This window comes from Melospiza melodia, chromosome 3 (assembly GCF_035770615.1).
Source record: "Melospiza melodia melodia isolate bMelMel2 chromosome 3, bMelMel2.pri, whole genome shotgun sequence".
Taxonomy (NCBI): Eukaryota; Metazoa; Chordata; class Aves; order Passeriformes; family Passerellidae; genus Melospiza; species Melospiza melodia.
Window position 1 is genome coordinate 39,548,196 of NC_086196.1, and position 129,923 is coordinate 39,678,118.

Sequence of the window (129,923 nt, forward strand, 5' to 3'; positions counted from 1 at the left end):
AGAAATATTATTCTAGATAAGTCTTCAAGCATGGAAATGCTGGAATTGTTCCCTTGAAGAACCATGAAAGATTTTCAACTTAAAGCTGGAGAATCAAAAACAGTAGTTTACAGTGACAAATGCACCAATAGCCATGGTGTTGTGTCCTACCCACTCCAATGGCCTTGTTCCCATTGTTGGCCAGGGCGACACAACCTGGGCAAGGGGCAAAAAATCATGTGAAAAGTGTAAGATGCAAAGCAGGCCTTGGCAACTACCTTTTCCCTTCTTTCAGTTTCAGTTTCCCTTTCTCTTCTTTTTGTCCCTGTCTTCCTTTCTCTAGCACTACAGTAAATGGTTGTCCCGAGGATGGAAGTGTCACCATGGTTCCAGGAGCTCTGACAAATAAATGGACCGAGTAACCAAAGCCCAGCTAAGTGGAAGGTGAAAGGGAAAGCCTCCTTAGCACATCAGTAGCTGGAGTGCTGGGCATGAAAGCATGAAAAGTCTGCTCCACAGACTGGTTTGCATGATTGACTTCCCTGGCATTAACTTCCAAAACCCTTTGCCTAAGTTGTTGACCCCTATGTGGGTTTGCATCTTTATATACAGCAAATGCATAAAAACTTTTTATAATGACTCCATGAATGACACATTGCTGCCCTGTAACTCGGTAGCTGTCCCTGAAGTTACATAGATGTGTCTGATTATAGCTCAGCCTTTCAAAAGTAATAAAATGAAGTGGCATTTTATGTAACTCAATGGGTTACAGTAGGAAGCTGTTAACAGTAGAGGATTAAAATAAAATTGTTCTTGGTATTTAAAAAGTGATGAAATGAGGAGAAAAATAAATCCACCCCCAAATGCTGCAAATCACTCCTTACAAGTTTGGCATCTGCCAAGATTCTACTTGGGAAAAAAAATCCAGGCTCCTTCCCTCAGAGGGTCCTCCCACACTCTTTGAGGCACAAAGCCCAAGGGCAGTGTTCACTGTCCACAGACAACACAGACAGGCTGTACACAGTGCACCCAGCAGCCTCATTATGAAATGACACTTTTCCCACGGGGTTTTTTAAATGCTTTCTAAAAGATACCGCTTATATCAATCCTTGTATTCTGTGCATTTTTGAGACTTAAATGCAGGGGAGCAGATCTGACACATTTCAGCATATTTCCATCTTCTTTAGAGGTAAGCAAGTAAAGGTGGGCCATTAGTGTGTGACATTTGTTGTTTATACAGTAGTGTGTATTTAGCACGTGATTGGCTGAATCAAATTTTTCAGCGGTGATCGAAGTATTATAGGTTGATTGAAAATATTGATAATGAGGGACTACATCCAGCTGCAGAGAAACAAATAGAAAGGAATAACTCCTGAGTTTTAAATTATTCATTTGTATTACTTTAAAATACCATCCCAGCATATTGTCAGTTGCCATGATTTTCTTTTAATTTCTATGCCATGACTGCCACCGTAAATAAATGAGATTGCATAACTTCCAGGTCATTCACTGAATGTGGCATTGAATAAATTACAAAAGGGAAAGGCATATTCTGCAAAATGTGTTCCCCTGATGAGATGGAGTTAGTCTTGCACATTTATTTCCAACATTTTGGCTAGGCGTGTACCTGTCTCAAGTACTTAAAAAACCCACAAGATTATTTTCCAGAGTTCCACTGTGTAATTTTTGCCATTAAACACTATAAAGGAAAAATAAAAGTCAACCATTCACTATTAAAAGACTTTAATTATTTGGAACACTAACATAAAAATGTTTACTTGAAAAGGTTTCTTTCCATTTTAGTCCATCTTCAAACCTGTTACACTATATTTCACTGACTAGTATCACAAATTACACTGACAAGTTTCCTCAAAGTTGCAAAAGGTAGAGCTATAGTAAACTGTTTCACAAGTTACTTAGAAAAAACATATAAGAAATTATTCATTCCCTCTTCTTCTATGATGAAGCAGAAACTTAGCATTGAAGTAACAAGAACAGTCATTATAGTGCTAAGTATATTTGACATATTTAACCTCACAAATAAATAAATATGTACAAGGGAGGTTACAGCATGTCAACTACAAAACAGAAAGCTTTACATTGTATAATTGAGAGCATTCAAGAGCAGCTAAGTGACACAGACAGTTTATGATTACTACATGGTAGTAAAAAAAGAGAAAAAAATCTTAATTCAGCAAAAATACAGGTAGATGTACATTAAACTGATAGGTTACAGCTCAGCTTCATTCAGGATGCTGTGGGTTTTTTATTTATATATTTTTCATCTGTTATAATTTATTGATTCCTCATTTTTTTCAGGAATGTTTGCTTCTCCTTCTCTTTACTTTTGAACATCTTAATCAGGTAGAAATCTCACAGTAAGCTGCTATTACCTACAGTAGTTAAGCAAGTTGGGAAGATAAAATATAAGTTCAGTAAATGCTTGTACATAATCTCTCTGTAAATTATTTCAATTATTAAAGATATCTGACAACACTCCTCCCTGTTATTAATTACAGTTTGAGTGAATGGGGCTGACCTCCATTCACACACCACAACTGTATTTGCAGTTATGAGACTGAGGTTTTGCTCAGGTCTGTGTAGTGACAGCGGTGCTCCTGGGTGGGATCCATCGGGACATCCTCCTCCCACCGGGTGTTTGCAGCCAGGGGAAAGGTGCCGTTTGTGCGGTCACAGCATTAAATGATCTCTGCACACAAAAGCACGTGCAAAGAGCAGAGAAAGCACAAACCCACGTCCCTCATCATTGAGCATCCACCTGCTTGGCAACCAAAAAAATCTCAGCACAACTTTATGCTCTCTGAATGCAAATAATTAAATACGTGGCTAAAAATATTTTGGCTAAAAAAAGGGATAATTGAAAAAATTAAAACCTCCATTAGGAGACATTCTCCTCTGAATGCGGTACTTGAAAAAAACCCTTTATGTTTCAGCACATGCCTTCAGAAACATGCGCAGCTACAATTTTTATAAAGCTCGTCATGAGGTGAAACATGGTTCATGAGGAGAGATGCCCTTTTGGCACTCAAGGTCACTTGCTAATATGTCACACATTTATAGAGAGTAAAACAAGTAAGCATTTTATGCTCTTGTCTGTTCTCTGCACAGAGCCCCCAAGCCCCTCAGTGTCATGGAGACAGCATAGCAATGTGAAATCCCTTAATATTGCCTGAACATTTAAACTCTGTGCATCCAACAACCTCAGTCATGTCATCCAACAGGGCAACAAAGGGATACTTATAGTGTTATGTGCCCCGAAAAATGTTATTTATTTTTGGTAAATGTGTTCCAGGTTATCCTAATGTTGCAATGCCATCTGATGGAGGTGTCTATACATACAGTATGTGTGAAGTACAGAGATTGACACTCATGGGTTTACAAAGAATTCATCTTGCATTTAAATATTTAGACTTAAATTTTAGCACCGTCCATAGCTTTTAGATTGTCTCTGGTATATGCTGTCATATTTACTGTGTGTATTGTTATAAAAAAATATGCGTAGAGAGAGTTCTAGGTATATATTTATATAACTATATATAGTTGAATGCCTTTTTGTTATTTTGTTTTGTGAAAAAAGAACACTAAACACAGACTTGAGATGGAAGACACTGCAATTCATGCATACCTATCAATAAATGCTGAAACACAACTCTGCGTAAACTGTTTTTCTATGTATAGGGATACAAATTTGCCTGCATTTACAGCATATGCTGTTTTGGTGAGTAAGGTTTGCATGATCAGGTATATTTAGGCAAAAATGTTTTAAAATAACCCTTTAAGCGGTGGTAGGGTTTTATTCACTTATGAATAAAGAGCACTAGACATTCAAGAAGCAAGAATCTAACAAGTGCCATAGGGAAAATCCATATTTTTCAAAACAAAAAGACCATCATAAAACTTCTCAATAAAAGCTTGCCTGTACTGCATGACATGTCTGCTATTTTCTCCAGGAGTCAAGACTTGCTTCTGTTTGGATTGTATTATTTTAAGTTAGGCTTGTGGTTCTTCAGTCTTACAAGATTATAATTAGCTGTCCAGGCATCATGTTTGCTGGTACACATTTAAAAACAGCTCAATACCATGGTAAAAAACTGTCATTTTCTGCAACAGTAAAAACTTAAAAAAATTAGTCCTTAAGTGGAAGCTGTTTGCAGGAGAACACTATAAACTGGGAAAAAATAACAGATCACATTTTATGACATTCAATATTCTCAATTCCAGGCAGACATTTTGTATTCCTTTGATTTAAAAAAACAGCAAATCAGAAACCCAGTTAGAACTTTGTGCTGCGACTAAATGTGTCGGACATAATATTTTTATAGAAGCTGTCGGAGTGAGGATTGCAGTATCCTTTGACTTTGTCTATAACCTGATGGACAGGGATGATTGATGTCTGTTCTCCATCCTCCTGGGCAAATTTTGAAGATGGCTTGTCAAGAAAAACATTCTCTAAGAGGAAGAAAAAGCAACAAGAAGTAGTTAGAGCCTCTTAAGCAAATTCACAGTTCAAAAGATGTGTCAATCCCACATTGATATGCCTTCAATTGCCACTACTGCTGAACTAAATTACTGCCCTAAAATAAGTTTTTGGCTTGAGATTGCTTCTTCTAAATTCTGTTGAGATGTCTGGTTTTGTGGGTAGACCTTTCAGGTATCTCTTGAAATTACCCCTCTATTATTTTGCCTAAAGTGTTACTGACTCCTATGAGCTTTTAACATATTAATTTACTGCTGAAGCTCTGAATCTTACAAACTAAAAATATTTTGATAGCACTGGATCTCCATAAATAGTATCTCCACATAATAAAGTACTGTAGAATGACTGTGAACAGATTTAATTATTTCAACAGTGGATGCTTTGAACTAGGCACAGAAATAATATAATCTGCGCTGAATGTAGCAGAGGATGTCTTTCCTCCTGAAGCAGATAACCAGAGCCAAAACTTTGTGATTGCCTAGCCTCACCTTGTTTTTTCCATAATGTGCAGGCTGAAAACTAAGGAGGAGAGGATGTAAAACGGGGTCTCCCTTCAGAGTCCATAAGCTAGATGTCAAGGGTGAACTGAAGAGGTAAAGAAGCAAGGCAATTCCCAGCCAGACTGGGAAAGTCCGCTTCAGCGGCTCGCATTCCTGCTGTTCAGAGAACGGTCAGTAGGTAGAGCTAACGTAGCGAGAAATGAGAAGGAGAGAGCTTGTCTCTCATTTTCTGAAGCATGCTATCCTAAGCGAGCTGTCTGTCTTATCTCTTCCACGCAGTGAAGCTGGAATAAATTCCCTGAACCTGGGCAAGATCTGTACCACTGCAAGCCAGCAGTAAGGTGGAGCACCCTGGGAAGAAATGTCTTCTACAAGTGATATTTTTGATGGCTGTTTACAAGACCTCAATGAAGTAATCTCCTAAAATTCCTTGTCAAAGGATCATTTAAGAATTAAGCATACTACTTGAACCATGACTTCATAAAAAACTTTTCTTAGAAATAAACCAACTAGAAATGAAAAGTAACCCATCCCTGGAAAAGTCATGATGCCAAGCCATAAAAGAGCACAAAGGAGAAATGGATTGCAGACAGAGAAATCAAAACAGTTTCACTCTTTAAAACAGAAACAGGCATGTTGAGGCTTATCAGGATGAATTTTCAAAGCACGCAAGAATGTTCATGAATTACAGTGAGTAACTCCATGTCCAATGGCAAATTTCTGAGTACTGAGAGCCTTTCAAATGTATGCATTTACTAACCAATGGCTTCACATCTAAGTACAGGGTCAAAATCATGTATCCCTGAAGTGTGAGCTGTATGACCAAATTCTCTGCAGAGATCGTCTTAAGTTCTGATTCACTGAAGTGTTACAGAGAATATTTAAGTACTTTCTACAAGTAGTTTGGTTTGGGTCTGTAGACAGCTGAGGCACAAGATGCCATAGTGACCTCTTTTGTTCACCCACGAGGGTTGATGCATTCTGTATTCAAGCAGCAGTTCATAGGTTGGCTTTCAGGCATATATAATTCATCATTAGGAGTTATTCTGGGTGCTAATGGATATAAAAATCTCAATGTCTAGAAGATTAATCCAGTAATGGCCACAGACCAAATATAAATTTATTAAATTTTCTGTAATAACTTTGATAAATACTAAAGAATCTTCTGGAACCCAATCAGATTGTTTTTGCTTTTTAATGTATGCTTTGTGTATGGGTAATTTCAGGATAATCTCCTTTCCCCATACTACTGCTCACAGGCATTAATTTCAGGACATTAATGTCCGTTTTCTAAAATGGTATCCTCTAAATGCTGTGTGCCCCATGCAGAGTGCAGACACCCAGAGTTTGAAGCATGCTTGTCCTTTGATTGAGCATCAGTGGTGCAAGATATAATAGAAAGAAGCAGCGTTTCTGATTAGCAAAATCCTCTGTGTCAATGAGGACATCATGCAAGAAGCATCCCTCCACCCTGTTCCAACCATGCATTCAACAAAAGCAATTCTCACTTTACCTGTAATGCTCCACCACTGATGAGGAAAGGGCCTTAGAAGACATTATCTACACCACAAACACATGAATGCTTGTGTCAATTCCAGGGAGCACATTATTACCGTATATATCAACAAGACTTGCCAAGACATGTAGCTATGGCATTCTTTGCCTGCAGTTTAGCTAAGTTGGCAAACTGAGAAGTTCAGCTGTATTAACAATCAGAATCTGAATATTATTTTATATTACTTTTATTGTTTTTACACATGAGAAGATGTGTTAGTATTTAAAAACCTAGTGTTATCAAAAATTCCCGTGGAGTATCACAATAACGTGTAGTTTGGAGAACAAAGTGAAATGTATTAAAATTAAAAAAAATAAAAAGAAAACTGTTGTATTCTCTTAATGTCCAAAAATTCTTCATATTAAAAACTTTGATTGCATTAAGAACTGCAATCCTTTTAAGCAATAATTTACGCATGGGATTAAGCTAATAATTTTTGAAGAATATATATGAGCAAGTTTCTTTTAACTTTACTATTTCTTATCTGGAACAGTTTACTTGTTTTGCTTTAAGAACACCTTGCAAAAACTCCAGCACTAAGTCTTCTTAATTGATAGCCACATATTAAAGATGCTGTTTGTGGAAGACTGCTGGCAGAAGTGCTCCTGCAGGGAAGAGATGAACGAAGAGGGCAGCTGGGTGTACTGCACACCAAACCTGACCTGGCAGCAGGGACAGGCAGCCCAGGGAGGCAGGCACCAGCCCTGTGCTCCCAGTGCAGTTGTGAATAGCAGTCCTGAGAGCAAGCTCAGGTGCTATCAGTCACCAAGAATTTCTAAGATACTTCTCATTTTTACTGTATTCAAAGCAGATGTACTTTCTGCATGTTCTCAATAAAGTTTCAAGCCCTTAAAATGCCTGATGCACAATCCCTCATGCTAATGGACGCACTGAATCTTGGTCAGTGAGAAAACAACAGTGTAATTAATTTTAAAAAAAGGAGTGTTTGTGCCTAACTGGAGCAGGTAATGATCATCAATTAAAATAATAGAAGGTATTTCCTGAAAACTATGCCATGCATCAAGAAAGGTGAGTGTCCCATTGTAAATGAGATATTGGGGGCTTAACAAAAATAATTAATACTTCAGAAATAACATAACTTGCATTCTAATGAAATCATCTACTTCATATCTGAACATATTTTTCTGATAAATATTTTAAAACAAGTAAACACACCTTTGAGTGAAATATGGTTGCAGATTTTATTTCCACTATATTTATAAAATAGTATTGTATAATAATGCTATGTGACTTTACACAGCACAAAAACATGCAGTCACAAAACCAGAGTAACAAAAAAAATCTGAACTATATAAGTGAATTTCTGAAATATTACCTCAGACACAACCAAACTTGCAAATCATTCCAGCTGCTCTCTTTCTTTGCTCCCTTAAAGTCTTAAGATTAGCACATTTTCACGGTATGAGTGGAATACAGATGATGCCTTTTATTACATATGCCATTGATATCTAAATAAATAAGCAGTAGATATGGCTATTTGCAGAAGGGCAAGACAATGCATACTCTGGGAACACAGTATCCATTTCCGAGTAGGCTCCATTTGTCGTTTTATCCATAAATGTTTTACAGTTAGATGAAAGGAGTTTAACCAAGACAATCAGCTGTGGACTTGAACTCTGAAGACTTGATTCCTATTTCCAGCTGTACTGCCAGCTTTCATGTTACCTTGGGTGAAGAATGCCATCTCTCTGTGCTTTGGCTACCCTGTGTTTACAATAGGATAATAAGCAAAATTTGCTTTCTTCAAGCCTATTTCATTTAGTATGGGAACATATTGGAGATCAGATCTATATATTGGATGTATTGCACATTAGGTAATGGTTCTTATTAAAGAGTAACACATACTTAAAAAATACCGGCACTATATGAATTGATGAAATTTTCTCTCTTTTACCTTGGGGTAGAAATGCTTGCTGTGCCTTTAACACAAACCTGTGTGCTCACAGATGCACTGGGTTGCAATGCAAGAACTCACCTGTATGGCTGTTTCGTTTGCAATATGTATTCGTCGTAGATTTTGACTTGGATGTTAGGTAAGTTGAATTGGAGCCAATGGAACTAGAGGATAAGGATTTCCCAAGATTATCAGAACTCTTCTTTATAATATTGGTTGCTGTTTTGCTCCAATCTAAAAATGATTGAGAAGTTTTACATTAATAACTACTGTAATAAATACCTAATTTTTTCAATTATGATTATTTCAAATATCTGATGCATTTCTTAGTATTGCTTATAACAAATACCCCATCCTTTTCCTGTTAGGTATCCTCTTTGGTTCTTAAGAATGATAAAAGTATTCCAACTTGATTTACTCTGCTAAAACAGTTGAAATTGGTGGCTCTAACATTCTAACAATAGTTTGTCTGGACAGCAGAACTGCAAGTATGACCTGGCTTTCCAGAATGCAGAAGAGCAGAGGAGCTCTGTAGCAGTATAGGGCTTTCCGGACCTGAAGAGCAAAATCCAAAGGTGATAGGATCATTTACAATGATCTTATCATCCGAGGGCTTGATCTGCAGCTGCTGCTGTGGAAGATACTACATACTAACGACTAGCTTGTTGTTTGGCATATTGGTGCACAATTTACATAATAAAGTTTACTCAGTAGTTCACATTTAAAGAATTTGGTCCAAACATTAACACAATAGGCTCCTATGCTGGAACAACTTCTAAAATGAAATTAAATAGCTAATACCATTAAACTGACTGAAGAAAACTAACATTTAAAAACTCACCACAAATGTCCCAATAGCAGTAGAATAAAAGTAGCTAACTAGTTTTTGTACCATACAATTTTGGTAAGTGCAGGAGGTTTCACAATTTAGTCATCTTGCTGTTATTCACTGTTATTTCACTTCAATTAAATTCACAAAATGAAAGAGAAGTCCAAGCCAAAGACACGTGGGCCATTTTAGTCTTGATTTAAACCAAACCAAATTATAGTAAATTGTTGCTAGAGTGTTCAGTTTTGCAAGTTCACATTTGATTTCTATTTCACTGTTCTGCCTGAAAACAGTGTCAGGTTCATGGAGATTAAAACCAACCCATGGAGATAAACTGGTTTACGCCAGACATAATGACATCACATTAACCATACCACTGAAATATTCAAATCCTTAATGTTTTTATTTCTACCATATTCATATTTATTTCTACCATATTCACAAGCTGCCCGACAGCAGCACAAAAAAAAAAAAAAAAGGAAATAATTTGATCTATCTTTGTTTATCAGTTCAGGAGTTACAGGATTAATCACATAGAAACTGAACATATGAAATAAATTGGATGGCTGATCACAATGAAAATGATTTTCCTAGTTTGTATTAACCCTTTGAAATAATGAATGAAGTTTTCTTACTACAAAATGAAAGCTTGCCATAGAAAGCAATGACCTTATGTCACCTTACACCAGCTGTAGATTTGAACACTGGTCATTGAACAAGAACCATATGAGAAAGAATTATATGGTCCAAATCACCACATCAGACAGCAAAGGAAGAGCCAGTTGCCTGAACAAAGCAGTCTTATGCCATCCAAGATGGCCAAAGGTGCAGGAAACTATAAGTATAGTGGCCCAAGCATTGGACTTCTCATGCATCCAAACCAACATCTCTCCTTTCACTCTGACTGTTCCAGATGAAGGTGAACTTCATTTCCAGAACCTAATCAGGCTTCTGTTAAGGGAATTTTCTACATTTCTGAGTCTCTAATAGTCTCTGAATTCAATGGCAAAGGACAGGACAAAAAGGCAAAGATAAAAGCAAAAGAAGTAATATTTCTATGCAACTTTTTAGAATTGCTCGCACATCAGCTTAACCATACACACAATTCAAAGTCAACATACATTATTATAGGAGAAAATGAATAAGACTGGGCTTGGAATGACAAAGTTTGAATCTCTGGATTTTTTATTTTTTATTTTATTTTTAGGGTCTGATGGACCTTCCAAAACCATCACCCATATCTGTGGCTTACCTTGTATGATATTGAAATAACATAGCAAGCTGTTTTCCTGGACTTTTATAAACAAATGCAGCACCTAAGGAGGGGAGCAGTGAACTGCCTTTACCTGAATTGTCTGCCAGTCGGAATCTGCCACAACAGAGATGTCTCCTCCACTGTTTCTGGACATTTTCTTTCATAGCACAATGGAATACAAATATAAACAAACCTGTGACAAAAGAAAATGAACATCAAATGAAGCATGTACTTATAAACAGATTAACTGAAATTTGTAATCAGAAGACAATGAAGTACAAACAAAAAAAATCATCTTAATATTTTGTTATTGCTATCCATGCATCATTTAAGAGGTATGGAAATTAACTAAAATTTTCCCATCTTCTAGTTGCCATGTAAGTATGTGTAAATATACTCTGTATATCAGAATACAGAGATTAGGATGCCTTTTATTGGCATTGCTCTGTGTTCATATTTTTTTCTTTCCCTTTTTTTTTTTCTGAGCGGAAAATGATTGAAAGGTCATTTCTTTGAGGCAAATGACTATTCTGCACCCAACAGGACTGCAAGACAGAGACTGCAAAATAAATACCAACACTATTATATTAGCAAGGAGATATTTTATCCCCTGGATATGGTTCTCTATGTACAGAACTGTGGGCTGTATTCTTTTAAAACCAGACATCTTGTAAATAGCATTTAGGGGTGTCCTAATGTAGTGGGTTGAGTGCTGGCCAAGTGCTGAAAAAGCACACATGGATTTATGTGCATCACATGCACATACTTTAATGATTATGAAAATTAATATGCTCACAAGTTCTGATTAGGAGTCCAGCTTCTTGCTCCCAAAGAAAACTAACAGATTTTCATACTCAATTGTAATAAATGTGTTTAAGAATGTTTTTGTGGAGTTGATTTTTCTCATGAAATTTTAAAGTTTTTATTTTCAAGACAGGAGATAAGCATCCTACCATGTGATAAGGTAGGTCTTAACAGGGCGTATGATATGTTTTCATCACCTACAGATGTACTTTGGAGCTAAATATAGTAGTTGGAAATGCTCCTGAATCTTCTCAGGCTGGCACTGGCTGTGGAATCTTTTGTTGTTCTGTGGCTTAGCCTATTTCTTGTTTTACTTGTACTGTCTGTGAGAGAGCCAACCCGAGGCTGAACACCTGACAGCAAAATGCTTTGCAAGGTTCCTCATGATTTTATCTTAGATGTGAATAAATGCTACATAATGTGTGCAAACATGGTCAAGTAGCTTCCTCTAAAACCATTTCTTTATGATCATCATGACTAGTTCTGAACACTAATGTCTACTATGTTTCAGCTGTCATAACACAATGGCAGGGTATAGCTTGGATTATAATGTTTTGGAGAATCAAATTATCTTGTCTCCTCCAAACTGCTGAGGCCTAATTTTGCAGTAATGCATGTCATTGAATTGGACTTGTATTTGCTTATCAGGCCAGGTTGAGACCTCTGGAATCAGTTAACTACAGGTAGGGGCTGGGTCATAAGACGCAATATTTCCAAAGTTTTTCAAGAGCTGATAGGGAAAAAAAAGGAAAAGCACATTTTAAAAAAGGCATGACCTAATGCATCTCAAATGTGACCTTTCTTGGATTATGGTTACTGTATTTGCATTTGGTAAAATATTTTTCTGCAACCACTATCAGCTCTTATAGGGCTGGTGACATGAAGCTGTTTGTGGCCCAAAGTTCTTCTTAGGGCTTTTACACAGCTTACAAACTTAGTAAATCGATGCTTAATTAAATTGCAGTGAATGTTCTGAATATTTAAAAAGAAAATGCATATTCCATAGTAATGCAAAACAAATGTACTGCATTAAGTACTTTGCCTTTGCCCTGTCTGGGCTTGGTCTCCAGAATTTTTTTCTCTGTATTTCATTATTCATTAAGTTTACAATGTGCTTTTAGTAGTACAGCTTTGGTTTTGGTTCCCAGAGACAAATCAGATTCTAGGCTTGGTTCTAACTTGGCTCTGACTTGAAAGTATTTGGCTTGTCCAGGCATATATATAAAATGAGCAGCCAAAAAAGAAATGTTCCCATATTTTTTACTCTGAGCGTCAAGGAGAGAGTGTCAAGAATTTCCTTTGTAGATGAAACAGCAAAGTACAGTAACACTAACAGTTGCTGCAATTTGCTTTTTCATTGCCAGTGCACAGAAAACTGCTGCTGGAGGCTGCTGGTATGGCTTGAAATACTCATGCAGCTTTCAAAAACATGAGAGAGAACAGATGCATTTAGCAGCCCATAATTAAGCTGCTAATACTGATGAGAAACTTGCCATATTGAAATGCTTTTTGCTGCTAGGGAATGCTTTCTGATACAGATTTGCCCCATTCCATCCCCTTACTGCTACATGAACACTGCACCAGTTATGTAGGATGTGAAACATCCTCTTCCTTTATTCTTTAGCTTTGCCTAGCTCTTTCTGACATAGCAATAGGTACCTTCAGAGAGAAGATTTTTATCTCCTATTGCTTGATCTGACGTGCCTGAGCATAGACGGCATCATCATTGCTACCACAATCCATGAACATCTCATCACTCTTCTTTTTACATTTACTTCTCATCTTTTTCAGTTTCATCTTCTGACTTAGCTGTGTTCCAAACATTCATCTTCCATTAAATAGTGCCATTACCCCACTTAGGAAGTGTTGATCAACCTTGTATGCACTCTGCACATATAAGCTTAATTGATTGCAGTGGAAATTCTGGTTACAGAGAACTTGTTCAATTTGACCCTTGGCAAGGCTTTCAGAATTTAAGTATTTTTTCATGTTCTTCCCATACTTCTGATCTCTCTAGGCCTGCCTGAATTTCTAACACAGACACAATGCTGTAAATACTTCATTAGGCTGCTAGGGGAGTATCAGAATGCGTCCTTTGGAAAAAACAGTCTCTAGTAAGAACACCACATCCAAATATTTTTTGTCATTTTGCTTAGCATTTTAGGTTGAAACTGACCCAAACAAAAACCCACAACATGATTCTCTTTCCATGAAAGCTCAATAAATCTTTCAGCACAGTAAATGCATCTCAACTGTATCAGATAAATCGGCACAGAGAGATATTAAGTACTTTTTCCGTAAAGAGAAGATATTTTGCTGACCCTAAGAAAATTTCATTTTTATCTCAATATTTGTGTTGCATAACATGTTTCCTTCAATGACATTCTTGAGTTTGCATTTTGGGGTTTTCTGGGTTCCCATTCCCCTTCCCCCCAGCAAGTTTAATTTTTATGTCAATATGTGTATGGCATAACACATGGGCTTCCAATATCCTCAAGGTTTTCTCTTCATTGCATATTTAGCTGTTCTTTATAGGTGGATAGGGCAAGCACTAGTAGAGAATTTTATGGCAATTGAGACATATGCAAATTTTAGCTCTGAGTTAAATTTTTATAAATATCAGCTATATCATTCTGTAATTTATAACCACGTGATTACAATTTACAGCATTTTTCAGAAAGACAAGCTATGCTGGAAAAGTGAAATATTGAAAACTTGAGTAACAGAAAGAAAAATAATCTGACTGTAACAGTCACTGGATTTTTCTTAAGCAAAGAATATCCCATATGTCTCTGCTATCTCTCCACAATGAGACAGGACTGAATTTTATTTTATGAATTTCTCATGCCTTAATAAAATATTTATGAGTTTCACAGATTCCCTACAGAAATAAAGTAAGGAAAAAGGCTTCCTATATTTGTTATAATCAGTGAAAGGAAATGCTGAAGGTCATATAGCATGTATCTCAACAGAGAACACTACAGAATGTTAGCTAGGGAGAGCTCTATTTATAATATAGCTCATTTTATGGAAGAAGACGTTGAAACCATAATTAATTTACATAAGATATTCAAACCACCTGTAGTTGATATTGTTATTCCACATAAGGGGAAACTAATGATGGTTAAATATCAAAGGAAAACCTGGAGAGCCTGGATATGAGTTTCCCTGGTCCAATCACTGGGCATAGCATGCCCCAGAACAGTAATGGATCGAATATTATTCATTCACAGCACAAAAATTCAGCTTACCTTGCAATGAATTGAAAATTGAGAAGAGGTACAGGAAAGCAAGAGTTAAGGGACCCCAGGCAAAAAAGGCAAAGCCCCATGTCATGCCCAGGAGGAAGGTCAGGCTGACCACGCTGCGGAGATTCCTCAGGATCTCTTCCTTGAGGCTCCGGTTGGTTCTTTTCCCATTCCTCCCGCAGATTTGCACCATCACCACGATGAACATGGCAACATTCATTAGAAACATGATTCCAAAGTAGCCGGCACAAGTCACGTAAAAGACAACTTCGTTCTTGATCCAGCAGCTGCAAAAAAATTTAAAATAAAATAAAGTAAAATAAAATAAAATAAAATAAAATAAAATAAAATAAAGGAGCATTTTTGGTTAATGGAAACTGTCCTTCCATTAATCATACAACTAAAGGAAAATAAGCTGATTTCTGATACCACCGATGCAGAAATATAGTGTAGAATGAAACATTTGTCCATTTTCTGTTCGGAAACAGGATGAAGCCCAGAGGCATCTTAAGTGACTATGGCCTATAGTACTAAAATATGAGAAATCTGAGGGTTGTATCACATTTTAGTTAAAACTAGTTAGAAAAAGTGGGAAATGGTGGGAACTGCAATCCCATCATGAACAAAGTTCGGACTCAGTACACAAAAATTCACTGCTGTCATCTGTGTGAAGCATTGAGTGCTTTAGAAATGGAATGGGCAAACTTGGATCTTCACTGTCAAAATCTCAAGTTTCTACCACTGGAGCTAAAGAAGAACTTGAACATGACTGTAGAAGAAGCAGGACTTTTGAGGTAGCCATTTGACAGACAGCCATCGGAGAGCTCTAACTAATTCCTCTTGCAGCAAATGGCCTGACAGCTCAGCATGAAACTATAATAAAATTTAAAAAATTAAAGTTTTATTTATCATAATGAAGCTTTTCCAGGCAAGGAAAAGAGCACTCACATAAAAATTTTGGCATTTGGAGTTATTATCTGGACTTCAAGAGAAGAACATAGAGGACTATTGAACTACATTGGCAAAAGGCTGCTTGATTTACAAAGGAAACTATTTTTATACAAATTCTTTCTTTGGTCTTACCTAGAAAATATACTTTTCATTTAAGACAAATCAAAACAAGTATTTTTATTTTATTTTCATGAAAAAAACTTTTGCCAGAGGCATGTTTGTTCCTGGCATTGGGTAATGCAGATTTACCTCCAATTTTCCTAACAGCCTTCTTCACGTTACAGATCTTAATCATTCAGAGTTTTGCCCCTTTTTGCTTGTTTAATGCACCATTGACTTTTCCAAAGCAACTATAAATGCTAAATTTCAAGAGATCGAAAGAAATACTCACAAGTCATCTCCTCCTTGCCCGCTTGCATCTCTGCCATATAACTGTTTGCCATAAATATGACTTGCATTTCTATTAGCACTTGCTAAAACAATTGCTATCACCAGAGCTGGCAAACCTGTAACACAAGAAAACTCGTGGGCTGTCAAATCTCCTAAACTTTCAAATTCACCGGGCTAAGCTGAATTACTGATATCTCTATCCCTATTACTTTAGCGCACAGCATCTTGAGAAAACTGCACTGAGAAGGTAGAAGGAAATAATTTTCCAAACAGTACAAATATATAGAACTATCAAAACAATTAACAGGCATTAATGAATAAGCCTTGTAATGTTCTGTAAGGTAGAAGAAGTTTGGTATGTGATAAAGAAATTAAAGTAAAATAATTAACTGAAGTAAAATAATATCCCTTAATTGCCCAAAGTTAAATTTGCAGCTGCACACAGGCTCTCATCATACAGAGAAAAGATTAACAAATTATTGCAAAAATGGGATCTAGTGGAGGAATTTTTTGAGGTATTTTTTTATGCTAATGTGAATTCATAAAGTTGCGTAACTGGGGAACACAAACTTAAATCTGTAATTTCTCCACTGTTTCTTTCAACCACATTATATTATCTGCACCATATTATATATCTTCTACAGCACTATACATATTATATGTGGTCCCCTTGCTTCCGTAAAGCAAACTATGTATTTTTTATTAAAAAAGCAGAGGGAGTATTTGGGAAAATGGACAACTACGCAGAAGAAAACTCTGCAGAAAGGTACAGCTCACACAAAAGAAATGCATGTTTCCTGATATGCCTTATTTACATGTCTTATCCTTGCTATAACAGAACAGATTCAAAGGGGAAGAGGTTAATTTGCTTTTCCGACCACTCAGTCCTTGTCCTCTGCTGAGGTTGCCAAAGAGGATGCTAGTTGCCAATGGAAAGACATCAATTATCAGCTGCACTGAGGTCAGTGCTCTTGCCTAAGGTTAATGGCTTTGCATTGTGTTGTATTATTTCAAACACAATATGCGCATTCAGGGAGAAACCACAGATTCCTGATACAGACAAAAATGAAGAATAAAAGTCTTGCTGCCTGAGCCTTGCAGTTATTTTTCAGTATTACTTTTTCCATTTCTGTCCTGCTGTGTACATTGCTTAGGGCAGCCAGGATCTCTTGGTGGTTTAAACGCTGTGCTGAATCTCAGAAAATTTTGGTTGTTTGTCATTCCACAATAGGCTTTGTGCTTGTTGGCAAGAAAATTTAAGCTGGAATTAAAGTTTTTGAAAGTCAATGCAAAACCTCCATAGGCTTTGCAGTAACTGCAAAAGTTTCTGCATTCATTGTGTGACACAGTCCTCCAACTCTGACACAGCACTCACATTTCCCCTCTCCCACTCTGGCCTCTTTGGAAAACAAGACCAGTTTATCTGGTCTCTCCACTCATTCTGGGGCTGGGAGCTGCCCTGGGTGGGGAGTGCCAGTGAGAGTGTATTTACACAGAAGCACACGGGGGAACTCGGTGACAGAGAGGGCTGGCTGCTTGCCGGCACTGCTGCAGGCTGGGGAAGGAAACCACACACTGATATAAATTCTACTCTGTATTTCTGATAGAGAGCTTTTATATAGCAGCATTTACAAAAAGCATTTTATACAGCAGCATCCATCCTATGTAAAGATTGTGTCTAGTGAACTCACCCCAGCCAATGATGCAAAACTTCAGTATGTATCGCCGTATGTACGTGTTGAACACCTTCACTAGAGCAATGTACATGTGAACAGCTTCCAGTCCCATCCACGTAAAGGTGGCCAGAAGAAAAAAGTGCAAAAGTGCAGCCACAGCTATGCAGAGGCCATCAATATCAAAGGACGCAATCCAGCCATCGAGCAAAAAAATCAGGTTAAGAAAGAGCAGGGCTGTGCTCAGATTCATCAGGATTTTGGATGGATAATCTCGTCGTAGCTTCCTAATGAGAGAAGCACAGGTGCACATGATTAACTTGCTGCAGTCACACAAACCACCTCCTGCAGCTGGGCTTACCCCTTCACAAAGTCAATAATAGCACAAGGAAACCCTTCCAACTCAGTTTGTGCAATAAGACATTGTGTATTTCTGTGTGGGATTGTTGAAGGTTTCAGCTGCATGTGGTGGGGGTAAGCTACCAGTTCTTTGGGTCCATGATGAGCTAATTAACTGTTGCAATATTTTAACAACTAAATTTTTATTAAAAAAAACCTCAAACCTTTAAATTAAATATAAACCAGTACTTTTTATTTTAAATGAAAACAAAAAAAAGTATAGCTGACCAGAAGGTCCTCTGTGTTCTATTCATATGTGGCCTTATACGTTAGCTTAGTTTTTGGAATATATTGTCCAGTGGATGTGGTTTTCTGTTTGTTTTTAATAGTCTCTTAGGAAGAGCGAAAAACATGTAATTTTTTTAAACTGATCCCCACTGAAATGTGCATAATAAGGGGCAGCAAACAATTTCTACCAACTTGAACCAGAACAGTACACCATAGGTAATGTAATAGGAATGCAATCACTGAAGATATTTAAAACTTGAAAAGTCCCTTCTTCAGCCCCCCTTCCCCCTCCTGTCCCCAGAAAATTATCCTTCTTTAGCAGTTACTATGTCCTGCCCTGTTACTGGCATAATGCTTTCTTTGTGTTGACATGACTTCATTTTCTCTTTTTACTGTTCACAGAACTGTACCACTGCAAAATTTTTGCTTTCTCTTGAGTCACTTTCACACTTCAGCAGGACTTCTGTCGAAATTGTTGTAACAGTTGAAATTTATGTTCATTTTATCTCTTCCCACTTCTGTCTTAAGGGCTATAGAATGTAATTGCTCTAGTTGGAAATTTCTCTTCTTAAATTTGGAAATTGTTATGCTCACATAGGCAAGCTTTGGGGTTTTTTTGTAATAAAAAGCCTGTTTGACAATTTTAGAATAGTATCCATCTGTTCAAAATCTAGAGGATTCTGTCTTGCCAGAAGGAACATTTTGATACACATTCCTCTTATTCCCCAGTCTTAGCAGCACAACACATTAGAAACTGGAAGAAAGACTCTGAACTTCTGTCCCCTTGAAAAAGTTTCCACTTTACAACACTGTGACGCTGGTTTTGCAGGTTTGATTTTTTTTCAGCCATGGACTTCCCCTCCTAGGGAAATAAACCACACTAACCACGTAACTAACTTATTTTATTCTGCACATACAGGTACTTCTTTGTGATGTTCTTCACGGAATTAGTACTTACTCGAACGCAATGTATGTCAGAAGAGTTGCAGCTGAAAATATAGCAGATACTCCACAGCCTATGTAAGTGATAAAGGTCAGGACCTTGGTGTTCTGTGGGTCGATTTGCGTCACGGCTCTCTGCAGGTCCTGTGAGAGAAGGAAGAGACATTGGCCATAGGCAGCACTTCTGCTGCGAGCACAGCACTCTTTCTTGGTAATGGGTCCAGTAAAACTGAAAAAAAGCATTCTGGCAATACCACTGTAACCTTGACACTGGGGTTCATTTTTGCTGCGTGTTCTCGGCCTGCAGTTGTTACACCTCTCACTTCCTTCCCACAGCTCTCCAAAACATTGTGCTGTAAGTATTATAACTTCTGGGAACAGCAGATAGAGCCTGATTCTGATCCTTATAATTCAGTACTAGGAATTGAAATGTCCTTCTCTGGAAAAGTCTCCAGTGTCCAAACTTTTTAATTCTGTTGCTTCTATACAACTCTTTTTCAGAAGATGCAAGATTTAGAAAAATGTTGCTTAAAAGTATTCATACTGAAATGTGCCACATTGTAGGGAATTTATGGCCTTTTTGTTATTTAAAGTCCATAGGAGTTGATGCAACTAATGATGTACAGGTAAAACCAAGGGCAAGCTATTGCATTTTGGATTTAGGGTCTGTTTTGATATAAGAACTACGCTTTTAAATATAATTGGTCAGAAAAGCAGTGATAAAGACAACAGGAAAAAAAAATTGGAAATGAAGCAGGATTCTGCTTCACAAAATTCTAGGGATTTTCTTTTTTTTCTGTCTAACTGTAACTGACACATGGTACCCTCTGAGAATGAATGTCAGTGTTATTTCCTTTTTTTAAGAGCGTTCAGATTTATATCACAGTGGAGAAAATGTGTGCAAACACTAAGATATGGTTAGGTCAATTCTACAGTCATTTTCATTGCTGTCCCTAGCAAAACTAGCTAGCAAAAAAGAAACATTAAATGCTACAAAACTTTGCATGTTTTGTAGGAAGAGGCAGGAGCAGGTTTTTCTTACTATCCATACCAGCCTTATATGACAGTTTATTTATATGTAAGGAGATTGTTTTTTGGAAATAACTTAGTATTTAAATTAAAGTCAGAAAAAATTATTAAAATGGAAAAGCAACTAGAATGGTCAAAACTATGTAAAAATCTATTGGAATGCAGCCCAAATTCAAAGACCTTCTGCCTTATTTCCTACTGCCACTGAAGCATTCAGAGAAGAGAAGGGGCTCATTGAATATATCTTAAAGAAAGCCTTTTCTTAATCCCTTTGGGGATGAAAAGGGGAACAAGACCATCATTTAGCTTGCAAGAAGACACAAAGTTTGTGGCTTTTCCATATCTACATCTCAGCATGCTGTGACGAGAGCAGTTCTATTAAGAAGGGTCTGGAAGGCCAAAGCTGAAAAAGTCAGCGTATGTGGCTCCCTTGTGTGGTTTAAGTCCTATTTGACACTGCCACAAGTTACTTCCAACCCCAAATACTTCCACTTAGGAATTATTCCTGCTGCGACCAGGAGCCAACATCTTTTCTGCAGCTATGTTTTACAGGCCAAAGAATGTTAATTTCAGCTGGAAAAAAATGTATCAGCCCATTATTGAGCATAAACAACTACCAAAAGTTCAGAAAAGATAGCACTATTCCATTTTTTCCTGTTGGGATTTTTTTTTCTTCTGCAAAACACTTCACAAGTGCAAATTGCTGGAGGCAGCTGAAGGCTGGAGGCTATGCTGCTGAGGCTGAAGTGCCCCCATATGGTTCCCTCTTTCATCTCCTGGACAGACACTGCTCTGCCAGCCACCCTGACTGGAGACTTTGCTAAAGGCTCTGACAGAGTGGGCTACGTGTTTTGTACCAGTGCTCCGTGAGCAGCCTTTTCCCAAGAGAAGGCCTGTAACATAAGGCATCCCCAAAACTGAGTAAAGGCAAGTAAGAAAACAGCCAATATGGATTTACACACTGTGCAAAAGGTGCCACTTCATAGTTTATGACATTAGATAAATCTTGTCAAGTTTGAGAACTAGATTTGCAAGGGACAAGTCAGCCTTTCTATCTAAGGATGAAAGAGAATTATTGTGCTCCCTTGACTTTTCATCCTCATTACTATTTCTGCTGTCTGGAGGATGTTTTTCTTTCCCTGTTTTTCCCTACAATGATTCGCTTTTCTTTTTGTTCTGAAATTCTGAAAACAGCATTTCTAACTATTTCTCATGCTTTTTTTTTTTTTTTTTTTTTTTTTTTCCCTTTTTCCCCTGCAAGCAACTTCTCATTTTCTCAATCTGGAAATTTCAAATAGACTTTCTTATTCACTTCCCTCATGTTCCACACCTCCTTCCTCAGATGCAGGTCATTTTTGTCAGATTATACTGTTAAGGGATATGTCAGAGATACCCTAAAACTTAGGACTCATCAATATCACTTTTTTCTCCTGTCTCTCTAGGAGAAATATTAGTACTGGGCCTTAGTTGTATTAAGTTGGATGTTATAATATGTTATTTGTATTTTGGTATCATTCCGAAGTTTTAATCTCAGGTCTTTTGTGGCACAGTAGTTTTAAAACATAGAAAAATCTCATGGGTATGTTTTAATTATTTAAAAAATAATATTTAGCCACTTTTAAAGAATTTAATAATGATAATAATAACAACAACAATACTATTCTTCCACTGCTAACTTTATTCGTTATCTCATTCCTGAATCCTTATTGCTAGCTACTTTGTTATGACAAGATAACTTATGGGGGAAATAATGTATTATTTTTATTATAAATTATATGCAAAAGAAAGAACCCAAGTAACAAAAATGTGAGTTGTCTTGCCACCAGATAAAAGCTGTGTTGCTGTTCCTGGGAGAAGTAACATGGTGAGTAGTGAGCTTGCCTACCATTAGCACCCCAAAATGTGTGAGGTGGTTGCATAAGCACACAGTTTCATTTTCATTGGACTCTGCATCCACCTGGCAGCCCGCAGGGTTCCAGCCACCACTGCCACCTGTGGAAATGAAACAGGAGAAACTGGTGTCCAACAAACACATGTCAACCTCTCTTCTAGGAGATTTCTCACTTCATCCTGTGCAAATGCAGAAGTGCTTTCTCAAATTGAATGAGCCAGCATTAAAAACAACTGCAAGAGAAGCAGGTGTCAGATTTCCTAGTTTCTGCAAAGAATCACCCCAGATGAGTGCCCAGAAATGGAGTAATGAGCAGAAGCAAGAGATGGAGATGTGTAATAAAGGTAGGGAGCTTTTTGGTTGGTGAGTAAGACGTGGGTCGCGCATTAAGACACGCCTTAGTTTTACCCAATAATATGATGGTTTTAGAACTCCTTTTCCCGCCACTGATGTGATGCCTACACCTGCCTGCCTCCCACTCATCTATCCTCAGGCACATGAAGGCTTTTACGGCCCAGGAGCAGAGGGTCCCACCCTTCCTGTCTGCAGCACGTAATGCAGAAGCTCAGAATGGGTAATCCCAATGATCTCTGGTGGCCTTAAAAAAAAACATGAAGTTTTTTTTGAGCTATTCCCAACCCACTCCACATGAAAAGGCCATTCTGAAAAACGAGTAGAAATATTTTGGTTTTAAAAATTAAATGTTGAAAAGTAAAAAGTGTTTCTTTATTCATTTTCTCCCTGCCAAAATATGAGCTAGTTTTGTGAAATCATTCTTATTCTCTGACTCTTAAAGACATTTTTCTCATGGCTCTTGACAAAATCCAGCCTAATTTGCTCTGTAACTTCAAGACAATCAGACACTCAAATTCAAAACATTCTCCCAAAATACTATGAAGAATACTGTGAAGATGTTCCAAAACCACTTAAAACTATTCTCCACTCAAGTAGCCACTGTGAATAGTTTCTTCCCTCCCTGTGTGTTTCTCCTTTAATGTGATTCTTAAGTTCAGCTTCCTAACTAGTTTCTATGATTTTTTGCTCATTTTAACCCTCACAAATTCTTCTCAGTTGCTCTGTCTGTATTTCCTACTTTGAAATACAAATTTGGATGTTAAATTTTATTTCTTGCAAGACTCTGTGTACTGAACCTCTCCACCCAAAATCCTCAGCTCTGTCTGTTTCATTGTAAGGAAGAGAAACTTCTCAGCAGTGATCTCTAAAACAGAGACATCTGGAAATTCATCCCAGAGGACAACACACACAGGTTTTGCACTAGTGACCATTCTTTGATGAAGAATGTTCTAAAATGTTGCTTTATTAACATGAGTCTCTGTATGTGACCAAAAAAGCTTATAATCTGTAACAGTCACAATGTTACACCTAAATAACCCCATTCTTAAAAAAACGAACAGTTAAAAGTATGGCTAAGAACCATTCATGTGTCTGAGTAGCATTAGAATTTAATTTGCTCATACAGACAGATCAGAGAAAAACTGCAGATATGGGAAAAATTGGAAGAACTTAATGGAAAAAATGTAAATATTAAAAACATTTACATTAAAAACAAACTTTTTAAAGGAGTATTTAAAATTTGCTGTTACAAGTAACTTTGTTACCCAGAAGAAATTATACACTTCATTGATGGGACTTTATTGAATCCTGAAAGGATTGATTTAGGAGCAAAATAGCCAATACTGCAACCAATTTTAAGACTCAGACATATTTATCCTCCTCATCAAATAAATTACAGTATTTTCAAACTTACCATTTTTGTTCATATCCCAGAAGACACAGGTAGGTTTAGGATCTTCCTAAGAACAGATGTAAAAGTAGACTTTGTATATCTCTTCAAACATAAATCTCATCATTTAAAACAGATGTTGCAATGCATATATTTTCATTTAATGAGCTGAAGAATCCATATAATTAGACAGTTGAATATTTGCCTAATGTCAAATTAGAGTTTTTTTCGGCTAGAAAAACAGATTTGTCGAAATTGCAAAATCTAGAGCACTGCTTCTATGTACTGTTCAATGGTTCCTTTTGCACATCCTCAGAATAATGAACTTTTCTCATTACTGAAGTTATCCATGAATATGATGTCTTTATATAATCTGAATACTTTTACCTGTTTACTGCCTTAGGGCTTCTCCATGAATCCTCTACGTAAAGCTTGAAAATGTACAAATGACTGCTGAACCCATGTGTAGGTTGTTTTGCCTCACCTTAAAATATTCATTATAATGCAATGCAAGACGAAGTCAATTGAGCTGTGACAATTACAAACCAGGTTCTCATTACATAAAAAATTTACTTAGGTATTGCATTTTAACATTTTCTTTAATATTTCAAGTGCTAGTTCCTCTTTTGGATTAGATACTGAGAATGGAGTCAAGCTCACACATTTTCTAACTGGAACAGTATGTGCCAAAAGGCTGCATTTGGTCTGCATTTCCCTAAATTTACTGTAGTGATCTTTTATAAGTGTGTTTCTGTCCATTCCTCTGATGAAAACCACATAACAACAAAATCACTCTGGGAACTATTAACAAAGCAAATAATGTTTGGTCAAAGAATTTAAGTAATCATGAAGTTACAGTGTAATAAATTATGTCATGAATATGGTCATTAAAAAAGGTTTCGCCAACAGTTATTGGCACAAAATTACTTCTGAGGGGCAGAATCAATTGTTTTGCAGATACATGTTAGGTCATGAATGGAGTATGAATGTATGAGGATGGGAGAAATTATTTGTTTCCATGTTGTGCTTGCATGCTTTTGTTCTAGACTTCTTAATTTTGATTTGAGTTTGATCTTACTCAAAATCCATCCATATAAATCAGGTTATAATATTAGCCTTTACCATATATAATCTGCATTCCTCTTCCTCTGAATAATCAGTCTTGTTTTACCTGAATTTTGGTATGCTTGATTGTAACCTTCACATAATCCTGAAGATCCTGAATGGTTAAGTTTCCAATACTGCATGCTACCACGAAACTGGTCAAATTGGCAGGATTTTCTGTATCCTTCAAGAGATTTAAGAAAAATATAGTAAGTGCTTACATGGCACATAACATAAAAGCCAGAGTACACAGTTTCATTTTTGCAGCGTGCCAGAATAAGTAAGTTGTCAGCATTTCTGTACTTTTGATCACACAATATAAGAATCTTACATTTATAAAATCAAATTATGGGTTAGTCTCATGGAAGCTTTCGTATTTTTCTTGTAGCCATAAAGCATAGGCACAATTACAGAGAGAGGTTAGAAGGCAAACAAAATTATAACTCAAACATTGTGGCAGATAACAACCCATGATATGATTAGCTCATTTCCCTAAACAAGCATGAACGAGCTCACTTATCTTATTGTTGACACAGTCCTTTGTAAATGCTAAGCTTTTAGTGAATAAACTGTTTTCTGGATATAGTTGCTAAATCACTCTCAATCTTACAATGAATGACTATGAAGTAGTAAATAAATTCAAAGCAATGTTACATACTGAAAAGGATAGCATTTTCTGTAAGGTCTTATTCGATAGGAATTGAAATAGAATTCTGACATTATCACTGACCAGTAGGATTTTTAACCTGCAGCTGACAATTTTCCAGAAGAGGTGGTTTCCTTGGAAACGAATTATTTATTGAAATGGGAGTGCATTAGCAGTGCTATTTTCTTTTGATAGGCTTCTATTGGAACCTGCATATTTACATGCCTGGTTGGAAAGCTTGGTTACTGCCTGTGGCAGATCTTAAGTAAAAAAAAGTTTAGTCAAAGAATTTAAGAATTTATTGCCACTCACTTTCCCTCCCAAAATCTGGTCTGCCAAACTCCTGAACCCTTGATTCCTTCCATTTAGGAGTTTTGTTAACATAACAAGACGTCAGGTTTCAGCTCAGCACTGGGCTTGTGAGATCCCACCACTCATGGGAGACACAATAGCTCCTGTTATTATGTGGATATTATCCTGAGAAGAATATTTTATTTCCCAAGAAACATATCCAAGAATTTTCAGACACAGTATTTCAGATTATACTGGAGCTTTGTGGCAAAATTTCCTCAAACCTTAAAAACTGAAGAGGAAATAAAATGCAAATCTCTAGGCAGTTCTTTAGTATTCAGACAAGAAAGAGTCTCTTGGCTACCACCTAAATTTGAGCATCCAACAAAGTCAGTGAAAGTCCTTGGACATATTTCCACAGGTTTCAGTGGATTCTGTCTGTAGCAGATAAGAAAAACGAGACACAGTTGGTCTCTTTAGTGAAGGCAATTTAATGTATTCTTATGTGTGCTTTAAAGTAAAATACAGATTTCTACTTATTTAGCCATAAGGCTGTGTTCAGCTGAAGTTCAACAGTTCAGGTACAGATGTTTACACTGAACACACCTGTGTTTGGTGAAGTGAATCCCACCCTGAACAGCTTTTATTTAGCCCTGTAAGTAAGGGAACCATCTATAATGAATTATAAGCCAAAACTTACTGTAATTCTCTCAGTTGCAATACAATAACCGCCCACTTCCAATAGTGCAAAGTATGTTTCACTGTTATGTTGAATTCTTTTAAGGAAGACAACTAATAGCATTCAGATATTTGTAATTGCACATGGAAGAAATATGAAATGCAATACAAATAAAATACTCTTATACTAAGGGATAAAGTTATTTGGTTTGAGATGGCAAATTGAGTTTATTTGTAGGCCTTCTTTTAATCCCCTTTTTCTTTAACTTCCTTTATTTTTAGACTTCCTAAAAATGTGAGGATTGCACATTTTAAATTCATTGTGTTAAACACATCACCCACGAAGACTTTGAAAAACACATAAAAAATGAAAGGCATTTTAGTTGCAAATTAAGGTGCAATTTTTATGGTTTTTGTTTTTCAATGGCTTATTAAGTACCACTTAGAAACGCATTCTGGCACCATTAAGGGACACATTCTGACTTCATATGATTTTATGCCATTATGACCAGCCTCCATCTGTATTCTTCTGGGTTTTTTTTATTAAAGATATTCATCCTGTTTTTCTCAAAAGCAGGCTTAAAACGAATACAATTTAAAATAAAAATACTTTGGGGTGTATTTCAGAAGGCAACTGTGGGTCATGGGTATTTTCTTGCCTAGATTATCTGAAGAATCTGGATACACTGCCAATAAAAACGATAATATAGGGACAATACAATACTACGGAGTTCTGCGGATGCACAAGAGCCAAAGGTCACTCGAAATACTGATGGGAAAACAAACTTAAGTCTTCTGAGACACATTCTACAGTTCACCATGAAACAATGTTTCCTTCTTAATTAACTCTTTTTTTTTTTTTTTTTCAAATAGCTGTGGTTTTGGTTTTCTTTTTCCAAGCTGCAAACTCTTCCTAACATTTTTGGCACCTACCATTCAGGCACTATTTACAATTACCATTTGATAAGACACAAAAAACAAAACATCAAATCTACATGAGCATGTTTAGGTTTCAGGTACAAATATTGTTCTCCTTATTCCTATTAAAATATGGTATGCTTATAAGAACACAGGTATGAAAAGAACAGTGTGTGTGTATATATAGATGAACAAAAATTCTCTGGCTCCTAACCATCAGCCTGGGATTCCCAACTGAATATAGAGCAGTCAGCTGGATATGACTGCTAACCAGCTCTCAAAAGGAAAGGAGAGTACTTGGCAGTGTTATATGCCAAATTCCCTCCTGATAGAAAAGAACCTGTCTCCGCTGAAAATCAAGGAGTTATATTAATGCATTTCAACAGAATTAAAGGCTTTTTTAAAGGCTTTTGCTGCTTTCCTCTGATTTTAAGCAGTTGGGATACAGTTTTCCATAGATTACACTGAGAAAAGGTTTATTTCACATGTGAGAGGAATTTGCAGTTAAACCACTGACTTCAACTCAACTTAGGCACTTCAATTATTTTGCTGCTCTGAACATAAGACTGTCTTTAGTGCCTACATTTGCTGTCATCTTTTAATTCCTGTAACTCATTAAATGCTGTGAAAGGATTACACTACGGGAAACTTTTAGCAGATGGCTTTGATTCACCCTATCTGTAGTAACTTCAAGCACATTAATGCTCACCTGAAAAAGACCATTTTTATTGAAGAAAGTAAACTGAGCCCTGGATATAACTTCAAACTCATCTTGACTTAAATTCTTCAGTAAACTTGGTGGCAGAACAACCGAAGCGATGGCACTTGTCTGATTCTTGTCAAAATCTATCTGTTAAATAAAAACAACAGGAGAACATCTTCAAACAATAAATAAACCATATGTTGTCCACAACTGGGTTCACACTCTTAAACAGAAATATCTAGATATGGGATTAGAACCAATCAACACTAAAATGACTTGTGTCTATATTAGAGTTGATGCAATAAATAAACTTTTTAAAGGCTAGGGAGGTTTCCCACTTTTCCAGCATGAGATCAGCCTTCTGCTACAAAAGGATATTAGATAAAACCAGCAAAGAAACAAACTCCTTCACTGCTATAATGATGATTTGGAAACAATGAAATGGTAATTATGACAGTCATAACCATTTTCAGTAGCATTCAAAATACTTTTCCTCATAGCAAACAATGTTGAGAACTATAAGATATGCTCTGAATCTTTGTTTATTAAATTGTATTAGTTGCCTTGATCTGCACATCAGAAATAATTTTCTTATGAGCTTTTATAGTTTCTCTGGAAAGCAGATTTTAAAACTATTAATGTCAGTTTTCCATATTTATTGTGCTCTGTAACACAAAAAAAGACACTTTCTGACATCATATAAATTTAATCTTTATAGACAATGTATCAGAAATCTAAAAGCCCTCTGTAGCCCAGGAATATAACAAGTGAGTAGGAAATAAAAGAGGATGCAACCCTGCATTTTATTAGCAATTCTGTGACTGATGCCTTTCCCACCATGGCCCACTCAAGGTGTGGCACCACATCCATTGAAGGAAGGGGAACAAGCCTGCTCACAGTATAGTAAAGCCTGCTCACTCTACAGTAAAAGCACTTCAGAATTTACTGTGAGATATGGGAACTCCCACTACTGACTCCCCCAGAGGCATCCTGGCCATGTACTTATGCCTCTCATGGACAATTGTGTCATTCTAAAAGCACCATTAGCTAATAGAAAGTTAAAAGTCGTAGGCTATTGACAGATTATGCACCCTTGGAAATCAGGAAGAAGTAGCCAACAGACATCTCCTGACAGGGATAAATGCAGTTCAAAACCAGGTTTTCAGAGGTTGATTCTGCCACAGTAAACAGAAAGTGTGTACGTGATAAAGATGTCCCATTAGGCACTGTCTGCAAATAGAGTAGAAGAGGCTTCTCCAAAGAGGCATGGATATATTACAGGAACAATTTAATAATATGAATCACCAAAACCTAACTTAGTCAAAGTTTTGGCAAGAAACGTAAAGACACAGGGGACTGAAATAGAATCTTTCCAAATTGCCACGGATAAATTTGCTTGGTATCTACTTTAAGAAAAAAATACAAGAAAAAAAATATCTGGAAACATTCTGACATACAGCTTGAAGAGTTTAATGTTCCCTGATGAGCCCAGGATAGATCATCACTACAGTGGTGAAAAACGTGGGCTTTCACAAGGGAATCTCCCTCCAGCAGGGACAGAAAGTATCTTTCTGACAGGCATGGAAAATATAAACGGTGCCCACAGCTGCTGCAACTTTTCTGGTAGGAAGGATGCTAAGAATTCTCAATCAGCTGTTGGAAATGTGAAAGTCTGAAAAGAAGCTCATGTTCCAATAGGAACAGTATAAATTATTTGACGAAGTTTGGATTTTATGATTATTTAGACAGTGCTGTAATAAATGATTCCTGGACGAGAAAATTCCTGGATGTTCTCAAGCCACAGATGGTAATTTCTGTTCTATGTATGATCATCTAAAACCTGGCTTCAGAATTTTCCTTTCCTCTTTCCATAAATAAAGGATGAAATCTGCAGGAGAAACATTCCTTTGATAACAAAGAACTATTCAGCTTCACAAACAGCTATTGAGCTTCATTAATATGAGAGCTAAACAAAAGTAGATTTACAATCACCAAAAAATTCTGATAAAATTGATTCAAAGGAATTTTAACTAAAATATCTAGGAATATAAATATGTGAAAACTCAAGTACATTAAATCTATTTTTTATCCATTTAAAAAAGCATTTGAGTTTTGATCCAATGTTTACATCTATGCACAAGTCCTAAAGACTATTATATTACTACTACTTCTTCTAGGAAGTAGACATTTTTCTGTCTTCATTCTTGTTTTGATTTTTACAGTATATCATATTTTATAAAATGATCAGACATTTATTAGGATTGTTGTGTTGCCAGTTTGCAGCAGAAATTATTTTGTTTCCATACAATACTTATACTTTAGTGATTAGTCTTTAACTGTTTATATAATGCCATATTTTGTTGAACTCAGTTTTAGTTCCTCTGGCCCAAATGATAGCAGATTTTTTTCTCTTTCTGTGTAATATTTTCTGTGTGTTTCTCCAAGTAAGACTTACTGTACTTGAATGGTTAAACACCCAGGAAAATGAGATTACATTACCTCAGTCACAGACTTCCTATTTAACTGAAAAAAAATTAAAATGCACTGCATTTTTAAAAGCATTTAGGTGTCTTAAGACGTAGTGAAATTTATAAATTTTTGGCACCTCATCACTACTGATTTCAAAAGGACCTCTGGAAAATCCTGTTGGTGCTCATGTGCTGCTCAAGCAATATTTCAAATTTTAAGATGTCTTTATTTTTCTATTTGTGGGAAAAAAAGCAAAGAAAAAATATTTTTGAGGTGAGGATAAATATCTTAACTATAGTATCCTGTCTAGATCCTGTAGCACTGGAGACCTTCCTAAATTTTGTGTGATCTCTTTTCAATTTATTTTTTATGTCTTGGCTGGTAAACCTCCACATGAATGACTTGAATGCCTCAGATATCCTAAATGGTACAAGCCAATCAACCCATAAGTGGACAACTGGATTAGACTTAGGTTTCTTTTAGCACTTAATATTTAAACTGTACTGGAAGATTAAAGAACTTTTATATCTGCAGAAATCTGTATGTAAATACCTATATATAGGTGTTTTATTTTAAAGCTGAAAGACATCAAAAGATTTGTTAGATGCTCAGTAGTCAGTACCGCAGATTGTTAAAGGTTATTTTCCTTTTTCACTAGGAAAAAAACCCCACAAAACTAAAAAAAGGTCAAGTGTGTTGTGGATTTATAAGCCAAATTTTATAAGCCAACTTTTTATCTGCATGGAATGTGAGTTTATCTGTGTTTCCTGTCACTCAAGGAAATACTACATTAATCTGTTATCTGTTTGGATGATTGTAGGAAAAAGGAAATAGAAAGTAGGGGGAGAACTGGGAGTTGTAAGTGGATTTATAGGAACCACAGTAAACACACTTGGAACAAGAGGCACATTTCATGTTCAAATACAGCTGCTTGTTCTGTACCTGGAAATCAGATGCATTATTCTGTGGACTGACGCTGAAAGCACCACCTTTGAATGAAGTTGAATTTATAGAAGACACTCCAAGTGCGAGATTCCGTGTTGAAATACTCATGGATGGTCCAGCAAAATGGATCTTTAAAGCCAAGGCATCAATAGTTTTTAGAGCTCTAAAAACAGAAATAAAAATTACTCTGAAAACTGAATACAGGAAAAAATCCCACCTATGCTCTGCACGCCCCTCACTTAACAAGATGATCCTCTTGTTACTATGCTTCTATTACCCATCTGTGTATTCACAAGGAGAGTGATGGACTGTAAATTTATGCATGTTTCTTGAAAACAAAAGCTTTTGACTGACAGAAATTGTGTGACTACATATCACTGGTCCTGAAATAATTTTCCAACAATACCTCTATCTATGCTGTGTCATGTATCAAAAGACTTGTTTTCCATCCAAATACTTTTTCATGCACACTAAAAGAAGCAATATTTGTGTATCTGTTTTGGGAAATTGTTTTTGATGGAAATCAGAAAACTTTTATTTTCTTGTTTGTCTATACATGCAAGAATGAATCCTTACAGTCTTGCAGGTTGCTCTCAAAAGCTTTTCTCAAATGCAGAAATACTTACTCTGAAGATGAGGCTGCCAATACACTGTCTGAACTGGCCAGAATATTGGAAAAAATTGTCACCACGGTAGAACCCAGAGATTCATCAATTTCTTCATCGTTCACAATTTTTTTGAGCTTCTGCACAACATCATTTACTTTGTCTGAGGTCAGCTGCTGCCCCTCACCAGTGAGATTCAGAAGCTGATTGGCAATATCTGCTGCATTTTCTGTGAGCATACAGAGTAAAGCAAAAAGAGAAAACAATGCATTACAGTCCTGAAGTAGTTCAGAAACACAAATTTTTATCATCACTGTTGTAAGCTAGGGTATGTTCTATGGTATATGTAATGAACATAGGATTTCATCATTTTGTCAAACATAATTTTTTTTAAAAAGTATATAGGATGTGCTAATTACATACTATCCTCATTGGCTATGTCTTTCTTTTCTTTGTTTTGATTTGAGTTTGTAAATCAGAACTATTTTAGAAAGGGGGGATTGAATGAAAAAGAGAGGAATACAATGAATAGTATCTCTTTTTTTTTCCTCCTTATGCTATCCTTTCTTTTTCACTGGGAAAAAGTTTCACTCTTGAAGTGAAACAAATGCATCCAATTTCTCTATTACTGAAAAAGTGTTCACTCTTTTAAGCTTTCTGAAGAAAGTCTGACCCCCTTGCAAATGCTTCAGTTCTTTCAGAGGATGCTACTCTTACTTGTCAGAGTCCTGTCAAGCACAACACACAAGAAAATTCATTATAAGAATCTCCCTGATAAGGAAATTTTGATAGCATATCCAATGGCAAAACATGTTAAACTGTAATTTCAATGCCACCTGGATAGAAAACTAATATAAACACTAACCTTTAACAACATCAAAACATTTAAAATTTAATGGAATTTGCAAATAACATTTTGAAAGATCATCCTTCTTTAATTTGCAAATAACATTTTGAAAGATCATCCTTTTTAGTTTCTCAACTGTGGGTTGTTTTTTATAATACATTTTTCTGATATATTTACTTTGGAATGTTCATTTTACATCTTACATGACATGATGTTTTTCACATAATTTGAGTGCAAGTACCCAATTGACTGAGTGAGGCAGCCAGGCTCCCTAGGACACCAAAAGAGGCTTCTCCAAGACAGCAATTCAGAACAAGAGCTTACTGTAGGTGCTCTGCATATTATACATATGACTGTATAATTCTCTTCACTAGCTTTGGCACTAAAAAAGGGACCATAACATTGTTCTCCTTTTATTTTATTACTCTTTCATGGCCAAAATGACATAAAAGGGTATTTTAGAAACAGAGAAAAAGTCTGCAAATATCTGATTGTAAGTCCAGTGAAGAGAGCAGGAGCCTTTCCCCTGGCAGGCATTCAAAATATTTAAAAATTTGTCCTAACTTGAATATCAAATAGAGGCAAGATACAACCTTCCTTTACTCTTGATTAAATTGCCTGAAGAGTTTGATTTAATTCAGTAATTGCTCTCCAGAGCTCTAAATGGGTGAGCTGAATTGAACTTGGGTGCACTTCCCCAGAGTTTAATTTTTTACTTTGCACTGATTTTTTGATAAATATTTTTAAACAACTTAGCATAAAGAGAAAATATATTCTTCCAAAGACCAACACTAATACACCCACCTGTGCAATTTCTAAGATCAGGTTGACCCCAGTAGGATGTATAATTCTGCAGACCCAAATAGCTAAAGAGGGAAAATGAGAAAATTCATATGAAATATCATAACAAAATTACATAAATATTTCATAATTCTTATGTATGTTTCACAGTGGTCCACTCTTCTCAATTCCCAATATTTGTAGCAACATGGCCCCTAGTGAAACACAATATATACACTTGACAGTGAAAGTATATGATTGATTAAAAGATAGTGCTGAGAGAAATCCCAGTTTTTCAGTGGAAATTCTGGCTTTGTGTTCCAGGAAAGACCCAAATATTGACACAAACTATTATGCCTGCATTATGGTCTAGGCATATGCTGTTTCTATAATTTCTCCTTGATATAAATGGCTTTGATCTAGCCCATAGCAAGACATACTGCCTCTCACAAGGACATGCACAGGAGCCACGTGAAGGTATAAATTTATTCCACCAATGAAAACTAGGGTAACTACTGGATTCAGGTTCAAAGCTAGGGGCAGATATACAGATTTCTTTTTTGTGGTTGTTCTTAAAGACTTACCATAACAAAATACAGAATCACAGAATGGGTCAGGTTGGAAAGGACCACAGTGGGTCTGGTCCAACTGCCCAACTCAAGCAGGGTCATCCCAGAGCACACGGCACAGGATTGTGTCCAGACTGTTCTTGAGTAACTCCAGTGAGGGAGACTCCACACCCTCTCTGGGTAATCTATTCTGGTCCTTGGTAACCCACACAATAAATAAGATCTTCCTCACATTCAGGTAGAACTTCCTGTGCATCAGTTTCTGCTCACTGCCCCTTGTCCTATTGCTGGGCACCACTGAACTGAGCCTGGACCCATCCTCTGGGCACCCTCCCTTCAGATACTCATAGACATTGGTGAGGTCCCCTCAGTCGTCTCTTCTCAAGGCTGAACAGGCCAAGCTCCCTCAGCCTTTGCCACCCTATAAAAATGGCTCCAAAATTAAAAACACTTATACCTCAGTTTTCTTTAAATACAATCATGCTGTCACAGCATGGAAAGAGGAAGGATGGTAAAGGGGAAAAATTTATTCCTTTACTCAGCACATGATAAAATAACATTATTCCTCAGCTGATCACATTTATTGTAACAGAACAGGTAATCATCTACTGTGGAATGCAGATGACAAGAAGAGACTTTTAGAAGAGCTTCCTCTTCTCTCCAAACAAACAGTGTTCCATATTGGCAAAAGCTAGTGGAGGCACAGGAAGACACAACACAGGGCAGAACACAGGAATTATTTTTTTTTAATGAGAAGTGCTGTACACAATCATTTGTAGACCAAAAATGAATAATAAAGATAAGCAACACTTGAACAGCAAAGGCCAGAAACCTTAATTTTTAATGATTCTGAGGCTCTGACATAAAAACAACTTGATTTCTGCACTACCCACTGTTCAACAAAAGTTGGTCAGTCAGAATCAGTTCTTGTACAAGATTAGGAGGCTGAGGAAGTGAGTTATTTAAGTATAATGCGGGTTGCTTTCCTGTTTGGCACTGAAACTCAAAGCTGATTCATATCCATATTACCATACTATTTGGAAAAAGTAAGAGATCTGGTCCTCTCAGAACATGTTCCAGATGCAATGTGGGTGGATACGACTAATATATTGCATTTAATAGTAATCTTCCTAAATACTGAAGCAATTAATTAATATTGCATCATCATAACCATGTTTTAGGCACTCAAAGGAGATCAAAGCCATAATGTTTTGGTAATATATTAACAGAAGTAATAATATTCCCCTTTTACAAATGGGAAATGGACATACAGAGTCAAACTCTTTTGTAGATGTTTGCAAAAAACCCCTTACATTGGAGAAAATTTCTTAAACCTTAAAAACTCAAGTTCAAATCTTTAAGCATAAGATTATCCCCACCTTCAATTATGACTAACTACTGGCAAAATATTTGTTACACAATTTCTTTTACTTTTCCCCTAATGAGATGGGGTGTTTTGCATTAAACCAAATACACGGATCATCTTCATAGAGTTTTATTCTAGTTCTTACACGAGTTAGATAGTAGAGGTGGAGTGGTTGCAAATTTGAAGCTTTGGGTATGGTAACATAAAGGTCACGGCCAAGCGCAAGGTCCTGCATGCGAGTCAGGGCAATCTCAAGCACAATTGGAGACCTGGGAGGAAAAGGGATTAAAAGCAGCCCTGAAGAGAAGGAGTTGGGGATGTTGGTGGAAGATGCAGCCCAGAAAGCCAACCACATCCTGGTTGCATGCAGCTGCATCCATCTCTGGGGCCTGCAAGACAAGAAAACTGTGGACTTGCTGGAGCAAGTCCAAAGGAGGCCCACAAAAAATGATCAGAGGGCTGGAGCACCACTCCTCTAAAGAACCTGAGAGAGTTGGGGTTGTTCATCCTGGAGAAGAAAAAGCTCTGGGGAGTTTCCAGCACCTAAAGGGGGCTACAAGAGATCTGAACAGGGACTTTTTACAAGAGCATCAGAGTGATAGGACAATGGCAAATGGTTTAAAACTGAAAGAGATTAGGTTTCAGCTAGATATTAGAAAGAGTTTTTTTTAGTTTTAGGGTAGTGAGGCACTGGCACAGGTTGCCCAGAGAGGTTGTGGAAGCCCCATGCTTGGAAGGGTTCTAGGCAAGGGTGGATGGGGCTCTGAGCAACTTGGTCTAGTAGGAAGTGTCCCTGCCCAAGGCAGGGGGATGATCTTTAGGCTCCTTTCCAACACAAACCCATTCTATGAGTCTGTGACTTGAGTCATACAGTTTCATTCTGTAAGAAGATTTTATTTTTATAGTCCCATTAAACACGTATTAATTGTGGGCCTCAATATGCCCTACAGAAGTGGCAGATGAGTTTTTTTCTTATCAATGAAATAGAAAATATTACTGCACCTCCCTACTCTCTCGCGGTATAGAAAAAATCTTCTTGAAACACAATACTAGACAACGGCAGCCATTATATATAACTAAATAATAACTGTATATAACCAGAAGGTTGCATCAACAACAACTCATCTTCTCAGATATTTGAACACCTACCAGGTTCTTGATGCAGTCTGAACTGAGCTCCCGTGGCAAAATGTGAAATTGGTCACAGTAGGCCTGGTATCTGGCCAAAAATAGTTTGGAGGGTTTTCTTCAGCTAAACATTTTTCTGTAAAAATGAGCATATCAGTGTTAATAATGAATTTCTTCCCCTAATCATCTTCCATTTGTTGTCCACAGCTCATCAACCAGTCTACAGCACAAAATTGTCTTAAAATGAAATGCTTGGTTGTTTGCAATAGAGGGGTGCACAATAGGGAATCATCCATGCTGCTGCTGCTCAAAGGTAAGACCTGAATGTGTCTACTGCATCCATGCACTCCAGTAGCCTCCACCTCCTCCCTTCCAAAGGAAGGGCAATCTTTGCTAGAAGCTGAATGGGAAGAGATTAGAGCTAGAAGAAGATTGACTAAAGGCAATTGTTGTCAGAAACACAAACACCATTGAGAAGTGGGGATGAGGGGCCTTGGAGGTCCAAAATGTCTCATTTTAGCTCTGGCTGTAATGCATATTTTGTTATCCTCAAACCACCAGAGGAGCTGTCAGGAACCTCCAAGCCTCTTTCAACCAGACAGCAAGACATTGACTGAAGCAATTTGGACAACTTTGTTTGCATTAAAAGTAGTATTTTGAGCATGGCTCTTTGAGATTAGTGGAACAACTAGGTTTATAGAGACAATTTAAAATCTGAAACCATCATACTGTTTGGAAATGTGTGATTATTTTAACACAGAAGATGCTTATTTATGAACAAGCAAAAAAAAATTTGTTGTGTAACAAAGCTGAACACTACTCACCCACTGGATCAACATCCACAGTATGAAGTTGATATCCCTCTTCCATGGTTCGATTGTTACTTATGAGCTTCTGTCTGATGTCTTCCTCTTCTAAATTGATGTTGTTGGTAGAATTATAAACCAGAAGAGCCAAAGCACTGAAACTGCAAAGAAAATTATCCAAGCGTTTCAGTCAGGAGAGCAGAGGCCAAATGTGTGGAAATAAAAATATCTGACAAACCCTGGTTTTCTGAGTATGGAACAGTGTCACCAAAATAGTGTGGCTCATTATCTGTAAATTAATATTTAATAATTAATATAGGACCATGAAAAGAAAATATGGCTGGGAAATTTCATCTCCTAGTTACCTTTAAAAAGCATCTCATCAAAAGAGCTAAAAAATGTTCTCAGAAGAGTTCAGAAGATGAAACCATAGAGTTGTAAATTCTAAATGGGCCCTAATTAATTTTAAACACCTGGTTGCTAATGGCTTAGGAACTTAAGAGCTGATTCATCCCACCTCACAAAACTTGTCAGGGTGGGACAAGTCATCCTCCAGAGGATCCACCTCTGGAATACAGAGAAAGACTAGGAGATGAACAAAGAACAGATGCCTAACATTTAAATCTTTTAAGTTTTTTTATGGAGTGAAAAACACCCTGACATACTTCTGAAGCTTTTAGTCATAATTAGGAAAGTCGAGTTCCTCAGATGACTAATCGAAGTTTGAGCACTAACAGTTCTTTCTGTATTGTAGCCCACTGCTACTTTCTTGGACATCAGAAGTAGTTCAAAGTGCCCAAGACTCTTTCCTGTGAACAAAATAAAACAGGCCCCACCCTTGTCCAAAAACATTGCTTTTCTGGAAGAGAAATCATGAACAGCAAACCAGTTCTAGCAGGACACAGGAAATAAGCTCAGAGTGGAAGGCACAGAAATTTCCTCCTGGGACAAAAGGAACTGCTGGAGATGAGAATATGTTGGTACCCAAGAGCATTGCTTGGCTCTGGCTACTAGGAGGTAAGCCTCTAAAGCATGGAACATTGGATGTCCATGGAAGCCAAAATGTGGAAAAAAGGAAAAAGCAAACATGCTTTGGGCTGTCTTCATCTAAACCTTGCCCTTGGATACCCATCAGCCTGAATAAAGACAGACCTTTGGAGCGTGTGAGCTGTCCCTGGCAGCCTGGGGAGCGGTGGCACTACCAGCACACATACAGTGAGCAGGGCACACACCCATCAGGGTGCTTCCACCTGTGGGCCCCTGTGCCACAAGAAAGCAACAGTGAGCTAAAGGGGCTTGTGGACTATGGGAAGAAGAGTAGCAGAAAAAAATCTGTAGGGGTACTGAAGAGGGCCAGTAGGGTTTTCAGGTAGTCCTTCCTAGACAGACCAGGACTTCAACTAAAAAAGTCTTTCAGAAAGACATCCCCATGATGACAGCTGAGAACTGCACTTTCCAGATGTGTCTAATTTTCTTGACATATTCACTGCTTTACTGGTTACATGTTGCTGGAGAAGAAAGATAAAAATGTGACCACCTGCAGGCTTGGCTTTCTCCTTTCCCACTGGATCTATTTTAGCAGAGAAATTCCAGCTATCTCAGGCCAGGTCTCTCCTTCCCGGCTCCCAGAGATACTGAGTTCCTCCTAACATTCCTTTGGTCTCTGTGGGGTGTTTAACATCTATATGGCAAACAGCCTCAGTAGGGTGGATATGCATTAGCAGGCTTTTTCTGTATACCTCAGATATGTTACAAGCACAAATTTATTACAGCATTTATTTTTAGCAGAAGTATGGAAATTGCCTACAGGATTGCCAATTCCTTCAGCCCTCAGTACTTCAGCCCCAGAGTCTCCTGGCATTTAACCATCTTTCCTAAAAGATTCTGGCTTCAGTCATCCATTCCCTTTACTTCAGAAGAGGAAAACTTAATATACTGATGCCACTCCCTACATCAGCCCTCTGGCTGCAGAACGGACATCCTGAACAGCCACCACTACTGCTTAGCTGCCTGTTTCTTGATTCCCAGCTAACCAAACTGACATTTAGTATCCATACCTGTGAGGAAGGACAATGCCAACAAAAGAGAAGGGATAATGATAGATGAGGTAGAACTGGTTGCAGTTATATTGAAAAATTACAGAGAAAAGTATTGATTGTGAAGCACTGGCAAAAAGAATCCCTTAAACCAATCTGTTGTTTTCTGAGAAACTCCTAAAGCACAGGTCATGTATACTGTATAATAAGAGCCTACTCCATAATATGATGAAAACAATTTCCACAAACTTGTCAGAATGACTCATGCTAGCTTCTCAGACTAAATAAATACCTTTTAACTTGACAGCTGACGCAATATGAAGTTCAGTGCTTCCTTCCACTTTTGTCACACTCAGATCCCAGAAAGAAAACATTATAATGGTGAAGAGCAAATTCTCATTTTGGGAAACAGTATGCCTACATTCAAATAAATGGCAATGTTGCCATGCTCTGCTGGTGTCACTGGATTTGCTACATCCAACTTTAAATATTTTATTGTGTGGAAAATAAAGGCAGATAGATTCTCACAGCAGTAATCAATTACAAATTCCACATCATCTATAGTAACCTGTACTGCCAACCTGTACTGCCTGTTACTGACATCAATATAATTTAGAAAAATGGACAGTGGTGTAGGTAAACACAACAGGGATTAGTATGTTTCTCTTTTCTTTGACTGAAATGGTGACAGCTGGAGCAAGCAGGAAAGCTTGGGAAGACCAGTGCCTATCCCACTTTGTCCTGGTCTGTTGAGCTAAGCTGGCTCAGAGAGAGGAATTTACGAAGCTGCATCCTCATCAGAGGCACAGGAGGAGGTGGTGGAGCCTGTGCTGCCATGGCCCGGACCACAAAGCCAGCTTTCTTCTCCGGCAGCGTGACTCAGAGCTATTCCAGGACAGTGTGCCTACACGCGGGCTGTGGTCGCGCTGCTGCGCCCTGCGAGCAGCCCGGAGGACGGATTAACAAACCACGGAGCCCTGCAGCACAGGCTGCCCTGCACCTGGAGAGACGCAGCTGGTAATTAGCAATGCACATTTCTCCTTTCTGTTGTACTACACAGGCTGAACTAATACTGAATTACTGCTGTTGAATTGTTTCACAAGTCACAAGTCCTTCAGAGTTAGTATAACTTGATTTAAAGAATATAAACAACTATTTTTAAAGAGTCAAAATACTTGCGGAATCTTAATTTCCACTAAAAGTCCTGGGAATTTCAGAGCTGACTACCCTGGCATATTTTAAATAGTTTTCAAATGTCAACATTAAATTCTTTGCTAATCTCATGGTTTTGTTTTCTCTGAAGATAAGTGGTGATGGATAGCTATAACTGAAGACTGACCACACAGGTAGGCCTTCAGAGTCGCTTGTGAGGTTTTATTTCATATTTGCGAGGTTTTTTAGATAGAGAAAGGAAATAATGAATTTGACTTTATGTTTTTAGAAGGTTAATTTATTATTTTATAATATTATATTATATTAAAGAATATTATATTAAACTATACTAAATAATACAGAAAGGATATTTACAGAAGGTTAAAAGACAATAATGAAAACTCATGACTCTTTCTAGGGTTTCAACACAGCTTGACTCTGATTGGTTAAGTTAAAACAATTCACATTAAACTAATGAAATAGCCACCTGTTGGATAAACAATCTCCAAATACATTTTAAAGCAGCAAAACACAGGTGAAGCAATGAGACAATTATCGTTTTCTTTTTTATCTGAGCCTTCTCAGCTTCCCAGGAGAGAAATCCCAAGCAAAGGGATTTTTCCAGAAAATATGACAGTAACAGTTTTAACTGCTTCACATTAACTGGACAGACAAAAAAGAGCTGACTGTTCCATAAGTCACTCAGTGAAGATGCAATACAAAGAGCAGATGAAATGTTAGAAAACTCGCAGAGTAAGACAGAAATAAGTTTGAAAGCAGAGGAAAACTAAAAGAATTCCACAGAAGCATCTGAGTTGCGAATAACCTTTTACTCGAGGTGATTTTGACTGCAACACATTAAAGTGTTTAAAACAGAGAGCAAAAAGATATGACTTAACAGACACATTCAAAGAAATGTCAAGGATGAAGAGTTTCCTTTCCCTGGAGAAGGTGATGTTATAGTTAGAATATAAAATCTGAGACTTCATGACACAAAACTAAAAATTGCAGCTACTTTTTGGACCACTAAAAATAAAAGCATCCTAAGCCTTCCTTTTAAGTTAATGACCCTTGTAGCAGAAGAATTTCGCAAGCACCATGGTCACGCCTCACGCCTCGGCTTGTGTCTCTGGGTCTTGCTCCTCCTTGCAGATCTGGTGTGGGAATACAATCAACTACAGCCTGTCAACAGAAAGCACTTTTAATCTGTGATAATTTGGTATGAAGGCTATTCATTACTAGAGAATGTTGCAAAGTCAAACCAGAAAGGACTGGAATCCCTCACATGGAACAGCTGGTCTTTGCTGAAATGGGTTTTTGGCTACACTTGCACTATGTTCTGGAACAATGAAGAAAATCCCCATTCCCTATTCCCCAATACATTGCTTTTCTAAAAATGGCATCTAACAATGTCAGATCCTCACTAAATCTAGTTAAAGTCAGTGGAAAGACAAAATAAGTCATTGGAAGCTGGAAAATGGCAGGAAGCTTCAGCAGGAGACTAAGAAGGGATCATGCTTCAGTCACTCAAAAGGAAATCCCAAATTCTTGAATCTGTGATGAAGGCTTTCTTCACAGGTCATGGACAAAAGATGCCAACGGGGCACTGTGGAGAAACCTGAGGATTTTCACTTGTTCTTTTTTGATTGGTTTTTAAAACAGAAATATTACATATAATGAACATGTTATGCAGCATTTTGAAATATTTCTCCGCCCGAGTTAAGGCTTTCCCTCACTACCTTCAGTAACACTGAAATTGAAGTTGTGTGGAGTAAAGGAGGGCCAGGTCCAAATCCTTCATAAAACCTCACCGGTAGAAATCCAGAAAACTTTTGAAATAGGAACAGACATCACAGATTTTTTCATTTATAACAAGAATAGCAAAGTTATTTAATAAAAAATAAATTGAAGTAATCTACAAAGAATGTAAAAAGCCCAATACTTTACTTAGGACTAGAAACCCAAAAGTTACGCTGTTCTAATGTTGCTACCTCTTGTCTAAAACCATTACACAATCTAATTAACATTTTATCCAACTGCATTACACTTTCCATTAAGCAAAACAAGACCCAAGACACACAGCATGCAGGGGCCTGAATATGCCTCACTAACATCGGTGGCAAAACTCCACAGACTTCAAAAGAGCAAGACTGGGCATGGGTAGCTCTGGTTAACTGCTTTCCACTCTATTTTCATTTCCAAGACAAGGGATTTCTGTTTAGATTTAGTAGTTTTTACACAGATGGCTACTACTGTGGTTTTTAATTTGGGAGATGTTTAACAGTACTAACATTAATAATATTTCCCATAGAAGGAGCAACCCAACACTGGAAATACACCAAAATTATGACAATCAAGCAGTGATATTGGAACAAGCATAAACTTACTTTATGTTAAGGGGAGAAAAATTCATAAATTAATTAGGGCCTGAATTCTCAAAACTGCTTACAAAATAAGAGAAGAAAGGAGAAGCAAGGGAGCTGAACTCTTTAATAAAGACCATTTCCCCTGCTGTGAGGCAGCCCTATGTAGTCATCTGACAAAACCTAGGATCAGTAGGACTTTTCTGAGAAAAGCAGCAGCAGCAGTCACAGGAAGTTTTGACAACGCTGCAGAGTCATAAAAGGCAAAGAATTAATGAAAGAAACAAACACATTTATAGTTTATCTACAAAATTGGTTCATATGCATAAAATCCACAAATTGGGTTAATTTTCAAAGGTTTTTGCAAAAATAATGGGGACAAAGAAACAGCTAAATCCATAGCTCATGCTGAACTCCTGTCTATTTTGAACAGCTGCCCTTTCATTAAGAGGCAGAAACTGTACAACCAGGGAAAAACATGAACATTAACATAAAGTGAAATATAGCTTTCATAAGACTCTGTCTATTAAAGTAGTTAATAATCTACCAAAGTATTAGCTTGATACATACTGCTGTCATCCAGAGATGTCACAGTATTAGAGGTGCTGATAATATGCACTTTTGGACTTGGCACTCTGTCTCTCATCACTGGGTACATAAACGCCTAGCAAGCATGGTGTACTTTGGATTTCTGCAGCTCATACAACACAGCAATGAAAGAGCAACAATCCACTTCAATAATTTTGTTTTGTTTTGCTCTTCTCCTGAATGCAGTAGTTTAAAATATTTTTTTGGAAAACACCTATTTTTAATGTGACAAAATAAGCCAGCTTCCTACCTCCCACTTCCAGCTGCTATTTCTTCTGTGAATCATTCTCTCTAACGATTTTTCCTCTCTCATATGCAAGAACACTAGGTGGGGAGAGTGACAGCTGTCCCAGCTTTATGGATCTCAGCTCTCTCAGCTTTATGGATCTTCCTTGATGAGGAAGCAGTGTGGTAAATATGTGTGGAGCAAAGCAAAATGCATAGAACAGGTTTGGGGATGTTGTTTTGTTGGTTTTGGGTTTTTTTAAACTGCTGTATAAAATACTAATCCAAAAGGAATGCAAAAAATATGTGATCTGAATTACAAGAATATGAATTCATGTAAAGAGAGGAAAAACCTTCTCAAAGAACAATTTTAAGAATTATTATACTGCCTTGGAAAAAAAAAGGCTATGATCTTGTAAAAAATTCAGAAAAGAGAAATAAGGCTTAGTGAGTTAAGAGTTAAAACTAAAATATTAACTTCTGTCAAAGATAAAGTCAAGGCCATAATATTTCTATGTTAAGTCTTAAATTTTAACTGTGGAGTGAATTTCTGTTTAGTTGAACATGAAGGTAAATAGAACAAGAAGTACTTAAAAACTAAGGGAAATAGTAGAATGTCTAAGACTGCAACAGACTTATCCTTGACTATCCAAAATGAAGAAATAAGAAAATACTTGGGCAACTTTCCACAGAAACAATTTATAGGAACATTAAATTAATAGTAACTGCATGAAATCACACTGTGAGTGAGTTACATTCAAGAATTCAGCCATAACATTTCAGTGAATCCCCTAGGCAGCCAGCAATTACCATTACTTCCACCAGGTATTTAGAATTTCTACCCTCTATACTGCTAATCTTCTATACTCACAAGTGTTACCCTAGCATCTTGTAGGATTTCCTAAGAATCCTATCCAGGAAACATCCAAGGAAAGTCTAACAAAGAATCTTGACAAGAATTATCTGTAAGCAGTAGGAAAAAGGTTTGCTTTATGGATCTTCAAAAATTCAACAGATTTCTTCCCCACAAAATTCAGAAACAGATGTGTGAGCCTCAAAGAAGCAAGGAACTGGGAACTAAACCCAGGAACACTGAAGACTACTGGGAAGCTAATCCTTTTCCGTTTCAGAAGGGAGGGATGTACAATCATAGATATATACACAGAAAACCTAAAGATGCTTCAACCAATTTTTTTCAAATGTTTCTTCTGTAAGAGGTAAATGATGCATGAAAATGTATTCAAGACATGAAAGCTATATGAAAAAAGGCAGAAAATTATGTGTGTATACATTTCTATATATGTGTATGTACATACACAGTGTGTAAAAAGCGTAATTTTTGTAAGTCATGTATCAAGTACCTCACTTAAATTTTTAACTATCCTTGCTTTATCCCATCTGCATTTCTAGGTTGAGCAGGATCCTGACTTGTCTTTTTGCTTTGTTTGATTTTGTTTTGTTTTGTTTGTTAAGTAAACATTCACAGCATGACACTCCTGATTATTTGGAGAACATTAAAATTTGGTGTGACATGACCAGCATTTATACTAAATTATTAAAAATTATGGAAAAATGCCATTTGACCTTGACACAAAGTGCACTACAGCCCATGAGAAGACTAGTTTCTCATAAGACGAGGCCTTCCTTGGAAAATAACATATTATGAACATGTAATTCCATTGCCTCTGAAATTATTTATAATGAACAAAAGAAATACAGATGGGGTTACTTCCCCATAAGAGTAATACATTATGAGAAGCGATTTAGTGGCATATTCACTGTATGTCAAAAAGGGAGGCAAAGGAAAGGAAAGGGAAAGGGAAATTACTGAAAGAGTTTCTGCCTCTTCAACTGTTTTTTGAGTAGACTAGGGACAATAAAAAACCAGAGGTCAGGATGGTGGGAAGGTGAGACAAGAAGAAATCAGGTGTACAGCTCAGCTGCTAGACTCATAAAAAGATACAGAAATAAGGATGGGGAAAGCTTTACATTCCTCAGCAATCTTGGACTGTTGGTAAGACCCAAGGTGTGGTCTCCGCTTGAAAGGCCTTGCTGGCATAACCATATCATTTAGAAGTGTGAAAAAAAATCCTACCCACATCACTACACCCTACTGTAAATGTAGGTCAAGCAGCAAAATAGCCCGTTCAGAGACTGGGCTTACAGTGTACCAGTTAAAAGGTTTTGTCAATAAAAGCTGTCTTTCTGCTGTGGCTATGTGGGAAGGAGATACTACCTTTCTACAGATCTTTTCATGTCTAGGCAAACTCTTGAAAACTAGAAGCACCACTAACTACTTCCTGATGGTAAATTGGGAATATTGGTCTGATATTAAAATGATATTATCATGGCAGTTCTCAAGAGTCAGCAGTTAAAATTCTTAACAGGAATTTTGCCTACACTTCAAAGACATAGATCCCATACCCACTTATTGCCCCATCCTCAGAAGACTAATTATATTTTGGTTTCCTCTCCTTAATTTGGTCCTAAGATTCCCTCCCTCTCCAGACATCCCTCAGAAATCAGCCTGCTGCTTTCAAAGAAGCCCATAGAGGCCAGATTTTCAGGGGGTTGACCCATCTAACTTTCTCTGGCTGCCTTTGAGGTCGTTCCAACTCCAGCGCCTCCAAGCCCAGCAGTAGTCAGGAAATGAGAGCATATGGTAAATAGTTTAACTCACACTCGTTTAGCTTTCAATTCTAGCATGATTTTTCAGTGTTTTCCATCTAGTAAGATGTCTATTAACTCAAGAGTGTCTGGTTCAAGAGAACAAATGCAGAGACAGTGGACAGATACCAGTGTACCAAAGCTTGTTGCTAAGGAAAGCTGGGTATGTTGCACAACTTAAATATCCTGAATCTATTCAGTTTTGTGACAGATGAAACCTGAGTTCTGAACAAATTATCTGTTAGGGTTTAAAGTGTGATAGGTTTAAACCAAAACAAACATGATAACCACTATTAGGTTTCTAAGAACTTTCAGAACACTGAGATTGTCAGCAGTCATGTATTTAGAGACCTGCAGCGCCTGCCAAATAATAGGCAACAAATCCAATAATAGACAATAAAGCCTGTTGTAAAGCCTCTTGCAAAAGCAGCTGCTGCCTCTATTGAGAAAATGTCTTTTAAAATATTACCTTTTAATACTTCTTTTTTGTCTTGCTCCCTCTCTTATGGAGGTAGGGTGGATGCTATAAAAGAAACATACATTAATTAGGGTGGATTAATCCTCCAAAGGAATACAACATGAATATCTTTCTCTTTAATTTACCTGATATTGACCACATACACAGTGTAATTCCAGTTCTGGAAAGTACGGTTCAGCTGCAAAACAGGAAGACATTGATCACATGAATGGCGAGATGTTAATGGGGCTCTTTGTTGCTTAAAGCTGTGTTAGAATTTCACCCTTCAGCCCCTTGAGAAATCCCCTTCAGTTTTGCAAAGCAAAGAAAACACTCACTTTTCAGTGAGGTGACTGTTGTACAACTGGTAGTGAGAGATTTGGCTTTTTTGTGGACAGAAGGAAATTTGTATGAGGTCACGACAGAGTGAATAGGAGAGCGCACAGGATCCTGATTTTTTCTTTTCTCCCTCTCTTCCACATTTAAATCCTCAGATACACTTTGAATAGACTTACTGAAAAAGCTATTGGCTAAATTTTCACCTGAAAGCCTTCAAACTTACAATGATCTTCTCTGCAGACCTTTGTACTTTTTATTCTGAGTGTTCAACAGCTGCTCAGTTTTCCTTCAAGAGACACCTTTGCATACTCTTGCACCTTTCTAGTTTCTTTGGCTTAGGCATCTAGGCATCTATGTACTTTGCCTGGGTACTGCTGCTAAGGGAACAGCCTTGGAAGGTGTGCATGACTGCAATTCTCTTCTGTAGATTATTATATATATATGTATATATATATATTTTTTTTTTCTGGTTTATGGGTTCCTTAGCTTCTGATAGCTGAAATCTCCAGGTTTTTTAAATGAAAATAAAAAAAGAATAGTTGTTATATTTCATGATGTTGTATATTCACATAAGTAGTTGGCATAAAGGTCTTACAAATTGTGTGAGTGGGACTATGTGAACTGCCAAAAAGGACAGGGAATATCCAGACAAGAAGAACTTCTAGAGGCAACATCAAAAATTCCTCACCCAGAGACAAGCTTGTATTTGCTAAAATGGGCTGAAGAACCAGGGACTACTAGAAACCTCAGCAGCTGACCTACGGCAAAAACCTTTTGAAGTAGCAAACGTTAAGATAAATTGGAAAAGTTTATTGCTTCACACAAATCAATACTGCCGGGTGTTTTTATGATTTCTGCCATAATATAGCTTCAAAACCATATTAGCACTTGGGGAGAAAGTTTTTGTCCTGTACAGTGATGTTTGAACCCAGACATGTACCTCTTTTTGTGGACAATTCTGATTTCTCCATACTTTCCAAAATCTCACTTACTACCTGCATTTCTTAGGAAGCTAGCTAGTATAGTGCAGACATTTTAAATTAAATCCATAATGCTGAAGAGCCCAAGCTAGACCTGAATTTATTACTGCATAAATAAATAAAAGAAAGATATTCGGAGAACACACGTGAAGCATTTTTTTAGTAGTCTCATTTTTTGTGATTTTCCAATCGATAACAGTGATGGGACAGATTCATATAGGTAATCACATAGGAAAGAAAACTAAACTTACCCATTCTGCAATGACATCATGTACTTTTGACACTGAGTTGGAGTTGGAACTAGAGACAACTATTGATATCCTGTAGAATAGCCCACCTGTCCATTAAAAACAGCATCATAATGTTAGAAACTGAGCAAATTTAGCTTTTGAATAATGAGATTTTAGCTTCACGATTAATATAAAAATTGTGCTGAACCCCAGATACAAGGCCACCGCACACTCTTGTTGGCATTTAATCTCTGAAATGAATTACCCCTGCAGGTCTGGGCCCATTCTCACTAGTCCTGTTGATTTTGACAAGAATTCCCTCCCCCTCCATATTTTCAGAGGCACTTGAAATGTGACATGGAAACTCACAGACAACATACATCTAACCAAAATACTAATGCAGTATTTTGCATATGCCTCTAATGTGGTGTGTAAAATCAAGTTCACGACAGTGTCAGGAATTTTAAAAACTATTATATTTAATGAAGTCTGTAAACACAGATAAATTCTGCTCCTAGACATATTGTTATAATATTGTTATATGTTCCAGAATTGAACCACTGCAGATTGGAGTTTAAATATTGTGAGAGCAAATAAAGCTCATCAATTAAATGTAGCAAGGTAACTGAGGACAGAATTAGGTGTGAGAAGGGATATAGAGCTCTTGTTTCCAAAGTACAGGCTTGCTCTGAAGCCTGGCAATGGCCAGACAGTAGAAGAACCCATATTAGCTTTACAAAACTGGCAGCTGAACAAACCATCTTTCAGTCACAAAATGTGTAACACTTGGCTTGGTGCAATTTTATATTCAGAAAACTGTTTTGAAATGGCACAGTGTAAATATAAATTCTCTTTAAGCTCATGAGTGGGTAGGCAGCATTACAAGATTTCACATCTAATAAATAACATCAATTCATTTCATAGTTATGCTCTGTGTTAAAAGTCTGTACTTTCCACAAGCCTATTTTTTTCATTAAGCTACCAAATATTCTGTAAGCTCTAGCTGGGTGAAAGTTCCCAGGATGTGGGGGAGGTTTAAGAACTTCTGGATCAATTCACTTGCACTTATGTGAATTTGTGGCACTGCTCGGTTTTGGGCTGTTACCAAGGCCGTGGGTCTTGATCACAGACACATGCATTTATATAATCTTATCTAAATCTTAAAGAGACACTACATAGGACAGAGCAGGACATGAAAATAATTATACAGAAATCCCTTTCTGTCTCAGATTGGAAAGGAACTGCTCTATCTTTTGGAAATGAAATAAAAGACCTTTTATTCTAAGTAGAGCAAATGTCATAATTTTACAACTTCATAAATAATTACTGTACAAGAGCTTGAAGTAAAGGCACCTGGAAAAAATTTGACATGAGTATTTTCCAATTTAAGTGTGCATGCATTGGTTACTATTCATGAAATGGTTGGAGAATTGTTCTTTCTTTACAATATGGAATTAATTATATTAATAGTAAGATTGGTAAAAAAATTCCTTTATGATAAAACAGTTAAGAAGATGGTTTACTAGACACTTTCTTTGGTAAGCTATGATTATATTTTTGATATGAGCAGAATGAACTTTGTTTTGATTTACTTTAACTCTCCTGAGGAGACACACAAATTTGGTGCATAATTTAATCTGAAAATGTGCTTTAGTTTATTATTACTGCAATGGTGTAAAAAAAAAGGATTAAAAATTATATCTTTGGAAGTAGAAATTTGGACTTTGGGCAAATTGAAAACACTTGCAATGCCTCGATGTCCTTTGTATGTATATATCTCTGTATAAACACATATTCAATTTTAAATCTATAATGCTCCTTTTATATGTGCCATACAGATACACACATACAGAAAGCATGCATTAGATACTCTTGTTAAAACTCATATGTAATGATTATCTAATTATAACCTTACTTAGATAATTATGTATAGTGACAAAATCACCTTAATATAGGAATATGCAAAGTATTTTAAAAATCATACACAGTAACTACAAACTAGGCAATAGATTCAAGATCTCCACCAGATGGTGACCCAAAGCACTTTTTAATGAGGCATAAAAATAACCAAACAAGAACTAATCTGCATTTTAAAATACTCTCAGGAGACTGCAAAGTAGATAGTAAAAACTAAAACTTATTTATCCCTCTTCAAGTTAAACAGTTGAAATCCCTCCCCAAAATGCTGAATGAAAACAAAAAACAAAAAATATATATAAAATTGGTGAAAAGTAGCCAAAGAAAACTTGAAAAAAAAAAAAAGAAAAAAATAGCCTGGAAAACAATGCTCCTACGCCCACCACCAACTACAAAAATATAATGATCAATCAAATGTCAGTATTTTTAAAAATTCTGTTAGGAAAATGCTGAGTTTTATTATTCAAACTCTGAGTTTTGAAAAAATCTTCTATTTTTGAAAGTGAAATCATCAAAAATATGTCAGTAAAAACCATTCATATACTCCCAAAAAACAAATTGTCATTAAATCATATAAAATAGATAGAAACCATTATATTATCCTCACAGTCTCATGAGAGCTGTCTTAAAGAAGTACACAAATATGAAAAATCACACATTAATGACATTTACTACCACTAAGATGTTACAAATTCCCTTCTACTGTAATTATATTATTATTCCAAAACATCTTCATATGCTAAATGGTCCTACCTCTAAAGGATGAAAGACAGCTACTTCTACATTCAGTCTACAAACTGAATATCTAATAGATAAGATGATCTGGGGGGTTTTTCTACATCTAACTTAGCAGCTTGACATACTGTAGTGGAACTCAGGTCGACACAGGCAGCCCAGCTCAGTGAAGAAGTCGCACAAACAAGGCAAAAGGACTGCAGCAGAGCTAGTAAGTTGTTTCAGTGGTGGGTAAGAGGTGCTGTTTTGGCTTGTCTCAGATGGCAAATCGGCCAAGGAATAAACATGGGCTGAAACTGGTGACTCATGGTACGTCACAGAAGAAAGTGATGTTTGGATCTGCACGTGAGAGTGATGGATGGCTGCTGCAGCTCTCGTCAGAGTGCCTGTCAAGATGGTCTCTTTGTGCTGAATAAAAACTGTGCTATAGGAAGACGGCAAGGGTATCACATCATTCATTACTGCAGTTCTTGATGACTCCAGAACAGAAGAGAGATTTGCAAGTTGTCCATAATCAGCATTTTCAAAATCCAAGGCATTTGCAGTAATGAGAGATATCGCTTCTCTGTTCCTGCTAAAGGGTCTGTACACCTCCCCCTCTGAATTCCATTCAGAAAGCTTCAGTATGTTTGTTGATGTCAGAACAGGAAAATCCCTTATGTTTTTATCACTGTCAATGATTTCTTGTTCTACTGCCCAGAGAGAGTATCTTGGACTGTCCGCTTGATTTTCAATGGAGTTTTGTCCTAAAACAGTTAGATGATTTCTTGGTGTTTCTGCTGTTGGCAAGTTTAACTCTTCTACATCCCACTGAGGGAGCAAGCTTGGAGAAATTGTGTCAAGATGATTCTGAAAACTTTGTGGGAGTGGAGGTGTGGAATAGGTGTTAGGAGTTACACTGTCTCTGAACTTGGACTCTGAATGAAGAAACTGCCTTAATTCCAAAGACACTGGAAAAAAGTCAGAACTCATTGAACTGATGCTTTTTAAAAAAATACCTGCATCTTTTTGAACTTTACTTCTTGGTTTATCTATGGTATTTGTCATAGCATCATTCTCCAGAAGACTTTGAGGCTGCTGTGTTTTGTGCGTTCTTGTACTGCTTGTCGAACTCATAACTCTCCAAGTAACCTGAGTCCCAGATGTACTGATCAAGAAAGGAGCTTGGCTATCCCTTGAACCAGAAGGATGAGTTCCTGAATGTGTTGGCAAGACAGAAACAGGCTGATGTCTATTGTTTAGGAAAGTCATGTCAGTTTGATCACTTACTATGTCAGTTTGAATTTGCATGTGCACACTACCTGCAGAGTTTTCAAGCACCTGATCAAAAGGGCTTACCTGTGCCCATACAGAGGATTGAATGGAAGGTGCTTCCAGAGAAGGAAAAAGAAAATAAAAATAAAATTCACTGTTGGAAGTCACAGTTAGGTTTGCAAAACTCATTGTTGACTGCAATTGTGATATTGACCGGCCATTACTTTCTGAAATTCTCTTTGAAATGCCTGGAATAAATGAACTAAACGTTTGTGTTTCCAATGCTGATACATGACTAGAAAAATTAATTTCTTCAGCTCGGTGATCTAAAAATTTAATGGCAGATGTTTGTTCAAAGATATTGCCAGAGTTAGCATAGAAATTAATGGACAGCAGTCTCTCTGTTGGGGAAGGAAGCAGTTTATTAAATGCGAGCCAGAAATTTTCTGATGGCTCCTCAGAAAACAATTGAGATGATTCTTTCAAATGGTGGGAAACAGTCCAGAAACTTGCTCTTAAAGAGGGGGATATATCTACATATTTTGTTGGAAAATCCAAGTAATCTGATTCCCAGGAGTCAGCAACAGAATTCATGTTCTCTGGCTCTAATATGGAAAAAACTGATTCTTCATTTTCATTACTACCATGAAATGCATCCAAATTGTTCTGCAGTGCTCCATTTCTGAGGGTCTCACTTGGATTTTGAAAGTATAATGAATGCTGTAAATAATGAGACCAGTAATTACTACTCAACATAAATATGCTGTCACTTTTCAAATATGTGTCAGTCAACAGCTGTTGATAAACAGGCAGGGTTGTTACAACATGCTTAAATACTGAGCTTGTCCAGCCTGGTTCTACTAGAAATGATGAAAACGTTAATAGTTCTCTACTGTGTCCTTGGACTGAATTTGTCAGTTGGCTGTCATGCATAAATTTTGTGTATAATTTTTTCATGTTCTGAAAAAAACTTGTTGGTTTGCCCTGTAGAATCTCCACAGAGGTTAAATTTGTAATGCTTCCTGAGTGATAGTCTTTAATGTGCACAGATTTTCTAAACTGAAATTCACTGTTTGCTGATAGAGTAGAAAACATTTTCCTGTCAGCACTTCCTTCTATCATTTCCAGGTAAAAATTTTCAGGTGCCAAGTTTAGCAAATCTAACCTACTTTTTTGGAATGGTGGTTTCTCATCTGTAGGTGGTACAGACAAGCTAGAAAGAAAATGTCTGTCTTCTTGAATATCAGAGGTGATATGATGATGAAATACAGGCTCATTCCACCACTTCCCAGGCTCCAAGACACTGCTTGTATGCCTGAAATTGTTTGTGTCGCTGCTGGAGGATGAAATCCACAGAGTTTCTTTTTTGTGTTCATAAGCAGTGCTGCTGCTGCTGCTAACAGGAGAGTGGAACGATGGCTCAGAGTCAGAGAGATGGAGCCCACTTGCCAAAGTCCTTGCTAGCTCTGCACTGGGATTTCTGCTGTGAAGAAGAGCAACTGCTGCATTCACAGGCGGCTCTGTAGCTGCATCGGCTGCACCAGAAGTACCACGCAATGGACTTCTAGAATAATTCAAAATATTTTCGTTTGGCAACTGATTCATTACAGTATAATCTAGGTTGATGTTTTCTGTATGAGCAGACAAGGTTTTGTTGCCGTTCTCCTCAGAAGAAGCTGGTGTGGACAAAGCTGGAAGGAACAAGCTGTGTGGGCTTTTTCTCTCTGGGTTATCATCTGCTGAATTTTTACTGAAATGCTGGGGCCTTTGCTTCACTGGCCAAATAATTGGGGTTGAGATAATTCCTATTGTTTTGATCCCTTCTATCTTAGATTCTTGCTGCCTCTGTGGTCGTGAATGGGAAAATTCAGGTGAATTTCTCTTCATTCTGAAGATAACTGTAGCAGGAAGTCTGAATTCCTGCAGGTCTGTGTGTAGCAAGCCACAGAGTTAATGGATTAAAAAAAAATATATGTAACTTAACTCTCTGTTCTTGGTCTAAAAATCAGCTTACCAAGAGTGGAAAATGATGCTTGTTAGCTGAGTGAAAATTTACTTTGCTTCCACCATAAGTGAATTTGGCTTATTTTCCCAGTCTTCCTACTTTTTCTCTGGATTTTCAAAGCTAGACAAAGGACTTAATTGTCAATTTTTTATTCATACTATTAATAAGATTGGGTTCATTCTGTCATTAAAAAAAGCAGAATTAACTGCTCATGGTGAACACTTGTGAGTGGCTCCACAAAAAAGAAGTACACACTACTTGGAAGAAATTTTCAGTATTTTCTTCTTACTTCTACAGCTTATTAAAACCAAACAGTCTGGATTCAGATAAATTCTTTCACATTATGCACTGTACTGCCTGATTGCCAGCGTACAATAAATATCTGCCAAGAGAAAAAATACTTCAAGAGGTTTAAGTCCTGCAGTAACAACTGATGGATTGGGGAAAAAAAAACACCCAACCAAAAAAAAAGCAACCCAAAAACCAAACCACAAACCCCACCCAGATTCAAATTTATTTCTGTGGAGTGCACTGAAAAAATAAATCTTAAAAAAATATACATTTAAGCCTGTGATGAAAATTGGCAAAATCTATCTCTGTGTTTAACAACCAGCTTTAACAAACTAATAAATATTTTAGCAGCACTTCACAAAATGATGCTCAGTCTTTAGGAGACAGTGATATCACAGAATTTGAGAAAGCCTCAAAAGAAATCCTGGCTTTATTCCTGTGCTAATAATAGGTTCATTTACTACCTTATTTTTTCCCTTAATCTTTCTAAATGAAAAGTAAACGATATCTGATACTGTCAACATTTTCCCTAGTAAAGTCCGATCCAGCTCTTCTTTAAGTCAGTGGAAAGATTTCTGTTGACTCAGTGGAAGTGGCTTTGCTCCATAGGAATGGTTCCACTTGGCTCCTGCGCCTGAGGAACAGCGAGGAACCAGTGAGGAGCAGACAATCCGAGCCTACTAGCACCCTGGCTGCACAGGCAGGAGCTGCACAGTGTCTGACAATCTGCAGCCTTGAAAGCCTTCCACAGCACGGTTCTTTTCCGAACCTTTCCAAACATCCCTCTCCCTCCCCTTGTTCTTTGCATCCTTAAATGCAATGGGTGACACAAAGTTAGTCCCTTTCACAGAAGAGCCAGGTAAACACGAAACAAACAAACACTGAGTTTGGTTCTGTTCTCATTTACACCATTCTGACATGGTCCAGAGATCTAATCCTGAGTTATTCCGTGAAAATGAGATCAGAACTGAGACGTGACCCTTGACATTATGATGGTAGGAAAAACACACCTAAAAATACAACAAATTTGCTTTAGACACAGTACAAGGAAAAATGTAACACAGGATTTCTTACCATTGTTTGGCTTATCGTTTCTATTAGTATCGGGCATGTTAGTGGTGACAGTGGGTGGTGTAGGAGTAGTAGCATTTACAGTAGCTGGTAATAAAGATGAGAAAGAGGTGAACTTGAATGAAATATGAATGTTAATAAGGTAAGACAAAATGGGAACAATGCATGACAATGTAAAATGAAACCATCTACACACAATGCCATAAATGTTAAAAAAACACATTATTTTTTTCTGTACGAAGTGATGAATAGATAAGAACTGAGGCCCCAGTCCTTCAATCCTCACTTGCACTCACTTCAGTGGGAATTTTGCCAGTGTAAATTTTGCAGGATCAGTCCTGCACTCCTTTCATAAACTCAAAATCCTCTCATGAGAGCCTTGGTTGTATGAAGACCAGAAAATGGGGAAGTTCTAAGATGCATGCACTTAGAATGCTGCTTGTGAAAAGAATCTTTGCCCCTCCTCTGACTGAATATGACAAACAAATGATAAACTAAAACATTCATGTAAGGATTCAATTAACTCCACTGAACTCAAAACAATGAAGAGAATTGAGATCAGGCTTGGAACGGGTGAAGTAAAATACCTATTTGGAAAGACTTTTGTAGAAACTCAGCTTCACTCTTCCCACTGACACCAACAGGAGTCACTCCACAAAATCCTGGAGAACCAGCTGAACACTTTTCAAAATTAGAAGGAAGAGCCAAACCTGCAAATTTCCCCCATGATGGACTCAGAGGGTATATGTGCTAGAAGAATTCAAAGATCATGCCACTAAGTTTTCAAATAATGGTTTGGAAAATATTTTAGTTTTGTTCAGTAACTCCCAAGGAATGCTAATCCATTCACTGATAGATTTTTTTTCCTGAAAACCCTTATTTAAAATCTGAAGGTTGGTATGGTAAAATCTCTCAGTGTTATATGGCTTTGGAAGATTTTGGAAGAATCAACCTAGGAAGTTTAAGCCGTTATATTTTGGACAAGAAATCACATTTTTTTATGTTTTGCTAAGTTGATTTATCTAGCTTTTTGAGTCCAAAAGTCACAAACTTGTCACAGCTTAGGGAGCAGGTACATGTTCAGGTTTAAAAAAAAATAGGGAAAGAGACGGAAAAGCTGGACATTGGAACAAACAGATTCTAACTGGGAAAATGAGCATATGAAGTTACACCTTAAAATATAAAAAAAGCTCTTCCATGAAACTTCAGAGGAATTGTCTGAGGAATAATTTAAAAAGTTTCTTACAGACTGTGTCTTACAGCCAATGCTGCTAAAGGAGGCATCTAATGAGCAAAAATGTTTACTAAGCACAATGGAGAAATCAGTTCTTTCATCAGACATAGCTGACATAACCTGGCATCCACAAACTATTTTAATGTTGTTATTGCACAAGACCCAACAAACAAAGGAATCCAAACTGGCCTCTCAGTTTAGACAAAGTCTGTGGTATTGACAGAAAATAGACAGACATACTTTTATGATTTTCATTATTATGCCAATCATTATGATGATGTTGAATGGGATAAATCTGATCTGGCATCTTATTCCAAAGTGACAAACTGAACACAAGGGACACTTTACCAAATACTTTTTAGAGAAGGAAAGAGTATTACCTTCATGAAAATACTCATAATCTTTATTGAAGTCTTTGTTGATGGTCTAGGAAGTTACGAAGGCAAGTTTGAAAGGCAGCATCTTTTATCAGAGGCAATATCTACCAGACAAGTTAATAAAGCTGGGACAAAGGATGAGGTTTTTAGAAAAGCAGGCTTGTTCAGCAGAAAATGTGTCCATTTCTGTAGCCATATTCACTGATGCCATGAAGGATATTTTCTCCCTTCCATACCATACTATTTAATGGAGGAAACTCAGAGATCTTCCAAAAGAATGGACAAAGATATTTATACAGCGATACCCTTTACATATAAAAAGACTAATATTGAATAATTGTGGATGCCTCATTTACCCAAACTATTTTAGTTGCAGTATTTAGATTGTACTCTGCTTTGTGAATATGATGCCTGAAAATTACTGCTTAAAATCTGATTATGGACGTTAATGGCATTTCACTTTCCCCAAGGAGACAAGTACAATATGCTCCAAGAACCTGAACCAAATTACCTCAGGAAAATCTGGGAAAAGTACACTGAAAACTGACATAGATGTCTTACTGGCTTTCCAAGTAGATCGCATTTCCCCTTTTATTTTTAAGCCAAATCTGATTTACTTTAAAATATTGATTTTGAAAGAGTTCTAAGACTTCTTGTTCTCCTCTTATATTTTATTTTCTCCTGTCTCTTTCTTAGACCATATCTGGAAAGAGGTTAGAAAGCTAGATATTTTTGGTGCAGTTGCTGCTGTAATTAAAGTTTAACATAGCATGCTAACACATTGTAAGGCTGGGGTTCATGAAGGCATCATGGAAATGGGTTAATGTTCTATGGAAATTCAGCATCTGAGCAGAACCATCCTTGCATGCCCATTGATTCATGTGACATGGAAATCTGTAGGATTCACCTATTCCTTGCATTCAACTGAGCTGACTTTAAAAACACATAGTGAATTTTCATATGTGGTCATTTTTACATTATTAATCCATCACTAAGTGATGTAGCATGTGCTTCTTTCTTTAAAAGTTGCTTAATTTTGCAGTCTGATGGCAATTATTTTATACCTGCTAATCTCAAAGTATCTAGCCTCAAAAAAAAAGTCATATTGAAAAAAAGCCCTGAATAAAAGTTAGTTTCTTTATTTACATCTCGGGTTTTTTTTTTTTTTTTTTTTTTTTACAGATTTACCTACTACTTATAGTGGTTAATATTTTACTGTGAAAATGTGCAAGAGGAAAAGAGGTAGAGAAAGAAATGAAAGCAGTCAGTTAATTTAGCTTTGAAATAATTGAGACTATTTGGAAAATGTATTATCAAGGGAGTGATCACATTTTTTCCACATATTGTACGAATAGGACACCCACATACTAGATGAGACTAAAGAATTCCTTTCCTTGCTATTTTTTATTGCCACGCACCCTCTTATAAACAATAATAAAAAAGAAATGGAATAAAACCCCGAGGCAAATCAAGATTTCCCAAAGATGAAACTGTGAAAAGGATCTGGGTTTCTTACCTTGGCAAAGGCTTCCTAGGTTTGCACAGCTGGTTGGTTCAATTGAAGAAGAGGGAATTAGGTATGAGCCTTTAAAAGGAGAAATCAAATAATTCAGAAAGGGTTAGTTACTGGGCCTAAAACACATTATATCACATAGCGACACATTCCTCTTCCTAATTTCTCTCAGCTGCAAAACTGACACTGCCATTTGCCTATAAAACTTACAAGTTTTCAGTATCTGTTGCAGCTCAGGGATCCTTGAAAACCCTGCTGACTCGCAAGTCACTCACGTATCCTCCCGCGGTTTTCTCAGCTTTCAGTGAATAACATCACATTAAAGGAATGCAGCTTGTGTGTGCTCTGTGAAATGGGTTTAAGCAAAGGGGTCAGTATGGCCATGGGATTTATGTGATTTTCATAACAACGTGTGCCTTGGAGGAGTGACCACGCTCTGCTGCTGCAGCACAGGCTACCCAGCACACACTTGTGAGTAATCTGCCCGGGACAGACACCAGCCAGATAAAAGGTGATTAAACTTGCTCCTCTGCCCTGGGCAAGGGTGTGATTAATATGCTGGTATGCATGACTTATAAATAGATAATGTTATAAGTCTGTATCTCTACAGAATTATTCATAACAACAAGCATTATTACACTCTGATGATCTGGAGACAAAACCAAGGCACCCAAGAATGGCTACAGAAAAAGAACTGGTGCAACTGCATTAATTACACTTCACATATCTCAGAGGTTCAGCTGCAGATACAGCTGCCTTTGCAAACTGTGTTGAACACAATGAGACCATAGAGCTCTGGCAAAATGTGAACCCACTAGGAGTTTTGCCCTTTTGGCTTTTGCTTTACCACTTCAGAATCATATTGAGTCAATGAGGTTCTCTCATGAAACTCACTATCCTTCTGCAAAATTAAATAGCCACCACACATCAGCTTGTAAAGATAGCTAAGAAAATATTTCCTATGATGCAAGAACAAATGAAGCATGGAGCTTTGACACAGAAATTGTATCTCAACACAGATACCACTACGTGTGTTGCCAATAAATACAGGGTGTAATTAAAACAACAAATATTAAATGATGCTCAACAAATACTAAATTTCACTGAATTTTTTTAGTGGATTAAGAGATAGAGGCAAATTCACTTTCTTGGTACAATTCTTATGAACTCCAGGAAGAATGTTCTAAGTGAGCATACTGCCCCCTTCATGAGGTGGATTTTTCTCCCAGAATAAATTTGTTAATATTAAACAGTCAATATCAGAACCTATTCTGTTTCACCTCTGTTGTGTAACATGGAAAGATGACCTGGGATTTGGCTGGAAACACTGTGGGTGTTCATATTTGCTTCACTGAGTATTTTCAACAAGACTGTGATTTTATTTGGTGAAACTAAAAAAAAAATCAAATCCAAATCTACAAAACATTTAAGTCAGAAGACTATTGCATTGATTTTGCATGGCAAGTGTCTGGCAGCAAGGAGGTAGGAGGCTTCTTTGAGAAGCCTCTCACAGAAACTTTCCCTATGTCCAGTGGAGCCGATGCCAGCCAGCTCCAAGATGGGTGCGTTGGCCAAGGCTGAGTCTGTAAGCTGCATTGGTAGTGTCTCTGGGATAATGGATTTTAAAAGGGGGGAAAGTTACTGCACATCAGCAATTGCAGCCAAGAGAGGAGTGAGAATGTGTGAGAGCAAAATCCCACAGACACCAGGGCCAGTGAGGAAGGAGGGGCAGGAGGTGCTCCAGGTGCCTGAGCTCAGATTCCCCTGCAGCCCCTGGTGCAGACCATGGGGAAGCAGCTGTGCCCCTGCAGCCCATGGGGTCCATGGTGGAGCAGAGACCCACTTGCAGCCCCTGGAGATCCATGGTGGAGCAGAGACCCACCTGCAGCCCATGGAGATCCATGGTGGAGCAGAGACCCACCTGCAGCCCATGGGGTCCATGGTGGAGCAGAGACCCACCTGCAGCCCATGGAGATCCATGTGGAGCAGAGACCCACCTGCAGCCCATGGAGATCCATGGTGGGGCAGAGACCCACCTGCAGCCCATGGAGATCCATGGTGGAGCAGAGACCCACCTGCAGCCCATGGAGATCCATGGTGGAGCAGAGACCCACCTGCAGCCCATGGGGTCTATGGTGGAGCAGAGACCCACCTGCAGCCCATGGAGATCCATGGTGGAGCAGAGATCCACCTGCAGCCACCACATGCTAGAGCAGGTGGATGCCTGAAGGAGGCTGTTACTCCATGGAAAATTGGCCCTGGAGAACACTCCTGGCAGGACCTGTGTACCCATGAAGACAGGAACCCATTCTGGAGCAGATTTGCTGACAAGATTTGTGACCCCAAGAACTTGTATTACAGACACATTGTGTGATACATCTCACTTCAAATGTCTAAAACTCAGACATCCATATCTGCTAGGCTTTATAGCCAGTGGAGAGGAACAGGCACTCCCACAGCAAAAGAATTTTGACTTCACTGAGATATCTTTTCCAGCATGAGATGCACTGACCTGTGGAACAGCCTTTTTGATTCTACTATTCATAAACAGAACTGAGGGCAATTATCTTAGCCTGAAACATTGACCAGCTGCCTAAGGCGGACACATCCCACACTGAGTTAAATCTGAGAGCGAAATTAAGGATTCCTTTGGCCTTTGGGAATGAAGAATCCATGAAATGCACATGAAAAGACAAACAATTGCAGGCATGGACAGATATGTGGCCATGTTACCCTTAAATTGAGTAGATCCTATCCTGCTATAGTTGTAGCCAGTGCAGGCTTCAGAATCAGAACCAGAAGTTGATTAAATGCTCCTCAGTTTGCCGGCACTGAACTCTGAACTGGTGGGCAGTAGCCATACTTCTATCATTACCTAGGTTACTTGTTTTCAAATAAGTCTGGATGCCTAGGGCTGCATATGCATACCTTTACATGCAATTTGCACAAAGGCATGGCAATAAAACCAGAATTCTGTCAAGTCTTATGCAAACACCCCACCACAACTGCACAGCTGTGAAAACATTAGTCTAAGGAATAAACTAATAAAAGGTAAAACTATGAAAAGATTATCTGAAACAATTTGCCCGTGTTTTATGCCCCATAAATCTACTTGTAAAAGCTTTGTCTGAGAAACTACAAAAATAATACCCCTTGAAAATGTAAGCACTGTTCAGGCAAAGATATGATGAGATCACTGCTAAATGCTTGGTTTGCTTTTCTTTAAGTTACAGGCCACTTCCTGGTGAAGCATTATTGGAGCTGTGTGAAAAACTCTTTTCTGCATAAATCCTTTCACTGCTGTTAAATGAAGCCTAATCAGAGTCAGCTCCCCAATGTCAGTGGTTTATTCATGGTTGATAGCCTGACTCATCAACTCTCCTGTTGAAGGCTGATTTTACAAAGAAGGCTTTTACTTGAGAGGAGGAAGGGAAGACAATTCTAACAATTTCATCTCTGGGATTAGTAATGATCTCTGAAATGGCACTGCACCCAGAATTTTCTTTTAGGAATACTATGGCTCAGAAAAGCCTGCATCACAGAGGGTGATTTCGTGTCAAGGAAAGAAAAAGACTGGCTAGTGAGTCAGTTTTCTCATAGGCTTATTTAGAGGCAACAACAATATTTATATGTAGATATATTCTAAATTACTTGTATAGATACTGGGCCTAAAGCAGGAACACTAATATACTTTTTCTAAAACTATGTTCTGCTGCAGGAAAACTGCTGATAACTCACATCCCAGGGAATAAGGTTGTAGAATGAAAAAAATTCTATCTACAATATCACAGCTGTGATATTATATTTGTGTCTTAGGATTGTACAGTCTTTAGCAGAAACAAGAACAAGACTCCTACTCTAGACAAAATTAAATGATATCACAGCTTTTACAGAGATAAGTTGTTTGGTAAACAACCTATGGTATGGTAGACATCATGGTGTAACAGAGTAAGAAGAGCATGATTTTCTGGGAAGCTATTCTCTATCAGTTTATACCAATGAAATAGAAACAGCTCTTTTTTTGTCAAAAAAAAACCCAAAACCAACATTATCCAGAAAAAATGTTTTTGTTCATCACTCATGGTCAGATCAGCCTTTTCTTTGTTCTGGTAGAAAAGTAAAGGTCCCTAGTTGCTTGGGGTTTCATACAGGTGTTGCTTAATTTTTTTAGCAGTGGCATGTTGAGATCTTTCTTAGTAGTTCTAACTGTGATTGAGCATCACACGCTTTGATATGAGTACAATAAAGCAAGCAAAGCAGCTTTTTTAGCCACCTCAGGAGCTACTAGATACAGAAGCTAGAATCCCTTAGTGACAGCAGCTTCTCTTCTAAACTAAGGGTTCTCAGAATGCTGACAGATGCTCAGTCGAATGTACAAAAAACCTCCAGGACATTTATGTGAATCAAGTGTCTGAGACATAAAATGAGAATAGGTTGGTAAATGTATTGAAATTTATCTTCTGGAGTAATCTCCAGGAAAAAACACCTTCAGTAAGTACCAGTTAAAAAAGGACTGATAATATGTCGTCATGAAGAAAAAAATCTTATGATTTTTATCTCTAACTCTTCCTTCCTGTCCATCTCTTCTAATTTAATATTTTATTCTATTTTCCTGTCACCTATGCACTGCTTTTGTCAATGCTTTTGCTGGCTCTGCATATACAGCACGAGGCTAGCATGGGCTCCTCTGACTAATCAAAGGGCCAAAGGGCAGGTACAAAAACATTCAGTAATTAATTAGCTAACATACATTTTTTTCTCCAGAGACCACAGTAATCTTATTTGAGGCCAGTAGGCACTCACCATTATTCCCCTTTTGTGTGAGCCAATACGGAGTGTTTAGGAAATCTTTGATCTGCAGATCATTTCAAGCAGCAATAAACTTAGGGGATTTGTCCTTTGCCTTTAAGGAATCAACTCCATACTCTTTCAAAGCCTTTGTTTGTGGTAAGAGTTGTGCTAAACTCTAATAAAGGTAAGACCTTGCTATTTTTCTTTCATGGGAATGTTCTCATTTTCTTTCCCATCTTGGTATGTGGTATATTCAGCACAATACAGAAGAGTAGGGGGGGAATAAGCAAAAAAGTTTTGGCAAGGCATACTCACCACAACTCAAATTGTTTTCTGCTTTCAGCGCTGAAGTTGGAATACTCCAGAATTCATTTTCCCAGTCTACAATGTTCCCTTTCACATCGCAGCTGAGGTTGGCCAGTGTTTGCGCATTCATGGTGAAATTCCAGAGGCGGAAGTTGTAAATGTCCCCATTTAGAGAGCTCACTTCATTGCTGTTAGAGCCCAGCACCAGCCTCCCATTTCCAGGGATAACTTTGTCATAGATCTCTGGACAGTCCACCACATGATAGGTGTTTTTGGCATATATACCTACAGTGCCCGAGAAGCTGTCCCATACAACACACAGCTGTTGAAAGGTTCCTGTGAAAAACTCTGCATTTCGGGGCAGTGCATTCTTAAGGATGCACTGTGTGCCTGAGATGGACAGAAAATGGCCTTTTGTGGTCTTCCCAAAGCTGAAGAGCTCTCTCAACAATGCATCAGTGTAGGAGAAAACCTTCCAGTCGTCATTGTCATCGCTGTTGCCCTTGGTTGCCTCAAAGCACAGTGTAAACTGTCTAAGCTCTGGCACTGAGACGGTCTCTGCCACAGACACAGCATCGATGTCAGGAACCTGGGGAATGATGACTTTCTGATTCCTCAGAGACACGGCAACTAGAACCAAGAGCAGACACGTAAACTATCAAAGAAAAAATTCATCATATAGGAATAAAGGCACACTGGCAGCAGGGGTTAACGTAACATTCATTAAATCACACATTCATCAGGTCGTTTTTATCACTGTAATACACCAGCAGCACTCACCAAGGGGAATCTGACTTGGGAGTGAACTCAGCTGAAAATATGCAGTGGTCCCTTCAATGTCACAGAGAAGGCTGTGTGACACCCAGCTAACAACCCTCTAAGTTGTGTTAAGAGCAATGTTAGGACATATTACCTACAGACCTCCAACTGTGCTTCAGCTCACTTAATAAAAATTACTTCTCATTCATCTAGTAAGGATGCATTAAGCAATGGAATAAACCAGTTATTTGAAAAACACAGTATGACGTGCTTTTAAGATATATTATTTAAATTACTTGTCTGCATTACTGCATTACACCAGTGAAGTTTGAGCCTTTCTTCTTTTAAATATCGCAATAGAAGAAAGGCCCCATTACATTCCTTGGCAAACTGAAGCCATTTGTTGCTGAATTCAGCTAATGGGTATTTCTGCATAGCATTAGGCATCTTCTCATTTTGTCTCCAGCAGCTTTCTGGTCGAATACTGCAATTGTGTGCTCATGAGTATTTCTATGCAAGCTGTTCGCTATTTACTAACAGCTGGGTCAGCAGTTTTGGACTTTGCACAAGTATCTAGAAATTTCTAGTCCTACAGCAATTTATATATTGCTGTTAGAATATTTAGGCAGAATTGCTTTAATTGTTGTTAAGTATGCTCATTTGTATGGGCAAAATAACAACCACTAAATGAGAAAGTATCGCATGACACATACATTTTCTCCATAAGTACATGAATGAAAATTCTGTTCACTGTATTTCAGAGAGCACTGTTTTTCAAAAGAGAGCGTCAATGTGCTCAGTTTTATTGTCACATTTATGGCAGCACAATTCTTACAGCAAATTTCTCCACAGAAAAGTTTCTGGCTACCAGACGTGCAAAGGTGTCTGGTACAGATTGCAACAGCCCTCAGTTTTTTTCTGGCTCCTCAGTTCTGCCTCAGACCCATATCTCCTGCAAATGTCTGCTACCTCTTACACATTTTCACAGTGCATATGCTGGAAATGAAACTCTTTCTTGCAGAAGGTGAAAAATAACTGCCACAGTAGTTAATTCCCAGTCTCCTCTGGGATTTATCAGTGATGTCACGACACTTACACTAATTACTACACCTATTCTCTTCTCAGATTGAAACAAAACGCTTTCAAACATGAGAGTGTGAGAACCTGAGGGAAGGGTGACTGTCATGCCAAACCCAGGAAAAGACACAGATACATGGTATATAAAGATTCTGTATTGTCTGAAGTACTGCAAATTCCCTTTGCCAGCTGCTTGCAAAGACTCTGAGCTCCAAACTACCATATTTGGATATACACAAGAATATAATTTGACCAATATATTACATAGTAAAATAACATAAAGTATTGCACATTATCTGCCAACCCAGCAACTACATAATAGGAGGGAAGAGAGAAAAATACTGGGCTTTTATAGTTACTGGATTTACTTCATAGATTTATTTTTCTTCCCAAGGGAAAAAACATGCTGTAACAATTTTATAGATAGAAAATGCGTTCAACTCTCCATTGAAAACAGGGACATTTTTTTAGCGGGTTAATTATACCGTAAAAGCTCCTTTACGTAACATGGAAAGTGTTCCAGAAGAAGCGTAAGGATTCAAGACTCGAAAAAGAAGAAAGCTTATTCACATGGGCACTATCCAGACCAGGTGGTCAGAAAAGTTATGGACCACCTGGTCACATTTAAACAGTGCAGAAAGAGAAATAAATGGGATGGACTTTGCTCCCATACTGAAGATGTCTACTCCGTTTTGCTGAATTCATCGTACAGATTTAACCACTGGCAGCTTCCCCATATACTGAAAAGACAAAACTGACAAGTATTTTGTCCACATGGAGAAAACCGAATCCTGCCATCAATATTAAGAGCAGATCACTTTCCTGGTTGCTGTGGCACAGTCAGTCATCACACTAATGAATTTAAATGTTAGTATCAGAGAAACTGGTTATTCTCTGAGGAAGAATATACATATATTCTTGGAATACTCATCCAGGTGTTTCAGAATGCTTTCAGAATGATGCTAAATTTTTTCTCTTAGGAAGATCTTGAGATGAGCTCAGCTGTGTAGAGGATGATGTGAATAATGCCAGGGTTGTGGGTTTGATCCCTGTATGGGCCATTCACACCACAGCAGGACTTGATGATTCTTCTGGGTGCCTTCCAACTCAGAGTGTTCTGTGATAGCTGGATTACAATGGGTATGGGGGTTTTTGACAAATTCCCTTATGAGGAACGTACAAACATCTACCTTACTTGCATCTCACTGTCTCACATCTTATATACACCCCTTCACGCATAAGCAAGCCAGGAGTCCTTTGTCTCCATCTTATAACACCTTGCAGGGAACACATGGTCTCCTGCTAGCTGATGGGCTTTTCAGTACAATTTAGTGCTTAAAAGGAGCCTTCTGCTGTTTCTAGCTCCCCAGCTTTCATCTTCCCTGTCTCTGAGGCTGGAAGAAATATGTCAAACTTTAATGAGGTCTGCAAGCGTCCACATACAAAGTATGTTTGGGGGTGTTTTGATACTACGTCAGCGAATTGTACTTTTAATTTGGGCCACTGCAGTCCTGTTTAACTGTATGCTAAATTGCCTTGAGCATTTCTGTACTAGCACAGGTCTGTTGGCTCTCCTTCCTCACCTTTTGGTGACTAACTTCTACTTACTGGTGGAGTTATTACTTACAGTTAAGTGTTACTAGGAAATGATTTACCATGACAGCTCTTCAGCTGGTGTAAATTGAGATAATTCCCCTAAGAATGACATAGCTAGACTGGTTTACTGCAGCTGAGGATATGGCCTGTCCATCTGCTATTGGTGTGTTGCAGGAGGTGGCAGGCAGGAAACAAACATTTGTGTGGGTGGCCAATTTGATATGTACAACAGGACTCTGGAAAACTCAGTTTGAAACATAAATAAAACTGAGCAGTCACACAAAACTTGTTCTATTCCCCAACTATTCCCTCCCACAACTCACTCTCTTATGCCTGTCTTTCCCCACATGTATTTTGTCTTGTATACATGCTGCATATTAGGATGTTTGTATCACTAATGTATTTTAAAACTTCATTTCTAGATAGCAAATCGTGTGTCTTTGAATGGCCTTTTACTTTCCAATTTTGCATTACTTTCTGAACTTCAAAGTGGAACAAACTAATTTTATTATTATATATAAAATATCATTTCTTAGAAATGGAAAAAAAATATAACAGCATTCCCCTAGTTCTGTTAAACACAGCTGAGGTCAACATTGCATCTTTTAATTCCAATTGTAACTCATCTCTTACAGTGATACTTAAACATTAAAGCATTAAATATTTTGCATAATCTGACTGCATGATTTTTTTTTTATGATCAACTTGATTTTACAACTTCTTACAATACAGCAAGAGTTTTGTTAATTTCAAATAGAAAGCCTTTTCCAATAGAAGCCTTTCAGAAAATTTGCTTTGACTTTCATAAGAAAACAGGTGCTCCTACAGTTATTACTACATTATTTTGTCAGCATGAAAGGACCTAAAGATAAGTAGACCCATTTTGTCAGCATGAAAGGACCTAGTAGAGGGAAGTATTTTTAGCTTCCCTGTGATGTTACCTTTTTTCTTTTCAGGACTGTGCACAGATTTTGATGACATAATCATGCCTACTTTTGTCTTATGATTCCTGGGATTTACTATCTTAATTATATGAAATGTGTAATAAATATTTTTAAATAATCATGAGGAAAATGTGCTTGTGACTGAAGAGAGAACAAGCAGAACAAACTAATTCACCATAACTTCGAAGTGGAATGAACAGTGAGCCACACATGGGGCCTGGCAGTGACTGTCCTAATGCCCTTCATTACCTCACTGCCCTTTACTGTCTAGTTAATTCTAATTAATGCTCTAACCATAAATTATTTGTACACTTATCTTCTAGGGAAGAAAGCATGAGTGTCTTTTTAAAACCTTTAAAACCATTGTTACATATTTAGGGAAGGGAAAGCAAGGTCAAGGAACCGGGATGACAGGTAGCCATTTTGCAATGTCAGCTCATCCCTGGGAGTTTGTTCCAGAGGCTGGATGAACTCTGAGAAGTTCTGATTTCTGCACAAACTTCTCCCCACTGCTGGGAGTTACACTGGGCCACAGGACCAGGCTGATCTTTCTGGCTTAACGAAGTCGCCTCTCATGCTCTCCTTTTAGGTTTCTCTGTCCCTCTGCAGGTGTGCTGACCTGAAAGACACCTGTCCTGCTTCCAAATCCTCCAGCATAATTTGGCAGGGAGAAAACTGTCAGGCCTAAAATCTTTGCATGTGAAAGGTTTTTCTAACACACTTCTTGTCGTGTCCTGGAATAAAATATCTTTGATCCACAGAAAAATAAATTAACTAATAAAAGATACAAGATAACCCTGTAAAGTGCAGCCTCACCCATTCATTCTCTTCTTATGGAGGACTTGATTTCTTTGAGAAGTCATTCTAATCCTTACAGGACATTTCCTTATAACATCTATAATGGGATGAAATGCTTTGGACTTACTTACTTCGTACATAGCTGGCATTAAAACCTTTCTTTTGGATACTGAAGTCGCTTTTAAATGACACAATCATTTCATTTCCGGTAGAATTATAGGATAATCCTTTGGCAGTGATGCCACAAAGGTTCATTGGGCTTTCTCCATTGTCTAATGTCAGTGAATCATAAATGCAGCCTGGAGCTTCTTCAATGTCGAAATCAATAAATGTTAGCTGGATGATAAATCCATGAGGCGCTCGGATGATCCACCTGCACGCTTGGCTGTTGGGATAGTCACTGGGGAAGCATGGCGAAGTGAAAACCCCAGAGGGATCAGTCAGCACAGTCCTACAGTCATAGCATCCATGAGCTGACAAGGAAAAGAGAGAAAAGCTGGAGGTCAGGCAGAGATGGAACTTAAAAGTAAAGTAACCATCAACATAACTAAATGTATGTCTGTACATATAAATAGAGGTGGGAGGAAGAAGGGCAGAAAAAGGCCTTGTTTCTAGTGGGGAAAATGTTGAAGGAATAGCATAGGAAAAGCATATTTTATGTAAGAAATCCTATAGCAAAGAGATATAAATTATATTGCTAAACAATAATTTGTACACGTGACATATATATATATATATATATTTACCATGCATATTGGCCTGATGAAGGCAAAGTAAAATCAATGTTTTTCAATTCAGAAAGGCAAATAGTAAAACTGCAACTTCTAAAAAGATGACTGGTATCATTCACATTTTTTGGCTGCTGGTCTGAGTGTAGGTCATACCAACAGCTCTATGACATGCTGTTGTTTCCAGAGAAGTGTCCCTGGAAAGGAGCAGCACAAGAGTTGGGCTGAAGAGCAGCAGAAGCAGCAGTCCCTGAAGGTTAGTCATCTGCATTTCCAGCTGATGCATTCCACATCACCCAGAAGGGTAGCAGTAAGCTACTGGCTTTTGAATCAACAGTGAATTACTGTGTCCTTCCCATGCTGACTCAGCTCCATTGACATACTTGTGGCAGTCAGGCTTTAAGAAATTCTTACCCTATTTGTCATACTCTTTTGCTCACCTGCTGTGTTTACTCATGAGAATTTCAAGCCCAGTTAGTGCCCAGGGTTGCATTTCTTGTTTGCTTAACATTTGCTCATTTATCATATATTTACTTAGTGTATTATACGATATTATTACCATGAACTGCCTGCTGCTGAAATCTGTAACAGTTTGCCAGAGCAGCACTGAGCAAAATAGGTGGGAGCTGAATATCACCAAGAGATAACCAAGGAAACTAACTGGCCTATTTATGCTGAATTACTTTGCAAACATTTCATCAAGCCACAACCCCGTGTTAAATCCTACAAGGATGAAAAAACATGAATTATTAGTTGCTCAAACTAAAAACAACCTAAAAAGTTGTTGAGTGTAAATTACATACAGAATAGTTATAAAATAGGAATAAATGCAATTAATTCCCCCAAAGAGCCTTTGATGTTTCTTTCCAGAGAGGGTCCTTGTATTTTTCAGACACATTTAAATGGTGTTTGGCCTGAACAAATGGACCCTGACTCTGTGAAGTTGCATGCCAAAAATGCAGTTTACATCTGCAGTTAGAAATTAGAGGTATATTTTAAAAAGTTTTTATAATTTTTATTTGCAAAGCACGAATTCATATGGCCCCAATGAGGTAAAGAGACTGTCTGGGCTCTCAGAGCCAAATGCAGGCTCGTTACACTAGGAAAGCTCAGTGGGACACTTCTTTGTTCAAGTGAGAAAAAAATGTTTTCTGAAAGATTTACAGGTAGCAGTGGGAAGCAGAGGTGGTCCTGGAATTCAAAAACTTGATCTGCGAAGTACAAACAAAAGCCTACCCATTTTTAATTTCCCTGCAAATCTTTACAGTCAGAGGACTATGCTCACCTGCCCTGCAATCCTGGTAATTCCATTTATTAACCAGAGAGGGAATATTTACTTATTAGTGATTATAAATCCTGCAGTTGTACAAACAGATGACAGCTTCATCCCATGGATTTTGCACAGATAGGTATCAGCTGTCAGAGAAGCACCTTAGACTGACACGAAGAGGGGCAGGAAAAGCATGCTGTGTGCCACAAGCCACTGCAGGCAGCCTCCCAGTCCAGGGCAGTGAGCCCCTACAGGGCAGAATCCCTGTAAGAAAGAGGGCTCTGGCCAGAGCAGTCTCCAGCTGGAAGGCTCCGTGATCCAGGATCCTGACTGCCAGGATGAGGGCTTACAGGGGCTGGGGATTTGGCAGCACACCTCACTCACTCTCCTTCTCCTTCCTGCCAGAGAAACAAATGACACAGAGCTCTCTGGGCAGATGAGAAGTTTCCTTGGGCACTCAGATGGACTTGAAGTGAGGGACTAAGGTGTTAAGTGATGTAAATACATACAGGAACATGGGTGTTAATGTACACTGGTTAAAGTACACTTGTGTTAATGTACACTGTTAATGTACACTGGTTAATGTATACTTGTGTTAATGCATACTGGTTCATCCCAGGACATCTCAAGTAATCTTGAGGGCATTATAAGATATTGCCAAACCAGAAAAAATATGCAACTTGTCAGTAAAAGTGTATGTCCTTAATTGGTAGAATATTACACTCAGCCTGAGACTGGAAAAGTCAAATTTGTCCATCAGAGAGAACTCTGATGTTCTTTGTGTTTATTAATTCTATTGATCATCTGCAACCAAAACCTGGACTCAGCTTTTCTATTTATCTCTGTCTTTTGAATATTTATCATTGTTACTAGGCTGCGTGAAAAGAAAAAGCCGGTACATATAACAAAAAATACTCTTATCCCTGATGCCACTGTAAATATTAAAATATAAATGTTATTTATGGTTTTTAATAATTTAATCTTTGCAGAAATGTATTCTAACTTTATTACATCCATATTGTTTTGTTGGTTTTACAGAAAAAAACCAGGTATTTTCCTACCCTAAATTTAGGTAGGAAAACAAGTGCTCGAAACTTTGCATGCACAGAAGAAACAGATTTGGTAAGTAAAATGGTTGGGTTTTTGTTTTAAGTGGGTTGGCTCCATTTTGGTATAGTAGCTATTCTGTCCATGACTGCAATTTGAAGGAGAAATATCCTGTTTTCATGCAAATGTCCACAGTAGTAAGTAAAAAGAAAAGAAAACAAACAACAAAACTATATATAAACAGAATGGCTTAAAATGGAACATTTTGCACAGCTTCTCATGAGACACTTATTTTTCTATAAACATCACCTATTTTACTCATTAAAGAGAAAAATTGCTGTGGCAACGTTAGGCTGTCAGCCAAAGCTGACAGATATTTTGCAATCCCATTGGCCCAGAGCTGTGGAGAATGAATACTTGTTGCAATACACACCACAAACATTTCTAGAAGCAATCCAAGATATTTTATTGATTTTAATGGGAACAAATTTAGCTATGATATTCCTGGTTAGGAACCCCACATATCCATAATCTGCCTGTCAAGTAATTTTCACCACCATAGACCAAAGGAAACTCACTGTCTAAATAAAGTTTATACAATAAAAGCCTTTCTCTTTCTCCCCCTCCATTCTTTCCCAAATCAAAATGAACACCCCTTTCAAATAGTGAAATCAAGCACTTAATTTCAACATTTCCTAAAATGAAAGCTTCACTGGGCAATTCATTTGTTTCCATCATAAGAATACACTGGAGTATGGCATCAATGTTTTTTCTGCATCATACTCATACCTCCCATAGTAAAGAATATTGAACTATTTAGTATGATACTTCAACACAAAACTGAAAAGGGAAATTAACAAATTCCTCTGGAGCTAGTTAGAACTTACACCAAAGTTATTTAAGTGTTTCAAAAATGCTAACTGACCTCAGAAGTGGAATAGACTGTAGGGGAAATGGCTTTTTCCTATCATGGCATGGAGATAATGGGCAAAAATGGAAAAACTTTCCACAGATTTTTGGTTCCTCACAAATGAAATAAAACTACTGATTTTCCTTAACTACTTTGTATTTGTACAGGGTTTTATATGTGCAAAGCACACTAACAATGACTTTAAACTGTAGCTGGGAGAGCACTTTGACAATCTGGCCCACTGTAGAAAATCCAAAAATGAGTATTTAGTGCTCAATGGAAAATTTGGGTGAAAGCAATTTGACCACTTTTAATAAGAACTTATCAGTAAAAGCAGGAATAGAATCCCATTTTCACAATTGCCAATTTTCCTAACCATGAAACCATTCACTCTCTTCTAGTATTTTCCTGACTATTTTACATATATATCTTTTAACTTGTGTGAGAAATACCCTATCCTAGTCTTTCCTACACCATGCTCAATCATCTGACAACTGCCCTAAAACTCAGGGGCTAAGGAAATCATATCAGACTCATTAATGATTGCACCACACAAACAGTCATGTGTACATGCAAACCTCATATCCTATGAAACAAAATTAATTGCCCAGCTTGTTCTGTCCACTGATTTTGCCTCTTTAGAGTCCCAGCACTGAATTCCACCATATGAACTCATCAAGACAACTGCAAGTACTGATATACACAATTTCAAAAGCGACTTTCATGAGTCATTTTTGGGAAGCTAAAGCCACAGCCAGACACAGAGCCACAATGCCTAACTGTGGATTTGGGAAGGAAACAGTCTTGATGTAGACTTATGCCATACGTACGTACTTCTCTTTTAAAATTTTTTTCTTGAATGACTAACACATTCCAGCATTTGCCTCCAAAATATGTGCTAATATTCATTCATATTTTTCTCTAATCTCTAATTTCTCCCACTTCTCTTCATTGTCATAGTTTACCCCTAAAACCTGTATTTTGTCCTATTATACTTAGCATTTCTTTCTCAGGCATGAGTTTTGACCTCTACCTCTCCATCTGCTTTCATTTCTCCACTTATCCAGCCTTGGTAAAGTGCTGGACAACAAATTTTGTTCAGCCAAGAATTTTTACAAGAGTGCAAAAGCAATCCAGTTTGGAACACTGTCTATTTCAGCCTTAAAGACCCAAATTTTGTGAAGGTTAGGATCAAATGAAAACAAGGTCACTGTGGGGAAAAAAAGCCTGTGCTTGCAGTTTGTGCATTATCCAGTTTTTCTTTTTTACACTAAGTTACACTTTGCACTGGAACTTTCTTTTCACAGCTGAAACACACAGAGTTTCCCACCTGAGAGGAGTGCAAATGACTCCACATGCTTAGGCAGTTACACAGGATATACCACTTGCAACTGGGGTGGGTTGTTTTAACACTACCAGTATTTTTTAAAAATACAATAAAGGGCTCCCTCATAAAACAAAATGCTTCTGGATTTCATTCTGGCATAAAATTAAATCTACTTCTCTCTGTGGATGATACAATTTTTATAGGAAAACATCCTGAAATAAATCTATGTAGCTCTGGAATTGAATTTTCAGAAAAAAACCCCAAATATTTTGTGTTAAGTCTAGTCATATTCAAGTGAGCAACAAAATCTCCCCTGCCTGACAGAATTAGGCCAATTCTAAGCCACAGAAAATCTTAGCTAGAGTGCCTAGCACTTTAGACATAAAAAAGCAGTACAGAATTAATTATAATTTGCTTTCATGTTGACATCTGGGAACTTTTAAGCACTTTACATATATTTTAAAAGACAGTACTAACAAAGATAGTAATTTGAACTGAGAAAGAACAGGCAGGTGACACAGCAGAGGTACTTCCAAGTGTGTGGTGATGCCCAAAATAAAAGAGAAAATTTACAATGATTTAATGTCACAGCATAAAAAAACACCTAGTTCGATGAACACTGGGTGGAAAAAAGTTTTCCTTTGTAAGAAGCAATTAATTGTTCAGGGTTTTTTCTATTTCAAGGATATCACAACACAAATATGGCCAAACATTAGGTTAGATGTATTTATGACTGCAAATAGATGGGTGAATGAGGTCAGCAATGGGCACACCTGCAGACAAGCAGAAGGGCCAAACCACCAAGATGTGGGTGGGCTGGAATGGCTACAGAACAAACAAACCCATGTTATTCCAGCAAGACACAAACACCAAACCAAAAACAGCTATCCTATGGCATAGGCTTGGACAGTAGCTTATCTTCACCTCAAAAATAATTTTGAATGTAAAGGCAATCTGTAGATCTAGAAAAATGCCCATATGCAAAGTGGGAACATATTAACTGCAAAGAAATGTCCCATTATTCTCTCTGAACATAAAGTAATATTCTGCTCTGCTTACTCACATTTAAGCTAGTAATGAGATAAAACCTTTTCAATTTGTTTATGCAAAACAGGTAGCCTAGCACTCTTCTGGAGCCTCTGCAGACCAAACCATGTACTCTGCTCTCTGTGCAACCCACACTTTGATTGAGCTCAGTCTGGGAAAGTTCAAATGAGGAGATGTGGCAGATTTATTTTTGCTTCTTTATTTACTTTCCGAATTGTAGAAGCTGTATGATCTCTCAAAAACATTTTTATTCTGCTACACTATGCTGATAAAAATTACTATGGTCCACACCTAACTTAATGTTTGCAGCTACTGTAATTGTCAAATTAAACAGAAAATCCTAATTATATTTAAATATTCAGATTTTAAAATAAAATAAAGGATTATCTCTGCAATAAACAGAGAGGAAGTAAGACTCACTTTGATGTGTACAAAATTTTGTCCCTTCACAAACAATGTTACCAGGTTGAGGTCTACTGCTTAGAAATATGACTGTGATTGTGTATAAATGCAGATACCCCTGGATTTGTAATCATCATACAGAACAGTATCTACTATAGCATTTCTACAACGTTTCTACAACATTTCTAAATTTTCTAAAACATTCCTACAACAGCTCTAAATTTCCAAAAGTTTTGGGCAAGTCCTATAACCTCACAGATATGCTTTGAATTTAAGCACGGACTTAAAATTCAGCAACTGTTTAAAGTCCTTTTCTGCACAATGGTGTCTTTGAGTTCTGTATTTGAAGCTTTGCAGTCCTGTCTTCAGCCCTGCAGCCCCCTCAAGGCTGAATGGGGGAGCATGACTCCCTGACTGCTCTGTGTGAAAACCACTCGGGAGGCACCGCACAGACCCGAGCAGCGAGGAAGGCTGTGCCATCCTCCCTAGGTCTGACCATTTTCTTTTCCTTTCAATGAAAGGAATAACCACTGGACCAACACTGGTAAACATCCATTCAGGGAGAGAGATCCACTCTCAAACACAGAGGATGCTTACAGAAATGTGGTTTCCATGTAACTAGTAATGTGGATTGAATTTGGTCAGAGAAGGAGGTAGATTTTTTTACACCAAAATGCAATGAAATAGTTCCTTCCAGACTTTGAATTTCCTTACCAAATTACTTTATGCCTAAAGATCAGGAAAGGTAAGGTTTAATTCTATGTTGGCCATGAACTTCCTAAAAATGTCCTTTTATTCCCTGGCTTCCCCACTTAAAAATATAAGCATTATTCCTCTGTGTAGGGCTCAAACTCATCTCACCACCCTTTGTTAGTAGGATGTTACGCTAACTTTCAGCTCTGCAAAGGCATCAGTAGCAGGCTTTGATGCTGGAGAAATATATTTCACTTCACCCTTGAGTTGTTTTTACATTTCTCCAAACACTGAACAGTCAAACTGCAGGTCATAAAAATCCCAGGCAGCGTAGTGTGGGTCATCAAAAAATGGAACTTGGTAAAACTTAAATAATTTTTAAAAACTTAAAATTTAAATAATTTTCAAAATGTTAAAAAATTTTTAAAATATTTTTCATGATTTAAGTAATTTTAAAATAATATTTTAAAATAATTTTTATATAATTTAAAATCTATTTTTATTATTAATAATAGCTGTAGAATACAAAGAATTCCCAACAGGATAAATATTACAAGTTTTTCTGTGAAATCATTTGCATAGATTCATCAGTAATATAACCAGCATATTTTATAAAATAAAATTTTATAAGCCTTATATGAGTGAAACTTTACATTGTTCTTCTGCAACACATAATCAGATATATTTTGCAGAGCACAAGTACAATAAAGTTGTAGTTAGCAAGAATCTTTTGAATCTGTGTTAGTCTTCATTTGCAAATGTGACTCTTTTGGTTGATTTGTAAGGAATCACTATTTTAAGCACTATTAAAAACTCAGTCCAGACTCTCATTCTGCATCATTCCCATTGCCTCATCTTCACAGTACTCCTTGTACCCAGCAAGAATTTAAAGCCTCCATATTCCTGACTGGAAATAGCACATAACCCTGGCAGAGTCTTTTATAATTCAATGAAAGACAAGATTGTGCTCTCACAAAATAATTCAACAATTTGGTTTTGGCCACTGAAGCCAGGAGACAAAGAGCGTACTATGCCCTGGCCAGTCCTATCAGCTTGCCTTGCATCATCGTTTGCTGATGCATTATGTCCTGCAATATATGCTTTGAATGGATGAACTGGTTGGCACACCTAGGAATAATAAAATGTAAGGAAAAAAAAATCTCCTTACAGGCTAGTATAGAGACTTATATGAAAGTGTAATTGTTGTCTATGAATTCACTTATTATTTCTGCTTCCTGTTGCTCTAGCCCATATTGTTTATCAGGTTATTAGCAAATTATATTTGTCATCACATGGAATTAGAACTGATTATTTTCTCTCTTTTGTAAGACAAGAACAAGCACTTAATGAATGAAATGACATGTGGCAAATTGAAAACTGATAAAAGACAATATTTTCTCTTATGTAACAATGCCAGCCTGTGAAACTCGGACCTGAAAACTATGAAAGCAGGGAACATAAAACTCAGAAAATGCACAGACATTTTACCAAGTATCTAACAGGATCTCTGAATCCCTCCAGACATAAAATAATTGATGAGACATAACTGTAAGAAATTGTAAACCTCATGGCTTATGTTTGAAGTTAATCTTAACTAACTACCCAGGAACAGCATTAATAGCTCCACCTTGGTTGTGGACACAGTTCCAGTCTCCTGCCCATATGGCTGCAGCTCAAGGCCAGCCCAGGCCTTCTCCAAACCCTTCCAGGGTACGGCTGAGCAGCCAGCACAGGTCAGAGGCCATTGCCAGCATGCAACCTGGATGCAGCTACCCCAGTTTTTGGAACTGTGTGCACTTGAGACACAGCATGAGCTTGGCTCTGAGGCAGAGAGCAGCCCTGGGCATGTCCCTTTCACTGGTGTAAAAGTGGCCACGGCACTGAGGGAGAGCAGACAAAGCCACGTGAGACCGAGCACAAGGCTCTATCTTGTGTATCTTTCATAGGAGCCAATTGAGCAGTTCTCATTAGTTTTGATGTTCCAACACTACACAGAAATCTGGGAGAAACAGGTGGTATTACATCCTGTTTCTAACATGACAATCAAAATTATCTTTCAGGATACGCTTGAGGTCAGTAGCAGTAATAATGTAACAAAAAAATCAGGAAGAGCAAAGCTTAATTTTCAAATCAGGTTAAGATTAGAAAAGCAGACATGAGAATAGTAAATTACTGACTTGGGAAGCATTTACCATGAACACAGGCAGCAACTAGCTACTACAAAATCCAGGAGCAGGTTTTTCACTAAAACCAGAAATCAGCAGAGACTGATTTGCACTTCCTCTTGACACAACTGTGTAACATGATCCTACACTGAGAGAGATTATGTTATTTATTTTTTTAATAAATAAATATGTAAGCAACAGCTTGGCTTCTAATCTTTTCATTAAGCACACAGACGGACTGGAACTTTACACAGGTTTAAAGTGTATAATTCATTCATATGCAGGCTGTTGACACTTTGGACAGGACATTTTAGGGAACTGACATCTTGACTTCTCAAGATTAACATCCTATCCAGTCCTCAAAGGAGTCATCCAAGTACTGACATTATCAGTATTTGTTATGTGCTGGATCTCTAAAACTTTATGAAAGTCTTGAAGAGGTAAGAGCTGAAGCTCTGGAGTGGGATGCCCGCGCAATACAGAGACTATTAGAGATTCAGTGTGTTTCAAGATGCTCTGTATTGCCCCAGGCCCCATTTTATGCTGGAATTCAGTAGGTATTTATTTCTGTAGGGTTATCATTGCCAGTAAAATGCTCTGACCCCTCTTGATCACTCTAGCACAGATATCCTACTCCCTGACAGCAGCTGACTTTATCACAGCAGTGACTCCAGCAGGTTTTGATTGATCTGGGAAATTGAGGGAACCAGCTACAATAGAAGAAAATACGTTCAGAGCCAGGGTGGGGGCCCTGCACTGCCTGTTTCCCCTTAGTTGTTTGGGTTTGTGCCAATGAAAATGGAAGTGGAAACAAACACACTGACTGGGTAAATCAGCCCTGACCCATATGAGTGGAGTTCACAGTGTAGACAAAGTTATGGATTTCCCCCAGAGGGAGGGGGTAATGTGAAAATCCTGTGTTACACCCATTGTAACTTAAGAATATTTTCATTGGCATTCCTGTGATAATCTTATAAAAATAACAGAATTGACTTGCTAGTTTTGGCTTGAGCTGGACATTTTTTTCCACAGAGTAGCAGAAGTTTGGGACAAAGAAAGGTATTGACAGTTCAGTTTATATATGCTGGTTTAAAAGGCATTAACTAGTAAGTATACAGGTGAGTGCATTAAGCACATAAGCTAGCATACATGTAAGTAAAAGGAAAATTAAGTCAGGGAAGGAATAGGCTAGGAACAAGTGAGAGGTATTTTGTGAGGTTGCTGCATGTAACCTAATGTTTTTCAATCTGGGATCCACATATCACACTCCATCACAAAATGTACTAAGATTTACAGGAGGAATGGTGATCAAGAATGTTGTACTTTTGTCTGCTCCAGCCAGATGATCTGGCTGCTGGCTCCTAGCTGCTCTGCTGCTGCAGTGCTACGATGAGGATCACATCCTCAGCTGGAGTAAAGCACTGGGTGCAGTTAGATCTAATACCAGGCTGCGCAAACTGAAGAGCTGCATGGCTAAATACATTGTCAGGTACCACTTGTGCAAACACGTCACACTTCTCTGGGAAGTAGTTAAAAAAATGAGTGGAAAAACAGCTGACAATCTTTTAGTGAGAAAGAGTGGTTTGTAGGAGCTTGAATTCCCACCAAACTGCACAGACATGGGTAAAAATAAGGTTACAACTAGGCACAGGTGATCTTGGTAAACTCCGGTCATACAGATGCACACATTTCTTTTACACATACACTGGAAACAGACTAAAGAAGTTGTTAGGATTAAATTCTTGGGTAACAGAATATTCTGTGCAGTGAAAGTAGAAAATACTGCATTTTCACCGAGTGCTTTACCCAGCAAATCCAACACACCCAATATCCAAAGCAGTTTCCATTTGATCCATGATACATTCAAAATGTTTTATTATTTATAAGAGGATAGGTCAATTGCAGAGTTTTCTTTCTGAGGCTTCAGTGATGGAATGTCTTTTCTGGCTGCTACTATCAGTATTTTGAATAGTCATCTTTTTTAAGTCTTATGAAGACTTCTAGAAAATATATGGTAGTAGGGTTATTGTATGGTTTGTCAATTATATTCTTCAAGCTTTGTCTACTTACAGGTCAAATTTTGTGTCCAGATTTTTAAAATAAATTTTTTAGCTATTCCAGAAAATCTGGTATTGGTTACATGGATCTCTTTCAGTAGATGTTGAAACTACATTTTGCTGTTGTTTAACAAATTATAGAAACTATGAAAAATTACTTTACACTAGAATTCACTATTATAATAAAATACCAAGGCATTCTAAACATACTGGGAAACACCAACTCAAAACTGATTTCATACAGAGTCTGAAAGACTTTAAGCATTTTATTACTTGTCCTCTCTGGGAATTTTCAAAGTAACTATTTCGGTATTATTTGGGCTACTTATATTTCAGTACTTTAGTGTTTTCTGGGTCCTTTTATAAAGTTATTAAAAATAGATGCTATTGGTGATATATTTGTCTCATCTGATCTGCAAGAAGTAGCAATCTAAGTCAAAAACTTTGGGATTTTTTAACATTACAAATTTATAAAGAGTTTTTCCTATTACACACAGAAATATTCTGTTCTACTCCATCACAGAAAATCAGCCATTCTTTCACACTCCACAGACAATAACATTCCAAGTTAACACAATGAGTTCTGCCCAGACCAAACTGAAAAGATATCCCGAATAAGAACATCAGGTATTTTCTTGTACACTTTCAATGGAAGTGTGAGGAGACTGGGAAAGGTTAGAGCCTCTTTGTTAAGCCAAGATTTCAACTTTTCTACCTCATTTAGGGAGTTTCTGGAAGTTAGTCCAGCTACACAAGTAAAAGTGAGATCAGAATTTACCTCTCAGTATTTTTCATTGATGAGAACAGAATAATGCCATGTACAATATGGCAGACTAATATCTATTGTGGTAAGGAAGTGTGTGCATTTTGGACATTTAATGCTACTCTGATATCTCTAATGCTGTTTTTTGCTCTATATTCTCAAGCAAGCCATTCATTATAATTTTGAATAATTTCAGTTATACAGCATCTAAAGCTGCTTTCTTATCATATTGTTTTTATCAGATGTAAAGATGGAAGGGATTGGCATACCTAAGTCAAAACAGTAATTCCTTTGGTGATGTATTATTAGTTTCCACCCCTGGTATGTTGGTGTATTTCTCTTCACATAACAGTTGAAAAGAAAACTTTGTGAACACAGACTGCAAAGTCTTGTGCTGACCAGCCAAGTGTCTCCTTACTGCTTCCATTAAGCTTACAGTGACTGATCTTTGTGTGACTATACCTGAACCTTTTATTTTTCATCAGTCTGGGCTATGTGATTTATTTTTCTAACCTCCATCCAGTACTGCAACTGCTCTAGACACTGAACTCCCACTGCAATCAATCAAAAATTCTCCCCACACATTCCAGCGCTTTCTCCAACACTAAAGCCTTTTTCTACAAGTTCCCTAAAGAAAAATATTCCACGGATGAATGGACTTCAAAATTTGGAATTTGATTCTCATCAAACTGCATACATTTAACTCCTTGAGTATGGATACTACGTGCCTCATCTCCCTTTTTGCATCTTGCTTCTTTACTGAAAGAAACCCCCAAATTTACAGGGATCAGATCAGAAAGAAATTATTAACTGTGTCCTTTTTTTTTCAACTATTACTGCTTACCACATAAAACCTGAAAATATTCTCTCCTTAATCAAGAAAAACTACAATAAGCTTGACTAAGTTTGACTTTAAAATCTCTCCGCTAGTTCCTAAAATGCTTTGTCTTGTTTTTAGTATTTGTCTTAAAGAAGAGGTTTACAGCTATTGGTGTGATGTTTTTTAAACATGTCTACAAAAATGTTAAACTGGTCTCTGCATTAAAAACATGTACAGCACTTAGTTACACAATACTCTACAGCTTCAATCTCAAATACCATGAGAAATCAATTCTTAACTGAAAGAGGAATTCTGAAAATAGACTTCTTGTTTGTTTGGGGAAACTTCTTGTTTCACCAAATCAAAATCAGCAAGTTATTCAGCTTAATATAAGACCAGGAGTGTTTTCTTAGTCTTAAGAAAACTTGCTTCATGGGAAGGAATTTATTTTCTGTAATGGTTCTGCAGTCATCAGCATTATTTGAAAACAACATCCAAAGCACTTGCCATTTAATGGAAACTGCAGTTTTACAATTGACTTGCTCTGCAATTTCTGAAACCAAACCAAGCCAATCAAGCAAAGGAAACTTCTTTCATGAATCTGTTATTTACATATAAAGCAGACAGGAAAAAGGTATTTTGTTAGCTCTGGAGACACTGTTTAAGGAGGTTTTAAAAGATTAGGAAGTATAATGACAGGTGCACAGTGTTCCTTAAAATGAGACGGGAAGTGAGTATGAGAAAATTTTATGGCATCATCCTTCTATAACACTAAGTGAACAAACTGTTCTCTCTTAAAAATGACTATACACTCACATTTACAACCAAGTATTGTCCCTTCACTTGACCTTTAACACATTGTACTGCATTAATTGCCTTAACTATTCAATAAAGTAAGCCAAGTACTGGGTAGCTTCCATATTCCTTCTCTGTGAGGTTTTTTTAAAATATTTTCCCAAAATATTTAAACTCTGCTGTTGTTTTGTGTTCAACAAAGCTCTGAAGTTCAAGAAAGCCAACATGTGTCATCATCTCAAAACTTAACATCCTCACTGTGCAACTTTTCAGCTGATCTCTCTAGCAAAACCTACCTCCACACACACCAGCAACTGTGGCACTCTCCTTAACACCATTTCCAACACCACTTAACATTACATTCCAACTGTTTTTAAGGAAAGCCTATTTCAAAGCAACAATGAAAAAGATACCTTCTTATTTAGAGTTGGAGTCCATTTATCAATTTTCTGTCTCTGCACCCTAAATATGAACTAATAACAATATGAAAATAATTTGATTATCTAGACAGATTATCTGGACATCTCTGAGAATTGAAGCCCACTTTGACTGCAAGTTTGCTATTGCTGAAATTCTCAAACCCACAAAGATTTACTCCTTCAGGATAATAAGCCCTGGGTCTTCCAGTGATGAAGCCTGGCAGAGATCAAAACTAAACCAGACCTAATAAAAGGAGTAAATATGGAAGAGACACTAACCAAATTCAAATATTGAAAATCTGACTCTGAAGTCCCAAGAGACCTTAGAATTCCCACTGCTTTCACATTACTTACCTTTTACTATAGTTTTTAAGCACAATTACTCTGATTCTGCAGATACCGAAAATTTTAACATTCACAATACTGTAGTTTTTGAGCTATCATTTGAACAAACAATGTTGCAAACCCAAAGATGGAAACATAACAGCACGGAGAGTATAAGCCTATTTCTCTTAAAGAGGGTGGGGGTTTTGTCTCCTGAATGTACATTTACTTGGCAATAACAGTCAATAACAAAAGTAAGGAGCAAACAGTTAAAAGTGAGTATATTTTTACCCATGACCACAGGTTGATTATTATGAAGAGTTAACTGAAAGTTTTGGAGGGAGAATCAGAGAGAAATATCTCAGTGTTACAGAACAAAGTGATTAACAGAAAAGCAATTTGCCATGTGTGACAATAAAAATGCAGCAAAATATAAAGCATATGCCCATTGCTTTATATGCCATTTTGCTTTAATGGCTTTACATGCCATTTTGCTACCAGTATGACTCTTCAAAATGCACCAAGTAGAGCTGCAAGGTGTTTAACTCACCTCCTGCAAGAACAGAGTAAAGCAGTGTTCTTGAGGTTCTCTTTTTTATTTTTTTTTTCCTAATTTTGCCTACACACTTGCTGTGTAAACAATTAAACTGTAAACTGTAAACTTGAATTCATAACTGAACCCATCCATGACTTCTATCTCCGCTCTTTCAGTGTTTATCTCAGTGACAACTTCCCTGTATTGAAGATTTACTTCTGGGGCTATTGAAGCAGATCAGTGCAGTGTTCACAAGTGGTCTGAGAGTGGTGGGAACAGTGGCTATCTCCCACATCTGCATCCTATCAGACTGTCAAGTAGAAAGTTACCATGAACACCATTCACTGTTGTTCACCCAGATATTTTAGATATTTTATCAGAAGTGAAGAGGAACACTTAAAAATAGGAACTAGGGGCAATTAGTTTAGAAGTTCTGAAGAAGCAGGTTTGTTTAAACATATTAAACAAATAACACATCAAATACATCTATTTTAGTTCAACATTTAATGCTTAATAAAAGCTTTTTTCCTTTCATCATCCTTGGCCAGACCATCTAGTTTTAGGCTTCATTCAAAACTCAATAGAAATGCTCTCACAGCAGGATTTGGACCACAGCCTTTAGACTCAAACATGAAAAACAATAATTGATAATAACAAAACCTCATCAAGTGACCTGAGTGCTGGTACTACATAGTTTCTGTCAGAGAAACAAATTACCTACCTTAGGATCCTGACACACAAAGTTCAACAGAAATATAAAAGTTGCTTAAAGTGAACACCTAAAGCATGGGTTTAGCAAGTTTTATATGGAAAGCATACCACCTATGAGTGACTACAATATCTGACCAGAAAACAGCAGAAGCAGAGTGGAGAAAGCTGTGTTTAGTCCTCTGCATTAATAAACCTACAGTGTTGGTTTTGAATCATTATTGAAGGTGGTCCCTACCAGGCATACACAATGAAGAAAAAAACTGCAGAAACAAGAAGTAATCTGAAAAATTGTTCCAACATCAGTGCCCTGTGTCCCTCTAACATATATTTGAATGCAGGAAGTAATAAAAACTGTAAGACAATGAAGCAGATCACAGTATTTTTATAGAGGGAAAGAAAAACATTAGTACAAGGCTTCTTTTGGGCAGCGTGTTACCTTTATAGAGATAGTGTCAGAAAGGGCCAGACGTGGTCTAAAAACATATAACTGTTGTTTAGTGAGTTTTGGCTCTAACACAGAGTCCCAAAAGGAAAACTACAGACACTGAAAAGACTGCAGCAAAACACCACTCTACTTGCTAAGTCATTTTATCATGGTACCCACAGAATAATGGATCAGAAAAAAAGCAGACAAAAGCGGAGTTTATTCCCTAGTAGGGAAAGAAGTGAGGGCTGTATCTGACTCTCCCTGCTTCCTAACAGTGTTTCCTTCTGAATATGATATACTATGTCCTGATAGGAATTAGGAAGAAGCAGATTAATGCTGCACTGTGTAGGTTGGAACCTGCTTTATAGACCTGCTTAAACACAGCTCAGCATACTTAACAAGTTGGTAAGTGTTCCTTGCCATACCATGAGGGTTTTTTTGCAGGGCATATTTTACTTATGGAAGCAAGAGAAGAATGAGTCACGAGTGATTTCATAACAGCTCTGCAGAAATTAGTCCAATGCCATGGCTGTAGGAGAACTAAGCTGGACAGACTGTAAAAGCACAGAGGAACAAGGAGAAAGAGTCAAAAACCACGAGCAAGAAGCACAGAGTAAAAAGGATAAAGCCTGTATAAACAGGAAATAAAGGAAGTCTTGCATTTCAACCTGACCATGGTGTCTAATTGCAATGGATAAGAAAAACTGAAAAATTCCTTTCACACTATGTACGTGTATAACCAAATAGTCATTTTACTCTACAGTCATGTTCATCTAAATCCACCTTGCTATTGTTCTGTAATAGCATTATTTCTTCCACAAAAGCCAGTGACTAAGCCCAGAACTATGGCAGACTCCCATGGTAACAATGGCAGAATTTTTAGGCAGGTCATCTGACTTTGGTCAGGAGTTCAGTCAATAAAACTTATTATTGCTCTCTTCAGGGTTTTTCTATTTAAGGACTCTCAGCTGTTGGGTCAATTAAGCTACAGTCAATATAAAGAGCTCCTTAGGGAAAGGATTCCTTCTTATTCTCATTTTCAGTTGACCCTAGAGCCGAGGTCTGCAAAACTGCTGGTCTAGAGTTAAAACTTTATTGTACCTACTTCCTTAAGAGACAGGCTATTCCAGATCTTCTAGCTCTTGTGAAATCTATTAATTCTATTTTAGTAGCTGTGTGGTTGGTACTAGCATCAATCATTGCAAGTTTTTCAGCAAAAGTTGCTGAGCAGTGCGTGCAAACCAACAGGGAACTCTTCAGTATGGTTCAGGATGGCTTCAGTACAGCTCTCCCACAGGATGCATGGAAAAGCTGAAAAATGTTTTAATACCTGCAAGTGTTAAGCCTAATATGAATCTTATACCTGGTCAGCTGAGCCAGACATTAATTTGGTGCAGCAAAGAAAAACTGAAAAAACTAAAAAAATGATAGGTGTAATCAGCCTTCTGAAAAAAAGTAGTAGAAAAAATATTCTGCAAAGTAATTTCTGATAAGTGTCAAAACATTTGATTGTTATTGCCTTTAAAACTTGTAGAAAACGTTTTTTTAAAATACTGAAGAAAATTCAAAACAATTATTTAAAATTTTGATTTTCATTTGATTCAAAATTTTGATTTTCACAGCAATTTTTTTCTCCATCATTAAAACACTTAAGCCAGAATTTTTATCTTGTTGCTTTTCTTTAAAATTAATACACCTTCAAGTTTCAACAAAAACAATATATTTTTGGGAGAAAAATCAATCTTATTTAATAACAGCAACTAGCTTTCCAGTAACTCTGACATCTTCTTAGTAGTTTTCTTAAGTGTTATTATGCAGCACATTCTGCGGTGAGACAGAGTGCTGGAGATCCATTTGTAGTATGAAAAGCTTTTGGGTGTGCTAGACAGCTCTCCTGTGACTCCCATGACTGCTGGCTTTTCTCCATCCAGGCAGTTCGGATCACCTCCTGTAGTCAGACTCAAAACTATTCAGCCAGAACAGCCAAAACAGGCTCTGACAGTATGCAGGACTAACAGCAATTACAACATTTTGTAGCATGTGGTAATTGAGTCATTATGATCAGGCTGCAACAACTACATGAAGGAAAAGTTCTTATAATAGCTCTGATGGTAACTGCTTGCATATTTTCTTCAGTCTGGACCAGTTATGAAAGCTGCAGAGCAGAGCTTAATGGTTGGCTGGAATGCATTCCTTCCGACAGAACCACTCTGGTACCACCTGCGTGTCTGCGAGGCCACATAAACAAAAAGGTGATGTCAGCCTGGTCTAAAAGCCTCTGAAACTGTGGTTACTGTTCCACCACTGAAGATACTACACTGCACTACTGAGTAGCAATGGTGGCAGTCTTACAACTCTTTTCAGAAGGTCTGGTACGTCTGCTCCAGCCTGGACTCTAAACATAACTACAATGTAGCGCCAGCAGCAATTTTAAGCAGTTTTTAGTTGTGGAAATGGCAGAGGATTGTTTGTAAGTAATCAGGCAACTCCTAGATTCTTCACCAACTATGACTTGCAAACATTTGCCAGAAGTGCTTTCATTTATAACTAGACAGAGAATTGCACCTTTTCTTTCAAGCTTCCTGACTCTACACAAGTGCGACCTCTGAGGCAGCTGACGAAACAAATGCAAAATAATAACAGAGGCAAAAATATAAATAATTCAGCCTAAAAGAGCTCATCATACAAAACCTTCCAAGTAGGATAAATCAACAAAAATAAATACCACCATGGTTACATCCAAACCTTATCAATAGGGAAGAATGGTCTTACTTTGCCTGTCTATAGAAAAAGGGTTGTGAGGAAGGCGCTTCAGCAAAGTATACGGGAAGAGCAGGCTGAGTGATAGAGGCATGATGCAGAGTTATCACCAGAGCTCTGGAACGTCAGCCTTGCAGTACCTCCTGCTTTTAGCACTACAAGGTGATAAAAGTGTGAACCATACATTCACATCCCTTACCTAATGGCAGCAAGGCAACCCTACACCTGTAGCAGGACTGCAGCAGGTCTGCTACCCACAGCAGAATTCTGCTCAAAGCAACTCTCTGCTCTGCCTGAAGATCATCCTTCTTCAAGGTGTGTATCCCCACCAGTAACCAAAGGTCCAGTTTCACTTCAAAAACCAAAGCTGCAGCTATAATAGGAAATCACCTTATTCTGGTTGTAATCTGTGACTCTTAGCACAGATGCAATGTGAAATGCTATTATTTCATGAAAAATTATGACAATAAAAAATCCCATTTCCAGTGTACAAATATTTAACTTCACTTTGTCTCATAGGTAAATCTCCTCTAAGTCAATTTTGGTTTTCCCTGCCCATGAAAATGTTGCTACTTCATTTACAAGCAACAAGCTGCCCTGTTTTGAGAAAGCAATTGCTTTACAGGAAGTAATAGCATCAGAAGTTTCTTGCCATTTGGATTGCTAAAAACCCAAAACTAGCACAAGTGTTATCTTCTGCTTAGGGCTGACATCTGCATGGTCTTTCAAACAGAGGGGGTCTAAAAACCTCGGTGTCAGAACCAGCTGATCGCCGAACTGGCCACCAATAAGAAATAATCTATCCTTATATACAAGGATATGAGGAAGTCCTTTTAGGGAGAGGTAGGACATTATTCCTACGGCTACCAGCTCTGCATTGTGCAGAATAACAGGCTTGTTCCCTCATTTGTGAGAAAGAACTTACAGCATAAATAGTGGATTGCAGACTATCTTGCTTCCTTCTGCATCACAGTTTCTTTCTATCTCTTCTGCATTTCAGAAGAAAGAAGAAATTAATCCATTCCTTCTGCAGTGATTACACTTTTCTCCCCTTCACAGTCTGAGGGAAAAACAGTCATTTGACACTTTCAACAGAGATTGAGAGGGTGGTCTAGCTATTCCTTGCAACTCAAAAGGTTGTTCAGCTAGTGTTCACAGTTGTGAGGGATTATCACTCCAGTGAGCTGCTCGATGCTTTCATTACATTTTAACAGAGGACCTGAAGTACCACTCAGTCCTTTCCACTGCTTGTCAACATGATCAAACACATGTTATTATTTTCGAGCCCATTTTTACCAGATGCAGTCTTAGTCTAGAGCACTGCAACAGGAGTGTTATTACAAGTCATACATCCTAAAGATTTGCTAATAATGTTAACACCTGTACAGTTTGCTGGTAACAGGCAGTCAAGTAAAACCAGCTTACCACAACTTTTCCCTCTGACCAGACCAGTGCCTTGGCTACCACAAAGGAGCTGTGGTACAAAAAATGCTAGAATTAGTGGACACCTGGATAAATAAAATCTATTTGGGGAGTCAACATGACTTCTGTAAAGTGAAATTTTGTCTTATAAACTTCTTGGAGCTCTCTGCAGGCTTCAGTTGTGCTGTGTGGTCTAATATAACCCCGTTGACATATTTCCCTTGGATATCCAGAAAATTTCTGGCAAAGACTTTCACCATAAGCTTTAAGAGCCATTAAGGAGGCATTGTATAAAAAGCAAAGTTTTGGCATGGACAAGTAACTGGCTAAGAAGTAGGGCACTGGTGCAAACTGGAAGGTGTAAAAACATAAAAAAAAATCACCAGCAGAGTCCCACAGCAGTCTTTGCTGGAATCTACACTAATTAGTGTATCCAGAAAGTATCTGGAAAAGCAGTAGAGGAGTACAGACAAAGTTTGCTGATGATGGAAAGCTGCTCCAGACAGTAGATACCTTGAAGGCAAGCTGTAAAGAAGAGAAAAACGAGTCTCCTGTAAGACAGAGGGACTAGGCAATAAAATGACAAATAAAATTCAACACAGATAAGCATGACAGTGCCCTGAGTGCACTAAAAGCCCTTAATTGGCTTTCAGATCTTGCTGAACACATGCTGTATCTGTCTCTGGCCTTTGTCTCTGGCTGCAGCCTGGACTTGCTTCAGGACCTCAGCCTGTCTATTAACCCAGCCCAGACATGGTGAGACTGCATCCAGCCAGTGAGGACCCTGTCTGTGCTGGGTCAGCCTGGCTTCCAGATCCTCCTCCACCATGGACAACCAAGCACCCACTGCTCCCAGCCAGGGGACAGCCCAGGGCACATGTGGATGTCCCAGCCTGGGTTTAGTGAAGCTGCTGAGCCACAGGAAGAGGATGCATGGGTGTGGGCTCTGGGTGGAGATGGCCAGGGCAAAAGAGGGAGTATTCAGGTACTCTCAAGCTGGTAAAGAGGCAATGTGATGGAGAACAGACAAAGATCTACAAAAGGCCTGTAGTTGACAGTGAAAAGAGAGATAAGGAGTACCTGCTCACTGTCATCACTTAGTGACCCTTTGTAATAGAAGGTTCAAAGTAAGGAGAACAAGGTGGTCCTCCATACAGCAGGAAATGGACACTTGGCACTCCCTGCCTGAGGACAGCTGTGGATGGGTGAGTTCAAAGGGAGTGGGCAACTAGCTGGCAGAAATCCGTTGCAGACCAAACAAGCAAGCCACGCCAGCCTCAGTTAGATCTGCATTCCCAAAATGGAAGGAGTAGGAAACTGGGAGTTTTGAGGAAAATTATCAAGTACACAGGCTTTGCTTTAACTCCTCTATTCCAGATGCCCAGGTATGAACACCGGGCTGGTTTGACCCCATCTTAAAGTAACAGACCCCTCTTCCAAGGGCAGATGGGTATCAAAACTTGTCCAGAGTTATAGGAAAAAACTGATTTCATACAATCTGTAATCTGAAAACTGACAAAGTTATTAGACATTTCATAATTTCTAGAAGACTCATTTGTCTTACAACTAGCTACATGTCTGGAGAGTAAGAAAAACAACCTCAGCTCTAAAGGAAATCCTTTTTCAATCTGCTGTCTTAAGGATTAGGATCCTTGTTCTTTTTGAGGATGTTGGCACCAAAGGCACTAAGGAAGCAGGGGGTGCTTGGCACTGCATGCCAGTTCCAGTCTTTCATCTAACAGACTATCTTAACATCAAAGATATCCTACCCTTTACTAACTGTATTTCTTTATTTACTTTATTTGTTGCTGAAGAAGTAGGAATCTCTCCACAAAGCTCTGGGCACCCTGCCATTAACACAGATACACAGAAAGATTGTATGCATTTCAGAGAACCCCATTTCCTAGAAAAATGCCACCTCCCCTCAAACCTCAGTCCACACTGAACCTGCTCATCCAGACGAAAACACTCCCCAGGTGCTCCTTCAGAAACTAACACTGCAGAAGTAAAAGCCTTAACATCTTTTCCCTAGATAGATATTCTCTTGTCACTCTTGTACTAAAGAGTAACATTGAATCCTCTATTCCTAATGCCAAGTGGTTTTTTTTCCTATTTCCAACAGGACAACTCAAACCAATCACCAATAATCTAAAATTACATTGCCTTAAAAACAAACACAAAAAGCAAACAAGCAAGTTAACCCCCCCTGCCGCAAACCCAAACCAAACTGCACCCATGTATCACCCTAGAAAAAATACCATGGAAGATTAAGAAATCATATTTTTTAAGTGTGTAACCAATTCCCCTGAAGTTATATATAGAATACAAAAATAAAGTGAAAAAAAAAATCTTTCAGGTGATAGAAGCATGATGGAGATACAACAATAAAATATCCCTCTGATCCTATTTTCCTTTTTTATTGTGAAATACTGTGTTACCTAGGTTGTACCGAACCAGGTTGCAGTTGTTTTAACAAGGCTGCAGTAAATAATTAAAAGAAAAAGGAAGTTCTAGACCTAAGCAAATTGCTTCACAGGGAAATAGTTTGATTACTCCAATCACTGTCATCTTCAGCTTCCTTAAAATGTCACAAAAATATAGTGGAGAACACCTTGATTAAGTGGGAATGCATGAAACAAGAAAAATAAGTAAGTTACATTTTGTTAAGAGGACTTTCTGCTCTTCATATGGGATACATTAGAATTCTAGCTAAATATCTCTAAGAGTAATTATAGTTTTATCTACATATACACAGACATCTCAACAATATAAACCCCTCCCAGAAACAGACACCATTAGGGTTGCACAATCAAGGACAACTGAAGTTAGGAAATGCCAGAGTTAACCTTCCTCTGGCCCTTGTGCACAGATAATTGAAAAAAAATCTTCAATTACATAATCACATACTACTGTTTTTGCAGGATCTCATTCAGTGCACAGGAAGGACAAACCCCATGAAATAAGCAACTTTGCAGTATCCTGCTTTACTTCTGTTCTTCGATGTGTTACCCTCAACCTTGAAGCGATTCCAGTTCTCTCCAGAGGCATTATCACTGACTTCCTCATGAGCTCTTCTGTGGTGTTCTTTAATGCAACATCTGAACCTTTCTCCAACAGTTATTTTATTAACAAAACTTACAATATGGCTGTGATGGAAGAAGTATTCTTAAACTCATTTTACAGAAGTATATCTGGGGAATATCAAGTTCAGAAAAATCTTCTGATGTTAGGTGTTTCAGACATGCAAGATCTAACTTACTTGTGATTTGCAGCATTTTATAGATGTTAATATAGTCAAAGACAGTTCCTATCCACCTCAGCTGCAATCAGAGATGCAAATCATTCTATAGGTGTAAATTAGTGACAGAAACTGAGACACATTAAAGATAGGCATGATATTCATTTGCTGAGCCACCCATAATAGAAAATAGAGACAGACTTCAGTTTTCTAGCACAGCCTTCAGCCACCCTTGCCATGAGATCTCTTTGCAATCCAGTTCCTCATTCAGTGTATGCATTTTACCTCTGGCCACACTTTAGACAAAGACCTCAATAACCATATTAGTTTTTTTTTTACCTCCTGGCATATCTACTTTGTACAAAACTGATGGCCTGACACAAAAAGCAGGTGGCTTTGTAATACACTCTGCATGATCACCATGGATGTGAAAATGGAAAAATCCATAGGCAAGCTGAATTCTTCAAGTCTGTTGTTTCCTAATTACTGGGTTGACAACTTTCTAGACTTAGTATTTTCTTTTATCTATTTTCTTACTAACGCTTTATTCAATTATTTACAATAAGTCAAATTTGAAAACTACAATTTTGTGACAATCAAAGGAAACCTTCCCTGCTGGTCTACCACACAGGTTTCTGACATATCAACTAAACTAGCAACTGTTGATTCTACATTATAATTCTCTATTTCACTAGCTGAATCCCAAGCTTTTCCTCACCTCCACATAAGACAGGAAATTACTGCAAAATAAAAATACATGAATGTCTTACTCTTTGTCAGAATTGGTGTGATTAAAAGGTTGCATTACTTTAAAGCAGTAACAGACAAGTAAGAGCCATTAAATAGCATGTGGCATTTCAGAAATAAACATACTGTGTCATAATTAGAAAAGATAGATTACAAGGATATGTCATTACCCACCTATAATTGGGAGCCTGGATATTTACTCAAACCTCTCTTATTGCTGCTGATAAAGAGTTGCTCACAATGAAAGCCATTATTCATTCAAGTCTCATAAGATATATTTTTCCATGACCAAAGCAGCCTATACTCAATAACATAATTTACTTAAAGTGTGGACAAAGTCTTTGTGCTCTGTGGCTGGATTTACAAATCTGTCAGCGCACACAGGAGATCCACCTGCCCAATCCAAACAAACATAATACCATGTTTCTGTATGGACATTTGTCCTTAAACTTATACAAAATGTTAGTTCAATATGTGCTTCTGTTAAAGTTTAAGTTGTATCATAAACATAATGTTCTAGGATAATTTTATAAGTAATTTTTATAATTTATAGTAATTACATATTTTAAAGTAACATCAAAGAATAAGTAGCTTTGTTTACAGCAGTACACAAGCACAGGGTAATGGCTGATGCTACCTCCAGACTATGTATCTCCAGCAGTGATAATGCCAATTAGTACTTATTTATTCAAGAAAGCTGGTGTTAAATGAAGAAAAGTAATAAAATACCACCATTATTATTATTTCATATTTATCTTATGACTTTAGGTGGGCAATCCTCTTTGAGTTATATTTGCATTATAGCTTTAAAAATAGAACAGGCAAATTGTCAATCTTACTGAAGGCTTCATATGTGTAATACATAGCATAACCCCAAGAAAGGTCCATAAAGGAACATATTTCCCAGATCATTGTTTAGACTGGGCATATTGGTCTTTGGTGGTTTTCATAATTGTTGACAAATTGGTAAGTACAGCCCATCAGTGGTACATAACAGTGCAGAATATCTCCCTGCTTCCCAAGTAACTGGTTCCTGGATGTATACAGCACCTCAGCCATACAAAGTCTACTTGCACAGCATTTGACTGTCATTTTTGTTACCATCAGTATTTGCAGGCACACTTCTCTCTTTACACACCGACACCATAATTACTATCAGGAATGATATAAGAGGGATAAACAGGGACTGTTGTGAGGGCCAGAATAAAAAACTGAACCACAAACATGAAGAGAATTAAATTATGACAAAGTATAAAGAACAAATTGCAAGTACCACAGAAGAGCTTCCTGGCAAGAAAAAAAAAAAGGTTTAATCAACTGCTATTAAGTAATTTATGTTTGTGACTCACAATGGTCACATTTTGATGACCAGATTCTAGTTTAAGACTTTTTTGTTATTACAGTATATGACATTATTTTTCCATTCTGCTGTCCTTGTATCATTTCTTATATAGAATTCTGAAAAGGGAAACTAATCAAAATCTAATGTGAAATACCACAAATTGCTTGTTGACCTGATTTTCCTTTTTTTTTAAAGTTTGGCTTCATCCCTGCTAATAAAAGATGTTTCTTTGGATTTTCACGTATTTCAAGTGAATAAACACAGTAGCTGATTAAGATAAGAGGCATTGTAGACCTCACCCTGAAGATTAAAACTCTGGCCAGGCTGAGCTGTCTTCCCTCTAGAAACATATGCAATAAAGTAAAATAAGGGGAAAGCTGAAAAAATCATGCCACTATAATCAAAAGCAATTCACTTCAAAAGGAAAAACAAAGCTTTCTTCTGTGCATTAGGATTAAACAACCAGAGTGGATGTCTGGATTCTTATGATATTTTAACTGACTCTGACAGTTACTGAACAATCCCCAGTCTGATGTATTAAACCTAGCTGAAAAATAGAGTGATAGATAGTAAAAATGCTGGCTTCTCCTTTGCTCAGTTTTTGACAGTGCTGAGAATATTCAATACTGAATCTCAGGGAATCTGAGGTGCTCTGACTCCCACAAATGGTACCATGTCCCCAAAAAACCAGGAACATTGATGGAAGAAAAAGTCTTTCAGTATCAGTCCTTCCAGAAGAGTTGTGCATCTGAATTTTTTTCTGGAGCTCAAGTAAATTCTTAAGTACCAAGAAAGGATTCACATGACATGGGGATTACACAGACAAAAAACAGAATACAAAACCCTCTTCCATTTCACTGGGTGAGATCACAGTAATCTGCAGACAAAACCCACAAGTTACAACATATAATCCTTGCCAAGTGTACACAGCAACTTTTCTTTCCTTCTTTAAGCCTTTTTCCTTTCTGAACACTGAACAGCAATGCAGCACCATGCAAATGAAACCTTTTAAAGCCATGGGGCAGAACTTTGGCTTCCTCTGACAGAGGAGCACTGCTTGGCCAAGACACCAACTTCCACATAGTTTCTGTTTGGATATTTGGGGAGGGGTTTTCCAAAGGGCTCCACAGTGATGTAACTCTGCTCTTCTTCAGGGATAGTCAAACCTGCACAGACTTTGGTGGGACCCAGTAAAATGAATGTCACACAATCCATGGAGGAACCACCAGAACATATACAGCTGAACATCCACTTAAGAATTTCCTTATATTTTAGTCCAGAAGTTGTGTAAAAACTATTTGAAGATTAAAACAGATTTGTCTCAATTTCCCCACTCCTAATCATAAAAAAGCACAGCACAGACTTTCTATGAAATTATGTCATTCTTTTCTCAATCATATTACTAGTAAGTTATTTTCCTTTACTTTCATGAAAAGAATATTATTTAAGAAAAATTATGCTTTTAAGAGAACATGGCAAAATTTTTAAATTAATGCTGTAATTTTCTCCTTCAGATTCAGAATACTTATTATACCACAGAAATTATTAGGATGATAAGGGAAGATAAATGTTTTGAAAACAATAGCTTTAAAAACTGGACTCTTCTCAGCTACATTTCTGGCATCTGCTACATTCCATTGCTATGATGTGCTATTCAGAATAGATTTATGCAGCCAAGCATTTTTTTCCTAACATCTCAAGTTCAGCTATTGATTCTATGATTAAATGGCCAGTAATTAAATTTTGTTAAGCTCTAAAAAAAGGAACAACTGCAAATACTTTTGTTAAAGGCAATAGCCAAAGGAGTCAGTAAGCACAGGAGTGATGTAAAACAGAATACTTGTATCACATACATCAACACTGCCAATAAATAAGGAAAGAAACCCACCCAAAACTAAAGACAACTATACCAGATATTATTTGCAGGTAACTTCTAAGTTACTAGATCTTGGCTGGAGATTTAGAAACTTACTGTTTGTTATTACTCACATGAAAAATATGTGTATATTTTATTAGAGAGAGGGTGTGTGTGCACAGAAAGATGTTTGCCTTTTTAATCCTCAGTCGTATCTTTTGATTGCCATGTGCTACTGGAAGGAGAAATTTATCTTTCTACCCATGCTACTTATGCCTTTTCGAGTTCCCCAGAGACCTTTCCAGGAATGAAGAAGTGTTAAATGCAATTCATTTGTAGTGAATGTAATTCATAGTAGTGAAATAATCACTCAACAGTGGAGCAGTTCCTCATATGCAGAGACAGACAAAGGGAAGGCCTGACTGGTGGTATCTCTGACATACAATGCCTTTGCTAGTTCCAATGGCAAGATTTTAGCAGAAGCATAGCCAATTCAAAATATGATCAAAATACTAGACATCACAGAAATAGTAAATGGCCAAAATCTGACTGGTCAAAAAAAAAAAAAAATACACTTTATAAACCAGTTATAAAATAAACTGTCACCAGAGCAGCTAGTGCACATCTGAGGTACTAGGCTTGCCCATGTGAGAGAGGGGGCACATTATTGGTATTGCTCTGCTTCCTTTAAGTCCCTTTATCAGTCAAACATTTTTTTTTAAAACTCCACAACTTCTAACCCACTGTACAAATGATGCAGTTTTTCAGCACCAGCATTTTGCCCTTTTATTTTTGTGTGTATATTACATCCATACATGAAATATAATGGTTCTTTAAACCGAAGTTAAAGCCCAATATAAGTTAACACCACTTGGGTGATTTGTTATTCAAAATATTGGATGGGTGGGCACCCATACCAGAATAAAATCTGTTATTTTAGATTTCATTGCAAAAGACTGTTCCTTTCTGTACTTTTAACAACTCATCAGACAAGTGATTTCAGGATTCTCTGTACACTTTCAGTTTCTATAAAGTGCAGTATAATATGTAACTATCATACTTTGGATAGGGAAGATATTTAGACAGAATCAGAAGAGAAAAAAATTAAAATTTATACCCATTTGTTTTCCTGTAAATTCAAGACAATGAGAAAAAACAGTTGCCCTCACACTTAAAAAAAGGCACAGAGGACTGGGTCACTTGTACAAATGCCTCTGTGATAACTTCAACCATGAGGTCTTTCTCTCCACCTAAAAGGCAAGTTCTGATTAAAAAATGCCTTGACTTTCATAGTATGGATTTGTCACTGCACAGTTCTTAATTAAGAGAGCTCTGAGAAGTCAGAGCATGCATCTGAACAAAACAAACTCTGTTCGAGGCAGGGAGTTGCAGCTTTCTGTCTGACACCCGCTAAGAAGCATATTCATGAGTGAAAAAAGATGGAACTAGAAAAAAATCTGATTGCATTGTAGCCTTTCAAAAATTACACTAGCTGTGTGACAATCTTTTCATGGATCTACCCTGTGTTCATGGATCTACCCTGCAAGCTCTTGCAGATATTTAGCTCTGGAAAAAAACTGTACTGGGAGACAGTTGGCCTGCTTTGGGGAAATCCAAAAGAAAAATGGTTTCAAAAATAGGAACTTTCTGTCACTCTTTGAGTAAATTATTTTACAATACACACTTTTTCAGTCTAGAAGAACTTGTCAAACATTAATTTCTTTGAAAATATGCCATGCTGACACTTCCATACAATATTAACTGTCTTAACATCTTAATTAACACAGCAGTAGTTTTAGAGGATTATGCAATCTGAGTGACCACTGTAGTGGCCTCTATTGTCAAAATTGACTATTTTCTACACTGGAATTTGAACAAGCCAGTAAATAACTGAAAAGATGTTCAGAAATTACTGAAAAGGAAATTTACAGAATGGGAATTGGTAAATATCTTTGGGAGCTGAAATCTTGGGAACAATTAGCAAAATCATTTCCAACTAACAAATTGAAAACAGTTACCATACTGTTCAAGCAGCTGTAGCCCCAGAGAATAGCGGGAAAAATAAACCAAAAAACTCCACAAAACCTACAACATGAAAGATCGTAAAAGAAGAGCACAAGTTCATAGTGGTACCAAAAATGTAGGAGTGGAGTTGGGTTTAAAGTGGAAAGTGGCTTGATCTTTTCAGAGACAGCAATTAAAATAGACTTCTGTGAAAGATAACTGGAGGCCAGACTACATAGGCAGACTTTTAACTCTGAATTATACACTTAATTTTCCTGCACTGCAGCAAGAGTTAGAGCTTAGTCTGTCATTTACAGGAACTGAGCAGACCAGCAAGCACTGAACCCAGACAAAACAAGAGGGGTTTCTGGAAACCCTCCCTTCCCTTGATATGCATGCTCATAGAATTATACATGTCCTCATGGCTTTATTAAAATAAATTATATTGTCATATCTAGGGCAGGACAAGAAGTTTTGGTTCAATGTATCACAGCAAGGGATGTACTTCTCGGATGTAACTTATCATTATTACTTTAATATTTTTGTTAACTTTGTAGAAAATGTTAAGTCTATAGCTAAAACACTTTTTTTCCTCCCACAGCAAAGATATTTTTCTCTTCCATGATGAGAGAAAGAAATTCAGACTTAGTACATGAGAATAATTTAATCAGATGTTTTTCATACACAGTCACAATTCCCTCACTTTTTTTTCAGATTCTTGAAAAATAAACATCATATATGTTTTTCTTCATTTTAGTATTGTATATCTTTCTCAGACATCTCTGTATTGTGGTTGTGTGCAAATGCAAATTTGAACATTTCTTTATCAGAAAGTGATAACTGAGGCCTTGCTCTAGTTAGCATTACATGTTACACCTTGTGGAAAAAGCTTAAGCAATCTCACTAAGTAAACAAATACTATGCTCTAGCAAAAATAATCATGGACATTAAAACAGGCATCTAAAATCTGCAAGATCAGCCCTTCTGATTAATTGATAAATGCTGACTACAGTGGTAATTACTCACTTCTAAAAAGTCCATTAGGATATTAAATCAACCAATTTAATTACACAGTATTAATTGTGATACCTATTGAAATGCACATCACACAATTGCTAGACTTGTATGTTAGGAACTTCTACATGGAAAACTTCTATTTCTAGTTAACACCTTCACTTCACAATACAATGCTTCTCACATTAGTAATCCACAGGAGAAAAAAAGTGGCACTCACAAAGATTCAGTTTTTTAATAAGACAGAAACACATCTTGTTCTAAAGTTTTCGTTCACTTTATTGAGAGCAAGTGACAAATACCATAAAAATATTTTTTTCACATAATAACCCCTATCAGGGCAGGCTTTTGTAAAGCACAGTCCAGATGGCCACAAGTCATCCTGAGCCTATTTTTGGAGATACTACTAAGGTAGGTACTTTTATTATGTGTTGTGATGAACAGTATTGCCAAATATTCAAGCTTCTCTTGGTTATGATTTTTAATTTCTAACAGCGAACAGAGAAAATGAAGCAAAAATAATTTATAAACAGATTCTAAAATACTGTAGGTTGTAAAGATTGGACCTTCTGTGACAGGTTGCTCCTTCTTTGAAGGTATAGTATTTACAGAGAGGTACATTATTTAGCCTTTGTTCCAATGAAGGAGTGCTGAGACCCTGTACAATGAGGTCGTAGTCAGCTTAGAAATGCCTGAGCACATTCCATATCAGAGGAGGGGGAAAAAATCACTCTGCTTTTAAGGCAGTATTGTCTTGGTTAATGCAAAGAGGTTGAAACATTTAAGGAAAGGAAAAGAATTATCAACACCATCAAAAGATTATAGCTAAAAAAAGTAAACAGAAGTAATGAAAGGCAGGTTCCTGTGAAATTCATTTCAATAATTTACTTTAAAAGTAAATTAAAAGTAATTTACTTTTATATTAACAAACTGTCAACTAGGGGAAATACAAGAAAGACAACTAGCAACTTTTTCTCTGCAAGATTTGTATGAATAGAAATTCTAAACACGTCTCAAGCCAGCAAAAATTTAGATATTAAACAGAACATAAAAGAGATAGCTTATTATATGTTTTGTTTAAGCTAAATTAAAATATATGAAAAAACCCTGACAGAGAAAGAGGAAAGAATAAAAAAACCTTGGAGCAGTTCATTAAATACATAGATTCCTTCTGACTAATCTCTCAATTACTCATGATTTATGTATGCCTCTGTAAGGAAAGACTGCCAGACTGAATATTTTTTCCAAACTTTTAAAATTTCCTGATGTTTTCCATAACTTTGAGAAATAAGAATTTCCATGCCTGAGTCAGGGACAGAACTATGGGTCACATTTACCCTGATCAGCAATAAATGCACACCCACTCCCATCCCTGGGATGCCATGAGAGGAGTTTGACAAAGCACCAGTAACAACTTTATCAAACCACCCCCTGCTGTACGTGAGGATTGGACTGGGTTGCTGCCTTGGCACTTGGGCTCTTGCTCTGCACATGGTAAGGAGGAAGATAAGGGAATGTGCTGACAACCATTTCATCATTCGCCCAGGGATGGGATCTTTGGCCCCTGTCTGGGGTAGGCAGCTTGAGATCTGTGGTGAAAAGACCACACTTCCTGACTTGGCTGCGCCAGATAAAGCCCAATCCATTTTCAAGGTGTCACCAACTCTTGCTGCTCGCGCTGGTGGCATGAGCAACACTTCTCACCATACCAATTTCCCATCTCCTATTAAGCTTCTGGACCCCCTGAAATCCTCCCATAAAAAAGGGAGGACTTTATTCCCTCCTTTATCTATGCAGACACAATTAAGTACCATAACAAAGATGATCTTATACTGTGGATCATCATCAGACGTGGGTGAAGGACCTGCCTTCAGATTTTTTTTTCTTGATGAATTAAATACAGAAATTTTTCTTTGAATCACCACTAAAATTTAGATTCCAGGGGCTGTAACAGAATTGAAATTTACACTTTGGTGAGCTGCTGAGAATTGATTAAACTGCTCTGAGGACATGGAAGTGAGACACCAGTGCACTTTATTGATGGATGACCAAAGGACAAAGGTTCATTCTGGCATAAGCTATAGCCACAGTAATTTTGTGGTAACATCAGCATGGGGCATAATGCAGAAATAGTGTAGTAAGAATTATAGATGTCCTCATGGCTTTATTAAAATAAATTTTTTCACATTCTGAATAAAATTAATTATGGCTGCACAGTAGTCAAAACTTAAAATATTTATTGACTCTTATAAGTCAATATATATATATATATTGACTATAAGTCTACTAATGACATAAGAAGGTGAAAACTCTTATGAGGATATTGCTATCTCCTCAAATGTTCAAGTGTTGAAAACTCTGGAATTCCAGTGCTGACAAGACAATCAATAACTAGACTGGAAAATAATTATGCAAACTGCAATCTGCATTTAAGGTCACTGAGAAAACTCCAGTTCTGCTCCCGAGTTACCACAGAGAGCGCAGACAACTCCAAAAGACAGCACAATATTGAAACAATAGACATTTTATTATGACAGCATAAAAGAAAAAAAGCAAGGGGGGAATAAACTGAACGTTTTTGTGAGGTTACACACATCTGAAGCAACTGATTTTCCTTACCATACTGAACTGCTGCTTCTTTATGTCAGATAAATTGAAGCCATTGTGACAGGACTAACAGCAAAACAATTTTTTAGACACAGCAAAAGCACTGTCATATTCCAAGACGTGCACTTTCCAATGGGTCTTCTCATTTCCCAGATTTTTAACCAAAAGAGATTCTACAGGACAATGATTCAGAAGGAACTATAGATATTAGGGAAGTTTGGAAATTTTATAATGTATTTCTCAGCCCCAGGGAAAGAGGACTGTAGATTTAAGCCATTTCTGGTAGATATTACTATACATTTCCAGGGACTGGGATTTCCCAGTCTTTCTTGACATCTATTTCACTGCTATCTAAACCTTTTGATGAGATGTCCTCCCCTCATTTATCTTCTTGTAATTTAAGCCCATTTCTTTTTGCCTTTTCAACTTGAACAGATCAGTCTATTCCTTCCCACTGCACCTACCTCCTGAAATATTCTCAGTTCTTATGCATTCCCTCTTTTGTCTATTAAAGACCAAAAAATCTTAGTTCTTTCTGTTTGCCTTCATTAGTTACATTTTCTAGAACTTTGTTCACTCCATTTGTTCTCTCCTGGGCTCTCTGAAATGAATGAAATGTACAAACAAACAAAAAGTTAGGAATATCTGAGTCTCCTATAAAAGCAGATGTAACTTTGTTTAAATTTGTTTTTTAAAATTCTGTTTAAAACACCCCCATTCCAACATCTGAGCTGCCATGCAGCCCTTTCACTGGAAGACAGGCAAGCTGTTTACAAGGGAGGTGAGACATACACTCATCACAGGGAAACTGAGGCACAGCTAAATGACCCACATAAGACTATTAGGGGCATCTACCTCAGACAGGAATGGAAGCATGACAACTTACTAACTGAGCTGTGCAGTAACTTCCCCCTGACCCACAACACATAACCTGAAGCCAGTGTGCCCAGACTTTAGGGCTGCCGAGTTCTTAACTAAAGTACATGCTATATTTTTATCATTTTTTTGGTGTTCATAATTTCTTTCTGTTTCAAGTGTCACAATCCATCCATTGATTCCTTTGAGGTACTGGACCTATTGCACCTGCTTGTCAGTACCTTACCAATCTGTGGCTGAATATTCTTTCCACAGACCATCTCACTCCTGTTCTAAGTTTTCTGCTGTGCAATCCCTCTCCTAAGCTTTGTTTCTGAAAGCAGGCCCAGTATTGTAGTTTTCCTCAAACTAAACTATAAAATTATTACTTTTGCATTTTCCATGTCACAGTGTGACTGATATCGTTATCCTTGTGAATAGCTCCTTAAATAATCCATAAAACCTGGACCTGATGATCTTAATCCCTTGCTTGTATGTAACCTCCTCTGGGCAAAGCTTAATAAGCACCAATAGCTTTCTAAGCTTACAGCTCACTAGAGAATCTGGATCAATGTCAGGCTTTTATGAGATTTCTACTGTAAATTCAGTCAAGCTTAAGCTGCCAGAGAGATTATGAATACCATATGAATCCACAGCCAAAGTGACGAAAACCTTTTAAGAACACGAAATAAAAAATGCAGGAGCAGCAGCGTTTCCTGCTTTGTCTGTCTTGCTCTATTAGAAAAGGCAGATGAAAAGATTCCATTGTGCAGCATAACCTATGCTTTAACATCAACATAAAAAGAAATACAAACCCCGAGGGTCTACAGGCAAGTACTGTCAAATGACAGGTTCCTGTAAAGGTAAATGTCTCATTTTCATTTCAGTTGAGTATTGAGAACAGACTGCCCATCATCTCTTTCACTACTGAGCAGCAAACATCTTTCTATTAAACCTGGGCATTTCCAGTGTACCTTATTTATCTACTTATTATTCAGACTGACAGGGAAATATTTTTTCCATTTATTGACAGTTTTGAAGATTTCAAATCTATTCCTGTGGAGGCAACAAAGGAAAAGCCCCCACAGGGATGCACTTGAGACTGGAACACTTTGGCTGCTTTTACAGTCCAATGGCACCAATCATTTTATTGCTGAGGAGGTTAGCCAGGGACATATATGATTTTATAGAAGTGTATCCTGGAGTTTGGCACAGGGCTTTTGACCTTACTTGTTCAGCAGCAGCACAGCTAGCCATGGTGCAATTAGCTGAATGCAGGGTCAGTTTGTGGTTGGCTTCCTCTGTCCTCACAGCACTGACTGGGACCTTCTGGCTCACAGGGTGTAGGTTTCTGTGTCACCTACACTTTCAGTTATCAATTATTTGTTAGGAAGAGGAATTAGCAAAGGATAACAATTTTGGCATCCTAGTGTTCTAGTCACCAGGTAACAGCACACAGCACACGTAAATTAGAGGAGGTTTTGCTGATTTACTTTGTGCTAAGAATGGCAGCAGCATGGCCCAAGATCAAGTACGGACCAGGAACACGAAGACACAAAATCCATCCGTCAATGGAACCACAGGTGAGAGCAGATCCTAAATGCATTTCTGGCTACAGTTTAATGGAAATAGAAAACACCTATTAAAATGATATGAATATGGAAAGTGCTACTGCACACTGACAACATTGGTTTGTCTCTAAAAAAATTGTAGGTTTAAAAATTAAAAAAAGCATTTTTTAAAAAGGAAAAACATTACCAAAGAAGTTAGAAACCCTTTCTATATATAAACAATCTTTTTTCCAATGGCAAGCTTGTCAAAGCAAAACTATCCATCTGATACAGAATTAGCTGGGCACCACAAGCTGCTCCAAAATTTTCATATGCTCCAGAATAAACTCCAGACATCTTTTTTCCGGCAAAGCAGCTGGATCTCCTAAAATACTTTGCACTTCAGTGGTTAGGACAAGACATTTACTGAATGAAATCTCTCATTCATGTGTTTAAAGAAAACAGTCAAAATGTTACATTATGCTGTGCTGAAGTGTCACCACAGATCAAGATGATGAAAAGTTTAAACTGATGGTTCTTTACAGTGTGCAGTTATCTTACATATAACTTACATATAATTTGCTGAAGAATGTTTCTATTATTTGAATCATAAAAGCTTTTAAAAATAATGAGCACACTCCAGATATTTTACCACTTTGAACTACAGGGAAGGGTTATTAAATGCACAATCTGCAGGCACAAACATTACTGTGGAAAATGGAAGAACTACATGATTACCCACAGAATTTCAACAACCAGAAGAAATTCATAAGAGGCAGGCATTAACAACGTAAACACAAAGAAAGAGCAAAATTTAAGAATTCAAAGAAGAAATTCAAAGGAAAAAAATAGTGACAATTAATAACAGCACAACTGTAAAAATGGCAAAAATAAAATTCAGCAGTAGCAGAACACAGGGCCCTAGCTATAAAATCACAAATAATGATCATAATGCATCACTTTCATCAAAGTGTTATATTGTACAGAATTCAGCCATACATAAGCATAATCCTTGGTCATTAAAACTTTGGCTCCTGGCTCATTTATTTATACAAGAAGATAAATTGCTGACTTACCTGCTTGCTGCATGCATATAATATATGTGGTAAACAAGCAGAGACAGTGATGCAGCTTCCATTTCCAGTGATAGCACCACATTTCACTTCCATGAGACATCCTGTGGGAAAAAAGAAAAGCAACCAAGAATTCAGGGAGTTTTACTAGACAAGAAAATGAGGAAGACTCTGTTGTTAGTCAAACTAGTAGCCTGCAGTAAATAAAGTAGTGAAAATTATGGATGGCCCCAGTATTGCTTAAATGGAGACAAAAGTCTGCTAAAAAGGGTCAGAAATTATGTTGTCTGGTTCTTAGCAGACAGCAAAATGGAAGACTGGTCAGCCTTGGGCTTCTAAGCAGATAGATGTGGGTGGTATTTCAGTGAAAAAAAAAAACAAGAAGCACAGTCTGAAAAAGTTAAGTTGTAGAGGTTTTTTTGAAATATGAAATTTTACACATATAAACACATTTATTTTATTTAATTATACATCATATATATATATTTATTATTAACTAAATAAAGACGGTAGATTATAATTTGCCTCTACCCTTAACAAAGCTTTCCATTTTTCAGTTCTAGTGTTTTGACAGCTATGATATCTTCCGCTGACAACTTTTATGAAAATCCTGAAACTTTCCTTGCCAAAATCTAGGAGCTCACCTATGCTGCCAGAGGAGTCAGGGACATACTGATTATTTCATAAAATAAATGCAGTTATAGAAAAGTCTCTACTAGTTATAGCTTGAAGTTAAAGTTTCCTTTCCCTTGCAGGCTAGAGGATATTTAACGGCTAAACCAAAATGCTTCCTCCACTGTGGGCAAAAAAAGGAAGCAAAACTCTTAATAAACTTCTTCATACCTTTAACCATGCACCCAAAATGAATGGTGCTCCACTACATTCACGTCTCATTTTATTCAACAAGTTAGCAGCAAGCAAAAGGAAGTAACAAGTAACTAAATACAACATGCATTATTTTGACCAATTCCTGCCTCTCCCATTTGGTGATGATAACTGGCTTTTGTTCAGTAAGATATTATCTCCCTCTACTGAGGTAAATAAGGACAAAACTCTTCCTTCTTCTCCATAGATATTGCTGTGAACCCACCAGTAAAAGCTGGGGGCACATATAAAACCATTTCCAGTGTAAGCTTCTGTTTATTCCCCAAGTGGAAACCACTGCAAAGGAACAAGTAATATTTCAGCTTTAAAAGTAGTAATTCATCAAAGCACTCCTGTGGGCTAGATGCCAATGGGCCCAGGTAAATGACACTTCAGCAGACTGCTGCAATCAGTTAGGCTTCCCTTGAGTGCAGTGCTACACAGCATAGGTATCTGATTACAAAAGAAGTTCAGTTCTTTGTGGGTAGTTGTATCAAATTAGGAATCTGAAGCAGATTTATTTTTTCTGAGATACTGCAAAGTCACACTTGACAAGTGTTGAAGGCAAGCTCAGAAAACATGGGGCTCCGAAATACAAGAATCTCTTTGATGAAGCCAGACATACAAAACTGGATTATCAAACAATAGAATTATTGTCCTTCTACTTAGTGATCCAAAAATCCCTATTAAAATCTCAACAGTAGAAAGCTGAGGTTTTGGAGCTGTTACTTTCCAATGTATATAATTCATAAATCCACAATAACTTTAATATTAATTTAGAAAATTGAATTTGAACAGAAGTCCTTTGAAGACAGTTACACACACACCCAAACACATACGGCATACATATATACTCACAGAGTGGGGGAATGGAAATGTTGGGGGCTAACAGCATGACACACCAGAGATACAAAAGAATTTTCCTGTGCCCACAGAAGAGTTTGCAGATGAGATACATGGCATCCTGCTGCTTAATCTACCAATGCAAACTTGTAGAAGTGGTTGCATTACTGGTTTTTGTTGCTGGTTTGCTTTGAGCAAGCACATTAAACAGTTATTAGACTAGGAAACAAACAATTATTTATTAATTCAGAATAATTTTGTGTTAAATTACATGAAACTGATAAATTGTCTGTATCATCACTTTTGATATCACTGTGAGCTCAGCCAAAGATTTTGCTCATTTACTAATGGGAGAATCCAAAACAACACATTTGAGATACTCAGGGAAAAACAACATGACAAGTTTCTGCTGCTTAGGTCTGGTGTGAATGAAATTCTATGTTAGTCTGAAAGAGGTATTTAATCTGGCCAATTTCTATCTGTCACTGTTTACTTGCATTGTGGTAATGCTTACAAGCCAGTACTCCGTGGTACTCGAGAATGATAATTTATAGTCTGTTTCCTCACCCTCACCCATGTAAAAAGTGCTAGTCAAGAAAGATTTCAAGAACATGGATAAGCAACAACAGAGCAGAGCATAAATAAGTGCAAACTATAAGGCAGAAAGGAGTAGCTATAAAGACTTTCCCCCAGAGTAAAAAGCTAGATAACTACATAACTGTTATTAAAAATACACAATTCTCCACCAAAATAAATAAAACAAATACATAAAAAAGAGCAAACTATCTCCTCCACTTCTCCACTCTCCATTGAAGGACAAAACAATTCTCTTTATACCACATTGTCTCAGTTGACAAGAAAAAGGTTTATCAAACTCCGACAAGAATGAACACAGAAGCACACACTACCAAAACACCCCACTAATGTGGGCACCATGAGTCAGAGCTGTTTCTTTTGGAAAGGATTGCTGAAAAACTGTTTTACAAAGCATAACCACTAGCTGAGTGCTATAAATTAGTGAGGAAATCGGTTAGTTATATGTTCCTAGGACCTTGCAGAGCCAAAAAGTCAAAATTCAGAAAGCTGACTTCTCACAGCCTTACACTGTGATGTGTAACACTCCTGTTCACACAAGAAAGAAGTTGTCAGGGATGGAAGTCAGATAATTGCCAACAAAAGGGCTTCTTCCCCAACAAAATCAATCCCTGATATTTTTATAATTTGACATTTCAGACAATAACTGATAAATATTTCCGAGGCTTAAAAAAAAACACAGATATTATTCACCTCTTAGTAGCCACCATATTTATTTTAAGGTTCTTTTTCTTGGTTACTGGTGTTAATCAACATCTAGAAGCGAATACAAACAGCATATGAATAATTCAATAGAAAAATCAGCAAATAATAACTCAATAGTATTCAATAGAAAAAATCAGCAAGTTCTAAGCTTGTTTATAGCTCATCAAGGAACGATATGGTCCCCTGACAGCACTGATTTGATGACCCAAGAGACCTCTTTGGTCTTGTGTTCTTATTTTAAATACTATTAAAAAGATGTGTTCTGTCATTTAATATTCATTAACAGCACAGGGGATGAATATCAGAATAGCAGTGTAGCAAAACACACCAGGAATTTAGGTAAGCAAAGAGATGGACCCTGCAACAAAGAGATGGATCTGTAACAAAGATCTCAGACATGGAGATATGGATTATTTCAGTCTTTGTCTTTGGTTACATAAAAATTGCTGAACACTGCTCATAGTGAGTTTTCTTCTGTATTTTGTATCAGTTTAAATGAAAAAGCCCTGTTCTGTCCCCAGCTGGTAACACACTATCAGCTCTGAAGAAATCACTCTAGATTGTTGCAGAACCAAAACATTTCACCCAACATATTTGGGAATTATTAGGACACCTATGGTAGGAGTACATCTACTACAGATGGATATAGTCTAGAAACAGGAATCCCTCTCAACTTTTTGGGTTTTTTTGAGGGTTTTGGCCTTCTGCAGAGTCTGACTTTTCTAAAGTCTGAAGTACTTATTTTTCTGTGGACTTGCATTTCCCAGTGCACTGTGTGACATGACCATCTATGCACTCCAGCTACCAATTCAGTCCAGTCTAGTCCACAGCTACTTTCATCTCCTATAACATAGGGATACAATGCGCTTATTCACAATTCATTTCAGAAGAGCAAAATAGACATGTAAATTATCTAAACCATAAATGGATAGTAACTTGACACAGTTCAAGATGGAATTACTGGGAGTTTTGCTTCATCCAACTACTAAATCTTATTTTACAGGACAGCAGCCAGCTAGCAGACAAAACAGCATTCCCTTTTAGGGAATATACAGCTCTGCAGGACAACATACACAAAATGTGAATAATGCTGGAGTATTTCATTTGTAGACTGTACCAACCCAAAACACGCAATACAAATTGGAATACACCATCTTCTGTGTTCAAAACTTTGTCAAAATTCCCTGGAGTAGGATGTGAATTCTGCCTCAGGCATGCTGACATGACTTTTTTTTGGTCTTTGACATGTCTAAAGCTATTAAGGAAAAACATTGCTGACACTTTAAAATTAAAAGAAAGATAACATCAATTTCACAATTTTTTTCTCACACACATTGTAAACAAAAATATTTTAATTTTAATCACTCCCAAGCAGAACTGCAAGTCAAAGATGATTGTAACAACTGCAAGTGAAAGATGATTGTAACTCACAGTTTAGTTCCCCAAGATTAATAGAGAAGTTGATTTTAACTCTGAAACCATCACTTTAAACTGTAGTACATTAATGTCTTGAAAGATTAATTACACAATACCCCTTAAAACTTTCATTTTGTTAAGCACTACTTGTTCCTAATTATTCTTACAGCCAGCTTTGAAAACACCCTCATGCTCATCAAAAGAGATGAAAAAAAAAATAAGACGCTGCCTTTTAATTTAAACAGTATCAGCCCTATCAGATCCATCTAAGTCCCTTGGCTTTTCTTTCAAAGGGAACTTTTCCCAGTTGCAGGCAACAAATCTGCTGGTTGTTTCCAACCCGGTAGCACCGCAACACTAAATCTTCAGGCACTCCCGATTTGTGCCTTAACTTGACGGCGCTGTGTGAGAGCCCCCTGCCCTTTTCACTTGTACCGATTGTACAGGATCTCGCTCCTGGCTGTGAACGCACCAGCGGAACGCCGAGCCCCAAACCTCAGCACCTCGCCTTACCTTCGTCGAGGCACGGGCAGCAAAAGAGAAATACCCCGGGGCAGGCGGCCGGAGGCCAGGGCAGTGTGCGGCCGGGGCTGGTGCGGTCCGGCAGGAGGGGGAGCCCCGGCCCGCCCCTCGCCCCCGCTCCGTGCGCTGCCCCCGCTCCGAGCGCTGCCGAGTCGCGGCGCGGATGCGAGCGCTTTGTGAAGCCCGCCCTGCCTTCCCTCTCCCTTCCCCTACTTTTTCCCTACTTGTGCAGGCACCTCACCTGGAGGGCTGCCTGCGGTGCCAGGGCTCCTCGACGTGAGCGGCCGCGGCCCCGAGCCGAGAGGCCGGGGCCGGGAGGATGCGGGGGCACCGCCGCTCACGGCAGGCGGCCAGCGGGGCCAAGTGTTTCGCTACTCGCCCGCAAGCACGGGGAAATCCACCAGAGCGGTCCCAAGGACGGGGTTAGGGCGCCCTGGAAAGGCAGCGGCCGCCGACGGACACGGAGCCCGGACGGGGCAGAGCCCTGCCAGCCCTGCCCTCCGAGCTGCCGGCTTGAAACTTCCCCGCTTCCCCATTCCTTCAGCCCTACCTACCTGCACTAGGGCTCAGCCCTGACATTACTCACCACCTGCCCGTGGGTGGTGGGAAGCCCTGCCGAGCCGCCCGGGGCTCCCGGCCCCGCGATGCAGCCCCGCTCCCCCAGCGCCCCGGGCGGCAGCCGCAGCCCTCGCCCCAGAGCCCGGAGAAGGGACTTACATGGTGACATTACGGGGCGGCTCTGCTCCGGCTCTCAGCAAGCATCCCCCCGCGCTGCCGCTCGCTCTGCCTCTGCCCCGCTCCCTCGCCGGCTCCTCGCAAAGGTCATCGCTCCTCGCCCACCTCTCTTCCACGCCCGCTCCGATCCGCTCCTCCTCCGCCGCGATGCTTCTCCCACCCCGCGCCGCGGCGGGACCTGCCTCTCTCTTTGCACAAGTCAGAGAAACTTCGGCGCGGAGCGAGGCCGCCCCGCCCGCCGCCCGCGCCCCGCGGTCAGGTGGCGGCCCCGGCGCGGCCCCGCGGCTGGCCCGGCCCACCGCGCTCCGGGGGCAGGACGGGCCCGGGAGCCGCCGCCGCCGGGGCCCCCAGCAGCCCTCCGAGGAGCTCTGGGGACAGGGATGCCCACCCCCGCCCGGGAAAGGCGCTCCCGCGGCGGCACCTCACGGCGCCTTCCGGCTGACCCGGCTCACTGGTGAGGGGCTAGGCCAGGCTGTGCGGCCCCCAGGCAGCCCTCAGGAGATGATAGCCGCCGGCACAAAGCCACCCGCGAAGGACATGGGCCTCCTCTGGGATGATTCCATACTGGGGACGCTGTCCTTGCCGGTCGCAGCGCCCTGAGCGTGTAGCAGCACCTCGCAGCAGCCCGGTGGCAGCCGGGCCCTGGGGACAAGCACACGCTGCACACCTACCACACTGAGGACTGCAGAGGGAAGTGCACATCAGCCCACCTGCTCGCCTTAAGAAAATAAACCTGTCCCACTGTGTCCTAGAGCTGCTGGCACAAACTCCGAGGCACTTAAAGTGTGTCAGTTTCCTTTGAAGCACCGAACACACCAGGGACACGAGATGGGTGGGTGGAGGTGGCGCGGCTCTGACCCACTTTAAAGCGTGTGAGGCGGTGTGCTGCACCCACAGAATGCTGGCCCACACCTCAGTCCTGGATAGCGCTCTTGGAGGATGTAGTTTGCACCATTTGCTAATGATCCTGAGTTCCTTTGCTCAATTAAAATCTGTGGGACGTGGGACTGCACTACAGGTAGGCAGGGAAGCATTGAAATGATAGCAAGAGAGAAACAAAAGGCCATCAGAGAAATCCAAAATTTTCACGTACTCCATGGTTCTGAGCAGGCAGGATTAGGAAGGATGGGGAAATAAAAGACCTGGCACAGTGAATCATTCAATGAAGTTATCAGCATGCAATGACAGTTACAAGCAAACAGTCTCCATTAAAAAAAAAAAAAAAAGAAAGAAAACATCAATAAATTTTTCATGAACTTTATACTGAACAATAATATTCACTTATTCTGGTCAATTTTTATTCTCTGTCCTTAAAACAAATCTATAGGCTTGTTTTCATTGTAAATTCCTGGCACTGAACATGGGCACAAGAACTGCTGGGACTGTGTTAGCCAAATCCACATGGGCAATAGTGCAGGCTTGGACAATGTTAACCTACAAGTTCTTGCTGCTGGGTTTATTGTACACCTGCAGATTATTGCATTTACCTTCTGTGAACAGCAAAGTCTGTGCTTCTAGAACGCATGGGACTCACTGAACATGAGCTCACTATCTCCTGGGCATATTGAACCCACCTGGTATGAGATGTACACAGTAAATCAAGAGCATCTGGAAGAAATCAATCTGCCATTCATGCCCAGATTGGTGATACATGTGTAATGTTTATCTGCTGTCGTTGGAAACTTACATCTTCCTTTCCTACTTGGAAGGCCTTAGAGGTGACTGCAATTCCAGAACCTGGCAGTCAAGCTAAAAAAATAAAAGGAAAAAAAAGGAAAAAAGAAAGAAATCATGGGATTTTCCCCCATCATATTTTTGTTCAGCTATTTCTTGGTTAATTCTCCTGTTCTGATTTTGCTGTCAAACACTTTTGCAAACACCAGTCTGCTTACCCCACCACAGCAGGAGCACTGCTGCTTCTGGATCCCAAACTGAACTCTGCCCAGCAAGAAATGCCTGTGATGTCCAGTGGGGATAATGTGCAGTGCAGATTTTCTGGACAATGAAGTAGCACGTTTCTGAAGACAGTCTCAGAGCTGCACAGCAGTGAAGTGAACCCGATCACTAATGAGAAAATGCTGATCATTATCTGGCAGCAGCTCACTGTGCCACATCTGCCTTTAATCAATAGTGAAACAACTTGGCATGGTGTGGGTAGTTGGAGAGGGCTGCATTTCTGGCTGCTGCTTAGCAAGAGTGAGAGTTTCTCTGTAGATCACAGTGATTTTAAGATCTGTGTCTCAGCATGAGAAACCACAGGCTACATTACAACACTCAACTCAGGTTAACATTGCAGGCTGTCTTTTGCACAATGTGATTAAGAGGGAAAAAATTACAGAAGTCTGGGAAGCAGTGCTATAACCAGAAGGGTTCTTTATATTGATATCTAGTGAGCAGCGCCCGCAGAAAGTCAAGCAGCTCTTTGTATTCTTTTCTTACCCCATCTGTAGTCACAATGTTTCTTTACATTTATTTTTATTACACCTCAAGCAAGTGGGGTCTGAATATTCCTAGGTACAGGGGTAGCATATTCTTCAAATATTGCAGAGTGTTTCATGAATATTCTGAGATGATTAGTGAAATATTTTGCATGAGTTTATAGGCCCTGATTTTTTATGGTTTTGTTCATATGTTTCTGTAAACTTACTAGGCTAGTGTGATTTCCTGATATTTTGTGCAACTTTGCATCGACTCATTTAAATATAAGAATGTTAAAGAATGCTTCATGAAATAATAGTATTATATTATATTTTATATCTGGATATTTCATTTTAATATTTGAGACACGTGATTTGTCAATGAACTTTTGTTTTGAAAGTCTCTTCTATATTATAACAATTGCATTTAGGAAAATCTGTGTTCATTTTCTAGAGAAGTGCAAATACTGAAACTTTATTGCCTGTAACAGTGTAAAAGCAAAAACAACCTGAAACAATAAAAAGGAAGCTGAAAATATTAGTGCATTAAAAGTGCTATAAGCTCACGAAGAAGATTCAAGATCATATGCATTCTCAAACATTCCAAGGGAAAAAAAAAATTGGATTTGCATTCTGCAACTGTTCCTGGCTTTCTCTCTGGCCATTCTCATATCTTGAAGAAAAAGGTTACAGCTGAGTCCAAAAGTTTAAAGGTGAGCTCCCAAATGCTGGTTTTGAGGATAGAGGTTTGGGCATCAGGATATAAAAGGTGAAGCAGCAGAATTGATGTGAATTGTTGGTAACAACAGTTCACATCAATTAAAGGATTCAAGAATTCACGTCAATCCAAGAATTACTTCAGACTTTTGATGTATAGCTCTGTTTCATGCTGCTTTTACATAAACTGATCTCATAAATTACATAGAGTAATCTCTCTTGCAGCTTTTCCTTTCTGAGAATCTTTTGTCCCTCTAAAGACAACCTAACTAGCTCCCAGATTTTCCAGCACCAATCAGCCTTGTTTGCCCCTTCCTGGGCCACAGCTGTATCCACTTTTCACAGTCCAGAGGACAATCTGACCAGACCTGGCTTTTCTACTTTCAGAAAGTCTCTAAGCAGATCATGTTTCCTTAATTTCCCTTATCTGAGAGAGTAAGGGCCTTACCTTTCTGTTTTATGTGTAAATGCGTCGTAAAGAGGATCAGGAGTGTCTTTTTCTTTATTTAGTTGGCGATTTTTTTTTTGTTTTATTTTATTTTGTTTGTTTTTGTTTTTCTTTTCGTTTCTGGAGAGATGTTTTCCCTTCCAGTTTAAAGTGTCATCCAGACAGGGCTCATTCCCATGAGTAAGATGCTGAAAAGGTGTCAAGTCAGTTCTCACTGTGGGCCTTAATGCAGTGGTTTCACCTGAGTGCTGGGCCTGGACAGCTGGGTGCTGGGGGAGTGAGCATGTTTTAGAGGCTGCTAACCCAGTAGGTAGGGGGAAATAGCACACAAGTTCTATGCTTAACCAAGTACCAAGCCAGAATGATTTCCAAGAACTTGGGAGGCAAGGGAATTGTGAGGAACATATTGATTCATGTCCTTAAGTGGTGAAACTGCCTGTAAATTACTGCACTGACCTATATGTTCTTGAATTTAAGTATTTGCCTCTTGAAAACAAGCATAAAGTGAATTGTAAGTCGAATGTATTTCTACAGTGCGTGTGCAGGATTTCAGGGGTAACATACACTCGTATGTTTATCTCATTTGGTGCTTTCTCTTTGTGCTTTCATGTGCATAAAACTTAGGCTACGAAATATTTCCTGTCAGGGAGGTTACCACCAGCTAAAATGCTGTACTTTGTGCCAGATGAGATGTCTTTGATGAAGTGCTGAGAGCATGGCATATACAGTGCCTGCACACATTGCACTCCATAAAATTCTGTAAAGTCTGTGACCTCAAACAAAGCGAGAGACAGATCAGGCAGCAAATTAATTTGGACGGTTTTCACGAAGCATTTCATGTCTTTGATCACTGTCTTGTTTTCTGAGCCCATTTCAACTCCTTATTTTTGATCAAGCACTCCAGGGGTCCTGACCCTTAGCCTGCTGGGGCATGCTGCCACTGGTGTTTTTCCACACATTTCTGATCTGTGTGGGTGGGAGGATGCTGGAGGTCCCAGCTTCCTGAACTTTCATTTCTATAAAGGGGAAGAGGAACCTCATAACATTTTTGTAGCTTCAGATGAATGAACTTGGGAGTGGTGCTCACTTTGCATGGTGATGCACTCTCACTATAAAGAACTCTGTAGGATGATGTTATCAGTAAAGAGGAATCTGCAGCCTGAATCTGAGCTGGTGTCTGGTGTTCAAACAGGAAGATAAATGTGGAAGAAAGAGCTTGTAGAATAAGAGGACATGCAAGAAGAATCTGTCATTTGAGTGTGATACAAAGCAGAGGGCGTAGAGGCTCAGTAGTGAAAAGAAGAGCTTCAACAAGAGATAAATCATCTTTGCCAAGTACACTTTGAACTTAATAGCCACCAACCAACAAAAAAAATTTTGTAAAATTATTTGTTCAGCTATATATCAATTATTTTGTCTAAAAATGTGCCTCTGTGGCTACAAGTAATTTCTGTGCTGAGTTCATCACCTCCTAAACTGCCTCATCTCCTCAGCAGATCAACCCTGAAATTAGAGCTATTTAGAAAAGGTAACACTGATAGCTAGGATCTCTCCCAGATTGTTAGTACTGGGAAGAAACACACTGATTATTTTGTACAAGACTATTTTCCCACCAAGATCTGTGTACAACCTACTCATGAATGAACAAATACTTGTCTGGAATAAATAGTCATCACTGAAAGATTCTAAAATGGCACCAAATTTAAATTTTTCTCCACATACGTTACTTCACAAATAGCCAAATTCTAAGGAGCAACAGGTTTCAGCTGAGCAGGCTATATTTTTATGGTACCAGCTGACTTGATTAATCTCTAATTCTAGATTCTTGATCTTTTTTTCAGTCATGCCTTGGCCAGTTTGGAAGAGTTAAAAAAACAGCCATTCTTCACCTATTTTAAGAACCCAACTTTTCCTTTTATACAACTTCTGGGCAGGATTTCTCACTTCCGTTTTCTGTCCAGATGTTAAATGTTTGGAGCAACTGGAAGAAAAGCTGACCTCATGGTATTTCCATCAGGTTCCACTAGTGGAACAACTGGAAACCTCATGAGGAAAGCCCTTCTCTAAGTGTTCAGACTAGTTTTGCAGACTCGAGAGCTTAGGAAACTTTGGATAAGTTTTCAGCAAGTATCAAAATATTTGGATGCTTATCAGAACTGAAGCCAGAGGGAACTGCACGAAATTCATTCATCACTCTTTATAATAATATCCCAAGAAAAAAATCATAGGATCACATAGAAATTGAAACAATTGCATGTAAATCATAAGCAATAAATTATTTCCTGTGTCATAAAAAATAATATACTTCCATGCAGAATGGAAATTAGATGCTAAACGCAACATTTGAATTAAAAGAAGATTACAAAGAGCTGAGTTGTAGGGTGAAAGCAGAAAACATTAAACCTTTCTAGCTTTTAAGAAAATGAAAGAAAAAATGAGCTAGTTGATTAATTAGCTATCCACAGCTCTTTTGAAACTTTTCACTGTGTTCAGGCTGAAACCGCAGGAATTTCACACCAATGTTTTAAAACACTACTGCGAAGTTGTTTTTTTTTTTTGAGATATGATTAAAAGTCCTTTTTTTTTGAGATATGATTAAAAGCAATTCCAGTTTCCAATGAATTATACAGAAAACCCAATCAAAAAAAACTACCCAATATTTTTTCAGAAGTATGTGAAAATTTGACCTGCCTCCAGAACTTAAATTCCATCTCCTATGCATATGCATTATGATAAATAACAGAAGCATGTACTATCTGTTCCACAAGACAAGGAAATGAGACAGTTTCTTGAGCCTGAAGAACATGGTGGAGTGATACAGGTAACACTTTGTCTGACAGACTTCAGCTCCTCAAACTAAATAATTAGAAATTCTTTAAAAGCTGAACTAAGTAGGACAGACTCCAGTGTGAATTTGGAGTAGTGATTAAATCAATGCTATGGACTTACAGGCCCCAGTCAGTTTGAGAACAGTTAATTGAAATTAAAAAGTGTTTTCCATTAAAAGAATGATCTGAGAAAAACCATCCAGACCCTGAACTTTTCAATGTACATTTTGAATTACCCTCACCATTATATCTGAATGGTTGATTATACAGTACCCTTGAGTGAATATATGAATTTACTGTAATGTTCCAAAAAGGGAACTGACAGACAGAGAGATTAAGGGCAAAATTACAGAAAAGTACCCCCATAATAACTGTCCAGCCTAAAAGTCTTTGGGTAATATTTTCCCTTGTGGTTTTTTTGCTATATTTATAACGTTTCTGAAATTTTTAAAATGCATTCCTGTAGAGCTCAGTCTTCCTCATAGTAAAAATTAATAGGGAGGTGGAAGTGCATCAGTAATGATTTTTTTTTCAATCTAAAACACTACGGCAGCAGTAGGAACAAGTTCTTCATATCTTCCTTAAAATGTTTTTTCTCTGCTTTCAGCTCCTTTCTCATGTGTTGTTCCCCTTTTCTCGCTGGTTGCAGGTATTGCATGCAATGAAGAGGCATCTCAAATTCTAAAAATAATTGAGATTCTTGTAGGTGCATGTATAGACTCCTATCAGTGTGCACAGCTGGAACCTGGAGGAGGCTGTGGTGAGAACTGAAAAGTTGTATCACAATATATATTGTTATATGGCTACTTAACCATGTGCAGCTCACTGAGCTCCAATTGAAACTGGATCACCCACCTCCAGAACCATATCTCACTTCAAGTTGACCGGACACAAATACAACATTCTGCAACTACAGGAGAAAGCAGATAATCTGAAACAGGTTATAATTTATTTACTCAAAGGAATACCACTGAGATGTGCCCAAAGTCACTAGGTTAATGTTTATTTTTCTAAACCCAAACATGAATTTTTCCATATGATGATGTAGGAATCCACACTTCTGCTGACCTCCTGGCTATTTCTTCTTTGTGTCTTCTCTTTTCCTTTCTCAAGCAGAATATAATTGAAAACAAAGGTAAGAGTCAATGAAAAAGCCCTGAAAAGCAAAGGCACAACCTCATTAGGAGAGTGCTACTGGAATAGGAGTATGTTTTTGTGATTGTGGGGGATGAGAGCTATCAATGGTTCCACAGACCAGCTGCAAAACAGGGAAAGGAAATCAGCAGTGGAAAAACAGACCCCAAAGCCTTATGGGCAGCTTTTATTCAGAATTGTCATGGAAGACCTATTCCAGCATCTGAACATGTTCAATTCATTGTGAAAATTGAGCTAGACACATGGTTTTTATTTATTTCTTCTTAAACACAGCTGTAAGTCTCATCATAGAAACGAGACTTCATCTATTTGTACTGCAATGTCAACGTTCAGTCCCCTGAATTTTTCATTTAGTAAGGGGTAATTAAGACTATGTTTGTAGGCTGTTCTTTTTACTTGCCATAACCCAAGTCACACTTAATTTTATTTTAAAAATATTTTAAATCCTGTGTGAAATTTTATGCATTTTGTTCTGTTTTTACTGTATAGTAAGACATAGTAAAACATCATACAGTATAGTCTCAGCAACAGAATTAATGTAATACTATAGTGCTGTTTCTATGGGGCATGTGTTAGGTGGTTATATGAATACTTTTTAATTTAAGAGAGAGTGCATGACAAAAAGGTTGAGGTTCATGAGGAACATGTTTCTCATATTCCTATTTCTTCATGAGGAATAAATAAGTCCTGGAAAATTTCGTGGGGAAGGGGAAAGAAATAAAGAATGTCTACTTCCCTAACTCAAAGTTAGGGCTTGACAAGTCACAGGAAAATTATACAAACAGAAAAGAACATATTTTCCATTTAAACCTGTGTGAAATGTTGGTGCTTTATTCTTACAACTATAATTTTTTTCAAGCCCTCTTTCCCCCTTCTTTCTTTTCCACCCTGCTTCCCCCTCTTCCCTGCCCCTTCTCCCTGCACCTTTCCTCTACAAATAGTTGATCTTCAATTAGAGATTCCAAAATAAATGTTATTCAACTTCACCCTATATTAAGACCTATTTAAATGAAAAAATATGACATAGCTTTTAAATTATCAAAAATCTGTATTTTGCATGTGTTTTGAAAAATAGTAAGATTAATATGAGTTTGAGGGAAAAAAAAACCCTGAAAACACAAACTCCAAGCTTGTATTACCTAGGTATATTCAGTCATTTCCCTGAATTGTACTGAAACTTTCCAAACATCAGAGAAAGAACAAACTGTATTCCAGAACAGTCAGTCAAAGCCTCGATGTGAAAAAAAAAAAAAAAAAAAAAAAAAAGAAAAATAAAAGAAAACAACTTAACTCTAACTTTTTCTTATTTTTTAAGTGCTGTTTGGGAAATATGAACCAGTCCTAGCCTCAGCAGAGGTGTCTCCTGTACTCTTTTCCTGGAACCTGGGAACTGTTTACTTCCCTAACCATTGGCAGTATTAGGGATTATATGGACATACAAAAGAACCCTGCAGGCTGCAGCCCTGACTGCCAGGAGGAGTTTCAGGTGCAGCTGGCAGTGTGACCCTCCCCACACCACAGCCCTCTCCCAGCACCGAGGTTAGGAAGGCCCAGGACAGCCCTCACCAGTGAAACAAATGCAGACAGAGATGGAGGCTTTCCCAGAGCAAACTCCAGCCTGTGGAAGAAATCACCTGTTACTTACTGAAGCGAGGAGCCAGCTTTGCCCACAGACCAGGACACCAGAGGAGAGGACAAATCCCACAGCACAGGAACTGGGGATGCGTCAGCATTACTGTGACTGCTTCGTATTTCAGACGTAAGGTCTAGCTAATCATGAGAGCTGCTATTTCTTACATGCTCCACATCTTATATTATACCGCTCATTAGAGTTATTGTACTTAAAAGGTAAAAAAGAAATGAGCAAAATCTCTCTTAATAATATTAATTACTGATTACTTATATACATTTGTAATCTCTGAAATCTATTACAAGGAACAGTTTGACAGAGAGAAACCACTACATATAATGTAAATATAGGTACAAGTATAAATATTCAAGATTCACAAAGATAAAGGTGTTTGAACATCATTCCCGTTTAACTTTCTTATTTTGCTATTTTAAATTATTTTCATTAGAAGTAATCAATCATGAGAATGCAGAGGGTTAAAGAACAAATTCAAAAGACATGCCTTGTATGAAACTATCTGTACTTATTTTAATAATCTTTTTTGGATAAGTCACAAAGATTAATTAAAAAACATACAGTAATTCTTTTGAAGTTCACCATTTTCGTTATGATGTTGAAATGTCTTCCTGCAGCGAACCTTTGTCTAATGTATCCTGAAGGTACTTATTTATTTTTTCAAATGGAAAAGGAAATTCAGGCAGTTGGATGTTAGTGCTGCTTATTAATTTCACAATACTAGTATAGACAGTAATTTATTAATCTAGAGGTATTTGGTGAACCAGTTTGAGTTAATGACTCAGCAGCTCAAATATGTCCCTAAAGCAATGACCTCATATACAGGTTCTTTTATGTCCTCAGTTGCTGGAGTCCAGCTCTCAATGACTTGGTTTTACCATCATCACGTCATAGCTCCAAACATCTGCCTTGGGATCTCTATTTAAAAATGTGCCAGTGGAGAGGTGAATGGGACTGCAGTAAGTGCCAACCTTTTTCCTATGGGAAGCATACACCACTCACCTCAGGGACAAGAGATGTTAGCCCTATGACTGGGAAAGCACCAGTGTCTGCCCCAAACTCCTTCTATGACAAGGTCTGCAGTGCTGGAATCCCACTTTCAAATAACTCCCTTAGGATTTAAAGTAGTGTGCTAGAAATATCAATGCATTAGAAGAGTTATTCTGTGTATCACTACATGATCCTACCATAAAAGACTGCATTCAGATATTGAGAGTGGGTGTTCCTCTGGGTGCTGCCCTTCCTCTCTTCTTGTGAAACGTGCTTCCTCCCTGCCCCCTCTCTGCCCTTCCCCACGCCTTTTCAGAGGATGAAAAAGGAAGTTGCACTACATCCACAGACCACACAGAGGCTTCCCAATCATCCTTCTACCCCCTAAGCATGCAGCACTTCACCTCCACCTTCTGCTTGCTCAGTAATAGGCAACTGGTTCCACCCTGCACTGGAATTTCCCACAGCATCTTAGCAATCAAGGCACATGTAAACAGAGGAGTGCAAACCCCTAACCACTACTGAGGAAAAAGGGTGAGTGTATGAGGTGGCACAAGAAAAACATCTGAGGGTGACAAGACACAGAAAATCTCAGGAGGTAGGAATTTCAGAGACAAGGTGCAGGGAAAATGGTAGAAGCGCTGCAAGTGAATTGGTGGAAGAAGACTGGATGGGTAAAACAAATAGGTACAGAAGAAGCACAGGCAGGGCCACGTAATGGAGAGATGATAAGTGGAAATACAGCTACAGGGTAATAAAAGGCAAGGGACATGGCACTGAGAAGAGGATGGAAGATGATTGACGGAGGCACAGAAGGAGAATGATAAATTAAACTGGAAAACCATAAAAACTTGAAAAATATCAAAAAAGCATTAAGTTTACTAAAATTAAAATTATGAGATCAAAATAAAACGGGTGCGAAAAAGATATGCAAAAACTTGGTCTTGAAGTTCATACACTGCAAGCAAGTATTTTTGGAAATATTTTAACAATGTAACTGTAAATGCACTTTTCAGACCACTGTTCTTCAGTATGACACATGTTATGTGAGAATGTGTGTGTAGAGATAATGTCCAGTATAGTAACTATTGTAAAGATGAACTATCCAAATCATTAAAAGCCATGAATTTACAATCATTACATCCTTCCTTAATTTCTCATTCCTTTCTTTTTTTATGAACTTGAATACAGACATCCATTAAGCTTATGAGAAAAATGAAGCTGAATTTGCAGCAGTCTGCCTGGACTCGCTCCCAACACCTCCCAACACCACTCAGTTCAATAGTCAGTAAGATCTTAAATGGGGCTTTTTGCAGAGTTTCCATAGGTAGCCAGCTCAGATTCAGAAAGGTCTGAACACCCCAAATTCATATGAAGTCAGTAAGAAGAGCATCTATTTAAGTTGCTCTCCATATTTTCCCTCTTTATCTTGTATCTGAAGAACTCCCTCTGTCATTAAAAACAATCTCCAGACAAAAAACTGAGGTTGGAATTTTTTTCCTGAGTTGTAATAACTAAATAACTTTGTATTATTGACATAGACATTTCAAAAGACAAGAAGAATCATTATGATGTCTCCAGTGATGGTTATTGATGACAGGCTCTTGAAGCTGTAACATTGTTCTTAATTTCTTTACTCTCATAAAGTAATTTATCTATTGGGGATTTTTTTTCTGGCAGCTGTTACTACTTAAGCTTCTGAAAGCACAGCTAAAAGAGCATAATAGAACCTTAAGATGTCATCAGCTTAGCTGTAACGTTGGATCTCAGGACAGGTTAGTGATCTCAAACAGTACTTATATTGCAATCAGCAATGGAAATAATTTGAAACTGCTCTGCCTACACAAGCAGAATGATTCCCCCTGAGGTTAAGGGAAAGGTTCCCACTGACTTCAACAGGCTTTGGATTAAGCTGTGAATAAGGATCTGAGCAGGGTAAATACTGGTGACAGAATCTGGGGCTCTGCCAGATAAACACAGAAAGAGATGGGGAATTTCAGAATGCTTTGTTCCTGGAAGAGACGAGACTTTCTACCCTTTGTTTTTTAGCTCTAATTATCCCCCATCCAAAAAAAAGGAGAAAAGAAACAGAAGGAAAGAATGAAATTTTTTTTGCTCTCAAATGTTCAACAGAATGTGAGTACACTTGTGAGAAATGTTTTGTTTTAAACACTCTTCACTAACAGTGACAACAATCAAAATATAGGAAGGTATGATCTAGTCAGTGGTGTTAGAACCCATGGACAATTCTGATAAATAAGGTTTGGGTTAAATGTCAGAGTGTACACAGGAGAATTCCATTCCCCATCAGCATCTAGTCTGTACTTGTTTGGAAATATTCTGACAATAAGTACTGGGACAACCTCTTCAATACAATATGCAATGTTACCCCTCCCTTTTATTCAGCTTGGGAATATTAAGGGCCAAGGAATATCCCTTTACTGAATGTTCCATTTAAATGAGATTATATTAAGACACCCTTCTAAAAGCTGATATTGTGTGGGGACACGGAAAAAAAATTCCAATTTATATTGACTAATGTTTCTCTTAATTTTCCACTGGTTCTCATATTTTTGAATAATCTAAGTGTTAATGTTTTCTGAATCATACTAGACTTAAAAATTGTTACAAAGAGGGGGCCAGCACCTTGAAAGGAATTTCTATACCAGACCAGAATGAAACACACTGATTTATTTTCAAAAACATGGAGATGTGGCACTTAGGGACATGGTCTATTCATGGGCATGGCAGTGCTGGTTTAACAGCCGGACTTGATCTTAGAGATCTTTTCCAACCAAAGTGATTTTTATGATTCTATAGGCTGGCTATGTATTGAAACCATCATATTAGGCACTCCAAGCTCTTAAATGTTGTATTCTTTAGACCATCAATGAATTTTTGTCTTCAACCATTTTCTGCTCAAACCAATTTGCAGTAAAAACCAGCAAATGTGGGCACTGTGTTAAATTTAAATTTATTATATAAATGTGACATACTGGTGTTTTTAAGAAATAAAAAATAGATAATTTTTGCCAGAAAATCAGGTTTCAACAAAAATTGGTACAGGGAAGCAAGTTCTTACAGACTGAATTTTTGGTGCAGAGGAAGGCATTTGTCCTTTTCTGAGCCAGAAAGCACATCCATCTTTCCCAGTGTCAGCAAATATGTGCAATTTACACATTACTGTCTAAGCTTCTGAAAAAAATGTGGCCCTTGAGGCTTTCTTCTTCAGAAAATACAGTAAAGCTTCCCACTAACTTTTTCTTTTTCTTTTTTTTAATTTGGTGGGAATAACTTAAAAGCAGATAGCAAGTACAATTAGAAAATCCCTTGACTGTAATCCATTTGCCACATCCCAAGCCCAGATTTAGCAGGAAAATAACTTGGTAATACAGTAGGGTTGCCTTATCATGGCATGCCTAAAAACAGTCTCTACAATTAGATTATTAAAGAATGGGGCCAAATTCAGTTCAATTTTAGTTAATAATGCAAAAGTTGTTGCAGGTAAGTTGGATGCAAGTTTTTGTATTCTACTTGATGAAATGGGCCCTGATGACACTGAAGGTTCTCTGATTTGGGTTTCTTTTAGCACGGATTAGGCTTTTACTTTAAATGCATAGTTGATTTGAATGCCTGACCTTTTGGGTTTATTTTCTCTTGAGGCAATAACTCCTTGGCAACTCACCAAGCATTTTCTACTTGCTTTGCATAAGAAACAGCAAGACCGTATGAGTATTGTATGTGTGTGTGTATAGGATATATGTGAATATATTTTGGTCATAAAACACATTTTCTCTGAAGAGAAACTCCTTTGTACTAACTACTCACACAAATATATATGTATGTGTGTATTGATTAATAACTAATAATAACTACTTAATCCTTTGTCTGCATAGGGACTGAAAGAAACTGAGAACTCAGATGCACATTCTAAAAGTAGTGCTGTATTCTGATAATAATGAGGAAAAACAATCATCTTGTTAATGTGTGTTGCTCAAGTAAAATATTACCTTAATAAAGGAGTTAAGAATCCACTTGTGTCTGTAAAGATATAAATGCATTCTAGTTTATTATTTTAGTTCTGTCTTATGATGGAATTACTAATTTAAATTACAGATGTAATGAAAACGAGTCTTGTGCAGCCCAGTCAATAAAATCACCAAGACAACTGTTAAGGTACAGAATCCGAGTGAGAGTAATACTGTCTAACCAATAATCTATGTTCCCTCAGTTAATGCTTTATCTATGTATCTCTCCTTGTATTTCAAGATGCCCGAACCATGGAAAATGTAGCCTTTCAATCATTCTTCTCACAGCCATGAAGCACTAAAATTTCAAAACTGTCTTCTGGTTGATGGATGCAGGACTTGCTCCCCACCGTGTTGATACCCAACAATGAAAGAAATGGTCTGGAAAAATTTTGATACCTACAGTATGGTCTTATCTCCAACCCTCCTCTTGACAAAACCTCTTCCTCCCTTGACCCTCACTGCGCTGTGGAGACTCCAGTCCTGCAGCCTCCTTACGCCCCAATTTACAGCACTCTTCCCTGCAGTGCCTAGGGCAACGAAACCTTATATCCTCTTTTTTTTTTCCCCATTCTGTTCTCCTCTTTGTGGGAGCCAATGATTTCCCATACTGTTGTTTCTTTTTTTTTTCCCCCAGACCCCAGCATCTCTTTTCCTTCACACACTTTCTGTCCCAGCCTGCCTCCCTGCCTCCTCAGACTCCACAGGTAGATCTGTTAAATGCAGAAGGCAAGCTGGCAGAAAGAAAGGTAGCTGGCAGAACTTAACATATCTGTGGGCTGTTCTTAGAGAGAGCTATATTAATCTGGTTTATTAAACCCACATTGACAACCCTTCATTCTGGCTCGGAAATCTGTGGGGTAACTTATTTCACAGCAATGCAAGGGAGCACTCAGCATCCATACTCAGACATTTAAGAGCAGTAGCTGCTAGAGGAAGAAGAAACAGAGGAAAAAATAGAAGGGGATGTTACCTGGGACATGGCTGGAGATGCACTCTTGGGAGGAGGGGCTCCAACAATGAAGGAGTTATGGCTTTGAAGGATTTTAGCTATGGAAAACCCATGTCAGAGCAGGGACATCTCAGAGGGACTCACAGTGGGGCAGAGGACAGCAAGTGGAGTAGAGAAAAAAGAGTAAACAAGGAGTGTCAGAAAGTAATCATTATTCACCAATGCCAGTTTCATGCAGTACCTCCTTGTGGAGTCTGGGACAGTATCAGGTGGTGAAAATAAGGAAAATTGAAACAGGAAGAGTAGAGAAATGGTATTTGACCAAAGGTGAACATAGGAAAGGGGAAGAAAAATCAATTGTTAAATCAATTATTAGACGCTTATGTTAACAAGCAATAAAAAAAATAAAATTGAATGATTGAATGGTTTGAGTCAGAAGAGACCTTAAAGAGTGTGTAGTTCCAACCCCATTGCCATGGGTAGGAACACCTTTCACTAGATCAAGTTGCTCAGAACCCCATCCAGCTTGGCCTTGAATGCTTATAGGGATGGGACATCCACATCTTCTCTGGGCAACCTGGCCCAGTGCCTCACCACTCTTACAGTAAAAAATTTCTTCCAAATATCTAACCTAAATCTACCTGCTTTCACTTTAAAGCCATCACCCCTTATCCTATGCTCTTGTAAAACTCTCCAGCTGTCTTGTAGCTTAGCTCCCTTTAAGTATTTGAAGGTTTCTGTAAGGTCTCCATAGAGCCTTCTCCAGGCAATCAGCAATCAACAGTCAACTGTCTCAACTCTCTCAGTGTCTTCATAGGAGAGGTGCTCCAGCTCCTTGACTATCTTCATTATCCTCCTTGGACTTGTGTCAACAGGTCCATGTCCTGCTTGTGCTGAGGGCCCCAGAGCTGACGCAGCCCTGCAGGTGGGGTCTCACCAGAGCAGAGCAGAGGAGCAGAATGCCCTCCCTCACCCTGCTGCCCACGCTGCTTTGGATGCAGCCCAGGAGACAATTGGTTTTCTGGACTGCAAGTGCACATTGCCAGGTCACATTGAGCTTTCCATCCACCAACAAAGACCCTCTCAACAAAGAGCAGCTTTCAATCTGGCACTGTTTTGTCTGAGACAGATTTGGAGTCCCCTTGTTTTATTTATATGCCACTGTAAGCATTTTGTTCCATCTTACCCTTCTACTTATCATATGCAAGAATGCTCCTCCCTATTTCAAAATAAGCCCAAGCATTTTAAAAAAAGTTTCAGGTACAATTGTGACCTTAACTAAATCTACTAAATAGAAATTCCAGCAGTGACTAAATCACTGCTGATTTTGTTAATTGTGTGCATGCCACTGATAAACGTTGAATTTCAAAACACAGACAAAATCTTATTCCATGCAAGCTGAGGCTTATTTTCATGAAAAGCCAGTTACATTTATATGTACATACAAATAAAAGCATCTAAACCCAAATTCCTATTATGCAACTGGAATGATCATGTTTATTGGCCATTTTTCAAAATAATGAGAAGCATTTTTATCCAGTATGGCACTTTAATATAGGATGGTGAAATGTGAAGTGAATAATTAAATTCAGTACTAAAGAATTCGACACATAACTCTTGTCTTACCCTGTTATGAGCTTTAAGATAGGAAAATGCAATTTCCTGGTGCAAACACTTATTTTAAGCTTAATCTAATCAGAATGATCGTAAACCAGTGATTCACAAGTTCTGTGTGTACACCCTTATTATGATATTGTTCTTAGTCACAGAGTTTATTTTTCTTAGAGTCACATAGTTCCTTTTATTCCAGGAGAAACTATTCTATAGTGGTTGATAGTCCATGGTTTGCCAGTATTTTTTCAGAAGATCCTTTCAGTAGCCAAGGGCAGTTTATGTTGTCTGCACAGAAATAAAGTGACTAGATTTCCCTCAAATGGCCAGCAAATGATAGAAGGAAAACCTACTTGTAATGGTTGTCATGACCATTTATAATATTTTTTTTTCAGTTTCTCATCCACTTCTACTCTTTCCTTTAAAGAATTACCAAAAAAGAGACTAGACCACAACTTAATTCAACCACAGCAAGCAAAGGATGGAAACAGACCCCACACAATAGCTGTAGTTCCTTTCTCTCTTAAGAATGATACTGGCATCTAAACAAAGAAAATTTGAGGAGGAGAAGGAATCTGGCATTCATTTTTGGAAAGTATAATCGTACGTCTATGGAGACAATAACATATCCATCTCCACAATGCCTTTGGCAGTCATCCTTTGGTCTCAATTTCCTATTACACAGTTTCAAAATTCAAGGTACAAATGCTCTCTCTCCCTCTTTCAATGTCCCTTCCCCTCTCCCCATCTAAACAGTGAATGAAGTCTCAGCTTCAAGAACTCTATTCCCTAAAAGTTATGCATTGTTCAGACTGAGCACTTCTGGCTTCTTTCCCCTCACTGCTCCTAGGAATCTGAATGGTTTTCTGAGCTGCTTTGTCATGACCAAACCCACTTGTCTTCATGTTAGCACAGCACCAGCTCACTTTGATGCCAAGTGTGGTTTTGTCCTATCCTTCATGGAATTATATCCACCTTTCTGACTAGAGTCTGCTGCTGCAATGACATGAGGCAGGGGTTGCAACTGGGCTTAACTCTTCATCTTTCCTCTCTTTCTGATACTGAATCTCAAATCCTTCAGTTGGAATGCATATTGCTTAATCTTTCTACCAAATACCTTTGAAACCTGTTGGTTGTAGGTTCTTCACTGCATGCA

General features: G+C 38.0%; 1 protein-coding gene across 4 annotated transcripts; it reads right to left on the minus strand.

Moving 5' to 3' along the window:
- Nucleotides 1–1,705: 1,705 nt before the first annotated feature.
- On the minus strand, nucleotides 1,706–112,179 carry ADGRG6 (adhesion G protein-coupled receptor G6). Of its 4 annotated transcripts, XM_063151412.1 has the most exons (26): nucleotides 111,959–112,106; nucleotides 106,301–106,401; nucleotides 69,522–69,863; nucleotides 64,226–64,846; nucleotides 59,123–59,191; nucleotides 55,999–56,082; nucleotides 48,744–48,829; nucleotides 47,320–47,372; nucleotides 47,186–47,239; nucleotides 37,704–37,846; nucleotides 36,901–37,015; nucleotides 33,841–33,902; nucleotides 32,211–32,418; nucleotides 31,582–31,747; nucleotides 28,177–28,317; nucleotides 25,002–25,118; nucleotides 23,855–23,900; nucleotides 22,081–22,187; nucleotides 19,183–19,310; nucleotides 17,616–17,884; nucleotides 15,926–16,040; nucleotides 14,587–14,870; nucleotides 10,623–10,724; nucleotides 8,529–8,681; nucleotides 6,491–6,537; nucleotides 4,310–4,449 (listed from the first exon to the last, which is right to left on the minus strand). In XM_063151412.1, coding segments are annotated over exons 1-25 (3,582 nt in total). In that variant the 5' UTR covers nucleotides 111,961–112,106; the 3' UTR covers nucleotides 4,310–4,449; nucleotides 6,491–6,523. The 4 variants fall into 4 exon arrangements, with proteins under 4 accessions (XP_063007480.1, XP_063007481.1, XP_063007482.1 ...); XM_063151410.1 differs by lacking the exon at nucleotides 6,491–6,537 and having other exon boundaries at nucleotides 1,706–4,449; XM_063151413.1 differs by lacking the exons at nucleotides 4,310–4,449; nucleotides 6,491–6,537 and adding an exon at nucleotides 7,721–8,257.
- Between the last annotated feature and the right edge of the window lie 17,744 nt (nucleotides 112,180–129,923).

Bases quoted from the DNA above. Each gene is read 5' to 3' on its own strand.
- ADGRG6 (XM_063151410.1), bottom strand. The intron at 64,847-69,521 runs GTAAGTAAGTCC...TCTTGGTTCTAG, and splicing joins TAATGCCAGCTATGTACGAA to TTGCCGTGTCTCTGAGGAAT. The intron at 28,318-31,581 runs GTACAGAACAAG...TTTATTTAACAG, and splicing joins ATAATGCATCTGATTTCCAG to ATAGATTTTGACAAGAATCA.